General features: G+C 32.1%; 10 protein-coding genes, 1 long non-coding RNA gene and 7 other non-coding genes across 60 annotated transcripts; 9 read left to right on the top strand and 9 right to left on the bottom strand.

Moving 5' to 3' along the window:
* Window positions 1–23,699: 23,699 nt before the first annotated feature.
* Window positions 23,700–35,637, top strand: LOC114187284 (DNA polymerase I B, chloroplastic/mitochondrial-like). Its single transcript, XM_028075496.2, has 12 exons — window positions 23,700–24,054; window positions 25,357–26,146; window positions 26,387–26,578; window positions 27,117–27,796; window positions 28,707–29,145; window positions 29,463–29,558; window positions 30,918–31,010; window positions 31,086–31,280; window positions 33,140–33,232; window positions 33,336–33,548; window positions 34,191–34,280; window positions 35,011–35,637. Exons 1-12 carry the CDS (start codon window positions 23,942–23,944, stop codon window positions 35,170–35,172), a joined length of 3,156 nt encoding a protein of 1,051 aa, XP_027931297.1. The 5' UTR covers window positions 23,700–23,941; the 3' UTR covers window positions 35,173–35,637.
* A 2,918-nt stretch (window positions 35,638–38,555) lies between these two features.
* Window positions 38,556–46,668, bottom strand: LOC114187790 (TORTIFOLIA1-like protein 1). Its single transcript, XM_028076157.2, has 6 exons — window positions 45,723–46,668; window positions 43,160–43,351; window positions 41,704–41,803; window positions 40,914–41,623; window positions 39,957–40,835; window positions 38,556–39,037 (listed from the first exon to the last, which is right to left on the bottom strand). Exons 1-6 carry the CDS (start codon window positions 46,425–46,427, stop codon window positions 38,846–38,848), a joined length of 2,778 nt encoding a protein of 925 aa, XP_027931958.1. The 5' UTR covers window positions 46,428–46,668; the 3' UTR covers window positions 38,556–38,845.
* A 9,787-nt stretch (window positions 46,669–56,455) lies between these two features.
* Window positions 56,456–64,598, top strand: LOC114188693 (DEA(D/H)-box RNA helicase family protein). Its single transcript, XM_028077291.2, has 19 exons — window positions 56,456–56,834; window positions 57,515–57,694; window positions 57,914–57,982; window positions 58,083–58,189; window positions 58,677–58,755; window positions 59,428–59,601; window positions 59,728–59,876; window positions 60,203–60,298; window positions 60,508–60,610; window positions 60,795–60,857; window positions 61,071–61,132; window positions 61,293–61,389; window positions 61,848–61,966; window positions 62,065–62,107; window positions 62,336–62,437; window positions 63,182–63,283; window positions 63,415–63,501; window positions 63,610–63,884; window positions 64,130–64,598. The coding sequence occupies exons 1-19, from the start codon at window positions 56,499–56,501 to the stop codon at window positions 64,143–64,145; spliced, it is 2,259 nt and encodes a 752-aa protein (XP_027933092.1). The 5' UTR covers window positions 56,456–56,498; the 3' UTR covers window positions 64,146–64,598.
* Window positions 64,599–68,009: 3,411 nt separating this feature from the next.
* Window positions 68,010–70,713, top strand: LOC114187105 (uncharacterized). 5 transcript variants are annotated; one of them, XM_085674411.1, is made up of 4 exons: window positions 68,010–68,300; window positions 68,493–68,613; window positions 69,134–69,212; window positions 69,429–70,713. In XM_085674411.1, the coding sequence occupies exon 4, from the start codon at window positions 69,492–69,494 to the stop codon at window positions 69,969–69,971; it is 480 nt and encodes a 159-aa protein (XP_085530537.1). In that variant the 5' UTR covers window positions 68,010–68,300; window positions 68,493–68,613; window positions 69,134–69,212; window positions 69,429–69,491; the 3' UTR covers window positions 69,972–70,713. The 5 variants fall into 5 exon arrangements, with proteins under 5 accessions (XP_085530537.1, XP_085530539.1, XP_085530535.1 ...); XM_085674413.1 differs by lacking the exon at window positions 68,493–68,613; XM_085674409.1 differs by lacking the exon at window positions 69,134–69,212 and having other exon boundaries at window positions 68,013–68,300.
* A 2,174-nt stretch (window positions 70,714–72,887) lies between these two features.
* Window positions 72,888–73,048, bottom strand: LOC114189333 (U1 spliceosomal RNA). Its single transcript, XR_003605636.2, has one exon. It is a non-coding gene; the product is annotated as a U1 spliceosomal RNA (small nuclear RNA).
* Window positions 73,049–74,367: 1,319 nt separating this feature from the next.
* On the bottom strand, window positions 74,368–76,186 carry LOC114188469 (uncharacterized). Its single transcript, XM_028077041.2, has one exon. The coding sequence runs from the start codon at window positions 76,133–76,135 to the stop codon at window positions 74,504–74,506; it is 1,632 nt and encodes a 543-aa protein (XP_027932842.1). The 5' UTR covers window positions 76,136–76,186; the 3' UTR covers window positions 74,368–74,503.
* Window positions 76,187–76,673: 487 nt separating this feature from the next.
* Window positions 76,674–76,832, bottom strand: LOC114189347 (U1 spliceosomal RNA). Its single transcript, XR_003605650.2, has one exon. It is a non-coding gene; the product is annotated as a U1 spliceosomal RNA (small nuclear RNA).
* A 1,163-nt stretch (window positions 76,833–77,995) lies between these two features.
* GDC1 (Ankyrin repeat family protein) lies at window positions 77,996–82,586 on the top strand. The gene is made up of 2 exons (XM_028076706.2): window positions 77,996–78,344; window positions 82,200–82,586. Exons 1-2 carry the CDS (start codon window positions 78,069–78,071, stop codon window positions 82,452–82,454), a joined length of 531 nt encoding a protein of 176 aa, XP_027932507.1. The 5' UTR covers window positions 77,996–78,068; the 3' UTR covers window positions 82,455–82,586.
* On the bottom strand, window positions 79,581–79,740 carry LOC114189340 (U1 spliceosomal RNA). Its single transcript, XR_003605643.1, has one exon. It is a non-coding gene; the product is annotated as a U1 spliceosomal RNA (small nuclear RNA).
* On the bottom strand, window positions 81,792–81,951 carry LOC114189286 (U1 spliceosomal RNA). The gene has a single exon (XR_003605594.1). It is a non-coding gene; the product is annotated as a U1 spliceosomal RNA (small nuclear RNA).
* Window positions 82,587–89,097: 6,511 nt separating the features above from the next.
* Window positions 89,098–91,386, bottom strand: LOC114188468 (uncharacterized). Its single transcript, XR_014995812.1, has 4 exons — window positions 91,233–91,386; window positions 91,025–91,054; window positions 89,391–89,530; window positions 89,098–89,234 (listed from the first exon to the last, which is right to left on the bottom strand). It is a non-coding gene; the product is annotated as an uncharacterized LOC114188468 (long non-coding RNA).
* Window positions 91,387–102,572: 11,186 nt separating this feature from the next.
* On the bottom strand, window positions 102,573–108,201 carry LOC114186775 (protein LHCP TRANSLOCATION DEFECT-like). Of its 4 annotated transcripts, XR_014995854.1 has the most exons (3): window positions 106,368–106,760; window positions 103,597–103,673; window positions 102,573–103,513 (listed from the first exon to the last, which is right to left on the bottom strand). XR_014995854.1 is itself a non-coding variant. In XM_028074785.2 (2 exons), exons 1-2 carry the CDS (start codon window positions 106,641–106,643, stop codon window positions 102,896–102,898), a joined length of 459 nt encoding a protein of 152 aa, XP_027930586.2. In that variant the 5' UTR covers window positions 106,644–106,723; the 3' UTR covers window positions 102,573–102,895. The 4 variants fall into 4 exon arrangements, 1 of the variants encoding a protein (XP_027930586.2); XR_014995852.1 differs by having other exon boundaries at window positions 102,573–103,673; window positions 106,368–108,201; XR_014995853.1 differs by lacking the exon at window positions 103,597–103,673 and having other exon boundaries at window positions 106,368–108,201.
* LOC114189339 (U1 spliceosomal RNA) lies at window positions 104,973–105,132 on the top strand. Its single transcript, XR_003605642.2, has one exon. It is a non-coding gene; the product is annotated as a U1 spliceosomal RNA (small nuclear RNA).
* On the top strand, window positions 108,039–108,198 carry LOC114189354 (U1 spliceosomal RNA). Its single transcript, XR_003605657.2, has one exon. It is a non-coding gene; the product is annotated as a U1 spliceosomal RNA (small nuclear RNA).
* A 573-nt stretch (window positions 108,202–108,774) lies between the features above and the next one.
* LOC114188467 (uncharacterized) lies at window positions 108,775–110,534 on the top strand. Its single transcript, XM_028077039.2, has one exon. The coding sequence runs from the start codon at window positions 108,903–108,905 to the stop codon at window positions 110,532–110,534; it is 1,632 nt and encodes a 543-aa protein (XP_027932840.2). The 5' UTR covers window positions 108,775–108,902.
* A 2,229-nt stretch (window positions 110,535–112,763) lies between these two features.
* LOC114189356 (U1 spliceosomal RNA) lies at window positions 112,764–112,925 on the top strand. Its single transcript, XR_003605659.2, has one exon. It is a non-coding gene; the product is annotated as a U1 spliceosomal RNA (small nuclear RNA).
* A 6,575-nt stretch (window positions 112,926–119,500) lies between these two features.
* On the bottom strand, window positions 119,501–125,883 carry LOC114188790 (uncharacterized). 36 transcript variants are annotated; one of them, XR_014995623.1, is made up of 6 exons: window positions 123,589–125,881; window positions 122,905–123,177; window positions 122,186–122,266; window positions 120,124–120,196; window positions 119,927–119,963; window positions 119,501–119,771 (listed from the first exon to the last, which is right to left on the bottom strand). XR_014995623.1 is itself a non-coding variant. In XM_085674357.1 (2 exons), exon 1 carries the CDS (start codon window positions 125,779–125,781, stop codon window positions 123,625–123,627), a length of 2,157 nt encoding a protein of 718 aa, XP_085530483.1. In that variant the 5' UTR covers window positions 125,782–125,883; the 3' UTR covers window positions 123,323–123,479; window positions 123,597–123,624. The 36 variants fall into 36 exon arrangements, 1 of the variants encoding a protein (XP_085530483.1); XR_014995622.1 differs by lacking the exon at window positions 120,124–120,196 and having other exon boundaries at window positions 122,896–123,003; window positions 123,076–123,177; XR_014995617.1 differs by adding an exon at window positions 123,329–123,479 and having other exon boundaries at window positions 119,927–123,003; window positions 123,076–123,177; window positions 123,597–125,883.
* A 2,389-nt stretch (window positions 125,884–128,272) lies between these two features.
* On the top strand, window positions 128,273–130,807 carry LOC114187455 (septum-promoting GTP-binding protein 1-like). Its single transcript, XM_028075716.2, has 6 exons — window positions 128,273–128,720; window positions 129,208–129,328; window positions 129,427–129,523; window positions 129,621–129,660; window positions 130,226–130,309; window positions 130,542–130,807. Exons 1-6 carry the CDS (start codon window positions 128,388–128,390, stop codon window positions 130,704–130,706), a joined length of 840 nt encoding a protein of 279 aa, XP_027931517.2. The 5' UTR covers window positions 128,273–128,387; the 3' UTR covers window positions 130,707–130,807.
* Window positions 130,808–137,466: the final 6,659 nt, after the last annotated feature.

Genomic DNA, 137,466 nt, shown 5'->3' with positions numbered 1-137,466 from the left:
TATATTTTTTGTATATTAAAATAATAAAATAGTAAAAAATATTATATAATGAAATATTATGAAAATTATGTTATATTGTTGTAAATGTTATTATTAAAGTAATGAAACAATAAATCTAAATGATATAATAATAATTTTAGTTTTAAATATAATAAATAAAATTGATATTACAATATCGTGTAGTTAATTGATTTTACAAAATAATGGCACTCTTAGTATTAACATTAATATTAATATTTATGACATAAATATTATTAGTGTGTTATTATTGGTATCATTATTATTTTTATTATTATTATTACGATTCACAATGGTGTTATTATTAGAAGTTTTTTTTCATTATAAAAAATGTTATTATACTAAATACTTTTTCTAAATAATTTTTAATTTTTTAAAAATTTATAATTCATATTAATATTAGTATTAGTATTTTTAAAGGTTAAATAAATATAATAATAATTATATTATTATTCTAAAAATATTTGAAATAAAAAAAACATATATATAAATATATACATCAACAACAAAACAAATAAAAAGGACAAGTAATTGAAATATGATCACATAGTACATAAAATTAAGAGGTGTGTCTAACTATAGTAATAATAATAATAATAACAATATCATTATAATAATATCTCGTAGTGGTAAAAGTAATAATAATACAACAACAACTATATATATATATATATATATATATATATATATATATAGGTTTAATTAATCGTAAGGTACCCAGTTTGGTACTAGAGTGTCAAATTGGTACCCGCTTTTAAAAAAGTGTCAATTGCATCCCAACTTTTGAAAATTGCTTCAATTAGGTCCCTTTCAAACAGAGTTGACTAACGCCGTTAGTCAACGTGTCACGTGTCAATTGTATCCTCTTTTGTTTTTACAATTTTATCCTCTTAATTATTATTTGTTAAATTTAAATATTTTTTCATAATAAAATTTATTTGTCAATTTTATCATTTTACTAGTAACTATTTTTTTTTAATTCAAATAATTACACATATATTAATTGAATAACAAAACAAATAAAAAATGCAAGTAATTGAGATTTGATCCCGTAATAAATAAAAGTACAATGTATGTCTAACTATAATAATAATAATATACCACTATAATAATATCGCGTAATGATAAAAAATATTAATAATAATAATAATAATACAACTAGACCTATAAAGAGATAAACATCTTTGGTGTCTTTTTTTGTTTTTTCAATTTTATCCTCTTAATTTAAATAATTATTTACAATAAAAAATTTATTTTTAGTTTTATTATTTTACTAAATTTAGTAACTATGTTGTTGAATTAAAATAATTGTTCAGATGTAAAGATAAATGAATAACAAAACAATTAAGAAAGACAACATTGAAACATGATCGTACATAGGGGATGTCAATGGGGCGGGTAGGGTATGGGTAGTAGCTCCCCAGCACCCTACCCGCAGGATAAATATTCGCCCCATACTCGTATCCATATCCGTCGGGTATCCATTATGCGGGTACCCGTCTATTTTTTCATATTCGCGGGTACCCGCGGGTATTTACAAAATTATTTAAAAAATAAATATTTAATCATAAATTCAAATAAAATAAAATAAAATACATCACTGTCATAAATTTTAAATAAAGTTCAAACAAACTCAAGTTCATACAAGTCCAAATAATCATAAAAATAAATATAAGATGACGTTCAGCACAATGAGAATTCTTTAATTAGTGCTTTGATTAACAAGCCCACTTTCTCCAATTGATTCTAAAGAAAAAATTAGGTCAAAATGTTTTTTACTAATATATATATATATATGGGTATTTTTGTGAATTAAAATTTAGCGGGTACGGGTATCCACGGATACGGATATTATGATATCCGTACCCGCCCCGTTAACATGTGGGTATAAAAAATATTCGTACCCGTGGGTAGCGGGTATCCATTTTTAATAATCGTTTTATCCATTGCGGGTTTTATCTGCAGATACCCACGGGTACGAATATTTTTGACATCCTGAATCGTACATAACAAGTAAAAGTAAGATGTAATCATAATAAAAACAATAATAATAATAATAATAATAATAATAATAATAACTATTATAATAATTATAGTTCTTATTATTAATAATAATAGTAATAATAATAATAATAAAAATAATTATAGTTAATAATAATGATAATAACACTTATATTATAGTCGATAGTAATAATGATCATAATAATGATAGTTGATAACAATAGTGATAATAATAATTATAATTAATAATAATAATAATAATAATAATCATCATCATAATTATGATTATATTATAATTATAGGTAGAGTTAGGGATGACAACGTGTCGGGTAGGATACAAATAGTACCTACTCACAACTCGATCTGCAAAAAAAAAAAAAAATTCACTCGTTACCCACCTATTTACCTGTTGGGTACTCGCTTACAAAATATACGCGGATTTTTTTAAAACCCCGTAGGTACCTGTGAATACCCGCATACCCATGAATATTTATAATATATATATATATATATATATATATATATATATATATATATATATATATTATAATGTTTTTAAAATTAAATTATACAAAATTAAAATAAAATAAAAATTAAGTTAAATTTTAATTTTAATTAAATTTAAGCTAATAAAATATAAATTTAATTATAATTATAATTATAATTATAATTTAATTTGATAAAATATAAATTCAATTTTAATTTTTTGGGGTAACGAATACTTGCAAGTACGGGTAATATGATACCCGCACCTGACCCGTTTATAAGCGAGTATTAAAATACCCGCTACCTTTTACCTACGGGTACTAATTGCCCATAGTGGATTTTATTCGCGAATACGTGCGTGCATGAGAATTTTCGTCATCCCTAGGTAGGGTTGATAATAATAATAATAATCATTATAGTTATAATTGATAATAATAATAATAATAATAATAAATATCATGAAAGTTAGGTTATATTGTTGTAGATGTTATTATTAAAGTAATGAAATAGTAAATCTAAGTGATACGATCTTAATAACAGTTTAAAATATAATAAATAATTTTTTTATCACAATATGGTGCAATTAATTCATTTTACATAATAATTACAATAGTATGTGACTCGTGCGTGTACAATTTTTTTTTTATTTCAAATATTTTTAGAATAATAGTATAATTGTTATTATATTATTTAACCATTAAAAATATCAATAATAATATTAATATAAATAAATTATAAATTTTTTAAAAGATTAAAAATATCTTTAGCAAAAGTATTTAGTATGATAATTTTTTTTATAATTTTAAAAAAAAACACCTCTAACAATAACATCAGAATAATAATAATAATAATAATAATAATAATAATAATAATAATAATAATAATAATAATAATAATAATAATACCAATAATAACAAATTAATGATAATAATAATAATTTTTATGCTATAAATATTAATGCCAAGGTTTTGACTACCAAAATAATTGATCTCTAACTTGTTTTCTAATTAGGAGATTGGTCTCTAACATGTTTATGGTTACTAAAATTGATCATTATTTAAGAGTTTTCTTGTAGTGATACTTTTATGATGACAATAATTTATATTTTTTATGTTGACAACTTTAGTACATATACTTTTATTTTGGATTCAGACAATAACAATCACATATTTGTTATATTTTTAAGAATTATTGTAAAATTTTAAATATTCATATACCACATATCTAACATGTGTCATATCCTATTATTGTCAAAATAGATGTATCAACGTATTGGATACGTGTCGTATCCGGTACTCGTATCGTATCCGTGCATTATAGCTTATAATCGATAGTAATAATGATAGTTGATAACAATAATGATAATAATAATTATAGTTAATAATAATAACAATAATAATTATTATTATAATTAAAGGTAGATTTAGGGATGACAATGGGTCATATCGGGTATGGATAGTACCTACTCACAACTCGACCCGCAATAAAATAAATTCACCCTTTACCCACTCGTTTACCTGTTGGATACTCCCTTAATAAATATACGCATATTCTTTTAAAACCTGTAGGTACCCGTGAATACCTGCATATCCAAGAATACTTAAAAATATATATTTTTTCTAATTTTTTTAAAATAAATTATAAAAAAGAAAAATAAAATATAAATTACATTAGATTTTAATTTTAATTAAATTTAAGCTAATAAAATATAATTTTAATTAAATTTAATTTAATAAAATATAAATTAAAATTTAATTTAATTTTTTGTACTTGCATGTATAAGGTATATGTAGTATGATACCCGCACCCGACCCGTTTATAAGCGAGTATTAAAATACTCGCTACCTTCTACCCGCGGGTACTAAGTACCCACAATTGATTTTATCCGCGGACTGCGTGCATGATAATTTTTGTCATCCCTAATTAGAGTTGATAATAGTAATAATAATTATAGTTATGATTGATTATGTGAGATCCAGGAAATTTATGAAAATTAATAAGTAATGGAATAAAGAAATGAGGGGATTGAGAATACCTTAAGAGAGTTCTTTGATAAACCTTAGACAAGAAACAATGATAACTTAAAGGGTTTAGAGTACTTGGTTATGTTGGGAGGACTTGGGTTCAAGTTTAGTGTGTGCCATTAGTGTGATTTTAGTTGTGTTTTATATTACCAAAATATTATGAATGCGGAAACATGATTTAACCTTATATGAATGTGTGAATTAACAAGAATAATGGGATGGTTTGTTGGTGTGCATGTGTTTGATGGATTGGGAGGTTGTAGGTTTGAATCTTGACTACAGTAAGTAGGCTATTTATATTTTTATATTTTTGCTAAGTGATGGAAAAATCTAGAAACTGTAGAAATTCCGAGAAACCAGAGAGGTAGCAGTTGGGGTAGTAATCCAAAATAATGGTCATAAAACCTTGAATTTAAATAAATTTCGTTTTATTATGGGTATTATTTATTTTTGGGCTGAAGTTGGGGGGAGAGAGAGAAGAGAGAGAGTGAGAAAGCAGAGAGTCATATAGTGTGGCAGCAAAGAAAGGCAGAGAGAAACAAAAATTTATAATTGAGGGAGAGTACACTAGGAGCAACAAAACTAAGTAAGGGGAGCTGATTAATTTTTCTTAATTGTTTATCTCCCAGTTATCTTGTGCAATCCTAAAACTATTACTATTTTCGGTATTGTTATTATGAGAAATACATTGCTGGTATAAGGAAATATTTGATATATTGTGTTTAAGATATTATATGGTATGATAATGTATCATTTTCTGTGAATCAAAGTTATTGTGCAATAACGACGAGATATAAAATGTATATTGATTTATGCTTTTAGAGGATTTTGGCTATTACAGTGAATTCTTTTGGGTGTTGGCAACGAAACTTCAACCTTGATTTTATCATTATAGTTGTGATTTGGTCTTTCCTAATACTCGACGAGGTGGCAATATTTTGGTGGGGTTGGTAATTATGGGTTGAGTTCTTATAAAATGTCAAAAATATTTAAGCTGGAAGTATTTTTAGTTTATTCTATTATGGTTTAAGTTAATGTGAATAAGAGGTTTGGTGTTTGTTATGTAATTAGTATATTGGAGCATGATATTTTATTATGTATGAACATTCAGTGTATTATTGTATTGGTAGAAAATGCAATGGGCTGGGTTTGAGTTTTGTTATTACATTTTGTTTGTGATGACGATAAAAAGGATTTTTCATAGATTTAGTTACTTTTACTATTATTTATGAATTAGTAGTTGAATGTATCAATTATAATACTTTATACAGATTACAACGTATGTATATTATTGGTTGTTTATTCTGTGTACAAGGATAGATAAATTCAATTGCAATTATACTCTCTTTCATTTACAGGCTAGTAAAATGTAATAGATTCTTAGATTTTAGGTGATATAGGTTTTCTTGAAATATTAATTTGGTACCCACTTTAGTAGGAGTGTGTCAATTTGGTACCCGCCGAAAAAAAAGTGTCAATTGCGTCCCCACTTTTGAAAAAGTGCATCAATCAGGTCCCTTTCAGAAAAAAATAATTAACGCTGTTAACGGCAGGACACGTGTCACTCTCACGTTTTTTTAATATTTTTTAATTTTTAATTTTATTATTTTTTTTTTTAATTTTTTTTAAAAAATTTTTTTGTAAAATTTTTTTGTTGCCACGTGTCAAGTCCCTATTTTGACACGTGGCAATGTCAATGCCACGTGGCAAGATAATGCCACGTGTGACAACTGTTATTGTACTGATTTCAATTTAGTACCCATATATACCGGATTGTTTCAATTTAGTCCCCACTTTTGTGCCTTTGGTTCAATTTTATCCCAATTTTTTTAAATAATTGAAGAAGATTTTTAAGTCATTTTTTTATAAGATTAATACTAATTAAGTATAAATATTTTTACGAAATTAAGTACTCTGATATTTATATTAAAATTTAGTTGTACAAAAAATGTTATACTAATAGAACAATATAATCATCTACTTTTTTTTTTCAAATTAAAACAATATTGTTTCTGTCCAATTCAAGACCAAATATATTATTTGTATAAATGTTATACTAATATTTTTTTATTAAAAAAAACTTTTTAGCATATTATGTTATTTTATATTATTAACCCATATCTTGTCCATGTATTCTTTGACCACTAAATTTTAAGATAAATATAAGTACTTAATTTTGTAAAAATATTTATACTTAATTAGTATTAATCTTATAAAAAAATGAATTAAAAAATATAATTCAATTATTAAAAAAAATTGGGACAAAATTGAACCAAAGGCACAAAAATGGGGACTAAATTGAAACAATTAGGTATATATGGGTACTAAATTGAAATCAGTACAATAACAGTTATCACACGTGGCATTATCTTGCCACGTGGCACTGACATTGCCACGTGTCAAAACAGGGACTTGACACGTGGCAACAACAAAATTTTACAAAAAAAAAAATTAAAAAAAAAATTTTAAAAAAAAAATAAAAAAAATTAAAATAAAAATTAAAAAATATTAAAAAAACGTGAGAGTGACACGTGTCCTGCCGTTAACGGCGTTAATTATTTTTTTCTGAAAGGGACCTGATTGATGCACTTTTTCAAAAGTGGGGATGCAATTGACACTTTTTTTTCGGCGGGTACCAAATTGACACACTCCTACCAAAGTGGGTACCATCCGAGTAATTAAACCATAAATTCAATTGCAATTATACTCTCTTTCATTTACAGGCTAGTAAAATGTAATAGATTCTTAGATTTTAGGTGATATAGGTTTTCTTGAAATATTAATATTATATGTATTTTGTAAAAGTTAAAATATTCTGGTTACGGTTAGGCATTTCCAGTTGAGTTATTATAATTTATTAGGAGTGTAAAACTTTAATTTTTGTTGGCTTAGTAATTTGGGTTTTGGTGTTTTAAATATAATTTTGTTGGAAAAAAAATGGTACATGAGAAAAATGTAGATAATAATATTTTATATTATTCCTAGGATATGATATATCCTATTTATTACAATAATTTATATTATACGAATGAAGGAAGCCACATGTTATATTTTGTATATTTGTATACTTGGTAACTTTGATTCATATAGATGTGAATTTATGTATAAATAATACCTTATTTATGTGAATGAACTTTTACAGGTTAAGGATATGTAACACAAATTTTATAATCGAAGAACATCAAAATTATGGGTAGGAATTTGCTTTATTTATATGGTTCAGGTGCGGAACTTTAGTTTGCTATTAACCTGGGTTACGTGGTGACAACATTTTATGTTTCGTGGTGTTGATACTTTAATTTTTATTATGCTTGGGTTTTATAAGGATTTTCCCGATGCATTGATATGATTGTTGGTTTGAATTTCTTAAGAGTATGACTAGTATTGGATGCTTAATCTTCCTTAGGTGTTGGTATGGCCTTGATTGATGAATGCATACCTATATATATATATATATATATATATATATATATATATATATATATATATATACTTCTAGCATAATTTTGTCTGGCGGCGCTTAGGCAACGTTAGACGATAGTGAAAGGGGCATGGGTCCATTGGAAATAGATTTGCATAGGTGTGTTTGATGGCTTGGTCAGGGATATGCTGGATTAGTTACGAGCGGGGAGGTTTGTAACGGAGATTGAGATGCGTGATTGATGCGAGCGGGGAGGTTTGTATCTTTTGTACTCTTGTATGGGGATACGAGCGGGGAGGTTCGTATGTTCCATGCTCACACTTGAGGCTACTATGAGCGGGGAGGTTCATAGTAGGTGTTCACGCATGTTGGACTACGAGCGGGCAGGTTCGTAGAGTTGGACTACGGGCGGGGAGGTCCGTAGAGTTGGACCACGAGCGGGTAGGTTCGTGGGAGCATGATAATCCCTAAGGACCAAGGTTGTGAATGGATCTTTCTCATATAGGTTATGAGATTGGGGTATAATGTTATAAAAAGGTCAATAAACTCAAATTGACTAAGTTAGATTGGGTGAGAGTCAATTCTTATTATCTTATTAATTGTATAATTTTTCTTTCTCAGCTCACCCTTGCTTGTTTGTGTGTTTGTGTTTGGCGATAATCACGTGACTTGTTACGTGGGGGCAGACATGAATTCAGGTGATCATGCTGATGCTTAGCAACAGAGCGGGGCTACCGATGAGGGATTTTCTTTATGCTATGCTTTCCTACCTTTTGCAATAGACATTATGATGTTTTATCCATTATGAACTTGTAATAAAGATGAGACAGTACGAATGGATTATAGCGAGACAAGTTTGAAATTTCCCGCGCTTGGGAATTTATAGTAATGTTTGATTTTCTTAAAGTATATTTCGTGAAAAATCAGTTTTATCTAATAATATCCGTTTGGGGTGTTACAGATTATAATAATAATAATAATAATAATAATAATAATAACATAAAAATAAAATAATAAATATCATTAAAATTAGATTATATTATTATAGATGTTATTATTAAAGTAATGAAATAGTAAATTTAAGTGGTACGATCTTAATAACAGTTTTAGATATATTAAATAAAATTTGTATCACAATATGGTGTAATTAATTCATTTTACAAAATAATTATAAATAAAAAAAAATTATTTCAAATATTTTCAGAATAATAATATAATAATTATTATTATATTATTTAACCATTAAAAATACTAATAATAATAATATTAATATAAATAAATTATAAAAATTTTAAAAGATTAAAAATATATGTACCAAAAGTATTTAGTAAGATAATGTTTTTTATTACTTATTATTACAAATAATACTAATAAAATATTACAAATAATAACATTACTTATTATTATTGTAATAATACTAATATTGCTTATAATTTTATTACTATTACTATAAATAATATTTATGATTATAAAATATTACAAATAATAATATTACTTAGTATTAGTATTATTGTAATAATATTAATATTTCTTATAATTATACTACTATTACTACTAATAATATTTATAATAATATTATTATTAATAATTGCAAATAATAATACTTATAAAAATATTATAAATAATAATATTAGTTATAATTAATATTATAGTTGAAATTTCATAAATAAATGAAAAAATAAAATTAAATTGACTTTTGTAGGATTTGAAACTGGATCCTTTTATACCAGAGTTTTAAAATGACGAAAAAATTATTTGTTGTAACACTTGTTAATAAAAGAAGATAGATAATGTAATAATTTTGATAATATCTTATTTTCTTAATATGTAATAGATTATATAATTTTATCTATTAATAGATAAAACAATATTTAATAAAATGCGTTCAAATTCTCTTTCCGTGTTTCCAAATATATAACACATTTTTGTTTAATTTTAAATCATTCTTTTGAAATTATGTACTTTTTTAAAGTGTATTATTTTAATTTAAAAAGAAAATCAGATGTTGAGGTACGATAATGGTATTTCCACTAGTTTTATACGAGTTTTATACGAGGCTTTTCTACTTTACTAACAAAAAAAATATATTTTATTTTAAGATTAAAATGAATGAAGTAGAAAAATAAATATAATAGTCTTTTTAGTAAGTATAAAAAGATTCAAAGGGGTATGTTAACATTTTTTCTTTATATAATGATTATATGTAATGGTATCTCTTTTCTTTCATGCACTGACACAAAAAACTCATAACGTCGTCTGTATAATGTTTACTCAAAAAAAAAAAAAACTAATGTTAAAAATGATCGATGACATTTTTATAAATTATGATATTTTTTTTAATGTCTACTCATTCTAAATCATACGTAATTTAATGTATGCTCGTTCCAGATCAGACGTAATTTAACGTTTGCCCCCAAAACTTCGACATTATTTAAAAAAGGACGACAGACCATTGATACCCCAACGTCACTTAACGTCAGCCCCCTCACTCTCGATGTTAATTTTTATTTATCTCTGCGCGAAACGCAGAAACCCTATATTGTTTCCTCGCACCACCATTCACTAGTGAAAAAAAGGAGAATCTATGACGACTTATTATGACAGGTATAATCCACCTATCATAATAAGTTGACCGGTGACATTTTTGTAATAAAAGTAACAGTTATTATGACTGATAAAAAGGAATCTATCATAATAAGTGAGAAGGGAAAATTTATTATGACAAGTGCAGAGGACCTATCATAGTAGATGGGCACGGTGACAAAATTGAAATTATGTTAAAAATATATATTATGACAGATTTAGAGAAACTTGTCATCACATCTTCAAATCCCTAATTTTTTCCTTCCCTCTTTTATCTTTCTCTTTCTCGTCTCCATTTTCTCCAAAATTCAGAACCATAGTTTCTTTCTCAAAACAATCATTCGCATAGCGTTCTCATGCCATTTGCTCACCGTCCACTCGCCCTCCGCACGCTGTTCGCACTATTCACACGCCGTTTGCGCCGTCCGCACTGCTCGCGCGCCTTCCGCGAGTTGTCCGCGCGTCGTTCGCCCTCCGTTCACGCACTGTTCCTGGTTGCCACGTTGGTGATTCAGCCTCCTTTGGATAGGTTTTCCCTTTTTTCTTCACTTAGTTTGCACATTTGTGTTGGGCTATGGTTTTGCTTTGGAATGAGTGAGATATGTTTTATCTGACATTATGTTGTTCTGTTTCTAATTCCTGAGAAATGGCATTCATAGCAGCCAACCTCCCTTATTTCTTTTATCTCATGACTTTTCAATGAGTTTCAAATTATAACGTAGATCCATTTTTTTTTTCAAAAAAGAACTTGAGCATTGTTTGTTAGACTGTTAGAACCATGTCTGTTCAATTTATTATTGGTTACTTTACTTTTAATCTAAATCAGTTACTTTTTGAATTAATAGTATATGTGGCTATCATCCAAATCAAGTGCTCCTACCAATGTGAATTCGACATTTGAGAAAAAGTTTCTTTCGTAGTAATCTCAAACTTCAGGTCAGTTATTATCTTTACATTCTCTAGTGCTCCAGGGAATTTTATCATTTGGCCAGCTTGATTGGCAAAACCAATTTTAGTAAGTGTTGGTTTTCATATTTGCTTTATTTATGTAAGTATTTGTTGTAATTGGATGGATATATTATTCTACTAATTTTATTTAAATGTAGGAGGGTTCTAAGAATGCAAACATTGTTACACCTTCACAGCCACTATTGTCTCCTCTCCAACAACTCGGTGCAGCGGTAGTGATAATGGGGAATAAAACTGTCCAGTTAGATATGCCTCCTGAATTGACTGGCAAGATTGGTGCCACCCCTTTTTTGTATGTCATAAGGATATTTGTGAAATTGTGATTGGTAATGATCTCCTATCCGCAACAGTTCTACAAGTTTGGAATTTGTAAGTAAGCCTTCATTAACCATAAAAATAGTTTAATATTGTATTCAATAATTCATTCTAACTTTATTTGTTGATATTGAAGGTATTTGTATCACCTATGCATCGAGAAGAAGAATGCTAATATTTATGGATTTCTTGACCCAATTATCATTCAGAGTGTAGGAAATAGATCAGAAGAGGTGCAAAAAATACTTAACAGAGATATTTGGAAAAGCTGGCAAAGAGGTGTATTTAGCACCTTATTTGCATAAGTAAGTACACAATTCTTGAATTATAGGTAACTAATTTAGAACTTATTTTTTTTATTAATATTATTCCAACTTGTAGGGGTCATTGGCAGTTGCTAGCTATTCTTCCTAATCATTCTCTTGTAGTTCTATTATGTTCGTTGTACAAGAAAGCTAACACATTGTCCATCAAAAATATATTAGAGGCGTAAGTTTTTTATTCTATTTTATTTCCTTCCAGTATGATTAATATGATTTAATGAATGTTTACTTTTTGTAGGTTCATTCAAGGTTGAGGGGTGTTCCATCTATATCTAGGAAGAAGATGCAAATAATTACACCTAACGTAATTTATATGTCTGACTACCATTTAAGTTCTAATGTAAAACATATTATAATTCTTTGTATTTGATTTACAGTGTCAACGTCAATTGGGGAGTTATGAGTGTGGGTATTACGTCATGAAACGCATGCACACGATTATATGTACAAACATTACTAACCCATGGAATAAGGTAACAAAAAACTGACTAAATACTTATGTAATTGTTAATTACAATATTGTTTAACTTCATTATGCTTTTTGTAGATATTTAATGATTTATCCTCATTGGAAGGGAGAGAGGTGGAAGAAATTAGAACCAAGTGGGCTTTCTTTTTTTGAGTGTTGTTGATAACTTGTAGAAAGCTTAGTTTTATAATACTTACACTCTTTTTTAGAGTATTTGTAAAAGTTGTCAAGGTTGTAGGTTTATTATATACAATTTCAATTTTTGAGTTTGTTTAGACAACTTAAATGTATGGAATTGGTTTGGTTTAGAATTGTTTGGTCTGGTGACATGAAAGTTATTTGCAGGTGAATTGAATGGAAAGGAAAATGGTAAAATAGAAAAATCATAAAAAAAAAATCTTACTTACTATGACGTAGTTTGCACTGCCTATCATAGTAATTTGGACTTATTATGACGTACTTTTATTACCTGTCATAGTAAGTTGGACTTATTATGATAGGTTTAACAAAAAAATGTTATAGTAAGTTCACTGTTTGTCCCAACATCGTCAACTTGTGCAGTGGTAAGTTAGACTTATTATGATTGTTAATCGGACACTTATCATAGTAAGTCTAACTTACTATGACAGGTTTCTGCAGTATCATAAAAAGTATGCATTTTCTATAACTCCTGAAATTATGACACCAGAATACTTGTCATAGTAAGCTCGTTTTACCTGTCATTATTAGCCCATTTTCCAATAGTGATTGTTTTCGCAATTGTTCCCCATCGGCAACCACCATTTTGACCTCCTCTATGTGAGTTTCGAACGTTTTTGACCACCAAACTTATTGTGATTTGATTGTTAATTGATTTTAGGCATTTTGAACTGAATATTTTGCGTTTTCATACCCATTTCCAGCGTTTTGAGATTCGTCCCATTTGTTCTTCGTCCCCATTTGGCCAGTAGTGTGCGGAGACCTTAGCCTCCCTCTCCAAGTTCGTCTTTCAATTTGGTACAAGAGGTTAGTTTTTCATTTCTTTCATTTGCTTGTTATCTCTTGTTCATTGTATGTATATAATTGTTTGTATTCTTTTATTTGTCATTATAGTTTTAATCTTAAACTATTTTTTTTATTTGAAATTTTATAATAATATTTGTAAAATTAGGAAATAAAATTATATTTATTGTATCTATAGCTTGGCCTAAAGCATTGATCATGTCATACTTTAGCACACCAAAGGTATTATGACATCATATTCTTAGTAGGTTAATTTTACAATTTATAAAGCTTTTAACGTCAAACTTTTCTAAATCTTTATTTTAGTCATACAACTATGGTGCATGTAAGATTTTTTATTGTATTTCATATTTAAAGCAAGGAATTGATACCTTTTAATATTATACCTAATTATCTTCTTGTAGGTACATGGACAAAGTCATTGTGGACCAAGGTCGATCTTCTGTCTATTGGAAAGATGGAGTTAATACCACCAGAATTAGAACTCTTTTCAAAAAATTTGTTGGACAAAAATTTCATGTTGAAACTTTTAGTTTGGTGTTATTTGTATTAGTTTAGAATACTTAAGTGTTATTAGATATAATTGTAAGTCCATAAATGTGTTGAAAATATTATGAAACTTTTATGAAATTTTTCTGATTTTTAGGTGTGGGAATGTTGTAAACCAAACTTTACCAAAAAAAAAAAAACAACACTATTTAACGTCTGGTGGTGCGTCGACAGACTCAAATAACGTCGGCTAAGGCAAGCTCCGACGTTATTTGACGTCTGGTTGGGTACCACCAGATGTCAAACAATGTTGTTTTTTCACACCATTCAACACGTAAATTGACGTCTACTCCCTTTTGATCTGACGTTGGATAACGTCAGACTCTTCTGTCCTTGCGTTAATTGACGCCTACTCTAGTTTTTGATGTTATTTTGACGTCATTCACTCTGACGTCGGTGTTTGGACAGACATCAAAGATCGAAAATATCGGACGTTAATTTTTTTTTTTGTGTTAGTGACAATTTGTTTCTCTTCTCTTACTTTCTCCAAAATTTTATTTTTAATATTCATCTTGTTTAGAATCTGATTGCACCTCGCATTAGGTTAAGAGTTAAGAAACATTTATGTTCGATCAGATTTTCAAACAAAATTCTATTTATTCTATACATTCTTTATTTGTATATTTTTTTTGTATGATTTTATTATCAATTTTGGTATAATCAAATTGAGAAAAGTAATCATCTCAACTCAACTTATCATATAATGAAATTTTATTATGTTTGCATACTTGCTCTGAGTCCTTAAATTTTGAGTAAATTCGTACTTTAGCTGATATTACTTAATTGAAATAAATGACTACGTGCAAGAGAAGTTAGTTTATTTTCAAGTATCACTCTTAGATTTGTAAATTTGATGTTGTGATTTGTAAATTTTAAATTTTTGCAATTTAGTTGGATGAGTCATCCTGTCATTAAGTTCATCTAGTTTAGATTTAAATATATAAATATATTTTGTATATTATTAGTCATTTGCAATTATTTTAGAAATTTTATTTTGAAATGCCATTACTATATGAATTTATTGTTGAATACAGTATAATTTATAAGTTACCATTAGACTTTTTTTTTTTTGCTTTAATATTAATCTTGTGATAATCTAGTAAATAGATTTTCTTTACTATATGCTTGTTATAATTGACCATTAGTTATTCTTCAACAATAAATCCAAATAGTTAGTTGGTTTATGTAGGAAACAAAACTGGTTTTTTAGGTATAAATTATAAAGAACAAAATTATACATAGTTTCCAAATAAATTGACCATTAATTTGTTATTTTGAAAATACAATTAAAAATAAAACATATATTTTAAAAAAAAACAAGTAACTATCAAACATGTAAAATTTTATGGGTACATGTTAAAAAAAGTTCTCATATCAAATGACTTATTACTTGCTTTCTTTTTATTCTTACTTGCCTTATCAATATTACAAAAATAAAAACGATATATCACATATAAGTCGTTATGAATAGTGCTAAACTACACCTCGGAAAACATTTTGTTCGTGTCTTTAGCGGTATCTTGTAGACAACAAATTTCACTAGTGAAAAAAATTTTATTCAACTCTTGTGTTGTTGTTTTTCATACAATGAACAATATAATTTTTAGATTCATTTTTTAATTCGTTATACTCATAACAGCTATAAACGACTAGTATATTAACTACTCACAACGGTTAGTACATTAACCACTTATAATAGTTAACTCATTAGTTATACATAACAACAAACTCATTAACTACTATTAAGACTTCACTAATTCATTTAACTTTATTTAAACCCAACATATTTTTCTACAATCTGAATATCATACGACGAACATGTTCTTTATTCAAACCATGTGATGATGACAAAATCATTTTGTTAGACATGTACAAAGTTGTTTTCACTTAGCATATCCAAAATTGATTCTTGACATCTGCAAAACACGTCTCCAAAATGTTGCATTATTTCTTGAATTCATTTTAGAACTGCTTATAGGGAAACTTGCTCAAACTTGGATCGACTACAAGAAACAACTGAAGCAACACAATCAAATGTTTTTGTTATATTGCTAAAGCATCATTAATACATTTTTGGCTTTTTAACTCGGTGATATGCTTCGATTTTAAAGAAAATGAAGTATATAAAATTGCAGTGGCAATTATGAAATTTTGTGAACTTATAAGTTTTGGTTGTTGGCATAACTGAAGCTTATTCGACCATATGCTTCGGTTCCAAAACAATCAAAGCCTATATATAATTTGAGAAAATTTCAAAATTTTCCTTTTTTTAATTACTTTATTTTAGCGTAAAGGTGTAAGTCTCGGTTGGTCCAGAACCGAGACCTATACATGTTATATGCTTCGATTTTTTCATAATCAATTCCTATAAGTTTGCTAAAATTTCAAAATTGCCACTTTTTTTAAAAATATTTTATTTTACGGAGAAGTTTAGGCCTCAGTTGTTAGAAAACCGAGGCATATACATGTTATATATTTCGGTTGTTTCATAACTAAGGCTTATAAGTTTGCTAAAATTTCAAAATTGTCACTATTTTTTTTAATTATTTTATTTTATACATAGGTTTAGGCATCAAATACTTTTCCACCACGTCGCCACTCAACATCTAACTCTAGTAAGTGTTTGTTTCGATTTTTATTACATTTTTGTTGAAGTTCATGTCTTTCTTGGGTTCTTTTTTTGTAAAGTTTGAGTTTTTTTTTTCTTTTTGCGGTCATTGGTGTCTAGGTACCCTTGCATTGTGGTGTGATTCATTATCTCTCAAAACGTGTCTAACATTGCACCCTCCTCCATTTTCATTGTTGCTCAACTTTCTTAGACTTTTTTTTATATTTATTTATTAATGGTTTTATGCTTCGGTTCTTTAGAATCGAGACCTAAGATTGAAGTTTATGGCTGGTTGATAACTTAAACCAAAAACTCATTCCTTTCTACCTCGTCCAAATATATGCCTCGATTATTGAACCGAGATATAATAACCAAAACAATCAATGCCAAAATCCTTTTATGTACTGGTGCATACGTGGTAGAAGAAACTAATTAAAAAATTATATGTTAAAAAACATAATAATAAGGAGAAAAATAAATTAAAATAATCTCATCCTAATACATCTAGCCTCAACTTCAAGAAAAAAAAGGAACTTGTTTTGTTTGTGAAAAAATTAGGTCATTATAGACCATAACGCAAACATAGAGAAAAAAACAACTGTCTTTTAAGAAAAATTCAGTGAAAAGAGAAAATATAATTGTTGTGGTCATTTGTCAAGCAAACATTGTAACCAATGTGAGATAAAAGATAATAGAATTTGGGACTACCATATATATATGCAACAAAAAATTTGGGCACCTCTCCTAAGCTAGTGTGAGGGATAGAAAAAAAAAATACTAATATATCTTGGTGATCTTTGGACAACTTCATTTTAGGAAAGGCAAAAGTTCTTTTAAAACTCACATCTATAAATACTTTAGCTTTAAGTGATGTGTTACACGTGTCCTTAATTAAAGTTAATTTAATCTCTATAGCTTTATTGAGAAAGGTTAGGGTTAAAGTGTCCTAGAGTTTGACAAGGTTGTTTTGAAAAAAAAAATGCATTTGTGAGAAAAACATATTGCGGTCAAGGTCTGTTTGTGATACAACTTTCCAAAGTTGCTAATGAACTTTTACCTAGATATTTGTTTAACAATTTAAATCAATTAATATGCATGACCAAAGTAAGAGAAGTTATATACGTGTAAAATCTAAATTAACTAAGAAAACATGTGATTTTGTAGAATGTCACTAAACTTATTAGTTTAAATTTTATTGATCTTCCTAATTTCAAATAAACCACGTTTAAAAGTGGTAAACATATTATTATGTACCTTTTATAGATAATTATTCTAAACACATTAAAATATACTTAATCAAATATAAGGATGAAATGTTTGATTTATTTTTAACTTATGAAACAAAAGTGAAAATCAATTAAATCAAAAAATTATAAAATATCAAGTCTGATTTGGGTGAAGAATATGTTATGTTCAATGACTACTATGTTAAAAGAAGATATTATTCATGAAATAATAATTTTATATTCACTTAAATACAATGGATTAATTGAGAGAAAAAAAGAATATCAAAGAAATGATAAAAAGTTATGTTTATTAGTTTTAATGCTCTTGATAACTTTTTGGTAAGAAGTTTTTCCTACAACATATTTTTGAAAATAGGACACACAACATAATAAAAATGGTACATCACTCTATGAGTTGTAGAAAAGTTACCAACCTATTTTTAAACATTTAAGGGTGTGAAGGTGTCAAGCTAATGTTACATAATCCCAAGAAAAGAAAAATAAATTCAAAAGCTTTTGATTTCGTGTTCTTAGGTTTTGAATAACACAATGTTGCATATAAGTTTATTATTCTTAAAAGTGATGCAATTGACCATAATATTATAATAGAATAGAGACTAAAAATGTTGAGTTATTTGAGTATATATTCCCTTCAAAGGTTAATGAGACATTTGAACAACTTATAGAAATTGTTATTGAAGTCATGCATGAAGATTTGAAGAGAAGTAAAAGACAAAAGAAAAAAAATATTAAGGCTATTAGGACTTAAAGTGATTTTATTAAGAAAAATAAAACTCAAACTTAAGTAAATTTGCTTAAAGAAGTAAAAATCATTATTTGTAAATGGATCTTTAAGAAAAAATATCATCTTGATGGACCTTTAGAAAAATATAAAGCAAGATTAGTAGCCAAAAGTTTCACTAAAAGACCTAACATCAATTAATTTGATATTTATGCCCCCTATATATTACCATGATTTCCTTTATCCAAGTCATGGTAGATTTAGCATCCATTCATAAGTTACTTATTCACCAAATGGATGTAAAAAAAAATTAAAAATAAACTATAAAAAAGAGATTTACATGACTCAACCTAAGATTTGCAGTTCTTGGTCAAAAGCACAAAGTATGCAATTTTTTGAAATCCATGCATAGGTTAAAACAGACACCAAAACAATGATATGAAAAACTTGATAAATGTGTGTATACTAAATCTAAAGAGGCGAGTGATATTATATGCTTATATTTGATGACATGTTAACTTTTTGCATATGCAATGGTATAGTTTCAAGAACAAACTTATTTTTTGGATCTAAGTTTAAAATGAAAGATGTAAATTAAAGGAGTGTGCTTTTAGGAGTCGGAGTCATAAGGAAGAGAGAGATAATATATTGTCTCCCAATAGTAATATATTGAGAAACATTCACTAACACAAAATAGACATTTTATGTCTGCGATTTTACGTCTGACCCACTAAAATCAGACATAAAAAATGACGGATGACAAACTTGTAAATAAGTTATCAATTACTTACGTCTAGCGCCTTAGGGTCAGACGTAAATTTCATTTTTTACGTTTGATTGCATACGTCGCACGTAAATTTACGTTTGACGCACTAGAGTCAAACATAAATTTACGTTTGATTTGTCCCATCAGACGTAAATTTACGTCTGACTGTTCCGCGTCAGACGTAAATGCAGTCAGACGTAAATGTTAAAACATAAATCCCTAATTTTCTTCCTCATAACGCCGCGACTATGCAAGAAAACGAATTTGTGGTTTCGCGACTATACCACTATTTCATCGCGTGATTGATTGTTGAGAGACTTGTTTCTCTTTTGATTCGTTTTGATGCACCTCTATTTACGTTGAAACCCTCAATTTTCTGCATATACAACGACGAGGGTTTGGTCAAAGTGCAACGACGGAAGAGTGTGGTTGGCGATGTCCCAGAGGGTGTTTGTTCCTGGTGCGGTGCCTCTCGTGTGCTTTTTCAGCGGCAGTTTGGCGATGAATCTGCGGTGTGGTTGGCATCTTCGTTTTTGGCAAGATGGAGTGTTGCGGGAAGTGGATAGACTTCGGCAAGTTCTCGTTGTGGCTAATGGTTGATCTGTGCAATGAAGCGCGATCTGCTCCTATATAGGTGGTGGTGCTCTGACGACCGCATCGTGGTTGCGTGGTGACTTCGTGGAGGACCTACGATGGTTGGTGCAGATTTGGCGTACGAATGGGCTACAGTTGTTTTTGCGTTTCGCGTGGTGGGCTGACAATGCCAAAATCATGCGTAAAAATTTACGTTTAACATTATATACCAAACGTAAATTTACGTCTGTTAATGCATAGTCAGACGTAAATTTACGACTACTGTTACTATGTCTGACTTAAACCAGACAAGAAAAGCAAAAAACACCGGACATAAAAGACCTTTTTTGTGTTAATGATTTTAGAAAGTTTCACTATTAAAACTTTTAAGTTAACGAACATCTCCTATAATAATAACTCTAAACTAGAGAAAAGTATAAAAGAATAAATTTCTCAATTTCCATATACTTAAATCATTGAAATCTTATTACACTTAATCAGATTTTTTAACCATACATCGAGTATGCAATATTTACACAAAGTATATATGCTAAACATCCCGATCAATAAAGTTCACACTCCATTGTGTAAAGCCATCTTATTTCAGCCCCAATCTTTAAGGGCTGCCCCAAGGTCTAATGGGCCTAAGGGTTGGCCCATAGGGAGCTAAATGACCCAAGACCTGCCCTAACCCGCTCATTCGTATCATTTTAGAAAAATAGTTCTCTCTTACTTCCTATTTGAGCAGTTGTGAAACTCTGCTAGGGTTCAGCCATTTTTTCTCATCAAGTGAACTCAGACCAGTTCTTTACTCTTCGTAAGTCAACTTCCAACTCATGCTCTTGCTCCATTATATTCATTCTTCGTAGTTCCAACTAGGGTTGTCTTAATGAACTCATTTTAAGCTTGTTTCACTGTTTTGCAGCCCTCGAAGCTATTGCTTGAGCTACTGTTCATCATAGTTCGGGTGTCGAAGTCCTCTACTAACCCCTTTCCAGGTAAGGGGAGTTAGGATTTCATGTTATTTATATTTTCTACGATTAATGTTTTGTGAAATATGAGAAAAGATTGGGAAAAACATTAGTTTTTGGTATATTTTTGAGTTAGGGTTCAAATATCATAAAACTGTGATATTTGACGTTATTTCTCGTATTTTGATGCGTCGCGCAGTCGTTGGGCGAGTGCCCTAGGTCGCTGGGCGATTGTGTCATTTTTTTGATATGCGCAATTTTAGTAAAATTGACTTTCCCGACTCATTAACCGTTGAAGTGAGCTCAAATTTTTACATTTGGTTCATAACATGCTATTTTATGATTTGACCGATTGGATCATCGATTAGATGTCTGTAGCTTGAGAAATGTGTCACGCATTACTGCAATGATTTTTGGTTTTGTGATAATAAATTTTCTTAGGAATTTTGGTGTAAGAATTATGGTTGTGGGTTGTGCTTGATTGTATGGAATTGCAGGTACTTAAATGTTGGCACTCATTTATTTGGGATGAATACTATTTTGTGATATATGTATGTCTTGGTATGCATTTATAAAGTATGAGATGAATGAATTTGCATGAGTGATGTGATTCATGGATTGTGAATGATGAACTTGGATAAATCTTGACATGTGATTTCAATGAAATGGTTGGTATCAAAATGGCATGGTATTGGTATGAGGTGAAATTCTATATTCATGGATTGGGAAGGATGAGTTGGAATGGATTCAACATGGAATATGAATGTGGATTTGGTTATAAAGGTTGACATGAGAGTTATGTGCATGATAAATAATACTTGATTGATTGAGTATGATTGGTCTATGTCAGTGCGTAATTCCACGAGCCTCTAGGTGAGACCTCATGGTGGTGCTTCAGTGGTTGGGACGTAATTCCATGACCCATATTAGTGGGAGTTCATGATGGTGTCCCATCTATATAATTTGGTAAGGATTCAATGTAAGGTTGCATCCTGACACTCTAAGGAGTCAGTTAGTCTCACTTAGAGCGGACTGACTCTTATGGTGAGAGTAGCAGGAGGCCTGAAACTCATTAAGGGCTAACCTTGCATGGGGATTGAGACATTGTACCACTTGTAACACTTAGCTCGGGGGTGAGCAGAGATATCCACCACAAGTGCAAGCATCCGTTGAATCTGACTACATTATATGTATCCGGATGAGTCGAGTCGAGTCTTAGTGTATTGATTTGGAAGATTATAACATGCTTGGATTATCTGTGTGTATTGGACTGTGGAAGTATATATGATTGCATGATGAAATCTTTTTGGCTCTAGCTTACCCTTTGCTTGTTTGATTGTTTGTATGTTATTCTTCTACCTTTGCGATGATCATCAATTTATTGATGGGAGCATATGTGAGAGGTACTCGTGGTCAACAGGGGAGAGATGATGATTTTGCTGCATAGTCTACTTGTGCTGGACTTCATGTTCTTCTTGGGCTTTTCTTTAGGGCTATGACCTATGTACTTGTCTGTCTTTTAGATTTCTATTCCATTAAACTGTATAACTTGTTTCTTTTTGGGCATCATGGTGTGCCTTGGGTTGTAAGGAGTTAAGTTTAAAACTCCAGTACTACACTGCTGTATTATCTCGTGTGACGCTTCCTTTAATTATATTATTGATTAAATGAGACGTTACACATTGCGTAAAGATATAATAATAATAATAATAATAATTCTTATTATTAGTTAAAATAATTTAATGAATTCAATTTATTAGTTAATTTATTTAAATAATCACAAATATTTTATTTCAACTTAATTTCTACTAATGCCATTTTAATTTAATATAATTTCATTTATTTTAATTTTTTCTTTTAAATAATAACTCAAATTTCATCCTAACATAATTTATACTATTTGTATTTTGTTTTAAATTACTTTTATGATAAAAAATAAAATGGTAGTTTTCTAGTTTTATCAATTAAATCATTTTTTAATTTATCAAATTCATCACATCACTCAATAATTTTCATAAATTTTCATTTTAAATTCTTATATTTCTCATATTTTTTTATTAATCCAAACAACATTATTTTATTTCTTTTCAAATTCTCTCAAATCCATCGTTTCCAAACATATATTATAAAACAAAAAAAATAGCAACTATGTTTCAAATTTTGCTATGTTGTTAAATCTAACATTATTAGTAACATTATTAATAAATAAGACCAAATTAAATTTATTTAAAAATATAAGAAATGAATCGAGTAAAAAGTAAAACAAAAATTATAAACATAAATATAGATCAAATTATTAATTAAATCTTTTAATTTTAATAAAATAAATGAGATTTATATTTTGTACAAATAAATTTATATATATATATATATATATATATATATATATATATATGTGTGTGTGTGTGTACGTATTAAATAAATTTAAAATTAATTCCTTAAATGATTTTTAGTTCCTAATTTCTCATTATGGGATATTGTTGATTCCTATCAAATAAATAAATCTTAGGAACGAGACAAAATATTTAGTACTCAGCAGGCACTTTAGTAACCTAACCCGAACCGAACGTAGCTTCTGCATAATTCTCCAAAAAAAAAAAAAAGACCCCTTTCCAAAGTTATTTCCCTTTTATAGTAATTTTTTTTCCCATCATTCTCTGTTCTGCACTTGCATGAATTTTCAAAGCTTCAGGGTTTATGGCCTCTCTCTCTCTCTCTCTCTTTCCCACTCTCTTGCAACCCTTTTCGCCCTCTTTTCCCATATAAACTCTTCACTCACAGACTCACTTGTGTTCTTCTAACCCAAATAAGGCCCTGACACTCTTATTTACCTTTTTGCCACTGCCCCAACACAAGGGCTCAACGCTGGGGAGGCTTGTGGGTGTGATTGCCGCCATGGGGGTCTCTTCTCAGACCACCCCTTTATATTGCCCCTCTTGTTCCCGCCACTTCCGTGCTGCTCTCTCTTCACTGTCCCTCTTTACTCCCTCTCAATCACCACACCCCAGGTTGTTTTTTCTTCAAAGTTTTCATTTTTCCTTCATTGGGTGTCACTTTTGTCTTTGTGGTGGTGTTATGTTGTTTGTTGTTGGTATGTGAGCAGTGTTTTATTTTTGGTTCTTTTGTTAGATGGTTTTGGAGAATTTTCTTTTCTATTATGGAGTACTGGAGTACTACTGTTTTCAGCTGAACTCTCTTGTGTTTTGATGGTTTTGGTTTTTCTTTGTGTTTGAACATTTGATATAGGAAATATTGCGTTTCAGGGGATTAAGTTTGAATTGTTTAGTATGGTTTTGTTTATTGTTTATGGCGTTTTGTGGAGTCTCTAGTTTCTACTGGTGTTTCTGAAGTGATAAGAGGGATGGGCGAGGTATTGATTAAAGGTATAGGAGCAGTTTGATTTGATTCTGAAAGGGTTTTGAGGAGTGTCTGTGTGTGTTCAGAAGATGGCCTCTGAAGCATTTTGGTCATGATCTGTTAGGGGGTTTTCTCTTAAGGTTGTACATTCTGACTTTGTGATTGTGAATGTTCAGTTTATGGATGGTTCTGGTATTACCAGTGCTTGAACATGGTTTTCACTTTAAATGGTGTATAGATTTGAACAAAATTAAAAGTAAAATAGAAAACTCGTCAGGGTTATGCAGATTTTGCACTGCACACCAGAAAAGGGGGGTCACCATGTACATTTCACTCAAGGTTGCTTGTGTCTTGATATTAGTTTTCAAATTTTTAGTTGCTAAGCTTTCAACTAGTGACTAAAAGGTTAAAATTAAAATGAAGAATCCATCATTGAATGGCAAGTTACTAAAAAGTGAAGAGTAAGCTCTAAATCGTGAAGGGTAAATGATATTAAGGTTCTATGGACTTCGAATTGTTTTCTCTTGTCTACACTTTTTTATTTGGAATTCTATGTCTTGCATTACGGATCAAATAAAGACTAAGCTAAAATTGTTTGTATTAGTTGTTGACTTCCATAGTGGAAAGGTTCTTGTACCTTCCTGGTTTGATACATAATCTGACATAAAAGCTGGCAACTGCATATGATCCTGGGATTAACTATATGCAAATGTGGAGTACGTTGCCACATATGATATACGGGAAGATGGGAATTTTCTAATATTGATTGTTACATTTCAGAAGTCAAAATATGTATTGTTTCTTTAGCTCACACCTGTGGGAGATTTTTTTCTTGAATGTTCTCGTACTGTTTCTTCTTCATACTAAACTGAAAAGCTAAATATGCTTTTATATTCCGTTGATTGGTTCCTTTTTTTTTTCTTTTAATTTTCTTTGCATGATATGACCTGCAGAAGAAAAATTCAAGCAATTCTGATTGCCAACAATATCCTTCAACGTAGTGCATTGTCTTTCAGAAAAGGTTATTCCTGCATAAAGAGAACACCTTTTGAGTTGAATAAATTTAAGGACGTGGTGTATAGCCATAAATCTCCAGTACATATTTCAGTTAAGAAATTTTCAGACATGTCATATGGCATGTTGGAGGAAAGGAGATGTGAAGAAGAGTTGAGTCCTTTACATCCCTCTAATAGTCAGGTTAAGATTATGGGATTGGCTCGATTTCCCACGAACCCTTGTACACAATACTGGGTCCAGGAATGTTATAAATTATCTAACAGTAAAAAGGAAATGCACTTGCAGAATGAGTTCAGGGTTGCACCGAATGCGGTTACTTCAACTGGTCAGGAACAGGCTGTTTCTAGGAATGTGAAGCACACTCATGTGCAGCAGGATCTTGATGAACGTCCCTTGCCTTCTGTTAAACATTCTAAATTAAAGAACTCAAAAGAGTTGCTTGACACCAAAAGGGTGGACACTGTGTTAAAGGTACTTCCATCAAAGATCCTTAAGGAGAAGGTTGATAGAGTTAAAGACAAAAGCAATTTGGAGACAATTGCAAAGGATGAAGCCAGTGCAACATCTGTTAAAAGGGCACCTAATTCTGAACAATTAATACTTCGAGGCAGGCTTTGTAGTATCTATAAAGACATATTGGTTGTTAATAATATTTCTCTTGCTGAGGAAGTTGCTAAGATGCTTACAGTAAATTACAGGCATCTCATTCATGCATGTGATACTGAGGTACAGTTCTTGTCTTTTTTAGCTATATTATGGTTGTTCCTTGATTGCAGCAGTGTTCATATCGGGATTCTTGTCAAGTTCAGTGAATTTGTCCTTTTTAAATCATACACATTGAAGTGATATATTGTATTCTTAAGCCATTTCTTCAATGAGTGCATATTAGTTATTGTATCAGTATGAACCTCATGGATATTTCATAAATGTTGAAATGTAATATACCAACTTTTAATGTCGTCAAAGGTGGCCAGGATAGATGTCAAACAAGAAACACCTGTAGATCATGGGGAGATAATATGCTTCAGTATTTATTCGGGTCCAGAAGCTGATTTTGGAGGTGGAAAGTCATGTATTTGGGTAGATGTTCTTGATGGTGGAGGTAAAGAGATCTTTAATAAGTTTGCTGAATTTTTTCAAGATTCATCCATCAAAAAGGTAACATTCTCTTACTGTGGACCCTTTTTATGTTTTAAATCCTATCACTCCTCTTGGTGTGCACCTTTTAAGGCCTGCTTGGTCTATATTTTACAAAAAATGATTTTTGAAGAATTGATATTAAAAAATTCGATTTGTGTGTGGGAATAATATTATAAAAGTTTAGAATAATTGATTTTGTTTGAATGGTAGAGCAGAATCTCTTTTGAAGTGTAAATGCAGGAATGCTTTAAAAAGTTTGATAGGTGAAATACTTAAAATAAATCCTATTCAAAGAAAACGTAAAAACATTTCACTTTCAAAATTATTTATTCTCACAATATTAAAAAATGCAGCTGAAATGCTTTTTTTCTGAAATTCAAAACAGTATCTTCCAAAAAAAGCTTTAAAAGAATATTTCGTATAAATTAGTTTTAAAATGGTTATCCAAGTGCGTTTTAGCTTCATAAAGTCAAAATGGCTCCATATTACTTCTGGGTTTGTGACGTGGGATTCAAAATAAATTTTGAAGTAACAAAGTCATTGGTGCATTCTGTAGGTCTGGCATAACTATAGCTTTGACTGTCATGTTATACAAAACTATGGATTTAAGGTTTCTGGATTTCATGCTGATACAATGCACATGGCACGGCTGTGGGATTCATCCAGGCGCTGGGTTGGTGGTTATTCTCTTGAAGGACTTACAGGTGACAGAGAGGTAATGTCTAGGGCTAAGCTGGACCATGAAAAGGATTTGATTGGTAAGGTGTCCATGAAAACTATATTTGGCCAGAAAAAGGTGAAGATAGATGGATGTGAGGGTAAAATGACTACCATTGCTCCTGTTGATGTGCTGCAGAGAGATGAGCGAATACCTTGGATATGTTACTCTGTCTTAGATGCTAGAAGCACTCTTAAGCTTTATGAGAGCCTAAAAAGTCATCTTTCAGACATGCCTTGGAATCTTGATAGTGTACCTGTTTTACACAAAAACATGTATGATTTCTATCAGGAATATTGGCAGCCATTTGGTGAGCTTCTAGTCAAAATGGAATCAGAGGGAATGTTAGTTGATCGGTTATATCTTAAAGGCATAGAAGACGTGGCCAAAGGAGAGCAAGAGGCAGCTGTTAATAGATTCCGAAAATGGGCATCTAGATATTGTCCTGATGCCAAGTATATGAATGTTGGAAGTGATGCACAATTGCGAGTACTTCTCTTTGGTGGCACCATTAACAGGTGCTCATCATTTAAATCTTGTGTGGAGCATGTGTTCTACCTTAACAAATTGATAATTTTGAAGTTGAAATTGATATATCACAATATTTTCTTTGGTGAATGATATCATGCAATCTGAACTATACTGAAAAATGCTTTGTAAAATTACTAGAGATATTCAGTATGGTGATATCATTATAGTTTATCAAGGACGCTTTTTCTCTTAAAAAAATTGGCTGCTACATGAAGGCTCCTGTTATTACTAACTGCATATATGTGGTAGTTGATTTTTTGGGAAAGACCTGTTGGGTATTATACTGAGGCTCTTGTTTGTTTTGTTTTAAGAACTTGATCATATTTTATGAATTATGTTAACTAGCTTCTTTATTTCTAGTTAGGGTAATAAATGGCTGTATGATATTTCTTCTTCTCTTCACAAACAATATACGCTGTAAAGTCTAATTTAACTATATACTTGTCAATGTTCTGGATATGTGCTGGTCTTATCATTTTGTTGTATTCTCTATTCCACAGGAAAAAAACAAGTTTTTAAGTTCGACTTAAATTTCAAGATATTTTTATCAATACTATCTTGCTCTGTATAATGTCAGCACTTAGTATTGCTTAGGTTTTTCATTTTTGAAGAATATGATATTTTATTCAGTGTCAATCATAAAATGGCTGACCTTGATCTGTACACTAGAGTTAAGGATCTATTGTCTTTGAATATATGAAAGTCCTTAGTACAATGTATCCATGATTGTTACCCCATTTATTGATATTTTTGTTTTTATAGCTGAGCTCATTATGGAGGATAAAGTTACAATTCGATATACAAACATTTTTCTTCACTGGTTTTGATGAAGTTGTTGAATGAAGTATAGAAATAAAGTAAAGCTTTCATTTTCACTTGCTACATTATTCATTACAGAAAAAACCATGATGATGTAATTCCAACTGAGCGGATTTTCAAAATTCCCAATGTTGATAAAGTGATTGCAGAAGGCAAGAAAGTTCCAACAAAATTTCGTGATATTAAGTTAAATAGCATTGGATACAGCCTGAATGTTGAGATGTACACACCAAGTGGTTGGCCCTCAGTTAGTGGTGATGCTTTAAAAGTCCTGGCTGGCAAAGTTTCTGCTGAATATGACTTCAATGAGGCTTGTGATGTGGATCTTGATGTTGAAGATGGAAATCCCTCTCAAAGTGAAGTTTTACCTGAAGAAATAGACAAATCGGCTTACGGAACAGCTTTTTCTTGTTTTCCAACAGAGGAAGAAGGGAAAGAGGCTTGCCATGCCATTGCTGCTTTATGTGAAGTCTGTTCAATCGATTCTTTGATATCTAACTTCATCCTTCCCCTACAGGTGATATTCCTTTTTAATTTTTTTTATTTTGAATATCTTTTGTCTGGTGTGTTCATGATTTCATGTTACCCTATAAACTCTGCTTACCCAGTGTGATTGGCTTCAATAGGGTTGATAGTGCAATATAAGTAGTAGGCTAGTTTTTGTTTATATGTGCTGGAGGAAGGGAGAGGATGGAATTTGAGATCACTTGATTAAATCCAATGTTTGCATTAACTTAAGAGGGAGCTGTTGGTATATTAAAGGTTGTGTATGCATTAAAGTTTGTAGGTTATGTGTGTATACTCTATGTTAGTTTAATCTGTTCTCAATGGCAGGGTCATAATATATCAGGAAAGGATGAACGTATTCATTGTTCCATAAATATCAACACAGAGACTGGACGCTTGTCAGCAAGAAGGCCAAATCTGCAGGTTCTTGGTTTACTTGAGTTTTTAAAGTGCTATTTTTTTCAATCCTTCATCTTCGTATGTATATTTATTTATTGATGATGGTATAATTCTATCTTTTAATGTTTGTAAGATATGAATCCATTTATGTGGCTTCACTTAATAACATGTGCATTTAGGGGAGTTGGTCCTTGATATGATATAAAAGCTTCTATGACGAAGTAGTTAGTTTGATTATTGTTGCTTCCATTCTTCTTCAAACAATTTTTATTTTTAATCACCAGAGGTACATGGTAGACCTGTACATATTCCATACTTCAAGCTCAAAGCACGTAATATGACAAGCGAAGTTAAATATAAATCCTCACTTAATAGTTTAAGCTTTTAGAACAGTTGGTTCTTGACAATGTTAAATTCTTACTGTAGTAATAGAACAACTCATAATTGACGATAACGGCTATCTATTAATAGTGATATGAAAAAACTGTTACTTTGAGCCTATTGTTTTAGATAAAAACATATGCCAAAATTTTCCTGTTTGCTGTAAGTTTAGTTCATGAACTCTCTCATTTTAGTAAAAATTCTCTTATCCTCCCTGTGGACTGTACATTATCTTGTTTTTTCTGTATTTTGCTATGAATAAATTATTCCAAAGCTTAACCTATTTGGTGAAAACACATAAATTGTCTTGTAAACGTGCCCTCTCACACAAGTCCCATTTGGGCTTGAGAAGTATGGGAGTGGCAGGGTTCCAATTCTGGACCACTTGGTCATTGAGGCCCTAATACCATGTCATGATTCATCTCAAATTTGTGATATTATAATTTGGATAATTTGTGATAGTATGTGTTGTTTATGTTAGCATATATGATAGTACAAGTGGTAAGGAAGATGCACATTAAAGATGAGATTTATGGGGACAGTTTTTGGGAGCAATTTCATTAGTTAATTTTAATATTTTCGAAATGTAAATCTTTTTGGTTGTAAAGATTTTTCTCAGATCACTGTTTTACATTTTGAGAACAGTTGGATGTGTATTTCTCTTTATTTGGTGAACAAAAACATTTTGTTTATGTTTCAACAGTGGTATCAAAATTATGAAGGTTATGGATAAGGATGAGATAATACCATGTCATGATTCATCTCAAAAGTTTAAACTGCCGGGTATATGAATGGTTTTATACACTTAACAATACTTTTGAAAAAGAAGAGGCAAACTAAGTAGACTCATTTTTCATGTACATTAACAAACAATAATTATGAATCTAATTGATTTTTGAAGTTGAACTTTTTGAAATTCAAGCATGGGTATTGCATCCTGTAGATAAATCATTGGATTTTAAATCTTTCGATTTAATTTAACATATATAATTCATGAACTAGAACCAACCTGCTTTGGAAAAGGACCGGTACAAAATCCGTCAAGCATTCATAGCTGCTCCAGGGAATTCTCTTATAGTTGCTGATTATGGACAGGTTAGCTATTTACTTATTTAATTGAACTAATTACTAGAAATTTCATTCTGTTGATGGAGTTGCATATTGTTGCAGTTGGAACTTAGGATTCTTGCACATCTTGCTGATTGTAAGAGCATGTTGGAAGCCTTTGAAGCTGGTGGAGATTTTCATTCAAGAACTGCAATGAATATGTACCCATATATTCGTGAAGCAGTTAAGAGAAAGGAAGTGCTTCTTGAGTGGCATCCTCAGCCTGGTGAAGACAAACCCCCAGTTCCTCTCCTGAAGGTATATTGTCTTCTGATCTATTTAAAGTAGACCATAACCAGTAGTAGCCTTGATGTTAGATACCCAAAAATATTTTGTTAGTTTGGTATATCTCATTATGTTGTTGTAGCTCATTGTATGTCAGTTATGAGTACACTTTGTTTGCATTGAACACATGATACAATTAAGACATGTTAAATTTAAAGGCTATTTTCTTTCTTCATTTATGTGCTAAGTAATTTATCTTTAGGGAATGGAACCAATTAAGTAATAACTTAAAAGTGACCCTCAAATAACATGAAAAATAAACCTTTAAAGAAATACAGGATAACATATTTATAGGAATTAAGAGTGTGGATTAGGAATTATAGGAGTATGTACTTATATATAGAAATTTAAGTTCTTTGTCAGAAAACATATGGGTTAGGTACCTGTCGGAAATATATTTTTATGTATCTCAGATAAAAAGCATTTAGTACTCATGGGTGTTAGTATGTTTCAGTTTAATAGTGTTTAGGTCTGCCAGTGTGCTCGTAACAGTCATGCTATGAGATTGGGTAGTGTTAACAAGGTCTGAGATGGGGTACAGTTTAGAAAATAGTCTCCTCTAAGCCTATTAAGAAACTAATGTATCCATGATATGCAGAACCAGGGTAGCAGAATCTTGAATAAGAAATTTGTTTCATTATCTACTGGTTCTGTTTTCCCTTTTAATCTCCCTCTCAATTCAATGGTAAGATGAATTTTTAAATTACAAACAAGGTATTTCATTGGGTATTTGTTCTTAAAATTTAGACTTTAATGTCTAGCTTAATATTACAAAACTAGTTTGTACAGTACGGACTCTCCGATCTTTTTATGTGCTCTCTTTAAGCCACATCTCTAGCAGATGTAGGACTAAATCACCAACCGTGAGGCTGAATTGCATTGTGTTTCATTAAGCATGCTTAAATATCGTAATGGATGGATCAGGTTCAGAAACGAATCCCTCATTCCCCCACAAAATGAAAAGAAAACAGTTTCCATGTATTGGCTGCCACCTTATGTAATACAGTTATCAAGAAAATTTATAGATGAAGGAATACATTCTCTCATAGTACAATATTATTAATAGTGTTTTGCTTAATGTTAGACCAAGTAGATGGATTGTTGGAAATTCTACATCAATTAGAAATATGGCTAAATTATAGTATGTAAGTGAATGCAAAATTCACTTTAGAAATCGATTTTGTGAGGTTTAATTAGATTTAAAGTCTAATAAATACTTTCAATATTAGATCAAAACCCTGAATTCTGGATGTTATCACTGCAATGAAAGGGCAGCTACTGCTTGCACTGATAAGATGGAAAGCATCCAACATTTAGCATGTGTGTTTGTGATCTAAATGTTATGGGGTTCCAAACATATATGCCGAAAAATTCATTAGAGTTGCGGATGTGTGAGACGTATTTAATAATATGATTTGAGGTTTAGTTAATCTTCTTGTAGCCAGCTTAGCATTATTATATCAATCCTTCTTGCTAAAGATATATTTCTCCTCCGGTTCTATATAGTAACTGTTAGAATAAGCATTAAATATAGTTAGGAAGTAGTTGTGTTGGGAAAATGCTATTACCTATTAGCCATGCCTATCTTTGTACCTAAGTATCTATCAATGATCTTCCCTATACACATTGTTCAGAATCCTATCAATATAAATATGAGAACATATGAGGGGAGTTTTCAAGCTCTCTCAAATACTCTTAAATATAGTCTCTTAAACACAGGCATGATACACAGTTAATTTGAAATCAAGATTTAAACAAAATATAACCATCTGCTCATTGGTCGATCCTAAAACAGCATGCCATTTATCTATTACGTTTCTTTTTCACTTCAGGATGCCTTTGCTTCAGAAAGAAGAAAAGCCAAAATGCTTAACTTCTCAATTGCGTATGGAAAGACTCCAGTTGGGCTATCAAGGGATTGGAAGGTACCTTGAATTCTGTAACTTATTTTGAAGGGCTTAAATAGTTTACAAGTCCCCTTCATTATTGATTTGGTTGTCCAAACAAAGTTACACATTTTTTTCTCAGGTTTCTGTGAAAGAGGCTAGGAGAACAGTTGACCTTTGGTACAATGACAGAAAAGAAGTGCTGAAATGGCAAGAAGAACGTAAAAAAGAAGCTTATGAATTTCAAAGGGTGCACACATTGTTAGGACGAGCCCGGAGGTTTCCGGAGATAGACCCAGATCATAGCTACCATAGAGGTCATATTGAGCGAGCTGCTATCAATACACCAGTCCAGGTCCGTGATCTTTCAAATACTTTTATACAATTGTCTGCAACACTCCCTTTCTGTTTGTCACGATTCTCAACTTTGATGGTTACATATAGTAAATATAGACTGTACCAATTCGTTGATAGCAGTTCTACCATGTAAAAAAGGTGACTTGCTCTTACTAGAGAGGGTTTACTATATAATCAGTTACATTCATATCTCTTGGAACGTGGAACCTTTTTCCCTCTAAGAACAGTGAATGGTGAGAAAATGCGTTACATTAGGCTTGTGAAAACATCACAAGTCAGAGTTTATATTAAAATGATAATTTATATAAATCTGTGAATAAAATCATATGAAAGGCTAACTGCATTGTTCTTAATTTCTTATCTTTTTCCAGAAGTACACAGATTGCATTAGTCTTGTCAGCTATTGCTCTATGATATTGAAGAAAAGGTTTTCATGTATAAAGTAAATGAAATAATAAACAATATTCTCACCAGACATGCCATTGGTGTGTGTGTGTGTGTAGAGTTTCACCGAGTGGCTTCTTTAAAAGTAAGCCTCCATGTTAGGAAACAGCTTAGGAGAGTAATTGGTAGTATTTTCTATTGCCACGTTCATGCCTTTCTTTTTTCGGCTCTTCTGATTTGTCAAATATTATTACAGGGTAGTGCAGCAGATGTTGCTATGTGTGCCATGTTACAAATATCCAAAAATAAGAAGTTGAAGGAGCTTGGATGGAAGTTACTTCTACAGGTTAATGTTTTTTTCTAGAATTTTCTGCTTTTTATTTGTGCTCACTTTTTGTCAAGTTTCATTTAAGTATGTTCCCTCAAGTTTGCTTTCAATAATATATTTATTCACTTTTGAGAGAATGGGCATGGACAAGTATCAGTGAAAGAGTTCATTAACTCTGAAATATAATTTCTATTGACCAATGAAATAGTCTCTGTTTGTGTTACTGTTGGATGTATTACCAAAGCAAACTCTTTGATACTTACCTAATCAATTTCATTAAAATTCATTATTCCAATCTTTGAATGGTGAAGCAAAATGCTCCAAGTAGTCTGCTTAAGCAACTGGCTGTTGATAGATAAGCTATACAAATTATTCTTTTCAAATAAGCATAATCATGGCATCTTGATTGATGTATTTTCCTTTCCTCCTACTATTTTCCACTTCTCATAATATTCCAGTTTATACATTGGTTACTTTGACATTTTTCCATTTTAGCACGCTCTTCAATTCCTCATTCTCTGATCTTTTTTATGTGAATGTCATGAGCATTGAGCTTCCTAACCATGGATGCTTCAGATTGCTTAACTAATACATCTCTTAATGCTCCCTTTTCACCTTTAACTTCTCAAGACATCATCTTCTTTGTATTACTTTCATATCTCTGTTACCCTTTGTCACTCCATTCCTGTATGATGTTTCAACTCTTAATGTTGGCTATAAGATGAGAGTTTTGGCTATGGCAAATCAGGTTCATGATGAAGTCATATTGGAAGGACCAACAGAGTCAGCCGAGGTTGCTAAGGCCATAGTCGTTGAGTGCATGGAAAAACCCTTCAACGGCAAGAATTTTCTCAAGGTCGGCCTCTCTGTTGATGCCAAGTGTGCTAAAAACTGGTATGCTGCAAAATAGATGGCTGGTCATACAATATTAAAGGTGATGAACTGGTGTAGTGGGGTATTTTTTTCACCCTTGATTTCATACAAAGGCCATCCATGGTTGGATCTGGAAGAGTTTGTTTTCTTGGCAACATGATTCCTTTGGTAACTGTAAAACGGAAGAGGCTACTACTTTGTGTGCTTCTTTTTCCATGGCAAAGGAATTTGCCCTTGAGTTTATCCTCTTTCATTTCTAGAGGTTCTTGATGTTCTGGGAAGAGTAATTCCATACTGGTGTTTTGCTGTGCATATCAATTGTGTCTTTGGAGGAAGAAGCTAAGTGGCAAAACCATGGTGTTAGCAATTTCACTCCTTCTGTTATCTGTTAAAGAGTAATTGGTTTATCATTTGTAAACATCATGTAACATTATGGCATCATGGCTTTGTGCAACTGTGCATTTGTATATTGTATATAAAAAAAAAAACAAAACTTGCGAAATTTCTATTTCATTTACATCATGCAGAAACAAGTGTTCAGGTAAGATTTGATGGAGGGTTTTTAGGGTGTTTTTTTTTGGGTCCCTAAATCCTTAATTTAACCCTTTTAACTTCATTTTGTTTTTGTTTTCGAAAATCTTGTTTAATAATAAAATTGATAGAATTTGTTCATAATGTTTTGATCACTGAAGGGTTTTAACGAAATTTAATTCGTCCCACCAAATGACGATCACTAGGTTGAGAGACACTAGACTTATCCTAACCATATTTATTCTCAGTAAAATATAGCACAATAAAATAAAATAAAATGTAATTTCAAATAGACTTCCAAGTAACACCATCCAAAACTTAATATCTATAGATCAACCAGTGGAACGAAAAAACAGGGAGAATGACGAAATTGACCTTCAGGAACAAAGAAGCTAATCTTTAACCAAGAAAGAACTAGGATATACTACGATGTCATTAACAAAGTTATCAGACAATACATGGGTCATAGCCCAAAAAGGAAAGCCCAAATAAGCAGATTCTAGCCCAAGCGGGCTACGCAACGGAATCACCATTTTTCTCTTGATCACGAGGGTTTTCGCATCCGCTCACATCAACAAGTTGATGATCATCGTAAGAAGAGAAAACCTCACACATAACAACAAAACAAAGGGTAAGCTAGAGCAGAAAATGATTTATCATACAGTTACATACAATCTCATAGTCCAAGATGCACATGTTAACCAATCATGTTATGACTTTCAAACAATACACTAAGACTCACGACATGACTCATCCGGGTACATATAATTAGTCGGATTCAGCGAATAATTGTTCCAATGTTACATTCCCTCACATACAAGATTAGCCCTTAAAGAAATCCTTACTAAATTATATAAATGGGGCACCACCATGAACTCCCACTAACAAGGATCATGGAATTACGTCCCGACTAACTGAGGCACCATCATGAGATCTTACCTAAAGGCTCATGGAATTACGTCCTAACCAAATGAAGCACCACCACGAAACTATCATGGAATTACGTCCTAACCAACCCAAAATCATGATTCCAACACCAAAGTATGTTGTTGCTCATACCAAATTCATGACCACATATATAACCAACCATTGATGTAAATTTCATATCAAGATCATGTCAAACTCACCATTCACCACCCATAAACCATCTTTACTCATGCCTATTCACCCACCTCATATTTTAACATGGGAATCCAATCAAACATGTGTCAAACATCCAAGAACAAAGAAACAACAAAATCAGAACGCACCCTCACCCAGCTCCTGGCTCAGGCAGAAGGGTCTCTCGCTCATATGAGCTTCTTTCGCCTAGGCAAGGGCTCGAGAAGAGGGGAACAGTGGCTTGCGTGTTCTCTCGCTTAGGTGAGACTTCCTCGCTTGAGCGAGATGGGCTCTCGCTCAAAACAGGAGCTCGTCGCCTGACAGCTCACGCAACCAACATGGGCGAGTTGCTGCTAATCTCGCCTAGGCGAGACACACTCGATTGGGCGAGAAAACCAGGACCCTCCACTGTTCACGCAGGCCAACACCAATATTCAACCAGAGCAAAGCACAAATTTCATTCATGACATTCTACATACCACACATACATCGGAAACACGAAAAGATCCAAAAATAGGAAGAAAATCTATTTAAATTAAAAAATCCTAGCTTCCCTTACCTAGAATAAGCTAGTACAAGACTTTCAACACCAAAACAATGAGCACAGCAGCTCCAAGAGTAGCTTAGTGAGCTAGAAATTAGTGAAACAAAAAGGAAACTAGATCAATAAGGGAACCCCAACCCCAGTTGGAACCAAGGCCACAGAGCTAGAAGAGAGGGGATATCAGTTGGGAGGTTAACTTACGTGGAACAAACGGAGTTCTTCTAGCTCAACAGAAAACGGAAGTGAAACCCTAGCAGAGCTTAATTGTTGTTCTAAGAAAGAATGAGGGAGACTGTTTTTCTAAAAATGAGAAGAATAAGTGGATTAGGACAGATTAAGGTCTTTGGTTCCCTATGGACCAGTTCTACGCCCAACTGGTTTGGGACAACCTTTTAATATAAAGGCATATAACATAAGTGGGCCTTACATTCACTATGATGGAAGTACACATGGAATGAGCGAGAGACAGTTGCATCATAGAGAAATGGGTAGAAGAAATTAAAAGTAGGAGAAAATAGTGATGTGCGTGATTTTTTATAACAAAAGCATAAAAGATAGATTAGAACATTCCATAGACCATAAACGATATATAAAGGATAAGATCAGTATATTTACAAGGACACAGATATTTAAACATAAAGGTCGAAATAAGAATACAATCCAAAATATCACTTAATTTTATATTTTGGTTCTAAAAGAACAAGTGAAATAAAAACTTTTATATATATAAAGATTTAAAGATATTATATACAAACTCAGTTTTTGTAAATACAGAAATATTGATTTTTAGTTTCGAAGAAAGACATCTCTTTCTTATTCTTTATTTATGAAAATTTTCAGGTTCTAATCCTTCACACACGATCATGTCCATTTCTTTCTTTAATCCCTCATCTACAAAAACTACACAACACATTTCTATTGGTAAAAAACACAATTGTCTCGGCTGACCAGCAACTATTACTCGATTTAAGAAAATAATTATATTTAATCTAAATTTCTTAATTAATAAAGAAATTGTAGGGAAAAGAGAAGGAAGATAAAATGTCTATCCTTTAGCTTCCATATGAAGAGGATTTTATTTTATTTTTTCCTTAACTTCCAACATCCCAATCCCTGTCAATCGTGAATTGTTTTAATGTTTTCCAAATATGTGTTTCTATATGTTCTCCAAATAAGAAAAAATATATATATATATATTCATTTTAAGCAGAAAAAGAGAAAATGGTGCAAATGGAACCAGGAAATGAAGAAAGATTACATATCATAATTACATGGAAGATTTGTCCATTCGTCTCAATTTACACAATGTCTTTTTAGCAGGACAATTTCTGACAACCAGACACTGCCACTTAGTAATGACAATATCTGATACAACAAAAATAATAATGGTGATATTCAACGGTCAAACATTGGTCTGACCGGTATAGGATCACAAATTTTTGTGGAGGCCAAACACCTGAACAAAATTTCAAATTGCACTTAATACCATTCAATTCAATTTCAATCGCAGAGCATGATTTGTTCTCTGTGAGACCTATTTGTCATGCTGTTGTAGATCAATTTCCCAGGCTGATGCCAACTGCAATAAAAGCTGCTCTGGATGTACCCCTTCCCAGGCCTCAGTTGTATCTGTAGAAGCTTCATGTAAATTCAGTAATAGCTCTTTCTTCACTTCCATGGGGATGCCAAAGGTATCGGCTCCATTTTCCAATACTATCTCCAGCAACTGAAAATTATGGTCACCAATTCAATATTTTATACATCACAAGAGATGTAAAAGCAGGCAAAAAAGGATTGCGAAGAAGATGAATTCAACATTATGGAGTATGCCTCAATTGCTAAACAAGCTTTTTGTTGTAATTTGATGTAGAATTACCATACGAAGGAATGAATGTGCATTTGACCAACAATTTTCTAAATCAGAATTAATGATCGGTCATATACATCTTGAAGATAAAAGGTTATATTTTTTTAATCACGAGATAAAAGGTTATACACCCGATATTGCTCCCTTTCGAAGAGCCTTACTGAACATGAAAAGCTTAAAATCTGGACCATCTACCTATAAACAAAAGTGCACCTGACACTCCCAGGCATTGCTCACAACAATCGAGTCATGCTAATGCATAGAAGGACACGAAACTCGCCCAAAAATAATTAATATCTCACAATGACTGCTTAAGGAGGCATAAATTATGGTGTTCAGTAACAGATATTTAATGAAGTAGCGGGTTCTCCGCCATGGCACTAAGTCAATTCCTCTAGCTGAGAAATTATAAAGAAGAAACATGTACGCAAGCCCTCTAACAAAACAGTGACGCAAGAAAACATTAATAGATACCACCCCGCCTGTAAGATGAGATTTTTCACTTATGATCTTGTAGCAATTTGAAAACCAGATCTTGAGACAGGATTTACACAGACGAGTCATGAAACCCTTTAACAATGTATAATCATTTTTTCTAGATGAAGATCTATTTCAAGGTTTCATACTATACTAGTTTTGAGACTAATAAAATATAAAGAAATAGCAAAATCATCCCTAATTATATTTAAGGTGTTATTTTGATGAGAGGATTCATGTGACTACAGAATACACATTCGGACAAAAAGAACGGAAATTCAAATAGAAGAAAAAGCCATACCTGTTGAATCCAAGACAAACAGATGTCATACATGTTCTGGTCCACCATGAATTGCCCAATGGCATTCACAATTTCACATGCAACTTCACTTGAAAGTTGGTCAATTACAGGACCTGTTCTGTCCATTAGCTTTACAAGCAAAATATCATCACCAGTGGACAATACTTCTGCAAAGGCTGAATCTGTGTCTCCTACTTGAAGGGCATCCATTGCATTGGTCCAAGAAGTCCAGATGGCATCCCTCTCTTGCCCAACATTGTCATCAGCCAGAGCTTCTGCGGTCATTTCAGGGATTGCTACCCTTGTTGCTCGAGATGCTCCATTGTCCTCACCGGCAACACGAATTGCTTCCAAGGTAGCTTCATCCTTGGAAGCTTGCCAGACACTTCTGGCAGATGGTCCCTCACCAAGCCGGATGGGCAGTGCTGCTTTATCCCAAGCTCTCCTGTTTCCAGATTGATCACTCTCATGCACAGATTTCGGTGATCTTCCATCAGCAGAACTACCACCAAAAGCCCTCCTTGAGGAAACCTGGCTATTATTTCTAGAAGCACCATAACCAGGAAGATCCCACCCTTCAGACATGTCAGATCTCCAAGATGGCCCTCTTCCCCTCATTCCCAGAGCATTTCCATCAGATTGGGAAAATCTTTCACCAAATTGGATGCGTCCATCACCACCTCTTCCATACTTGGAATTGTAGTCACTAAAACCATTATACTTATTAGATGGCCTGCTAGATGATCCTTCAAACCCAGTAAAGTTTCTACGACCTGATGATATGGATAAATCACGAGACATGTCTTCAACAATTCTCTCAAGACCACGTACTCTATTCTCTAGAGTCACCATACTATCATGCGATCCACCCATGAAATCCTGCAAAATTGTTTAAACATCTATCACTTGTGATTAAAATTATACCAGAACTACTTTTTTGTGCCATACTGACCATACCTGAAGCATATTCATTAGATGAACCTGTTGCCTTTCCAGTTGCAGCAACTGCCTCTGGATGGCCAACCAATTTCCTCTGTTATTGGAGAAGGGTACTTCAGACTGACCATCAGTTTTAGAAAAACCTGCAAGATTGGCAGAACCCTCCCTCTGATCATTTTCAGTCCTATCATCAGTATCATATGCCTTAGTCCTCAGTTCTTTTGAGTTCGTCCTTCTTTCAGCGTATCTGTCATGTCCAAAATCATCATAATTCCTTTGTTTGGAATTTCCATCACTGCCTCTCTCAAAGATACGATATTTATTACTTAAGGATCCATGAAAATCATCATTAGTGATGTTTCCAACAGAACTTGTTCTATCTTTTGAATCTTTAACATTTGCCTCTGACTCTTCCTCGTTGTTGGAGTTAGAAGAATTGAGGCCTCTCCGAGGAAGAACAACTTCCACTGGTAAATCATCTGAACCCCTTCTTTCAAGTTTTTGGAAAAATTCTGGATTTAGTTCTTTATCAGATAAGGCTGGTGCCTTCTTTTTCAGTATTACAACCGCCTTCTCAGAGATGCCAGCTGCTTTGGCCTTAGAAGTTGAATCCAGATTTGAAGAACTAGTTGATGAATCTTTTACTGACGAATCATTCTTCCTCTCATCAAGATTTACTTTTTTTGGGTCACTTGTCTCTGACGAAATAGCTGATTCATTCCCACCATCTAAAGCATAAAAACAACAATCATCACCAACATAAACTAGGATAAGAAACAGATTATGACAGACAACTCAAACATCCTACCAGACGAGGGCTTTGAATCATCAGGAGACCCATCTCCTTTCCCTGTGATCTTTTTCCACAATTGCAATGCCTCATTGATGCTATCTCTTACAGGTTTTATCTGAGGACAATAATACATTAATTTAGAAAACACAAAGTAGATAATAAAGCAAAGAATTAGTTCTCCAGTAATGGAGTTTCAACAAATTAAAATCTGGCATACTAGGACCAATGATCCTTGGCCAGACCATAAAGAGAACAGCATAAGCAGTACTATTGTCAGACACCTGATACACCAGTCACAATTAAATGCACTGTCAACTTCATGCCGGCACATAATTTCTTCAGTGTTCTTTGAATGTGATACACTACAATGCAAGAACAAAGTCAAAAGGAAAAGGCTAATATTATGTGGCTACTTTCATTAATGTTTTTACGATTAACATCCTTACTCCTTGCTGACCAAAAAAATAATTCTCACTCCTTAAGTGTGTTTGGTAAAACTAGACTAAAATAAAGTACCTGGTAACAAATAAACTAGCTTCTAGCCATAATAAACTAGTTGCTAGCCTCTAACTAATAAACTAGTTACTAGCTGAAAAGTTCTAAACTTATTATAAGTTTCAAGTTGATAAACTAGTTTATTGGATTAGAAATATTTTGTACAACTAAATGATAAGCTAGTAGGTAAATAAAATAAAAAAAGGAAAAGCTACATAAACTCTAAACCCTAAATTTTATTATATAAAAAAAGTTGTGTTTGCTAGACAAAAATATATTATGTTATTATAATTTTACTTTTTAAAAAATAATTAAATTCTTATTAACCTTTTCAGTGTTTCTGTTTATTTTTTCTCAAAGTTATATATATTATTTGGATTTGGACAAGTCACCTTATTTAAACTAGTTAATGTGATGCATATTAATCAAATTTAATTTTTATTAATTTTCAAAAGCTTACATTTTTTTATTTCTCAATTTAAATTACTATTCTGAATTTCTTTTTTATAACTTTTATTGTGTGTAATTTTTACATACTATCATGTAATGATTTTATCTTTGTAAATTGTAATTACGGAGAAATGTTTGCCACCGTAAAATTGAAAATAGGTAAAAAAACTAAGAATGATAAGGAAATGTATTTAAACATAAGGGAGTTATGGAACAAACCTAAATAAGCAAGACGCTAGTTGAAGTAGCTTGTAGCTCATAAGATATAAGCTCCTAAATAATCCACTTTGAATTATCTACTAAACACTTTTACAGAGATCAAACTAACTTACAAGTTAGTTAAATAAGTTAGTAACTAAGTTATTGGACTTACGAAACATAATCCTTGTTGAACTAGTTCCTTCTTAGAAACTCAGCATTTAAATAAAATAAGAATTGAAATAAGTGATGACACCGAGGAATCAAAAATGAAAATAGCATGGGATGTCAACAAGTTATGATTACGAAATTTCACTGCAAATGCTACCTTGTCAAATCGGCAAGCCTCAAGTACTGCCAGTGTAGGTGCTGCTTTATCAGTAACCAAACTACTTGAATGCAATGCCAATGAACTTAATGCCTCAGCTGCTGCTTTACGTGTTGCCCAATCCGTACTAGAAAGACATTCATGGATGCTAGGCAGCAAATGTTCCAAGCTTTGTGGTGCAATCGCTCCAACCTGCAATCAATGCCAATTACCTCTGAGGAATTTTCATACCAATTCTATACATCATAAAATGGCAAGTTGGTGACTAATGGCCCCCAAGTTGGACAAACACAAGCAAACCAACAGAATTAAAAATTAAAGACATGGATCTTTGCAGCCTTTATCATCCAAATCTGATAGACCTATGCCAAATATTGAACTGCAACTTCCTCCAACTTCATTGGGATTAGCCTCTGCAGTTGCCAAAGCCACTTTCAAACATCATTATCACCACATATGGCCATGTTAAATTGAATTCTATAAATGAATTTTGGCCAATATAATCAGGTCTAACTAAATCTCAGTAGTTTATAACCTTAATGAATCTACTACAATAAGCAAACACTACCATTTGTTTAGCATGTTAAGAGTTAAAATAGAACCGAACAGACCCAGACATGCAGATAAAAAGTGATACGTTTTGGATCCAGCAAGAGAACTAAAACCAACACCAATGCTCCTCCTGAATATATAAAAATCACTCCACCATAGTCTCTAAATAACAAAATGCCAAAATTTGAACTTAGTTTTGTAAGTACTTTTAACATTGTTTTCTAATCAGAATTAGAGTTTTATATCTAAGTCAGTCAGTCTGTGTTTGGATAAGCCTTTGAAGTATCAGATCCACATTTCAGATGTGAAAAATAAAAGCTACTCTAAGTAACTTTAACTTGGATATGGATCATACTTTACGTTTGATCCGATGTCAAACCAAGCCAGCACAAAAACTATCCTGTCCTGACCTTTAATGAAACTTTTATTACACAAATCATTAATGTGAAATTCCAATTCCAATTGAATATAGAAAGAAAAGGTGTCAAAGGATTTACTTATAAGTTTTAACCTAAAGATAACTCTATCACAAAATAACTAAAGCATCTAAATGTTTTACACTAAAGCTCCATTCATACCCAAATAAAGAAAGGACAAAACCACTGGGCCACCTAATGACCAAAATAACCATTCAAGTTCAAACTGAAATCAACACTATTGCTCCCCTGGGCAAGGTACTCCATAGATATAACTCAAGCACTCTACCATATATATCATGAAGGTAACACTCCAATTCTGGTTTGAGAACAAAACCAAAAAAAAAAAAGTATCTGCATCTAAGTTTTGCCATAAGGAAAACCCTATATCTGAAAATAACCAAAGCGTCTCAAATGTTTTACACTAAAGCTCCGTCCATACCCTAGATAAAGCAAGCACGCAAAATACCTAATGACCAAAATAACCCTTCAAGTTCAAACTCAAAGCAACACTAGTGCTGCTCTTGGCAGGGTACTCCCTAGATAAAACTAAACCACTACTCCTTACCTGAATCATCTACGAGGACCTTCAATGAAAAATGCAAACCTTTATTATGAGAATCATGAAGGAGAAAGTCCAATTTTGATTTGAGTAAAAAACACCTATGGATCTACATCAAAGCTTTTGATCTAAAGAAAACTCTACATCACATAATAATCAAGGCACCTCAAAATGCTGTATATTAAAGTTCCATTCATACCAAAATAAAGTGCAGAACCATTGGATCACCTAATGACCATAATAACCCTTCAAGTTCAAACTCCTCAAAACCATTTCATAGTGGATAAAATTTAGATGCAGTGAAGTGATGTTGGTGTGGTTCTACAATCAGAATATAACTTCACCTCAATAATCTATGTAATAAAAGATTCCATTGATTGCCATCCTGTATTATTAAGATGAACTTCAAGTCTGATTTGAGAACAATACTAATAGCATGTATGGTATATCCAGTATTTCCATTGGCAGGGTACTCCCTACATATAACTCAAGCACTCCTCCATACCTGAATAATCTAAGCGAACATTTAATACAGATCTTCATTAAAAAAATCATGGAGGTGAAATTTCAATTCTGATTTGAGAACTGAACTAAAGAAACACCAGTAGATCTGAATCTAATTTTTGCACTAAAGAAAACTCCGGGTCCCAAAATAACCAAGGCACCTACAATACTTTACACCAAAGCTCCATTCATACCCCAAATAAAGCAAGCACAAAAACACTTTACCACATAATGACCAAAATAACCCTCCAAGTTCAAGCTCTACAAACCATTTCATAATGGACAAAAAATTCGATGCAGTTAAGCGTTGTTCTCCAACCAGAAGTAGAGTTTTACCTTAATAGTCTTAATAATAACAGATTCCATTAATTATCATCCTGAATTGCTGAAATAAAACTCCAAATCTCATTCAAGAACAAAACCAATAGCACCTATGATACTACATCTAAGTTTTCTTCAAAATAACTCACATCAATTCACCAACCCTTGATCCCACTTCACCCAAACCACAACAATGCAGCCCTCTCACCTGTGACAAGCTGGAAACCACCGGCAAAATCGCCGCCTTAGCCATGAAATTAGGACTGTTAAGCAGCTTGCAGATCCTCGGACACAGTTTCTGGAACGCCGGCACCGGTGCCTCCCCTCCGCCGCCAGCACACTCCACCATCTTCGCCATGCACACCGCCGCGCCTGCCTGAACCCCTTTGTTCTGCTCCCCCATGGCCTCAAAAAGCGGCTTCACGAACAGCCCCACCACCGTCCCAACCCCCCCTCCGCCGCCGTCGCCCTTCAGATACTGCGCGGCCAGCGCGCCGACAGTGTCCCTACAGGCGTCGCGAACGGCAGAGTCGGCATCCTTGAGGCGGCGCACGACATGCCCGATAATCTTGGTGAGGTGCGCCGCCGCGGCGTCGGCGTGGGCAGCGCAGACGGCGGCAAGGAGGCGCAGCGCGTCCCGCTTGACGGCGGGCTTGGGGTCGGTGGCGGCATCGTAGAGACAGTTAAGGATCATGGGAATGGCGTCCGGCGACAGCGCAGCGATGGTCTTCTCGAGGTCCTCAACCGCGATCTGGTGCGTGTCGCGGTCGGAGAGCTTGGAGAGGGAAGTGAGGATCCTCTGCTTGAGCTCCACCATAGCAAGGTGCGATGAGAGTGAAGAAGACGAGGATGAAGATCTTGATGAGGGTGATGGTGTTGGGTTTGTTTGCGTTTGGGGTTTTGGGTGCTTCATTGCTGTTGTGTGAGTGAGTTTGTGTTTGTTAAGGGTTTTTCTTTGAACTGAATGCAATGGAAAAGAAGATAAGAGAGAAAGTGGAAGCAATGTGTGAAAGGAAAATGTGAACTGATTTGAAGTGGAGTGAGTTGGAAAGAGAGGGTGGATCTGTGAGGGAAAAAGGGTGCAAAACAAGTTTTCAAATATCAAAAACTCAAAATCATGGAGCCTTTCTTTTTCCCTGAATTGGAAGTTAAGAATTTGGAAAATGGTCATGGCCCATATATAAATTTATTATTATTTTTATCATTTTATATAAAATAAAATTGTTGGAACATGGAAATAGGGTTTTTGGGTACTACAGCAGAGCTTGGATCTTAGTGAGATGCCCTAGAACTACACTTCTAGGGCAAGGGAAGGGACCCTGTATGGTTGTAGAATTGGGATAGGTCCTACTGGCTTACTAGCGTTGGATCCCAAAGGTGTAAAGAGAAATTGAGTATAAAACAAATTTTTATTTTAGTTGTCTTTTTTTCTAATTTTTCCCTGTTTAATTGTTAATTCTACTAAAACATTGTTGTTGGTAACAATTTAAAAGTTTTAAATTATAACATTCCGACTACTAAATTAGTTTCATAAATATATATTCAACATATAGATCTCTCAGTATTTACAAATTATAAAAAACGATATCATAATTTGGTTGATGTGGTGGGTTTGTAATAGAATAAAAATAAATACCATGACAAAGTTATATCATATAATTTGTGGTATATCCACCAGCAATAAAAATATAAAAATATTTACAACAATTAACACTATACATGTTCAAATTATTGTCAAAAATTATTTATTTACTATATGAATTGTTGAAAACCCATGTCCATAAGATAAAATCATTAAATATACATAAAAGTGCTAATTTTAAGAAATAAGTCCAAGACTTCATGTAAATTACTTAAATTTATTATTGCTAATTATGAAAATGAGGTTATTTAATATGAATACCAATTAAATATATATATATATATATATATATATATATATATATATATATATATAAAACACAAAAATAAAGTTAAAGTATCATTGTATCTTATCATATATAATTCAACTAATATACTATTTATCTTAATACACATTTTACAATTTGTTATTACATACACTTTGAAGCATTTATTTTATAACATTATAGTAATTTGTTACGACTTGATTATGAAATTAAATACAAAATTTCCACTCAACATTTCCCCGATTTGGTTTATATAAGTTATTATGAACTTAGAAGACCATTACTTGAACAATCTTACTAGATATAAATTAGAGGCTAATAACACTAATTTTTGGAGAAACTAAATTAATATATTCAAAATTTATATATTTATCATTATCATTAATATAAATAATATAAAAAAATTAATATGTAATTTAGTATAATTATAGTTATAAAAGAAACCAAATATATGTAATAGATTATTTTTTGTTTTTTAAAATTATTGATCTAACAATAATTAAATTTAATTTAAAATTTTCAACTATTTTTTTCAATGTAAATTATACTGTGTGTAAAAAATTTATCTTAGATCTTATTCTACAATCAGGTTTTGATAAATCAATACCAAAAAAAAAATCTTTTTATTCGAGTAAAAATTTACTTTATATAACTTACCAAAGATTAATATGATTGATAAATATTTTTAATTCAATTTTTTTATTTGGATAAAGTGATTTAATTTTTCTTTTAAGGTAAACTTTTAATTTAATAATATCTAAATAACTCCTATCCTTTGGTATGAGTTGACTTAGTTCAACCTTCGACTTGAGACTTCTCGTCACGAGCTTTGGTCCAAACCAACTCATTTTAACCTTTAGTTTGGGCGAACTCGTCCCTATTAGGGTGACTCGTTTTTATCTTTTTGATCAGGTTAACTCGTCCCGACCTTCTGTTGTAAAAGTTGACAAAACAGAACAAGAGTGCATTTCTTTATACGTGTATAATCACTATCCTTAAGGACTTATTTGCGATGTGTTGCAAAAGTCCCCTAGAATACAACAAGAACTTTTTGAATTTTCCGAGGATATCAAAACTAGCAAGAAAGTACTCTTGAAAGAGTAATCAACCCATAATAATAGAAGAAAATAGAAGGGAGAAGAGAACTTAAGAAAGAAGAGAAAAGAATGAGATGTGTTGTGTGTTTTGGAGAGCACTAAACCCACTTATTTATAGGTGTGAATGAAGGACGGAAAAGGCTAGAGAAACTATGACCCGCATGGAGAGAATTAATGCTCAACAACGGTCAAATATTTTATCCCTCAATGTATATAAAACTGAAACCATGCCTCAAAGATGAAATCAAAACTAAAACAAATATTTGCATTAAAATTGTAACAATTGCAACGAGAATCATGGCTTAGCAACAACGTTCTAATCTTTTGTAATATTAAATGTTTATTTTATAACAATCCCCCACATATTGCAAAAGATAAGAAAAGATTGAAAGAAGAAAATCCTAGGTCTCATATAAGATGTAATGCGTTAGAGTTGGTATAACAAGTTATATGAACCAGTCTTGGACTAAGAAACTTAACATATTGTGTAGTTGGTATACCAAGCTATATGAACCAAAGACATTTGGTGTGTGTTAGTGGTTTATCAATCACAATACACCCCCACAATTCTTGCTATCAACACTGTGTTGCGCTTTCTAGGCCATGCGCGTGCCCAGTATTCATGAGTGCTTTAGAGATCATGTCAATATCTCATACAAACGACCCCAATTGACACTCATATAGGTGATTACATCATGTGTATGCTGCAAATCATACACCACCCATAAGGGATATGAAAATCATTAAAGCTTTATTTAAACTAAAATCTTACACCAGATAGAATTTTAATTTACAAAGTTTAACCTCTCAATAATGAAGCCTCTAGCAATTTCGCGCACACCATAAGAATGGACATAATTTATTTGAAATCAATTTAGTGTTATCATAACTAACAAGTGACTTGCTTTTACTCAAATGAACCTTATTCATGGGATCTCCAATCACAAAGGTTGAGTTACTATCACTTGTTTGTTTGCAATTGGCTTAAGTCTCATTCCCCTCAATGTTTCTAAAATCATATTTCTTCCCAGGTGTTTTGTCATAAGATCTGCTAGATTTCGTTTTGACTTCACATAATCAATGGAAATAATTTCACTCTTTAGCAACTACTTAACCAGATTATGTCTCAATTGTATATGTCTATTTTTTCCATTATAGTTTTTGGTTTTAGCTATAGCTATTGTCAATTGGCAATCACAATGTATTGACACAAATGGGGTTGATTTCATTCCTAGAGGAATGTTTTCTAAGGAGTTTTTCAACCACTCAACCTCACTACCAGCCATTTCGAGAGCAACAAACTCAAATTCCATTGTTGATCTTGCAATAATTGTTTGTCTGGTCGATCTCTATGTAATCGCACCACCCCTAAGTGTGAATACATAACCACTAGTAGATTTTGTGTCATCTGAATCAGAGATCCAGTTAGCATCATTGTACCCTTATAGTACAACGAGAAATCCATTATATTCAATGGCACAATCCATTAAACCTCTTAAGTATCTCGTAAGTCTTGCAAGTGCATCTCAATGTTATTGATTAGGACATTGAGTGTACCTACTCAGTTTACCTATTGCATAAGCAATATCAGGTCTTGAAAAGTTCATTAAGTACAATAAGCTCCCAATTATCTAGGCATACTAAGGTTGAGAAACATATTCTCCTCTGTTTTTCATTAATTTATAGCTAGCATCATAAGGGGTATTTAGTGGTTTAAAGTCATAATATCCAAACTTACTAAGAAGTTTCTCAATGTATTGTTCTTGGGATAGTAATATACTACCTCCCTTCCTTATGATTGTAACACCCAAAATCACATTGGCTTCATCCATGGCTTTCATTTCAAATTTAGATCCTAGAGACAATTTAGTTCTAAAGACAATATCAATACATGTACCAAATATTAACATGTCATCCAGATACAAACATATAATGACACAATCACTATTCTCAAATTTAGAATACACACATTTATCAGCATCATTAGATGAAAAACCATCACAAAGTAACACATTATCAAGTTTTTTCATGCCACTTTTTTTGTGCTTATTTAATACAAATATTTTAAAAGTTTGCACACCTTATTTTATTGACCAGGGACAACACACCCTTCAAGTTGAGTCATAGAAATTTCCTCCTCTAAAAATCACCATTTAGAAAAGCATTATTAACATCCATCTGGTGTATCACTACCTTATGGGTAGCTGCTAGAGCTAACAAAACTCAAATAGAGGAAATCCTAGTCACATGGACAAAGGTATCAAAGTAATTTATGTTGAGTTTTTGAGTAAAACTTTTTTGCTACTAATCTTGCTTTATATTTATCTATGGATTCATCAAGGTGATATTTTTTCTTAAAGATCCACTTACAACCAATGGGTTTTGCTCCTTTAGGCAAATCTACTAAGGTCCAAGTATTATATTTTTCAATTGATTTAATTTCAGTCCTAATAGCCTTATCCCATTGTTTTGCATCAGGAGCACTAGTAGCCTCTAAAAAACTTGTTGGATCATTTCCAACTAGATAACTATAAAAGTCATCTCCAAAAGAACTTTCCTTCCTTTGCCTTTTGCTTCTTCTGAAACCCCTACTCATGGCATCACTATAAGTATCTATAGGTCGTTCAGATGTATCACTAACCTTTAAAGAAAATATATGTTAAAAAAACTCAAGATATTTTGTCTCCACAATAATATTATGTTCAATCACATCACTTTTAAGAACAATAAACCTATAGGCAACACTATGTTCAACATAGCCTAAGAACATACGGTCAAATGTTTTAGAGCCTATTTTCCTTTTCTTAGGATCGGGTAACATTACTTTAGCTAGGCACCCCCACACTCTTAGATATTTAAGATTAGGTTGATAACATCTCCATAACTCATAGGGAGTTTTACCTGTTTTCTTATGAGGTATCCTATTATGTAAAAAACATGTAGTAAGAATGGCTTCTCCCCAAAGGTTATCAGGTGCACTAAAACTAATAAGCATGACATTCATCATTTTCTTAATAGTTTTATTTTTCCTCTCAACTACTCTATTAGACTTAAGTGAATATGGTGGGGTTACTTCATGGATAATACCTTATCTAACACAATAGTCACTAAATAAAACATATTCACCACCTCTATATAATATAATCCTCTTAACTTTCTTATTCAATTGATTTTCTACTTCCACTTTATAAGTTAAAAACACATAAAAAACTCCATTCTTACGTTTGATTAAGTACACTTTGATGTATCTAGAATAATCATCTATAAAGGTTACAAAATAATTTTCACCACCTCTTGACATAGTTTGTTTTAAATTAGCTAGATCAGTATGAATTAACCTTAACAATTCAGTTTGACGTTCTACAAGATAACATGTTTTATTAGTTATTTTGGATTCTACACATACATCACAATTACCACTTTGTTTATCATACATATTAATTAATCCTAGTCGTTGCAATTTCATAACATAAGAGGAATTCACATGTCCTAATCTAGCATGCCATATCTCATATGAGTCAACGATATAAGTAGAAGAAGATTCATTTATAATTTCTTAAATATTAAGTACAAATAGACCTTGATCACAATATCTCTTCCTCATGAAAACATTATTTTTTGTCATTACAATCTTATCAGATTCGAATGACACTTTAACCCCACTTTTCCCAATAATGCTACAGAGATTAGATTAGCTCTGATAGAGGACATATGTAGCACATCACTTAAGGCTAGAGTCTTCCCAGATGTAAGTTTTAAAAGAACCTTTCATTTTCCTAGGACTGAAGTTGTCATAGAATCACCAAGATAAACATGTTATTCTCCATCCCCCACACTAGTGTAGGAGGTAAAAGCATTTTTGTTTGTACAAATGTGCCTGGTAACACCAGAGTCTACCACCCACTTGCTCACATTCGTCATCAGATTTACTTGAGAAACAACCGCAACTATAATATCTTCCTCTTGGGTTATATTAGCCCTAAGAGGATTGTCATTTTTTGCTCTACGCCTGCACTGAGGTGCATGATGGTCTGACTTCCCACATACGAAGCAATTACCCTTTTTCTTAAAGGTGGGGTTAGATCCATTGGGACGGAAATTTCAAAAATTGTTTTTCCTTTTGTGATCAGGTTTGTTGTCGTACCTTTTTGAAGTAGGTTTGTCTTCTACCACGTTTGTCTTTCCCGACAATGTTTTGGCCCTTGCAGTAACACACTCCTTCCTGTTGGTATCTTCTATTATAATGTGTGTAATGAGTTATTGAAGCGTCATTTGCTTGTGCCCGTGTTTCAGTTGTTGTTTATAGTCAGTCCAAGATGACGACAATTTCTCGATCAGAAGTTTTGAAACAAATTCATCAGGCAGAAGTATGTTTTTTGCTTTAATATCTTCAAGTATTTTGTGATATTTGTTGATTTGAACCTTTGATGTCTTTTTCTTAGATCATTTCCCAACGGTAGTAATTCCTTAAGACAAACCTTTGTCGGACGACGTCCTTAGTAGTATATTTTAGAATCAACGAATCTCAAATTTCTTTTGGTTCCTTATACGAGCAGTACACATTGAATAAATCATTAGACAAGGCACTAAGTAAGGTGTGTCGACATACCTTGTTTGCATGAGTCCAATCTTCAATTTGTTTGGCAAGAGTATTGGATTCGCCAGGTTTTGAAGTTGAGAGAGTCGTAGCTACTCCATACATGTCGAAAAGAGTAGACACATGTTCTTGCCAGCATCATATGTTTTATCAAGAGAATACCTCATTTTTTTAATACATCCGAAAATGGTTTCGCAAAGACAGTCCGTGTTTCGGAAATGTTTTGATTCTCCGAAGTAGAGTTGTTGTTGATGTCAGCCATAACTCCTTAAGATTGTTGTAAAATATGACAAAACACGAACAATACGCACATCCTAAGGCGTGTATAATCACTATCCTTAAGGATTTATCTGCGGTGTGTTGTGCAAATCCCCCAGGATACTACAGGAACTTATCAGATTTTTCGAAGATATCAGAACTAGCAAGAAAGTGCTATTGAAAGAGTAATCAACCCAGGATAATAAAAGACAATAGAAGGGATAATAGATTTTGAGAAAGAAGATAAAAGAATGAGATGTGTTGTGTGTTTTGGAGAGCACCAAAGACACCTATTTATAGGTATGAATAAAGGATGGAGAAGGCTGAAGAAACTATGACCCACATGGAGAAAATTAAGGCTCAACAACGGTCAAATATGTTATCCCTCAATGTACATAAAATTGAAACCATGCCTCAAAGATGAAATTAAAATTGAAACAAATCTTTGCATTAAAATTGTAACTGTTGCAACGAGAATCATGGCTTAGCAACAATGTTTTCATCTTTTGTAATATTAAACGTTTGTTTTTTAACACTTTCGACCTAGACTTACTTGTCTCAACCTTTAATCAAGGCCAACTGATATTGACCTTAGACACATATTAACATGTTCCAACCTTCAATTTGATAGACTTTTCTCTACCTTTCATTCGGGTGTAGTTGTCTCAACCTTCAACCAAGTTGACTCGTCTCAACCTTTGGCTATGACCAACTTGGCTTCTCATTTATATTGGGACGAAATGACTTGATGTTCAACCTGCACAAAATTGACTTGACCTTCAGCCTACATTGAATTGGCTTTACCTTCGACTTACGCTAACTCATCTTGATCTTCAGCTCGAGTTGACTCGTCTTGACCTTCGACTCGAGGCGACTCAACTTGACCTTCAATCACAACTGACTCGACTCGTTCTTCGTCCTGAGTCAAATCAAATTGACCTTTGGCTTAGGTTGAATCTACTTAACCTTCAACATGTGCAGAATCAATTCAACCTTCACCCTACACCAATTTATCTTGACCTTTGCCTTGACCGACCCATCTTGACCTTCACTCTAGTCGATCCATCTCGATTTTTGGCTTAAGTTAACTCGTCTTGACCTTTGGCTCAAACTAATTTGTTTCAAACTTCGACCTAGAATAAATCAACTTAACTTTCAACCTCACCCAACTCGGTTGAGTCTTTAGTTTGAGCCTATTTAAAGAACCTTCAGTCTGAGCTAACTCGAGTGAACCTTTGACTTGAACCAACTCGATTGAACCTTTAGCCTAAGTTGAATCAACTTGACCTTTATGAGTGAAGTAAGGGTGAAAGTGAAATCTCAAATTTCTTATATCTTTTAGGATTATTGAAATTCTTGTATTTTATTCCTTTAATTACATTCCAAAATTTCTTAAATTATAATTTCTTTCTAATTAATTTATTTAAACAATTATTTTTAATTTTAAAATTTTAAACTATTTAAATAAATGGATTAATTTTCTGAATCACCTTATTGAAAAACATTATATTCTTAAATAAAAAAAAACTCAGTGACAAATAGGAATGGCAGCGAGGCGGGACGGGGACGAGTTTCACTATCCCATACCCATCCCCGCAGAAAAAAATTCATCCTCGTCCTTATACCCAAATCCAACGGGTATCAAACTTTTGTCACATCCCCATCGGGTAACAGGTATAATCTCGTACTCATATTCATACCTGTTTTCTTACTACTTAATATTAATTTTAATTCATTTTTATAAAATAATAAAAATTACGGTAAAAAAATAATATTATCAAATATTCAATATCAGGAGGATGATTGTTTATTCGATGTCAAATACTTTGAAATAAGTTATAATTGTTTACATTTTAGATTAAAATACCAAATAAAATTTCATGTGAACCAAAACATTTATTAAATTTGCAAACATTAGTTGATAATTTTTTTAAAAAAAATATAAAAGAAAAACAAATATTCAAATTAAAATATATTTTAAATGTTTGTTTATTTCAATATTTTAAATTCTAATGAATTTTTTTATACACTAATAAAAGTTATAATACATCACTTGATCAAAATAACGTAAAGAACAAATAATAAACATAATAATAAAATTTTAACATAGATTTTGTATCTTTTGAACTTCGTTGCATGGTGATAAAAAATATTCATGGTAATTACATTAAATTTTTATATTGTAGTAAATAAAAGTTATTTATATAATTATAGTGAAAAAATTACAGTATGATTGATAATAAGTTAGAAAATAAAAAATAATTAGATAAATATATCGAAATAGTATTCTACATTATGAAAATAAACAACAAATAAGATAAAAAATATATTAGAGATGCGAATGAGTTTCATGACAAATCAAATAATTAGAAGAAAATGGAAAATATATATATATATATATATATATATATATGATTATTTAATTAATTGTAAATATTTTAATAATTTAAAATTGGAGATATGGCGGGGATATGTACATCCCCATACCCAATTAAAAAAGTCGGGGATTCTCCATACCCAATTAAAAAAGTCGGGGATTCTCCATACCTTTACTCAGTCAATGCGGAGATTTTTCATCAAAACGGAGACGAATTTGGATAATACCCAAAAAACAAATTTATTTGTCATATCTAGTGACGAATTTAGCAGAAAAATATATTAATACTTAATTTCATACAATAGAATTATAATTCGTCGTTCCCATTGAAGATAAAAATGCATAACTAACAATTAAATTTCTAAGTTTACTCCATTATTGAAAATTCGAAAATTATACTTATTAGGTTTAAATTAATAATTTTACCACTACAAAAAAAAGATCTCAAATAATTTAAATTTTACTTTTAAAATTTTGTTTCATAATATTTTTTTTTTACTATTTCAAAAGAGTATAATTTTAATTTTAGACTGTGATTTGTAAACTTTGAAATAGGTCCTCAAAGTATTTTTTGTAAATTTGTAAGGATTTTAAAAGGTTATTTAGGCGATTTCACTTCACAGCAATGGGTTGAAAAATGTTTGATCTGACCCGGCCCATTATCGCTCCTTTGCATTGTTTAAATTACAACTACACAACGAAGAACCCTTCTAAAAACCTGCGGCAAAATCAAACCAAACAAGCAACCATGTCCCCCAGCTTCGTCTTCGAACCTCCCAGCGACGAAGAAATCGAACATTCCGAACGAGAAGAGGAAGAAGAAGACGAAGAAGAACCAGAAGAAGCTGAGTCAGGATCAGATTCTGACTCAGAAGAAGAGGGACTGCACAAAGAAGCGCGGGTTTCGAAGAAGAAAACGCAGTCTCCATGGGACTTCGCCAAATACACGGAATCAGTGGCTGAGGAACACGCTCGCAAGAGCACAACCTCGGTGGACGAGAAAATCTCCAAAGCTCTCCGGCAACGTTCCACGCCGCTCGTTGCTGAGCTTGACCACAGCTCCGAGTCTGAACTTGATGAACAAGTAATTATTGGGTTTTCTTTGTGTGCGTGTGTGTGTGCATTCGTGTACCCTTCTGGGTTTTTCTCTGACGTGATGAGAAAAGTGTTTTTTTTTTTTGTTGGGGGGAGGATTGAGAAGAAGTGCTTCACTGTTTCAGAAGTTGGTTTTATTTGGGATGGGAAACTAATTATTGGGTTTTCGTTTTTATATGTGTGTGCGCATTCGTATACCCTTATGGGTTTTTACACTTATACGATAAGAAACAAAGTTTTTTTTTTTTTGTTTTGTCGGGGAGGATTGTGAAGAAGTGCTTCACTGTTTCAGAAGTTGGTTTTATTAGGGATTGGAAACTAATTATTGGGTCTTCGTTTCTTTTTGTGGCCGTATACCCTTTTGCATATACCATTGAATTTTTGGTTATTGGGAAGGATCGTAGAAGTGTTCCTCTGTTTTCAGAAGATGGCTTTATTTGGGATTTGGATGTTTTCTGTTTCATTTTTTTGTTGTTTTTTTTGGGCGAATTGAGTAAGGGGTCTGTCGGGCTTGTTTCAGTCACAGGGGTTGAAAAATAGTGCTTGTTTGTTTAAAAACTTGATTATTTAGTTATTTAGTTTGTTTAGAAAGATCTTATAAGTGCTCATTTGTTTCAATAGTAGTGCTAGAATTGATTTTGTCTTTTTAAATTCGTTGCTTTTGGTTAGGAAGATTATAAACCGGATGAAGAAGACGAAGAGGAGGGTTATGGCAATGATAGCAAGTCCTTTTTTGCTCCTTCTGATGGAACCTCTTTCAACGCTGATTCCTTCCTGCAGCTTAATTTGTCTCGTCCTTTGCTCCGGGCTTGTGAGGCCCTGGGGTATGCTAAACCAACGCCAATTCAGGTTTCTATTTTTGGCTTTATTGATTTTTATTTTAATTCTTAGCATTAATGGCTGCTTAGTTATATGCTATTTAGGATAGATTACCTTCAATATATTGCTTATCTTTATCTTTTTGGTCTTAGCATTACTGGAATTAGTTGTGTTCTATCTTCATGCTATTTAGGCCGATTGTGCAGACAATTTGACTTTGTTTTTGGGCGTTTTGAATTTTGATGACAGGCAGCATGTATTCCATTGGCATTGTCTGGTCGTGATATATGTGGTAGTGCCATTACTGGGTCAGGAAAGGTATCCTCTCTGTTACTTTCTTTAGATGTTTTTAAATTTGTGACATCTTGCTTCAGTGTTCCTGATATTGTTCATATCCTGCTCATGTGTTTCCATGCAGACAGCTGCATTTGCACTACCTACGCTAGAGAGGTTGTTGTTCCGTCCAAAACGCATGCGTGCAATAAGGGTCCTCATTCTTACTCCAACCAGAGAATTGGCCGTCCAGTAAGTGTTACAATTGTACGGATTTTTAGTTTAGGATTATATTTATTTTGTAAAAATATTCCAAATATACCATTCTAGTAAAGAAACTGGCCTATGGATACTAAAATATATTATGAATGTTTATTTTCTTTGACCATGTATGATGTGGGACGACTAGTATATATGGCTTTGCGCGCCTGTTCTTCGTTGTCACTAGTGCAAAAGCTTGAACTAAAGAGTATATAGATGATTCAGTTTATGGTTTCATTGGATGGATATAGTTTTTGAAACATTTATTGCTTTTTTAATGCATTTAAATTAATGCATCAAATTCAGATTAGGCTCCATTTAATCAATGATTTGTACATGTATGTGTGTGTGTGTGTGTGTATATATATATTATTCATATATTTAATTGTGAAAAAATTAAGCACATCCAGTACTCTTTTTATGGTGATTCATGTTAATTGCTTTTCAAATATACTTATTTCTAATTTTTCTTTGATAGAGTTCACAGTATGATAGAGAAGCTTGCTCAGTTTACTGATATACGGTGTTGCCTGGTTGTTGGGGGTCTGTCAACAAAGGTTTGATCACTATTTCAACTTCCTGAAAACTTAATTTGCAAGATTTGCTGGTGGTTCAGAATAGAATTATGTGCCTTTTATGATGCTTTCTGTATGCAGTCAGCTGTTTTGGTTTTGTCCACGATAATCATTTTCTTTTTGCCTTCTGCCTTTTATACAACCTGATATTTTTTCGGTTTTGTATAGTACGTTTCCTGTTTGTTTAACAGTTGATACATAGTAATGAATTCTTGAGTTTCAAAACATGATTTTTTCTTTCGTACTATCAGTCAATTTAAGTTTGACATGTTTGTACACTATATATGATATGATATCTATTTGTTGATGATATGAATTGCTTTAAGAAGGAATTTTGTAAAAGTGACCTTTTCTAATGACTAATTAGATTAATGAGCCTTTTGAAGAAATATTTCAAGCTAATAAACTAGGAGAATATGAAGGATTGATATTGATAAACAAAAACCATTGGTTTCTTTCATAATCAGTGGCATGTCTTATTTTTTTACCAAATTTTAAAGAATGTCATGTGGTTAGGTGTTCTTTTTATGAATGAGTGGATGCAATGTGACTTTTATAGCTATAAAATTTTTCTACTTTTGTCTAGTTGATTGGGGGGACAAAGATTGTCTCATTTGCTATTTGTGTTTTAAAAGCGGTATTTTCCCATCCTAGGTGCAAGAGGTTGCTTTGAGAACAATGCCAGACATTGTTGTGGCTACTCCAGGACGAATGATTGACCATTTACGCAATGCTATGTCTGTTGATTTGGATGATCTTGCTGTTCTCATCCTTGATGAGGCAGATCGTCTTTTGGAGCTTGGGTTTAGTGCTGAAATTCAAGAACTTGTGAGTTTTAATGTCCATTTATTTAAGTCAAGAACCATTACAGTTAAAAAATATGCTGTTTTATAATTTTTATGATTTCAATTTTTAGAATAAAGAAGAGTTAAAAGTGTGTTTAATGTTGAACAGGTTCGCTTGTGTCCCAAAAAAAGGCAGACTATGCTGTTTTCAGCAACGATGACTGAGGAGGTTGATGAACTTATTAAACTTTCCCTGTCAAAGCCCTTGCGTCTTTCTGCTGACCCATCTACGAAACGGCCAGCAACCTTGACTGAGGAGTAATTTCTTAATATCTCATTATTACTTCTAATCTCATTATCACTTATCACCTACTTCTGTTCTGTATGCTTTGATAGTCAGCTGTATGTCGTATTATAGTGATAAATAAGAGGTTATTGTGGAAGCAAAAAAATCAATAAGTAATACTTCCTCAATGTTCTTTTGTTGTAAGCAAATCTTTTAATGGAATGGACATTGAATGGTGTTTTGAACTTTAAAAGCATATTAAGAAGAGTATATTTCATGCTTGTTTAAAGTATTTCACAAGGTTTTGGCATCAATTAAAATCTTTTGAGCTCTGTTAACTATTTTTTTCCTTTTCCAGAGTTGTTAGAATACGAAGAATGCGGGAAGTAAACCAGGAAGCTGTTCTTCTTGCAATGTGCTCAAAAACTTTTACTGCCAAAGTCATCATCTTCAGGTTTCATTTATCATTTCCTATGCTTGTTGATGTAGGATTTGATTCTATATAACTGGTTATGAATTGTCTTATATTGCTATTCAATGAACTGATTGTCAACAAGTAGGGGGTTGATTTTACTACGACTCCAGTGTTCATACTATTATACGTCTAATCTAACAGTTGGTCTTCATTTGCACTGCTTTACGAGTATTCTTTCCTTTCTGCAGTGGAACAAAGCAAGCAGCACATAGATTAAAGATTATATTTGGATTAGCTGGCTTAAAAGCTGCTGAGCTTCATGGAAATCTTACTCAAGCCCAGCGTCTGGAAGTATGTTGTTAATAATTGATGGGTGTATCGTTTGTATTTTTTTCTTTGGTTTATTTTGTAGTTAGCTATCACATTTTTGGGATATTAAACTTGATGATGTTCATTTGGGTTTCATATGTTTTTGTTTCTGTTGAAATTAGTTGTGATTGTGACAAGATTTACTCCCTTCTGATTGTCTATTTAGGCTTTGGAACAGTTTAGGAAGCAGCAAGTGGATTTTTTGGTTGCAACAGATGTGGCTGCCCGTGTATGAGTCTATTCTTAATGTTCCTTCTTCTTTACCCTCTTTGAATATTATTTTATTAATTGTATTGTTAAATCAAACACCCCTTTTTATCTTGTAAAACTGTGGTCACTCGAGGTGATCATACAATTACTAAATATGTAGCTCTTTAGCTTCTTTTGTCATTTTGGAATTTGGATATAAATCTGACATTGTTGCCTATGCTTTTATTTGTAGGGCCTTGACATTATCGGTGTTCAAACAGTTATCAACTTTGCATGTCCACGTGATCTTACTAGGTATAGTCTATGATCCATATTTTTGTTAACTGGTAACTTTACTTGACATTTTGCTGCTTTGCTATGTATATGGGAACATATTTGTTGATCTCACCTTAAACATTATCTCATTCTCTCCTTGGTCATCCTGATAACTTCAATAATTCTATTATCCCCGAAGCTATGTTCATCGTGTTGGTCGAACTGCAAGAGCTGGAAGAGAAGGATATGCTGTCACTTTTGTGACTGACAATGATCGATCACTTTTAAAAGCTATTGTGAGTATCGTTTTAAGAATTGCTCCATTTTTTCATATTTCTTTGCACAATTTTCCTTATTTTTAAGATAAAAAATGTTGCATGAGCTGATCTGTATTTTGGGTCCCTGTCCCTTTTTGTAATTTACACATTCTGCCAACGTATGTTAATTATTTTTCCCAACGAGTTATTCAAGTTTGACATTTCATCGGAAAGTTTCTACATCAAACATTTTAATTACATCTTGTACAGAGAAATATCTCATTCACTGTGTATGTACTAATTTTAGTTTTTATTTGGTCCGGATTATATACCTTTACTAATTAATCATTTCACTAAAATATATGCCTGAAGAAAACCCAGATATTTTTATTGTTTTTCTGTTAAGGAATAGAATACACAAATGGAATAAAATCTAGTTATGCTTTAAATGAGCCATTTATAATTAGTCCTGTACCTGTTGATTTTCAATTAATTAGGCCAAGAGGGCTGGTTCAAAGTTGAGAAGCCGCATTGTTGCTGAGCAATCTATACTTAAGTGGTCTCATATTATTGAGCAAATGGAGGATCAAATTGATGAAGTACTTCGAGAAGAGAGGTTTTGATTGTATATTATTTTATTTTTAAGGCTTCATCCTTTATCTTTAACTTCCATTTTACTAGTATTTTACTGTATTTATATTTCTATTTATTCAGTGAAGAAAGAGCTCTAAGGAAAGCTGAAATGGAGGCCACAAAGGTATTGATCAGTTATCCTACTTTACTTGCCTCTAATATTGGCATGCCTTGGATAACTAAAAATGTAATCATGTCTATGTCATTTCCAGAGTAACATCACTTAGAAAATTGTATTATCTTAATTTGATTATATTACATTCCCTGACTTCGGAACCAGTATGATGATTTTCATTTCTCATCATTAACATTTCCCCTTTACTAAAAGTATGCCCTTATATGACATTGGCAGGCCGAAAACATGATTGAACATAAGGAAGAGATCTTTTCCCGTCCCAAAAGAACATGGTTTGTCACAGAGAAGGAGAAAAAACTTGCTGCCAAAGCAGCTAAGGTAGAATATCTTATCTTCCTGAAATAATCTCTCAAATTACTGGCATTAATTTACCATCTTAGGATGGATTGATTGAGCGTTATAAGTCAGAATAATAAAAGCAATCTGGATAGTTCACAATATATATTTATGCATGTCTGGATTAAGCTTATTCTGAAGAAATATCCATCTCCCATTTTCAGCTTCTCAAGGAAATCTTTTGGAAAATGGTTGTTATTTCTTCTAAAAGAATAGCTAAATGAAACGTGCAATTAGTCTTATATTAATTAATAATTACATTGGCTCAATCTTAATTACTCAAATATAAGATTGCTCCTAATTGATTCTACCATATACACGTGTGCTTCATTTCCGGTAAATATCCAGCGAGATATTTTAATGATTATTGTTGAGAAGAGAGAAGCTGGAAATACATATAATGAGTTCCATGTGTGTAGTGTACACACACACATGGATTAATAATAAGGAATATAATCAATAGTTAATACAGATAATTATTTACCAAGATATTTTCCTATCTGATATGGTCAAATCATATCACATTTTCCTATTTAATGGAATCAAGTCACATCTTAACAATTATAATGCATGTGAACAACGGGGACTCTTTCCTTTATATTTTAGCAGTGAAGGTTAGATGCCAGTCAAACTAATTATTGAATGGAAAGTTCTTTTTATTTAAATTTCTCTTTCTTGAGTGAAATATTTCCAATGGTTTATAAGAAATACAATAATTGTGATCAGGCATCCTCCCTAGAGAAGAACAAGAGTTCTGGGAAAGAGGTAATGAGCGCCGAACAAGCCGAAGACCTCAGAATGAAAGAAAAGAGGAAGCGAGAGCGAGAGGTAACAGAGTTTCCCAGTTTTGTAATGTCCATGTAATTTTGTTTTTATATACGTATAAAATGTAAGTAGGCTTGCATGTATATGCATTACTATTGCTATGTGTTTACTTGATGAATATTTCTTTGGTGTAGAAACATTTGCCTAGAAAGAAGCGCAGAAAGTTAGAAGCAGCTAGAGAGATGTTGGAGGATGAAGAGGAGGATGGTAACCAAGTAGAGGTATGCATTCCTTCTCCTTCCTATTGACATTCTTCATGCATGAAGCCTGAAATATACTCTTTGTTGTTCATCTTGTTGCACTTAAAATAAATGCATATGTGATTGCAGGCCAAGGGAACCAATAAAAAAGAAAAGGGTGGATTGTCACTTGTTGATCTTGCTTACCGAAGGGCGAAAGCAGTGAAGGCTGTTAAGAAGGCAGTAGATTCTGGCAAGATTGTGAAGAAGAGTCAGAAGAAATCTAGCAATGTTCCCAGAAAAACTCCTTCAAGGACAGAAGAGATGAGGGATCTATTCCAGACTGACATGAAGGATAAAAAGCCAAAAAGAAGAGGTGTTGGAGGAGGAAAGAAGGCAAAAAGTTCATTCAAAAGCAAGTCAAGGTATGAAAATTGTCTCATTTCTGAAACCAGGAACTCTGAGCTTTTAACATCTATCAAATCATTGATCTCATTGATTCGTGATTCGTTCTATTTGCTTCTAAAGTTGGATTGTTCATTGTTTTCATTTTCATTTTCTTTGGTTCATTACTTTTGCAGTGATTAGATATTTGTTTGCCCCTTTTATTATAATTCTGTAGTTTGTTCAATGCCAATAAATGAACTCTCAATTCAAATTCCCTTTTCAGGTACAAGCGCAAGTAGTTTGTGAAGCTGATAATCCTTGTCATAAACTTGTGCATGGAAGGACCATAGAAACCTGCAATGTGTCCTTATTACTAACCAGACACGTATTCAAATGCTTATACCATATATCTATTCCCATCATTGGAGGTGTGAATTTCAACTGATGCATTTGGGTGGCCATTGATGAGTGGTGACTGGTGTGTAAAACCTCTCTTGTGGGGTTATGGTAGCTCTAACTAGTACTACCAATACTGCTTTTTTGGTAATTGTATCACTAGTTTTTTGTTCTCATTCCAAATGGACAGCATAATTTATAGCTGTCCAATTTTGTAAAACTAGCATCAGATTGAGTTTTAAATGTTTGCCCATAGAATTAATTTCCAGAGAAACTCTTGAATCTTGTTACTTCTGCTGTACTTCTGTTAAGGCACCATTTATGCAATATAAGAGCATGTTGGGGTTGGATGATCATTTCATTGTAAATGCTAAAATTCTCCTGAGCTGCTCACTGTTGACCCTCTGCTGTCAGTGGCTATTCACTCTGAAAGAATTAAGTTAGATGTTAGACTTATGCTTATTATTTAAGCACTAGACAGGTATAAAACTAAAAATATAAAAGTTTAATTTGGTAGAATGGATCATATGATGATGTCTAAATAATTCAGGGTTTAATTAGTAATTTAATCTTTATAATTAAATTTTTGATTTATTTTTGTTTTTACTCAATTGAGTTTTTTCTTATTAAAAAAAAAATCAATGTGATCTTTTTCATACGTCACTTAAAAGATTTGGCGTGTTTAAAATCTGAATTTATAATTTGAAAGTGTTATATATTAAAAGTAGAGTGAGGGGTTTTAAGATAGAAGATAATATAGATTTTGATAAGCATCATACTCATATCTTGAAATGTACCTTAATGATAATTTAACATAAGGACATTGAATTAAAAAAAAAAATAGAGACTCGGCTAAATATATAAGGTAGGTTCTAATTGGATTGAAAAACTGAAAGACAAGATTTAACTCAACTCAATTAAGCTTAATCGATTTTAGGATTATTTCTTCCCGCAATTTCATACTTTCTTGTAGCATCTTCACTGTTTGAAAAAAAAAATGTAACATGTTGAAAATGTTATTTTTTGAATCAGGCTTTTTGAAAATGTTGAAAGAATCTTTTGAGTTTATGTTAGCCATTTTGTAAGGTTGATAAGTTTAAATTACACTATTTGGAAAAATACACTCTTGTTATAAATTCTTAAATAGTTGATCAAAAACATATTTTTTATTTACTTTAGTTATTCTAGAACGTCTTTCTTTTATTTTTCTTTTGCACTTTTAGCTTTGTTTTCAACTATAATGTATGTTTCATCTTTATTAAATCAGAAACTAATTATCTATTTAGAGGAAAAAAAATAGCTAGAACAATGGAGACAAACCAATTTCTCTTTAATGTGAATTCGATTGAATTCGTTTTTGGCACCGATGAACAAATTTGGAATTAAAAAGAAAACATCATTACGAATTCTTTTTTATTTCTGCGATTTTTTATTCTCTTAGAAGAAGAATTAACCTAGTTAACAAATTACCTGATATTTTTAGCAATCTCGTAAGAGTATACTGATATTTGAAATCTTAGTTCTGCCAACAGTTTGAAATCCTGTTAGTGTTAACTGTTTAAATTTCCATCATGTCAACAATCAACTTTAAATATAAAAGACAAGAATTTTAGATTTTTTGTATTTATAATTTGTGTATAACATTTATAAAAGGAAGAAAGGACAAATATCAAACAATGTAAATGGCAAAGCGTAAAAAATTAAGATTAATAAGTCATTACAATTTTATTTGTTTTAAATAAGAAAAAATAGACATAATAAAAAATTAAATAACATTCTTCTAATGTGGTGTTTGATGTTGATTATTTGTTTCTTCATTACAAACACTTTTTTTACCATATACCTAACATAAAAAATAATGATAATTGGTAACTTTTCAAATAATAATATAAAACAGGTATTAATTAAATCAAAATTTAAATATTACCAATGATGCATGACATATAGTAAAATCACAGGATAACTCTTCTTGATAATTTTGTACCATATGTATGCCAAAGTTCGGAAGAGATGTGATGTTTGTTGTCCTCTATGTTGTTAACCTTATCTTCATGGGAAATAATGCCCGGTTCATTGAAGGGTTTAAAGAAGTGATGAAAAAGGAGTTTGAAATGTCTGACTTGGATCTTGTTAAATATTTCCTTGGTTTGGAAATTGTTCAAGGAGAGGAAGACATCTTTGTATCTCAGGAAAATTATGCTAAGGAGGTTTTGATGAAGTTTAAGATGACAATTTGCAGCCTGGTTTCCACCCTTATGGAACCTAGTACAAAACTTTCTAAGTATGTAGATGGAGACCGAGTTGATGCAGGAAAATACCGGAGTCTGATTAGAAGTCTTAGATATCTTACAAATACAAGACCAAATTTAAAGCTAAGTGTTGGAATAACAAGTTGGTATATGGAGGAGCTGAGATATACTCATTGGAAGGCATTAAAGATAATTGTAAGATATGTGAAGGAATAATGTCACTTGGCCTAATGTATACTAGGACGAATAATTATTGACCAATTCGCTTCTTAGACAACGACTGGTGTGAAGATGTTGATGATCGGAAAAGTACGTATGAATATGTATTCTTTTTTAGAAACACAATTGTTTTTTAACTCAAAGAGTAAAGAAACATGGCTTATGATCCCATCGCACTCAATAGTCCCACATCGCTTAGAAGTTGAGGCCTAAGGTAGTTTAAATAATCCTTTCTTCTTCCATCTATCAAGGTGTTTTTTAAGGATAAAACCGTGATGAAATTTCATGTTATAAAGCAAACAATACTTTGGAATTGCAGTGATCATTCGAAAAGTGAAATAAGCAAAAGTATTTAAACTTTAATATTTGAAGAAGTTTAAAAAATTGTATTTTCCTTTGTTTAAAATACTGTATTTGAAATAATTTAAAAAACTGTGTTTTCCTTTTGTTTAAAATAAGATTTTTTTATTGAAATTAAAAATGTAAAAAATAAAATTAATTTCAATATTTAGGTGGAATAATTTGATATATAAATTTTAAAAATTATTTTAAAATGTATATATAAATCGTAATTAAACTTAATTACTAATTTAGTTTTATTTTGAGGAGGTACACCATTGTTTCATTTTATAAGAAAATGGGATTTAAGTAAGTTTAAAAATTTCAAATATAAAAATTAATTTGAATACAAAAACAATGACTTAATTAGATTGTTTTAATAAAGTTGGAATTTAATTAAATAAAAAAGTATAAGGGGACCGGGATTTTATCAAATTAGTATTACCTATCCAAGTATAGTTGTTAGAAATTCAATAGGGATTGAGTTCTACATTGAATATAAATAAAAAGGTCGAATAACATACCAGTCATATACTCACTACAGGAAATAATTATAGATTTACTCATAAGCTTGTATCAGAGATTTGCGTTTTTGTGAGTATTTCTCATTTCTTTGTATAACACGTTTCTCCTTTTCTTGTCTTATTGCAAGAAAGGACGGAGGTTTGCTTTAAAAACACTTGAAAATGATGTTAAATGAAATCTTGAATGTGTTATTTAATGAATAATATTATAATCTTTTAATATGTATTTGAGAGTGGACCTGAAGTAAGTAGCTAACTGTTTTGTTATGTGATTAGTGTGATACCAACTAATAATATTAGCAGAGCAAAAGGTTCATATGTATGTAGAAAAATCATATCAAAATAGTTAGAATATGAACATTTGTATTGAAAAATAACCCCGCGGCGCCTACACCGATTATCTTCAAACCAACAACAGTGGATCCGACAAACTCCAATGTAGAGACACAAAAAAGTTTGTCTTAAAGTTGGATTTAGATATGATTTTGTCTCTTTCGATGTTTTCCATTGGGGAAAAAAATAACCATTTTGGCTGTAAACCATTTTGTCCTAATTTTCCCTATAAACCAAAGTTTCATTCCCTCATATTCTAATCTGCAAAAAGATTAGCTTTTACTTTCCTCCTTCCTTTTTACGTGAGAAAATCTTAGCTGGTTCAGTTTCAAATTTTCAAATTTGAAACTTGAGGAGCCGTGTTTCAGTCTGCACTGTAATGCTTCTGAGTAAGGTAGATAACCAACCTTGTTTCCACTCCTTTTGAGCTTACCTATGTGATTTGGATCTATAATGTATGGGTTAGCTATGCTCAAGCTAACAATGTGATTAAATTCAAGTAATGTTACATTTTTTTTATAATATTTTCTTCGTGTATACTCTTTAACATTGTGGAATTTAATGGGTTTGTTTGTGTTTCTGGAAGTCTTTTGGTGAACTTGCTACCCTTCTCTGGATTCTGCTAATGTAGCCCCTTAAGGGTTGTGTGGTTTTAGCAGATTTGATTCTGCATCATCGTAGCTATTCTTGATTGGTGGTCCTCTTAGGTTTGTTTCTTTACGTTTTCATCCTTTTTCCTATTCAAAATTATTCATTATTTTTGTTTCCTTTATTCCGTGAAGCTTGTGTGGATGAACTTTTCAGTAAACATTTCTCGAAAATGAAAATAAGTAGGAAAAGTGAAATTAATTTATAGTAGCTCTTTCATATTAGCTTCTCTTTTAATTAACTTATGCATAAGATAGTTTGAACTACCGAAACTTATTTCTTTTTGTTCTTTTTATTTTCCTCTTCTGTAAGTGGTTATAGAGATCTTACTTAAACAGGCCCATAGTCATAAATGCATGAAGAGTAGTGTAGTTGGCATTCTCAAGCTGATATTTTAAATTTATGATGTGTGGTAGGTGTCTTGTGGTTGGGAGAGGCCACATGATGTATATCATGACAGTGTGCATTCTAATTTGTGTTTGTTTCTCCCAACAAAGCATTCTTTATTTGCTTGCCCTACTCAGTTCTGCTGTTTATGGAAAATCGATTTTTTTGTTTTGTGATTTGCATCTCAAGCAGCCATGCAGTGCTTGATGCGATGATGCTTTGCTGGTGTGAACTTGGTGACACATTATAACATTTGCAACCCTTGCTTGCTGTAAGATATGATGTTTACCACTTGTTTATTCATCATTCCATTTACTTTCAACTGTGAATTGCTAAATGGTAATCTAAGCTACCTGCTAATTATGATTTTCATATGCTATTTGCATGTATTGTTGATTCTGATGGAAACATTTATCTTTCAATTGTGAACTGGTAAATGAAAGACTAGGAGTTGTTGATCTGAATGCATCATTTACATGTATAACAGATTCTCTGGCTATATCCATCAGAGCTTTGAGCATTTGGGAGTTTGTTTGTAGCTAAAAGAAGCATGGAAGGCACTAAGGGTGAAGAAGGATCCATTACAGTAGGAACCACTGGAACAATCAGCTTATTGATGACAAAGGAATTGGATCAGATGTCTGGTGTTCCACAGCAGGATCTATCTTCAACAAGTAAACCTCGAATTTCAGTTTCAAGTGGTAGTGCTACGCCGAAACGACCACAACCAAGAAAATCATTTGAAGCTAGTAGTAGTAGTAGTAGTAATGTTACAAACCAGATAAGCTCAGGGATTGGCCCTAAAACAAAACATAATGGCAAACATACCCATCAAATACCCATGCTTGGTTCCCACACCCTTCCATTGGAAGCAAGTCCAGTTATGAAGAAAAAGGATAAGAAGAAAAAATCTAAATTTGTGGAGGTTGTAGACATCAAGTGTGGTTATGCAGATAAAGCTTGGGCTACACCTATCACAAATTCTCTCAAGAAGTTGGGTTTCTCAAAGCTCTCTGAGAGCATTACCTAAAACTGGAACTGTATGTCAGACTTCAGGTTCTTGTAGCTGAAAGCAGAAATTACATTTGGCTTACTGTTGTCTATTACATCGACCATAGAACACATGCTTGGCAAGAGCTTGCTACTTCCTCGCTTTTTCTTTCTTGTTTCTACTCTGGATACAGTTGAGGGTCTGGAATCAGTGCTAACTGAGGAACCCATGTTGATGGTTTGAGATTTGTTGTTCTGTGACCAGCCATTGGAGTTTAGTTCAAGCCGGCTAAAGTACTCAATTTCTTGCATTAGAAGGGACCCAACTGTGCCTCTGGTGCCTATTTCTACAGGTGGAAATTCAGCCATTTCTTTTATGTGTTGCTTCTGGCAAGGATGGTGGGTGTCTGTATGCTTTATGTTGTTGGTGTCAAGGAGAAAGAAAAAATGGGATTGAAGAGGAGTGGTTTGTTGTATGTTTGATGAACTTTTCCACAAGCTGAGGCATTTTCTTTAGTTTCACAGAAGCTCTCCACTCCACCATGTACTATTTATATGAAGTGCATGCCATGTATTATGTTTATGGTTGTAGAATTAGTTGTTGACATGACATTGTCATTCCATTCATGTGTGTGCAGGAAAAAGTATTATCCTTGTAACTTTATGTTTAATTATGTCTAGCAACATCCCAATAACAAGCTCATTATTTGAGACTATGGTCAGTGTAATTTGGAACAGATTAATTCATGTGACAGAAGAAATTGGACCATCACTTTCTTTGACTTTTGAGCAAGCCATTGTAAATAACTTTCCATTTGAGTGCTTTTCAGGTAGTGGTTAAGTGTGGATGATATTGTTTTGGTTTATTCCATCCATCATATAATCTGGTTTTCTTTTGAGATGTGAAGAGGAGTAGGAGAGACATTTAACATTGTATGCTCAAATACAATGCTTTAGTTATCCTCATACTAGGATTTACAGTTTCCTAATTTCACTGTTTATAATTAAAATATTTGGTAAGATGGAGAGAAGGTAGAAGATTTGTAAGTAGGAAAACCGTGTTGAGGGTTTCATATCTTTTTCTTACACTAAATTTTCCAACTGTATTATATCACCATGTTTGACATATCTGGTTTTGATACATTTTAGTTGTTTTCTACATTGTGAAAACCATTTTTTTGGTTTTATATATTTTCTATATGATTTTATTGTCACCCCCACTTTACACTACCCAAAAAAATACTCTGCAAGTTTGAGGAACTAATGCAATGTGTCACTTTTTGTGGACCCTTTCTGCTGCATTTGTTTGTAGTGGAGTCACTCACGGGGTGCTCCATTAATTTGTATGTGGACTTTTTGGACATATATTCCTTTCACAAGATAGAAAACAAAGGTTCTCATCAAAGCTGTGTAACACTTTCATTCACTAAGGGGACCGATTTCTTACCATTTATTCTGTGCATTTTAAGAGTATCACTGCTCATAAGCTTCTACTTCGAAGGAGAAATTATGTCATTGTCATGCAAAGGAATAGATAGATCAACTTGGTACAAGTTAGTGATCCTAGTTGCCTAAGATAACCAATTTTGTGAGTGATTAGATTAGTTTTTAACCATGGTAAGGTAATGTAAAGCAGCCATAAGGACAATTCCCCTGTTATTATCAATCATTTGTCAATGTTTTCTTATGAAGTGAAAAACATTTCTGATTCTGTTTTGCATGTGAGTGTGACAGATACGTAGAAGACACTTCACATGTGATTACGTTTTTATGGCATTAGCATCATTTAAAACTCACTGTTCACTGTCCACTGTCCACTTCACATTGCTATCTTTTTAACCCCACGTCAAGTTTTCTTTTGATAAAACTTACTTCCAAATAGTTAAGGCCTAGTGATCTTCAGCAAGTTTTTTAGCTCCTAGGGTTCATCTAAAAGCCCATGGTTTCTTTCATTCTTACAGTTAGTTTATGATATACATATCAATCCTAGTTTTCTAAAGTTCAAGGATGAGTAATTGAGTGAACATTTATCATTTTATTTTGAGAGTTAAACCAGATTCATCTGAATTTTTCATATTTCAAAACATGGTATTGATTTTATATTTTCTCTTGTTAAGAGGGTCTTTTTTACTTTAGGGGAATACTTTGACGTAACGAAACCATGCACTGCTAAGGTGAAGCTAAATATGGAAGAAATATTATTGTCATAGAGTTTGCATACTTTGAAAGTAGAGTGGATAGTGTCATCTTAAAGAAATGAGCTATTATAATAAGATGTGATCTTGAGACATCTTGGAGTAGGATAAGTGTCTGATAATATTTTATATTGTTTTTTAAGGAATTTAATGCACGGTTTCTCAGAATGATTTTTTAATACTACCAAACATAAATTTTAAGATTTGTGTATGTCATACAACTTAATATTGAGTGGATACCACCAAAGATCCAGATAGAGATACTCATTGACATTAAAGTTAAGGGCAACACTAAAATAAGTTAATTGATAAAGCATTGTATTATTCATTGACTTAATAGTGATCAATTAATGTGTTAGATTGTTTCTTTATAACATTTAGTTAGACATCAATGTATGAGCCATAGATAGCCTCACCAGTTTCTTTTCCTTTTCTTCTATGAGAACACATTGGCAATAAAGAAAGTTTGTTAAAAATTACCAACAGTATAGTGAGATAAATCAAGAACAATACTTCAAGTCAGAATTACACTACTGAGATAAATCTAATCATAAAAGAATAAATTAAGAACAATTCTGACAACTTATGACAGATCAAATTAAGAGTTTTTGTGTATGCAAAAGAGAGAGTGCATGCTTGATTGAGAAACTAAAACAGAGTACTATAATAACAGAGAAACTAAAACAGAGTACTATAATAACAGAGAAACTAAAACAGAAACCTCTAAACTGATCAGCAAACAAAATTTCAGAAACTCAATGAAAGGGGCTGCGCGAACGCAGGCCCCTACTACCATAAATTATGACAAAGGCTCTGTCACATGGGCAGACCTTAGAGAAATACCCTTTCTAGGTGCAATGAAAGTTATTTCCCTAGGCCATGGACCTTGTTGATCATCCATAGACCCCATCCAGGTAAGTATATTTCTAAGTGTGACATATCTTACTTTTGTAGTCTATTTTCAATGCCACTGTAAGTAATATTTTCAATATGGGATTTGGTAGAGTATTTAAATCCTGACATGGAATGGTTTCAGATCCATCGAGTGCTTGTTTTAAATTAAGAAAAAGGATTCAGGTAAACTATGTTCAAAGTAGGACGAATTTGCCTTCAAGAACCAGTGTTTCATTAATATACTGCAAGTAGAATCATCATGATTGCAGCTTTAATTTCACACCAGTTATGGGTTTGAGTGTCCAAAAAAACATGACAATCCTGTACTACTTGAGTTCTCTCATAATAAGACCTCGAACTAGACCTGCTTCTTTCTGAATTGGTTGCTGCAAACTGTCATCACAAAATTATTCCAAGATCATTATCTCTCTCTCTTACTACCTCTTCTTTCTATTTTGTGTCAATTTCATTGAATCTATAAAAGAAATAAAAAATCGTGGTTAGTAGTTTCACTCTTTAAACATCCTCCCAATATGCATTCGCTAAAAAACATAAAAGGTTATACAGTAGAGTGAAAAAGTATTACATCATTATTTGGTTGGGAGATGTGTAATGGGGCTGTGTAATTTTACATCAGTATTGCAGTCGTAGTTCATTAAATTGAAGGACAACTTAGTTATATTCTATGTTAGAAGAATATTTTTCTTATTTCCAAACACAACAGTTTTTATCTTTAGTTTTGTTATGTTGGCCTTTTCTAAGAACTGAGGTTGGTTACTTGTGTTCCATGTCATTTAGAAGGAAATCTTGACCTAATGAATCCCTGGACTCATAAGGGGAAGTTAAATGTGGAAGAAGTATGCATTGCAATTGCAGTGGACAGTGAAAGAAGATATTATAGTAACACACAGCGCGTTCAGTGTATGAATATATTGTTGCATTTTTTGGGAAGTTTACCGTAGATTTGGTTAAAATGAATTGAATCATATATCACCTAAGATTCAGTACCACCTAAGAATCTCATAATGCATGCTCTATTAAGCAAAGCAAAGTTACTGAGAAATGGCCAAAGAAATTTCGATTAAGCAATCTCGCGAAGTATAGGTGTTGATGATAGATTTTTCAAAATGGTTGTGTTCATGTATCAGTTATGAACTTATCAACACTGTTCTTTCAATATCAATTACATAAGTTGAGGGTATGTGAGGTAGGTAAATATATACACCAGGTATAGATATTGTCATATAAGGCATGTTTCTCTGTTTTTTTCAGCTTATCTTTATTCTTACCTGAAAAACATAGCTAGGCACAATAGAAAATTTAGAACATGTTTATTAAATTCTGTAAATAGCAGCAGTACGACATAGACACATACTTTAACCTTTCTTCACTCAGAATGCTCTCTATTCAAATTCATGATGATTTAGAGCATATTTCATTTCTCAGTACCACAACAGGTAACAGATCCAGCAAATGTGTTGGTTCAGTTAATATTTAAATGTTGTAAGTACTTGAGACGTATGATCTTCAATGAGCAAGACACATGAGCATATCCTTGGATATCCACACTTTGGAGTTTTCCTCCCGTAATATATAGCTCACACAAACTTGAGATTATCTTTTCAGGTTTCAACCATTCTGGAATGTCTTGTCCTGGAAAGCCTTCAAGATGCAACTTTTTCAAATTTGGAGGCAAATTAACCTGAATGTTAGAGTACCTTATGTCAAACACACCCCATGATATTTTTAGTTTCTCAAGCTCTGAAAACTCTCCCAATCTTTCAAACCCTATATCTGGGATCAGAGCCCCACTTCCTATATGCATGCTGAGCTGCTTTAGTTTTGGCAAATGTGCAAGATCTGATATTTTGCAAGGAGTCTTGTCAGAACTACCAATCACAAATCCCTTTAGTACTTCAAGCTTAGTCAGCTTGTCAATCCCCTTTGGCATTCTATCCAACAAGTAGCATTGAGACAGATTCAAATGTTTGAGGTTTCTCAATGATGCAATATCACCTGGTAATGTTTCTAGGTTATGACAGGCCTTGAGATCAAGAGTCTCTAGGCTCTGAAGTTGAAAAATGGAGTCTGGCAGCTGAGATATTCTAGATATTCCACGAAGGCTAAGATATCTCAAAGCCTCTTGATCCCTTAGCTCCTTCAAGAATTCTTCGCTGTTCACTTCAATATGATGTTCTGGTGAAGCGTGCAGCCAACGACCAAGTTGAAGCACCTGCAAATGCTTCATTTTGGCCATCCTTTGGGATCCAAATATAAGATAACTTGCACCAGTATTAAAAATACCTGTGAAATCGTTAGATTTAGAACCAAACGCATCAGTAAGTTCAACTTTTCGTTTGTTAAGTGCTAAACATGCAGGCAGAGTATGACTCTGATGAGATGAGGTAACCATTTCTGAATAAGTTCCAAAAGGCTTCTTCTCTTCATCATTTGCTTTCTTCCTTAATTCATGAATACCATAGACCAAAGGATTAACTTTAAATAATTTATTCACAAAGTCATACTTATGTGGTACAATTAGGTTAAGATCCATAAACTTTCCAAACACATACTCACCATTTTCCTTTGGTGCTTTCGTTTCACCTAAACCAACTCCAACCCACCAAAGGATTATATTCCTTCTCTTCATAACAGAATTCTCTGGTAAATGTAACAGAGACTTCAAGAATCTCATTTCATGATCATCAAGGCTGTCATAATTTTTCTCGATCAGTTTCAACTCCTCGGGTGATGCATCCACTTCTTCTATTTGATCCAGCTTTGTTTTTCCTGGTGATTCAGTAGCTTCTATATTTTCTTTTTCAAGTTGTTGGATTTGATAGGCTGGCAGCAACCTTTCAGTTGATTCCTTTATTTCCTGGCAAATCTTTTTCTCGTCTTCCATCAACTTAGGTATGTTGTTGTTGCGAAGATAGCCATCTACCTTTGTTAACTTGTCAAGTAGTTCTTGTTCATTTTTCTTCACCTTGGAAAACAAATCCTTTATGTTGGTCAACTCAATTTTCAAATCCTTCAATTTTGCTTGTTTATCTACACTCACCAAACGTTTCAACAATGTGGGCACTGCTTTCATGGGATTTGTCCGAATAGACATTTCTTTTTCTGTAGTAAGACTGAAGGACAGACTTTGGGAGATTTTGTGACTTTATAGAAAAATCCCGAAGAAAGAAACTATATTTTTTGCTATAAGATGGAGGGAAAGAGTGGCTTGAGAATTTCAGACTATGAAAGATTAGTTAAAGAAGCAATAGAGCTTTGCAGCAAGATTGAGATATCACGTCTATGACTTCATAAAAAACTGATAAAGAAACAAAGTACTTCTGCAATATTGAGATTTTTGAGATAGGGTGGAATGAGGTTTGAGACTTCGGCATAAAATTATTCCAATAGACAATAAGAAGCAAAGAATCCCCAAACATGATTCATTTCTTTTCCCAGTAGTCTATATTCTTTGTTTGAAGTAAAGAACTATTTCTGGCAGACCATGAGAAGAGAACTAATTGATGTGCCAGTGGTCTACACTCAAGTAATGAACTAAAGTTTTTAAAGTGAAGTTTATTACGCTAATAATATAAGCTTTGATATATGCAATATCTAAGAAAACTAAAACAAAAAATCTTGACATATAATAAGAAGGGGCCGCGCGAACACAGGCCCCCACTACCACAAATTATGACATAGGGTCTCACAGGGACAGACCTTAGAAAAGCACAGATTCAAAGTGCAATGAATGTTACTTTTCTAGGCCATAGACCTTTTTGATCGTCCATAGACCCTGTCCAGGTAAGTATGTTTCTTAGGGTGACACATCTCATATTTGTAGTCTGTTCTTCCTTGTTATCATATCTAGCATTCTCGATGTGGGATTGGATCAGAGTACTTTGAATGTTAGAATAAATGTTCAGAGTTTACTGCTGCCTCTGTTCGTTGGATATATCACTCCAACTAAGGAATTGAGCGTCCAAACTGCAAAAGAAAAACTCTCATAATGAAACTAAAAGATCCCTATTAGAGTTCAGTTCTTTTGGGCAAAAGACGTGAAGTTTAAAAGTTGGTTCCGCAAAATTCTATAGTTGCAAACTACTCTCGCATGCTATCATTTGATTAAAAGTTAGTGTTTAATGACAGACCTATGTGACTATCTCATTACATTGTTACTACTAAGTAAAGATTGGCCTCTGATCTCTCCAATACTTCAGACAAAGTTTAAATACTTCTCCATTTTGCAGTAACTAAATAGAAATGTAAAAGGGTAGAGATTAATGAAGCTTCAATAAGAAGTGAGAAGATATTTTAGTCTTTCAAATCACTTGGCAGGGCTTATGAAGGTAAAACATCTTGGAATTGATAGAAGGCATTGTCATTCTGATTCATAAGATTTTTAGCTTGACCACATCAGCCAGTACATGCCGCCAAGTATCAATATAGACTCAATACAGTAATTACTTTCTGCATATAATATGAGTGCTGTTTAGTTTGAAATTTAGAGTTTTAATATCAAAAATGGACTAACAGGTGACTTTTTAGTGGCTGTTTTTCATGAGTAAATGTGCTGCAATTTTGTCCATATCAGCAAAATTGATACTGCTTTTTCATTCCTCGGGAGTTAGAGGGTGAATTTAGCCCGTAGGGTGCAACTTTTGTATATTATTTTAAGCATGCACCTCAATTGCCATTAGCTAATCGTAACTTTATCTTGTAATAAAATAACAAATAAAGAAATCAGAGTGGCGCAGCGGAAGCGTGGTGGGCCCATAATCCACAGGTCCCTGGATCGAAATCAGGCTCTGATATTTCAAAGTTTTTTTTCTTTTTTATTTTATAAATTTTCATCGATTATTCCTATGAACAGTTTTAGTTTTAGTTACTAATAGTTGTAGGGTGAAGAGAGAAAAGTAGAGGGTGTAAGTAGAAAATCTGCTTACAGTTGGTGGATAGCATCAACGAGACACGTGTGTGGATAGCAACACACAACACAAATAAAGTGAAAGTTTCACACAAGCTTGCTGTTTCAAAACTCAACAGCAATGGCTTCCATCTCATGCATCACCCACCACCCCGTCACTTCCAAGCTCAAAAATTTCTTCCCTTCACCTCACGTTTCTGCCTCAGACTTGGCTTCAAGGTTTCTGGGCACAAAAAAAAGTGTTGGGTGGCTCAGCCTCACCTCTAGAATTGGCCCCTCCAACGGCTCCAGAGCCACGTGCTGGTTCAGGTTCGGGAAGAACGGTGTTGATGCCGAAGGTGCTGGCATTTATGGCAGCCAAAGCCGTGATGACTTTGACAGAGATGATGTGGAGCAGGTTGGTGATTGAAGCTTTTAAATTTGGTAGTTCTCACAATTGTGTCATGCTTGTGCACGTGGTAATGCTGTACAAGTTCATTGTTGTTTGTGTTAGAAAATTACATTAAGGGATAAGATAATATTGTGCGTGTTAGTTGTTTGAAAAAATTTGAGCTTGGTGAGATTTGACATGAGAGATTGTGCTTATGTATTGCTGGTATGTGTTTTGGGGGTGGCTTTAAGAAGTGGGGATATTTTTCCTTTAACATTAGGATTTTCCAATTTCATGTGGCTAGAAGAATAGAAAAGTGAGTTCATGTTCTTAAAGGGGTTAGATTGAGGGAATCGATTTGGTAAATAAAGGCACATTCAGAGAATTAGAAAAGGTTTGTGAGGAAAGAGGAATCTTCTTGGGAAGGAGAAACCCTTGGAGGAGAGTTCTTATTCTCATACTTAGTAGTTTAATAAGATTGTTCATATCCTGTTCTTGCTTCCATGCTTTCATTTTTAGGATAAGATTGGAACTTTTTAACAGTTTTTTACAGGGGAAAGTAGGCAGGAACATAATTGAATAAAAGAGGCAGTAATGAAGATAGAACCAAATATGTCTGTTCTTTGTCTTATTTAAGTTACAATTAAGTAATTTTTATCTTGTTATTTTTCTCTACTAGGAGATTACAGCTACTAAGGAATGTGAATGATGTTTGTTGATTGGAAATTTTAAACTTCTGCAACTGTTAACTATATTATGCTTATGCATTACTGAGTTTTGTTCTTGGAGTCACTATAGATTTCTTCTATTAGGTTGGAAAGTTGATTTGGGTTGGAATTGCGATGAATTGATTTTTAAATCTGCTTTATCTTTACCCAATTTTAAGCTGTGTGATTGATTCATCCTCCATTTATTATTAAAATACCTTACAGAGTCAACTCATCTTGCCCATCTGCTAGAAAATAGATAGAAGTCCATTCTTTACCGATATGCATTTTTGTTAAGAAATCTTGAATCAATCAACTTACACGGACAAAATCTCTTACATGACATCAAATTTAAAATGCATAAACTTAAATAATATATGCTAGTACCACCTGAACAGACTTTAGGCCAACATCCCTTCTAAGTACAACACAGGTTATAAGATGGAGGGACAGAGTGGTGAAGCATAGAATTTCCAAACATGATTAATTTCTTTCACATTACTTATGATATACATTATTAGAGAACATGAAAATAAAAAAATTTAACACAGAAAAAGAAGGGGCCGCGCGAACGCAGGCCCCACTTCCACAAATTATGACATAGGCTCTGTCATTGGGACAGACCTTAGAAAAGCACCCATTCAAAGTGCAATGAATGTCACTTTTCTAAGCCATGGACCTTCTTGATCATCCATTGACCCTGTCCAGGTAAGTATCTTTCTTAGACTGACACATTTCATATTTGTAGTATATTCTTGCTGTTACTATATCTAGCATTGTCGATGTGGGATTGAAACAGATTGCTTTGAATGTTAGAGTAAATGTCCAGAGTTTACTGCAGCTTCTTTTCGTTGAATATATGTCAGGCTTTAATATCACTTCGACTAAGAAGTTGAACGTGCAAACTGCAAAGGAAAAACTCTCATAATGAAACTAAAATATCCCTTTTATAGTTCAGTTCTTTGGGAAAATAACACTCATGTTGCTCCGTTCTGCAAAATTTTATACTTGCAAACTACTATCACAAAAATATAATAAAATCATTATATCTGTTCAAAATATTTTTTTGTTTGATTATTACGGTATTTTCACTTTTTAAACTTACATAAAATAACTCAATAGGTCTTTAAAATCTTCGAGAATTGAGGACTGAGAATCCACAATAAATAAGTGGTAGACAACAGGTGGTGAAGATAGGGAGCTAGTCAAGAAATGAAAGCTAAGCATAATTTTCTAATCTTAGGAAATTTGGGTAGAAAAATATTGTCACAAATGAAAATATAACATATTTTAGCAAACCAAACACTTTCTTGAAGCATAAAAACTGCATGTGCTGCAACTCTCATTCTACCTAAATTCTATCATTAGATTAAAAGATAGTGTATAATGACAGACCTATGTGACTATCTCATTACATTGTTACTACTAAGTAAAGATTGGCCTCTGATCCCTCCAATACTTCAAACAAAGTTTAAATACTTCTCCATTTTGCATTAACTAAATAGAAATGTAAAAGGGTAGAGATTGATGAAGCTTGAATAAGAAGTGAGAAGATATTTTAGTCTCTGAAAGTAATGCACAAAGCAGTATTTTCAAATCACTTGGCAGGGCTCTTGACTGTAAAATATCTTGGAATTGATAGAAGGCATTGCCATTCTGGTTAAAAAGATTTTTAGCTTGACCAGATCAACTAGTACATGCCAAGTACCAATATAGACTCAGTACAGAAGAAAATGCAACAGCACAAACATAATTACTTTTTTGCATATAATATGAGTGTTTAGTTTGACATTTAGAGTTTTAATATCAAAAATGGAATAACAGGTGATTTTTAGTGGCTGTTTTTCTTGAGTAAATGCGCTGCAATTTTCTCTATATCAGCAAGATTGATACTGCTTTTTTCATTCCTCTGGAGTTAGAGGGTGCAACTTCTGTATTATTTTAAGCATGCACCTTAATTGCCAATAAATAATTATAACTTTATTTTATAATAAAATATAAATATCAAAAATCAGAGTGGCGCAAAGGAAGCGTGGTGGGCCCATAACCCACAGGTCCCTGGATTGAAACCAGGCTCTGATAGTTAAAAAAAGTAATTGAATAAAAGAGGCAGTAATGAAGATAGAACCAAATTTGTCTGTTCTTTGTCCTAATTAAGTTACCATTAAGTCATTTTTATCCTGTTGAAAAGATCTGCCTTTATTATTTTTCTCTACTAGGAGTTTACAGCTACTAAGGAATGTGAATGATGTTTGTTGATTGGAAATTTTAAACTTCTGCAACTGTTAACTATTATGCTTATGCATTACTAAGATTTGTTCTTGGAGTCACTATAGATTTCTTCTATTACGTTGGAAAGTTGATTTGGGTCGGAATCGCTATGATGAATTGATTTTTAAATCTGCTTTATCTTTACCCAATTTTAAGCTGTGTGATTGATTCATCCTCCATTTGTTATTAAAATACCTTACAGAGTCAACTCATCTTGCCCATCTGCTAGAAAATAGATAGAAGTCCATTTTGTACCTATATGCATTTTTGTTATGTAATCTTGAATCAATCAACTCAGAAGAACAAAATCTCTTACAATGTCATCAAATTTAAAAGGCATAAACTTAAATAATATTTACTAAGCACAACACAGGTTATAAGAAGGAGGGAAAGAGTGGTGAAGCATAGAATTTCCAAACATGATTAATTTCTTTCACATTACTAATAATATACATTATTGGAGAACATGAAAATAAAAATATTTAACATAGAAAAAGAAGGGGCCGCGCGAACGCAGGCCCCACTTCCACAAATTATGACATAGGCTCTGTCACTGGGACAGACCTTAGAAAAGCACCCATTCAAAGTGCAATGAATGTCACTTTTCTAGGCCATGGACCTTCTTGATCATCCATTGACCCTGTCCAGGTAAGTATGTTTTTCAGAGTGACACATCTCATATTTGTAGTCTTTTCTTCCTGTCAGTATATCTAGCATTGTCGATGTGGGATAAGAGCAGAGTGTTTTGGATGATAGAATAAATGTCCTGAGTTAACTGGTGCTTCTATTATGCTTATGCATTACCAGGATTTGTTCTTGGAGTCACTCTAACTGCAATTTAGTAAATGAAGTTTACAATGGCATCATAACCTTTTGCTGCACATCATTTCATAAAATTTTACAGTACTTCAACTACATGGGGATGCTTGCAGTAGATGGAACCTATGATAAAATGGAAGCTCTTCTAAACCTTAAACTCCACCCTGTGGACATCCTTCTCCTATTAGCTGCATCAGAAGGTGACAAGCCAAAAATTGAAGAACTCCTGAGAGCTGGAGCAAAATATGATGTAAAAGATGGAGAGGGTAGAACGGCATTGGATCGAGCCAACGAAGAAATTAAAGAATTCATTCTTAATTTTTCAGTGCAGAGGGCATGATTTGTTTGTTTCCACCAGCTACATAGTTGCTAGCTAACATTTTGATAACTTTTGAACTCTTTTAGTTTATATGCTTTGGATTGATCGTGAGAATGAATTTGAATACCCATAAAACCAAAAGTTCTTCATGTCCATGATAATGCATAATTTTAAAATTGTTTCAACATATTTAAATTATTATGTCAAACATAATGTTTGGCAATTAATTACAATAAAAAATATGGATTTGCTTAACAATTACAAACATGTTTTTATTCTAACAATATCCAATATTTTGACCTAATGGAATTGTGTTATAACTAGCATTTTGACCTGTGCAACACGCACAGGGGTTTTATTAAAATTTTTGTTATTGGTATGAAACTTGAAAGGCACGCCGGAATAAGGAGTCAAATTCATTATTAGTTTGAATATTTTACGATCAACATTTTTGCTTGTTGTTATCGTAATAGATATAATATTTCTTCTCAAATAATTAACTTACAATCTTGTATATTTATAAAAATCATTTGCTAGATTAATGTTTCTTAAAAGCATGATAGGTACACCAACTTTCAATTTAATATTAGGATTGGGAATCCTTGAACATTTAATATTATTGAGAAACTCTAAAGTAAAACACTTCAAATCAAAGTGTAAGAATTGTAAGAGAATTTGTTGATTGAAATCTTCAAATTGGAGATGGATGTATTGATTTGAATGAAAATGGTGAATGTAATATTTGTATAACAACGAATATTTTAATTCATGAATATGAAACACCTTTACTTTTTTGAGTGAACTTTGTTTATCTTGATCTATTAAGAATATCATGAATCGTGTGTAATAGGGCCATAACAATTGACTCTATTGAATAAGTAAATGACTTCATTCTATTTTTGATACATGGTGAAGAACAAAGTTATTTAAGTTCATACACTCCTCAAAATATCAAATCTTAACCCCTTTTTGACAACAAACAAAATTTGTTTGAAATCACCTTCTAACACCACAACTTTATCACAAAATGGTCTTTGAACATTATCTTCATTTTTAGCTCTCATAATATCTATCAAGGTTTTACCAAAAGCTTCAAAACATAACTTGTTCATCACAGGTGCTTCATTCCAAATCATCAGTTTTGTTTCCATGCAATATATTTATTATATTAATTTAAGTTTATAAACATATAATTATAATTTAAAATAAATATTTAATTTTGTAAAATTTAACATTAATAATTTGACTTTTTTATAGTAAAAATATATTTAAGTTATTTATATATACATTTTTTTATAAAATATATTATATTAAGATTTTGTTAATTAAAATTAGGAATTCATTTTTAACTTTAAATGAAACATTAGTTAGATAATGTAAAAAAAATGTAAATAATAGACTATAATAATAGAATTAATCAACGATATAAAATTTGTTGAATAAATGCCGTAAAATACAAATATTATACTATGTTTTATAAAAACATATGAAAAATAGACTATATAAAACTAAGATATGTCATTTATAAAAATGTACAAATATAAAGGTTAGACAATGCGAAAGAAAAATAGTAAAAGATCTATAATTACAAATAATAACAAATATAAAATATAAATTTGATAAAAATAAAAAATCAGATATCTAGTTGATCTATCCGGTCAAATTGTGATGCGTACAAATTTATATTTCAAACTCTTATTTAGCATGTTTAACTTAAAATAATATAAATAATTTAATAATGAATTTATAATATTATGTTATTATCAATTTTTAAGGTTTAATTTGAATTATCATTAAATCTTTTAGAAACTAGTTTAATGTAAAGTAACGTGTTAAGTTTAGAATATATTAAATAAATAAATAATTTTGGTGTGAAAAAACATTGCATATTAATCATAATAAATAATATATATAAAATCATGTATATTGATTATTATAATTAATGGTAATTTGAAGTGTTTTATTTGAATTATCATCGTATAGCTGACCTTCAAAGTAATTATAGATAATTTGTAAAATTTGATAAAGTTAATGAATTATGTGCATTTGGTTAAATGAGCAAATTATTATAGAAATTTAAGTTTATGAAAATATAATTTGCTCCTACATAATGAATCAATTGATTTGTGTTTAGATAAAGATTGAATTGCAATATAGTATCATTAATAAAGTGTATGTGTATGAAATATATGTATTCAAATATTGTTTGCATAATGATTTTACTTTAGGTATATAAATAAATAATTATAATAATTGAATAATTTTAATTGTTATCTTTATAATTCTTTCTCAATAGAAAAAAAAAACTTAAATTATAATTAAATAAATCATAGACATAATGAAATAGATATCAATTCTAAAACAAACAATATTATAATTCATTTAAAATAAAATATTACCAAATAAAAATTATGTATTTAAAAGTGGTTTTACATCGTCATAATTCCTAACAACGTTTACTTAAATACGATGGATTAAAAGTATAATATTGTAAAAGCATAATTTAATTATATATATAGTATTGGTATATATATATATATATATATATATATATATATATATATATATATATAAGGTAAAATTAAAAATATAACAATTCATATTTTAAATGAAGTACATTAAACAATCAAAAAATTATATATGTAAGTCTTCTTGTTTAAAATATATTTCTTTCAATTCTTTTTTATATTTTTTTTTAAAGTATTTACTTAACTTTGTTATATTATTTAAAATCTTGATATAATTATTTAATATTATTTTTATTTTTGTTCAAAACGTGTGTACTTTGAAATTTGCTATTTTCTTTTTTTGAAAAAAATACATGTATTTAATAATAATAATAATAATAATAATAATTATTATTATTATTATTATTATTGAAAAAATATGATTAAATAGAGTAAAATAATAAAAAATCAAAAAAATAAAGAAATTAATTATTAAATAATTAATGGAAAATGTTTTTAACAATTCATATAAGTAATGGTTGCAAACATATGGATTCAAATAATTTCAAATTACTTAAATTCAAAAATAGAAGAATCCAATTTAGAAATGTATGGATCAAATAAATCTAAAGGTAATTAAAGAAATTGAAAATAATTAATAGAATTAATTGATTAATTTGTAAAATCTTTAAAAGTAATTCATTACAAATTATGAACATAAAAGTTTTTAAATCATTTCAGTTAAGAGGTTTTAACAAAAATTTTTCCTTTACAATCAAAATCTAGTACACAAATAGAATAATCCAAAATAAAAAGGCAAGGACTTATTTTTATTTAAATTTTCATATTTAAAGTAGACTCTCTTCAACTTCTCTTATTCAATTTGGACTCACATTCCTACTTTACACCAAGAATTGTACTCATAAAAATGAAATTGAAAATCAATCTGCAAAAATCCAACTTTTATTTAGCAAAGAAAAGAAAGAGTAAAGAATTATAAGCATATTGAAAGAATGACAATTTTATACAATATAAAAACTAAACTTCTATATTTTATTTATATAAAAACAAAAATAAAACAATTAAGAACTATAGCATCAAAATAATTAAAAAATAAGTACAATAAAAGAAAGAATTAGAATAAAATAAAATTAGACGATATATAATAATCATTACTATAATTTAGTATCAAAATACAAAAAATATTAAGTAGAAATAAATCAGTAAAATACACAATTATTAAGAAGAAAAATAATAAAATTAAGAATATTTGATTACTTTTATTTTAGGAATGTCCTTAAGTTATTTATACTTTTTTTAATAAAATGTATTTTATTATAAAATGTTTTAAATGAAATATAAAATTGTTTTACTTATTTTTTTTAATAAATGTACGCACTTAATATTTTTTAAAACTATTCACTCGTTACGTTGTTTCCTAAGCTTCATTTCCGGCATGTTACATTAGTTTACATATCTTTACAAAGATATGAGAGGGTCAGTGACAACCAAGTTGACACTTTAAAAGACCAAGTTGACATAGCCAATAGATTATATATGAAATTAAATGCAAGAAAAATGTCACTTTACAATAAAAGAGCAGGAAAAAAGGAAAATATTTTTGTTCACATTCCAATTTGTTTAAGCCTGTCTGAACTTGCACATTTTTATTATAATTGAAGAGAACTTGACACTGATGCTTTCTACCTTTTTGAACTTGTTTTTCTTCAATGAGATTATCTTTCACACCAGTCATGTTATACTATTCTATTACTGAACTTTGAGCATCATTTGTAGGTGTTAAGACTCTCGCAAGTGTATCATGTTGTGCAAGTAGTAATCGGTAAGATCGAAATATTGTTTCTCAAGAGATTCATATATATTAAATAATCGTGTAATTAATAACTAATTTAAATTAAAGAATGAATCCATAATTTGGATTCTTGTGTGCAAGAACGTAAATATTGCATAAACAAGTAAAATGTGAACTTGGATATTTGAAACTCTAGAAGATGGAAAAGACTAGAAATGCAATGGATTGATATCGTTGGGGTTAGATTTCACCGACTTCACTCTCATGTATATAAAACAATAAAACTCTAATCCATTAAATTACTAATGTCAACATGCAAGTCTATTCAAACCTTAATCCCTTAGTTGAATGAGCCTAAGTTTCCTTATTAAGAGTTAATTCCTTAAATCCCTAAATAAGCAAACCCTTTACAAGCTAGGTTTAAGACAACTAATGGGTCAAGTTCCATTCCTAGATACAAGTTTCATTAGGTATCTTGTTCCAATTCTAGGTTTCAAGAGATACTTTCAAATACCTAATGACCCAAATATTATGCAATGAATGGTTAAAACAAAGCAAGCTTTAAGTAAATAAACAAGGATACTAGCAATTAATGGATAAAGCATATATATATATATATATATATATATATATATATATATATATATATATATATATATATATATATATATATTCAAATCATCCACAAATACATCAGAATTCAGTGGCTACATCTAACCTTAACAAAATGAGTTTAGCTCTCCATTGTCATAGAGAGCCCAAGCTTATAAAATGAAATTGGAGGAGGGAGGAGATACAAAGAGGAAGAAGGGATAGTTCCCACTAGCCCCACACACCTCCAAGCGCTCCAAAACATGTTGCTCAAGCTCCAAAATGTCTAGGATGATTTCCCCTTCGTGAAAACAGAAGAAAAAGAGCCAACTTGCCACATCAACAAAAGTGGTGCCTGGCAGAAGCCTCCCATCGCTAAGCGCAAGCAAAGAAGGAGAAAGTGAAATCTTGAAGGAGCCGCTCGGCGGTCTCCAGGTGCCGCCAGGCGGTGTGCCCTTGGAGCTCTCTGGAGACTGGCGCTAAACATTGTCCGCCAGGCGCTGACTGCCTGGAAGTGGCCTTGCGCCTGACGCTAGTCTTGAACTGCCTGGCACTTCCTGTTGCTTCCTTTTTATGACATTTTTTATCTTCTCCTTGCTATTCCGGATCACTCATTTGTCTGGATTTTTGGAACAAAGCTTCCAATCTATAAATAGACACAAAAATGGAGGTTAGTGGTATATTTAGATCAATGTAACCCAAAATGTATTTATTTACAAAAGTAAGGTAAAATTGAGGATTAAGTAGGTTAAAAGCCATGGAAGAGTTGATTTTGCTAATAAAATGTAACTTAGATAATGGTAAAAATTAACATTATCAACAGACAAGTGAATTTTAGCTTCCAGTGCTTTATATTTGTTCTCTGTGCTTTCCCTATATAGTTAAGTAAAAACCTACGACAATTAAGATGAGACCAATCACACTACAACCACCACAAGAAAAAAAAAACTTATTAGTTTAGATAGATGCATTATTGTTTTTATTTAGATAAAAAAATACTTATATCTATTTTACTATCAAGTCTAGGGTTTGTAGACTATAATAAATTGTTGGTAAGCTAACTTCATATAATATTTTGTGTTGTTTTTTGAAATATGATGCCTCTCATCAAAGAATATTTTAGCTTCTAAACCATAAAATAGATCAATATTATATAGTTGTTACATATATGTAGATCTTCTACAAAATAGTTTGAAATGGGAACTCATGTATAAATTCATAAAACAATAATTTGAAGCATATGATGTCAAAAAAATTGGTCATTGCTATATTGGTAAATTACTTGATGTTATAAACTCCTCGTACATGAGTCGAATAATATGTATCCTTGTTTTGAACCTAAATCCTACAACTCCAAGGTAACGGTGAGAACACAAACCATTGCATCGAAACTTCCATTAAAATAAATCTTAAAAACTTTAGTAAATAAAATCAATCAAATAAATGATAATTTAAATTATTGAATAATTGTTTTGTGAATTACACAATCCACTTCTTTAAAATTTTCGAGTAATTAACACCACCACACTCACTAACATACATGCTTTGTTTTTTAAACACACTTTATTTTTTGTGCATTTTGTAAAAGATTCAATAAAAAACCTCAAAAAGTGACTTCCAGATTTGGGTACTCCTAATATTTCTCGAGCATTGGAAACAAACTAAAAAATCATTTGCCATACCACAAACATTTGTGCCTCTAAAAATATTTTCTTCCAAACCCATTGAATAAAAAATTATTATAGACTTTGTAGACTTCATCACATGAGGTTAAAAACTCTTATGCATGAACCAAAAGCATGTAATTAATTTTCAAACTAATAAAATTACAACAGAAAATTTCAAGAATAAATAAGTCAAGCATCACACGCAATGAAAAATATAAAATACAAAAGTTTATAATTCATTCGTCTTGGAATCATAATGTCTTTGAAGTCAATCACGTCATCACTGTAGAACAAAAACTTCAGTAAAATTAACAGATACATTTACATTTACATAAGAAGGCCTAACAAATAAAAAATTGATCACAAAAATCAATTCCCAATAAAGAAAATATGTATATTAAATGGGTCAAAATTCAAAGCATTACTCAAAGAAAAATACCATGTTCATAGTCATCTTCTTGTGCTCCTTTATGTGTGAATGCAAATTCATACCTTCTACTGGTTCACAATCAACATTACATATCCAACACCACTCCATACTAAAAGCCTTCCTTCTCCTCAAATTATCAAAATATGTCCCTGAAAAGGAAAATAACATTAACATAAATAAAACAAAATATTAAAAAAATAAACAATCTGTTGAATATTGAAACCAATTCTCCCAAAACTTTCATATTATACCTATTACACTTCACTTTATAACACTTGTTTGATAATAATTGCAAGTACAAAAATGAATATAAGTAGTTAAAATCTATCTGTTAAAAATCAAATATCATTAGGAAATCCAACAACAAACTGATGACTTGGCTTTTGCCTTTTCTGAAGGATTCAAAACTAAAATACATGTTCAAATGCTCTAATCTTCAACTCTTTTCTCCAAGTTCAGCCTCATTGGCTTCTCCAATTTCCATGTTTGGCAAGTTGTTGTTTTAAAAGCATAAATCTGAACAAAGTCTAGAGGTGTGCATATAAATGAGCTGCAAAGGTGCCATAGATGTGGATGCAATAATTGAAATTCAAATTTTGAATTCAAAAATGTTTTGAATGAGCAATTTTGATTTCTGTCAGCCTTTTGCTAGATTAGTACAAAAAAAAAGTAAAATAATGTTGGGTGAAAGAGAGAATTATAGGAGTATTTGGACCAAACATACATATCTTACCATTTTGGGTGCGTGATCAAATTTAAAAAACAAATAGCCATTTTCTTTGTAGCAATTTGACCATGTAAGATTCCAAAGACAAAATCAGTATGATCTTGTATTTGCCAAATATATTTACAGAGATAAAAGTTAATATGGAGTAATAATATAGAGCAATAAAGAAGCTCAAGAAGATGATACTAATGAGTTGATGGATAGGAATGAAAAATCCATTTAGATATACCAAAAAAAAACAATGAAGTTAACATTCATTTGAAACACAAATAAATAGAAACAACAAACACTCAAACAAACAATCAGAGAAGAAAAAAAAATTGAAAACTAACTATTAAAGTTCCATTTTACTCTTCAACTCCATCTTCTGATAGCAGGAATAACATCCAAAAAAAGAAAAATCCTTGCCTGCCAACACTAACCGTAAGTATCAAAAGTTACCCATCAATTAACCAAACAAAATTCCATATAACAACTTGCACACCAAGAAGTGAAAACTCATCAAAAGGTTGCAAACCAAATAAAAAAGGAAAAGTAGGTGGATAAATTAACATTCAGAAAAAGAAAAAGAAAGAAAAGAAGAAAACTGAAAACTAATCATTCAAGTCCCTTTTTCCTCTTCAACTCATCTTCTAAGAGCTCCAATAATGTCCATAGGATGCAAACGACAAAGATGTGAAAACCTTAAATGATACATCTGTAGTTAGAAAGAATCCTGACGAAAAAAATCCTAGAGCAATATTAAAAACTAAAACTTTAAGGTGTTAAACTTGTTGCAAAGAATGAAAGATGAAGCTTTGAAACTTACCACCATGCCTAAAATGATACAGAAAGAAGAGAAAGAAGAGGAGGTGGACAAATTAACATTCAAAAAATAAAATAAAAGAAAGAAAAGAAAAGAAAAATGAAAACTAACCATTCAAGTGTCTTTTCCTCTTTAACTCATCTTGTAAGAGCATCAATAATGTCAAAAGGATGAAGACAAAAAAGATGTGGAAACGTTAAATGATACATCTATAGTTTGAAAGAAAACTTACGAAAAATCCTAGATCAATAATAGAAAACAAAACTTTAAGGTGTGAAACCTTGTTGCAAAGAGTGAAAGATCAAGCTTTGAAACTTACCACCATGCCCAAAATGCGACAGAAAGGATATGGTGAGAAATTTAGAGGAGGAGATAGGGCAAGAATAAAATAAGAATGAGAGAGGGAGAGGAAGATGAAGTGTTTTGCATTTGGAGATTTGGAGAATGAGGGAGGTGTGTAAGAGGCGTGGGAAGGTGACAAATACAAAAAAAAAAACGTAAGAGAAATGCATGCTTGTGAAAGATTTCAAAATTCAAAAATTTGGGCATGTGTCACTCATATAAAGCACCACGTTCTTGCATTTTAGAAAGCCACGTTCTTTCACCTCAACACTTCTACAATTTCCTATTTTAGTAATGAAAAAAAATGTCTTTTGTTAGTCTTTTGAAAAATTTGCCCTTTGTGCTACCTTGAATTGTATTATGTATAAATTAGTGAAGATAAATTGAAGTGAAATATTGCCAATGCATGCACTACTGAATATTGTGAACTAGTTATCCTGGATATAATTTTTAAAATAATTATTACAAAAGTTGGTGCCGAAAAATACATACCAATTCATAATGAAACTATAATACAAAGAGTCTTCATTCTTCTCAGGCATTCTAATTAATAAATTTAATCATTAGTTCTAAAGAAGTTAATTTACATGCATACAAGCTTAGTTAAAATTGTTGGCCCCTTGAAGAAATTTAGGTTTTGAGATTTTTAGGTCTGGAAATGAAAAATAAATTCTGCAGGAACATGTATTAAAAAATATCCAAACTTAGTTGTAGTTATGAGATTGAAAGCATCCAAATTTGAAACTAAACTAAGTATGATTCATAGCAATCACATACAACCAGATCAACCTTCAAAAATGCAAATTAAGTAATTAAGTAATCACTACATCCTAAAATGTCTAAAGTTCAGAAACATATTTAGCTTCATTATTTGAACAAAGATCTGTGCTAACTAAATTAACAACTTCAGGAAGCACAATACTATTTTTGAATATAACAGAAAAAAATGTTGTAACATAATTTTAACAAGGTTTGAAGGAGCTGCGCGGAAGGAGACTCCACTACCACAAATTATGACACAAGCTTTGTCACTTGGACAAACCTTAACTTTGTGTTTGGACGAGGGATTTTAAAAATTCTAAGAAATTGAAATACATAATATTTGAATTACTCACAAATGATTTTCTTTCATTTCATAAATAGTTAGTTTGGATTGAGTAATTCAAATATCATAGATTTCATTTTCTTATTTGGATAAAACAATTTAATTTATACTTTAAGGCAAACTCAACTTTATCCTTAAGCAACCTTCAATCTCGGATGACTCGTCTCGACTTTCAGTCTATATTGACTCCCGAAAATTCAGCTTGGGTCGACTAGGCCTGACTTTTAACTCGGGTTGAGACGTATCGACCATCAACTATGGCGATTGATTTTAACCTTCGGCCAAGGCCGACTCCACACGACCTTAGGCTCATGCTAGCTTAAGTCAACCTTCGGCTCGGGCTGGCTTAAATCGATCTTCGGCTTGCTGCGCCTCGACTTGACCTTCTGCTTAAGTCAACTTGGCTCGACTTTTGGTCCGGGTCAACTCGAATCGACATACGACCCAAGTCGACTCAGCTTGACCATCAACCTGGTCCGACTTTGCGCGACATTGGCTTTGGGTCAACTTGGCTGAACCTTTTGCCCGACCCGACTCAACTGTACCTTCAACTCGACCTGGATTGGTTGAACCTTCGGACCGGCAGGGGTCGACCATTGGCCTAGGCCGGCTCGGGTTGACCATCGACCCAAATTAGATTGATCGGACAATCCACCTGGATCGACTTTGCTCAACCATTCGTTGGGGCTGGCTCAACCTGACGATCCACCTAGATCAACTCGTCCTGACCTTCAGTGCGGGCTTGCTCGGTTTGTCCTTCAGGTTGAGCCCATTCAACTAAACCATCGATCCAGGCCGACTTGATTGGACCTTCAACCTAGGGGATTATCAATGGCCCAAGTCAACTCCGATCGACCATCTGCCTAGGAAAGATCGGGCCAACTGTGACGTACTTAAAATTGTATGACTGATATTTATGACATATTCATATCTATAGTTAAACATCTTTATTCAAATATGTTGATATGATTTTATATAAGAGTTTGAATAATAAAAGTAGAATTTATACTTAATTTAAAAGTTATTAAAATTTTAAGTATTATAAGATTATTATTATTATACTGAAATAAAAATAAAAAAAATATTAATAAAGACGTCACAGTAAAATTCATACGAAAAGTAAAAAAACAAACATATATGTTACGTTTTATTTTAATTTATTGTATATTCTTTTTGTTGTATATTAAAATATTTTTTTAAGTTATTTTTTTATATCTAACATTTTATATATGAAAAAAAATTATAACATCTTTCTAAGTGGTTACGGATATCGTCAAAACTCTATTTTATTTTTCATTAAATTAAAAAAAAAATTATTATACTATAAAATATATACCGATTCAATACTTAATACTAATTAATAATTTCTGAAATTCTCAAAATAATCACTTACGTTGTGTTATGATGGAGGGATTGTAACACCCCATTTAAATAATAACCTTAATTTAAACGAAATGCCACACAGATAGAATATAAGAGACAAGTCTTGGAGTATAAACACTACTCCTTACAATATCCAGAAATGCTACGATGCCAAATACAATTGAAGTGAAAGGATCGACAATAAAATAAATGAAGTGCCAAGCAAAACAATACATGGACCGTGGCCCTAAAGGAAAGCTAGAAATCCAATCCAGAGAGAGACTAAGCAGCGGAACCTCCATCACCCTGATGATCACGGGGAGTTCTCGCATCTGCTCACATCAATAAATTGATGATCATTGCAAAAGGAGAAAACCACACAAGCAAGACATACAACAAACAAAAGGGTAAGCTAGAGTAGAAAACAATTTATCATGCAGTTACATACAAATTCACATTCCAAGATGCTTATGCCATCCAATCATGTTATGACTTCTCAAACAATACACTAAGACTCAGACACGACTCATCTAGATACATATAATTTAGTCGGATTCAACGGATGCTTGCACTTGTGGTGAATTTTCTTGCTCTACCGAGCTGCTCACCCCCAAGCTAAGTGTTGCAATGTCTCAACCCCCACACACAAGGTTAACCCTTAATGAGTTTCAGGACTCTTGCTACTCTGAACACAAGAGTCAGTCCACTCTATGTAAGACTAATTGATTCCTTAGAGCGTCAGGATGCAACCTTACCTTGAATCCTTACTAAATTATATAGATGAGGCACCACCATGAACTCCCACTAACAGGGTCATGGAATTACGTCCCAACCACTGAGGCACCACCACGAGGTCTCACCTAGAGGCTCATGGAATTACGCCCTAACCACACACAACTCATGTTTTCGATAACCAATATATATATAATCCTTCACCACGCCATAACCATGTCACCTTGATAAACAACCATCCCATTCTAGTCACATACCAAGATCATATCAAACTTATCATTCACAACCCGTGAACCATATCATTCATGCATATTCATGTTTCTCACGCTTTTAACATAATAATCCAATCAAAGATGTGTCAATCATACAAGAACAGAGATTTCATGCATATCCATATGTTCCATACCTTGAATGAAACTAGTCAAGTAAATCAAGTAACCAACAACTGCAACAATAGAAATATGCAATCCCTCAAACTCACTGTTGTCAATCTCGCTCAAACCAGCAACTCTAGCTCAGGCGAGAGAGATCCCTCGCTCAAGCTAAGAGATCTTGCCTGGGCGAGTTCTTGAGCACTGGGCACCTTGAGTTCTCGCTCAAGCTAGCCCATCTCGCTCAGGCGAGATTGCTCTCGCTCAGGCGACAACTCGAAAAAGAGGAGAGGGCGAGACACTATTAACCTCGCTTAGGCAAGATGCTCCTCGCTTAGGCGAGAGCTCCTCATTTGGGCGAAAGACACACTCGCCTAGGCGAGTTTAACATGTCTCTCCTGTTTTTCACGCGAGCAACATTCAAAAACACAGTAAAGACATACCCAGCTCAGATTCCATGCATACAAGACATCAATCAGGCATTTAAGACACGATTCACCAATAAAATCAGCCATATACTACAAAACTCAAGGAGCCCTAGCTTCCCTTACCTGGAAAGAGCTAGTCTAAATGACTTGTATACCAAATAGTGAGCACCACAGCTCCAAGGACAACTTAGTGAGATGGAGTGGAAAAGCTTGAGCTTGCTTGGAAAGGATGGGGAACCAAACCCTAGCAGAGAAGAGTTGTTGTTCTAAGAGAGTACGAAGAGGACAAATTTCTAAAAAGTGAGAGGAATGAGAGTTTTAGCTGGTTTAGGGTCTTTGGCTTCTTATGGGCTAACCCTAGGCCCAACTGGTTTTGGACAACCCTTTAAAATAAAGGCAAAAAAGTAAGTGGGCCTTACATGGATGAATTTGGAAGAGGTGTGAAGATCTATTTGTGTGGATAAATATGAATGTTTTTTGTATGGATTTAGAGAGTAGAATAGGGAGATTTACATATAAATTTTATAAAAGTTAATAAATGATTTAAGTGATGTGATAGATAAAATAAAAAGTTATAATAAATAAAAAATTAAAATTACTAAAATACCCTTAATAAAAAAATATATAAAATAATTTTAATTAGATAAAAATATTAAATTATAAAAATTATTATTTGATAAATTTTAATAAAAATTTATAAAAAAATTATATTACGGTAAATTATTATTATTTTTATAATAATAATAATTATTATTTAACACTATAATTAATAATTTATATTATTATTAATTATTATACATATATATTAATTTTATTATTTATTATTATATTTAATTACTATATATAATTTATTATTATTATATATAAATAAATATTAATTATAATAATAATAATTATTTATTATTATTTTTATTTTTATTATATATATATATATATATATATATATATATATATATATATATATATATATATATATACCAAGTACTATGAAAAGAAAAAAAAACGTTTATTTATTATGAATATTTGATGCACCATGAGAAAAACAAAAAATATAGAAATGATGAGGTTAAATTTGTAAAAGTCTTCTATATCGTTGCAAATCTTTGCAGTTTGTTTATGAGAGATAAAATTTTTGTACAATCATGCAAATCTGTGTGTTCATTCACTCTTAAATTGTTTTAAAGGAACATGAAAATTTTTTGTTATCCATCGGTGCAAATTGGTAGATTGTTAAAATCTATTGAAACGAACACTACCTTAATTTACTTTGCGCTTCTTCCAAATATTATATTTTACAATACAATATTATATTTTACACAATACATTATATTTTACATTATTTAGTACATATTATGTTTCCTAAGCCAGAAAGGAAAGAAATATTATTTAGCTACATTTCTTTCCTTATATATTAGCCTTTAAGTAGGAATGGCAAAATGGGCCTGACCCGATGGACCGGTCCGTCAGCCCGACTGAAAAAGTATGGGCCAGGCCAAGAATTTCAGCCCGCCAGCCCATGACAGTCCGGCCCGTCAAGCCCGCTGGCCAAAACGGACCAGCCTGCGGCCCGTACCACTTACTAAAACACATAAACACGTGCCTTATTTTTTTTATTATCCCTCCTCCCTCACTACTGCGCGCGCCCCCCACCACCAAAAACCACAACTCTGCGACTCTTCTTCCTTCCTGATTCTCATCTTTGCGCCACACACACAGACTCGCTTCTCCTCCACCCACTCGCCGCTGGCCACCACGAAAGACGCTGGCCACCACGTCGCCGCTAGCCATACCTTCTTCTCCTCCACCGTGAGTCACGGTGTGGCTGCCAGAAGCGAGAAAACAGCGCCGTGCACGGAGAACGCAGAGCCACCGTCAGACACTACGATTGGTGGACGATTCCGACCGCCACGACCACCGCCAACACAGGTTTGTTCGTAATTTCCGTTCTGGTTCCCTTTCTCCCAATTTGTAACCTAAATTCTTGATTTCGTAACCCTAGATTTCTGATTTTGTGATTTTCGACCAGGACGACCCATTCTGTGAATCCTAATGGTTGTAGCTGCTGCCATTAATCGTTGTTCATCCTTCAATTTTCCCCCAATTTCAATTTCGTAGCTGCTGCCATTAATTGATCATTTGGTAAACAAGTTTTTTTTTTGTGGTTGCTTTAGAGGTTGATGAAAATTAATTAGGGCTGGAATTGAATGATTTCCTGTACTCTTTAATTCTTCATATGGGGTAGAGCGTTCACAATATGTGAATAGACTAGATTTGGGCACCGTCTTGTTATCTAGCATAACATCAAGCTTTTCTTGTTTGACTAAGGCATGCTTTGCTTTTGTGCTTCAAAGCCCCACAAGTTGAAATGGCTATGTAGTTTGTCAACATGTAAGATGACTGCAAGTTTTGCTAATAAATGTTAATGTAAATATTTGTCAAATTGCATAATTATGGCCACTTAGTTGACTGGACCTGGTCCAAGATGATTAGCTTTACTCATATTTTCATGGATTTTGAACTCAATTTTCTAATTGTTATATTTTAAAACACAAATGTGGAATTTAATTTGTTCAATCTTCACACAATTCTCATGATTTTATGTATGCAATTTGGTTCAGTTGACATCCTAACTTTGAACAATATTAACCTTTTGCTGTAAGTTTGATGTAACTTTGTAGAAGAGTCGGTATACTCATTTTTGTTTTATCATCTTGTTGTTAGGATTTAGTGAACCAGATTTAATATCATGGATGAGCATGAGTCTAATAGTAGTCCTCCTCCAAGTAAAGATCATGAAACTGAAACTGTGTGTAATGAGTATGAGTCTAAGAATGTTGATGCGGTTGAAGAGGATATGGATGATAGTGTAAAACTTAGAGAATCCTCTAGTAGTAAGAAAACTGAGAAGTCAAGAACTTCTGATGTATGGAAATATTTTACAAGGATTGGGGCTGGTGATGATGGAAAAGAAAGGGCAAAGTGTAATGGGTGCAACAAAAAATATGTTATTGGTAGTCAAAATGGCATATCTCATCTGAAGCGTCACATGGAGAAATGTACTAAACTTAAATTTGAATATGTTAGGCAAATGATAGTGGATGGGCAAGGAAAGTTAAAAGCTAGAAGAATAGATCCAATGGTTTGCCGTCAGTTGTTTGCCAATTTAATTATCCAACACGGTTTACCTTTCAACTTTGTTGAGTATGAAGCTCTTAGAATTTGGATAAGCTATATCAATCCTGATGCATGTTTAGTTTCTAGAAATACAATAAAGAATGATGTCATGAAAATACATATGAAAGAAAAAAACATGCTAAAGGAGGAGTTCAGAAAAAACAAAAATAGGATTTGTTTGACATCCGATTTATGGACTTCTATAACTGGTGAGGGATATATTGTTCTGACAGCACATTATGTTAACACAAATTGGAAATTGTGCTCTAAAATTTTAAACTTTTGTCACTTCCCTCCACCTCACACTGGCTTTGAGCTGTCAAAGAAAATAAATGGATTTTTGCATGATTGGGGAATTAAGAAAAGAATATTTTCTTAGACTTTGGATAATGCATCTACTAATGATGTTCTGATTAGAACTTTAAAAAGTGAGCTTCTTTTGCGAAATTCTTTGGTATGTGATGGTGAGCTTATGCATATTCGTTGTTATGCACACATTCTTAACTTGATTGTGCAAGAAGGACTAAAAGCTCTTGGTGATTCATTAGATCATATTAGGGAGAGCATAAAGTATGTAAAGGGTTCTGAAAGTAGGATGATGAAGTTTAAACAATGCATTGAAAAATTAGGGGACATTGATGCAAAAACTGTTTTTTGTATAGATGTTCCTACAAGGTGGAACTCTACTTTTTTTATGCTTGAAAGTGCCCTCAAATATAAATGAGTTTTTGGAAGTTTTCACTTGGTTGATGAGAATTATAAGTATTGTCTGTGTGATGAGAAATGGAAAAAGAGTGAAAAAAATCTGTGTTTTCTTAGTGCCCTTTTATGAGATCACAAATATGATTTCTGCCACATGCTACCCTACATCAAACTTGTACTTTTTACAAGTGTGGACCATCCAAACCCATTTACTGGAAAGCTTAAAAGATGAAGACGAAGTTATCAGATATATGGCTGAAAGGATGTTGGTAAAGTTTGATAAATACTAGGATGAATATAGCACTGTCCTTGCATTTGGGGCAATTTTAGACCCAAGGATGAAGTTGGAAACATTGGGCTATTGCTTTGAGAAGATAGATCCTCTAACTTGGGAAGCAAAGTTAGAGAAGATTAAAGAAAAATTGTACAAGTTGTTCTCTGAATATTGCTCCAAAAATGACACTTCCAATCCCCTAAAGCGTAAGCATAGTGATATGCATATGTCAACAACATCATCCTCAATTGATTCTATCAAGTCCAATGCACTTCATGTAAGTCATATTACTTTCTAGTACATAAATTACTATGCATAAACTTATTGATTAAACTATGATTATGGTTTTTATGTTAGGAATTAAAACAACGCAAGATTCAAGCTTCTGTTAATACGGGGAAGAACCAACTTGACATATACTTGGATGAGCCAACATTGGATGCTAATATTACTGAAAGTATGGATGTTGTTGAATGGTGGAAGAGTAATAATCAACGTTTCTCAGATTTGTCAATCATGGCTAGGGACTTGCTGAGCATTCCAATCACTATTGTTGCATATGAATCTGCTTTCAGCATTGGTTCAAGGATCTTGAATAAGTATAGAAGTCGTCTATTGTCAAAACATGTTGAAGCAATTATTTGTACTAGCAGCTGAATGCATGGGTTTCGTGAATATGGTAACTTCTGAATTTTCAATTCTGACTTAAATATTTTCAATAATAATTCCATGTATTTTTTTAAGATGATGATGATGACAATGGAATAGCTGAGGGTAGTACTTCTAAGGCTGCATCTAATAACCCTGGCACTGAATTGGATATTGATGAAAATTGAAGGTGAGTAACTTAGTTAATATAAATTACAGATACTTAGTTAATATAACTTAGTTATTTTCTTGCCACTATGATGAAATAACTACTGCCACTGTGATCAAATAACTACTGCCACTATGAGTCTGTGATCAAATTGATGTGTGTACTATGATACTATCCTCTGCATGTTCGTGCCTTCCATTTATTTGATTTGTGATCAAACTGATTTGGAGGGTTTATATGCTTCTGCAACACATTGTATTTGTATATTCACTGTGATAATTAATGCTTCTGTTTTTTTTATGTAGCTTGCACTTTGGTTATGTTCCATGCCTAAAGTACTCTCATTCAGACATCTTATTGATGCTGGAACTGCAACCGTGACCTTCATGATGACTATGAAAGAGCCAGACGTCATTTACATTTTGTTTTTAATCATTTCAATTTGTTTGGACTTTGTGATGATGAACTATTGTTGTATTAATGCATATGCAGTCTGTTAATGTAAGCATATTTGCATGTTTTCCAAATGTTTCCTTTTGTGTTGACTTTTCACTGTTGTATCTTTGGTTGTGTTACATAACAGACCACCCTGACTATTATTATAGTCACTGCGCAGGTTATTGTTGTATTAATGCATATGTAGTACTATTACATTTATATACAGGACCTGATTTAAAATCTGATTTTGGGCCACAAAATGAACATATCAGGAAAAGGATGGCGGGCCAGCCCGTCGGCCCACCAACCCACGGGCCGGGCCAAAAAAAACATGTTTCGCCTTGTCGGGCCAACCCGGCCCGACCCATTTAAAATGGGCCAAAAATGGGTCGGACTGACCCGTTTTGACACCCCTACCTTTAAGCAGTTGGAGGAAAGATGTTATGGATAAGATTTATTTGGACTATTGGGGTAGATAAACAGTGAGTCCATTTTGTCCTTCAAGGATAACAAGTGCATTTGGAGTCGTTAGGACAGTGATGGTAGAATTTTCTATTTCTTAAAATGTTACTAAATTATTTATCGCATTTGTTTGACATGCATTTCTTGGGAAGACTGCTAGAATATTAGCGAAGAAGGGATCAAGCGTATTAGGAGTGACCATCTATGATGAGATTATGAAATTTTGATTTTCATACAAAATCATAAAATGAGGAAGTGAGACAAATATCACATAAAAATACAACATATCTAAATAAAATAAAATAAAATAAAATAAAAATTCTTTCAAATCCATAAACTTGATTTTCATCATACTTTATAAAAACTTGGATTAATTTTGTAGTGACTAGTCGATATAAATGAGTCTCATAATGACCAATAAAGTAATCCAAGAGCATCTCATATTGAGTAACAATACTTACTCAATTAAATCCCCAAAGTTATACCTCCAATCACAATAATCAAATATTTATTTATCATAAATTTTATTTTGATATTAAACCATATAATTGTATAAATAAAAAAATAAAATCAGTGCATAACTAAAAATAAATATAAATAAATAAAGAGGACCAGTACATGACTGGAGATAAAGATAAATAAATAAAGGAGAGTAAATATAAATTGAATAAATAAGATCAATGCACAACTGAAAATGAATATAAATAAATAAAAACAGAAACTAAATATAAATTAGAATAAGTTAGTGACACATCATTTAAGATAAATATAAAAGTAAAAAAAATTATGAACATACTAAAAAAATAACAAAAATAAAAGATAAAATGATAGATGTTTTATCTCCCTGTTTCACTTATTGTAATTTATACACACACGGTTAGGCTCTTCTGTTATTTGATACTATGCCAGTCTTTTTCTCCACTGACTTTTTCGTTTCACTTCCTCCTCTCCACTTCTTTCACCCTTTTTCTTTCATCATCTACCTTTGTGTTTATAGTAGTAATGTAATCATTGCATTTGCTTCAAATTAAACCAAATTTTGAGTTACTTTTTTTGTTCAGTTGCACATGGTTTGTCCTTAGAGGATTTTTCCTTTTCTGAGTTATCTTCCATATATGTGGATCTTAACCATTATACAAAATACGTATGTGCATAAAATATTCCTTACATTTAAAGCAGGTTATCTTATAGAAATTAAGCTAAGGTTCTATTGCCAATGTTTTTATTATTATGTTATTTTATATTACTATTATTATTATTTTAATGGTTAAAACTAAATTATTAATTATTTATATAGATTAAAGAATACTAATATTCTTTTATATATATATATATATATATATATATTATTTTTTTCAAACTTTATTTACTATTATTATTTTCTTTAGTAAAAGAAACATCATCTTTAATTAATTAACTAATATATATTTCTTTTGTGAAATAATGAAGATATAAATAACATAACATTTATATATTGTATGTATCATAAAATTTTTGGTGTTATCGTACTGAAATCATTGTAGTATAAATTTGAGATGTTACACTGACCATCCGTTCGGGCTAGCTTGGCTAGACCTTCGTCCTAATCCAGCTTGGGTTGACCATCCACTCGTGTTAGATCGGTCCAACCATCCATTCAAGTTGGCTCGGCCAAACCATCCTCTTAGGTCGGCTCGACTCGACCATCTACCCAATGGCTCGACCTGACCTTCGAAAGATCGACTCATCCCGACATCTGACCCACTCGGTTCAACTTTCAACCTTGATTTACTTGATCAAATACAACTCATGTTGACTCGATTAACTTTGGCTTGGACTAACTCCGCTCGACACGATCCGGGTTGTCTCTTCTCGACCTTTGGCCTCGCTCCACTCACATCGACCATCGCCCTGTACGATTCAACTCGACCATCTTCCCTGGTGGACTCAACACAACCTTCGTCCCTGTACAACTCGACCTTCGTAAGTGGAGTAACAATGAAGTGAAAATGAGTTGAATTTCATCCATAACTGGTGTGAAAATAAAGCTGCAATTTGATTCTACTTGCAGTTTAATGAAACACTGGTTCTTGGTGGCAAATCCTTCTTACTTGAACATAGTTTTCTAGAATCCTTATTCTTAAGTTAGACCAAGCACTCAAGGGATCCGAAAGTATTCCATGTTCAAATACTCTACCAAATCCCAAAATGAAAACATTACTTACTGTGGCATTGAAAATAGACTACAAAAGCAAGATTTGTCACACTGTAACATTGAGGCAGAAACGTGAGGTGAAGGGGAGACATTTTTGAGCTTGGAAGTGATGGGGTGGTGGACGATGCATGAGTTAGAAGCCATATCCACCAAGTGCATGCAGATTTTCTTCTTACACCCTTACATTTCTCTCTTCACCCTACAACTTTATTTATTAGTAACTAAAACAAAAATTGGTAACATCGGAATAACCAATTCTGAAAATTTATGAAAAAATCTTACTTTTTTTAACTATCAGAGCCTGGTTTCAATCCAGGGACCTGTGGGTTATGGACCCACCACGCTTCCTTTGCGCCACTCTGATTTTTGATATTTATATTTTATTATAAAATAAAGTTATAATTATTTATTGGCAATTAAGGTGCATGCTTAAAATAATACAGAAGTTGCACCCTCTAACTCCAGAGGAATGAAAAAAGCAGTATCAATCTTGCTGATATAGAGAAAATTGCAGCGCATTTACTCAAGAAAAACAGCCACTAAAAATCACCTGTTATTCCATTTTTGATATTAAAACTCTAAATGTCAAACTAAACACTCATATTATATGCAAAAAAGTAATTATGTTTGTGCTGTTGCATTTTCTTCTGTACTGAGTCTATATTGGTACTTGGCATGTACTAGTTGATCTGGTCAAGCTAAAAATCTTTTTAACCAGAATGGCAATGCCTTCTATCAATTCCAAGATATTTTACAGTCAAGAGCCCTGCCAAGTGATTTGAAAATACTGCTTTGTGCATTACTTTCAGAGACTAAAATATCTTCTCACTTCTTATTCAAGCTTCATCAATCTCTACCCTTTTACATTTCTATTTAGTTAATGCAAAATGGAGAAGTATTTAAACTTTGTTTGAAGTATTGGAGGGATCAGAGGCCAATCTTTACTTAGTAGTAACAATGTAATGAGATAGTCACATAGGTCTGTCATTATACACTATCTTTTAATCTAATGATAGAATTTAGGTAGAATGAGAGTTGCAGCACATGCAGTTTTTATGCTTCAAGAAAGTGTTTGGTTTGCTAAAATATGTTATATTTTCATTTGTGACAATATTTTTCTACCCAAATTTCCTAAGATTAGAAAATTATGCTTAGCTTTCATTTCTTGACTAGCTCCCTATCTTCACCACCTGTTGTCTACCACTTATTTATTGTGGATTCTCAGTCCTCAATTCTCGAAGATTTTAAAGACCTATTGAGTTATTTTATGTAAGTTTAAAAAGTGAAAATACCGTAATAATCAAACAAAAAAATATTTTGAACAGATATAATGATTTTATTATATTTTTGTGATAGTAGTTTGCAAGTACAAAATTTTGCAGAACGGAGCAACATGAGTGTCATTTTCCCAAAGAACTGAACTATAAAAGGGATATTTTAGTTTCATTATGAGAGTTTTTCCTTTGCAGTTTGGACGTTCAACTTCTTAGTCGAAGTGATATTAAAGCCTGACATATATTCAACGAAAAGAAGCTGCAGTAAACTCTGGACATTTACTCTAACATTCAAAGCAATCTGTTTCAATCCCACATCGACAATGCTAGATATAGTAACAGCAAGAATATACTACAAATATGAAATGTGTCAGTCTAAGAAAGATACTTACCTGGACAGGGTCAATGGATGATCAAGAAGGTCCATGGCTTAGAAAAGTGACATTCATTGCACTTTGAATGGGTGCTTTTCTAAGGTCTGTCCCAGTGACAGAGCCTATGTCATAATTTGTGGAAGTGGGGCCTGCGTTCGCGCGGCCCCTTCTTTTTCTGTGTTAAATTTTTTTATTTTCATGTTCTCTAATAATGTATATCATAAGTAATGTGAAAGAAATTAATCATGTTTGGAAATTCTATGCTTCACCACTCTGTCCCTCCATCTTATAACCTGTGTTGTACTTAGAAGGGATGTTGGCCTAAAGTCTGTTCAGGTGGTACTAGCATATATTATTTAAGTTTATGCATTTTAAATTTGATGTCATGTAAGAGATTTTGTCCGTGTAAGTTGATTGATTCAAGATTTCTTAACAAAAATGCATATCGGTAAAGAATGGACTTCTATCTATTTTCTAGCAGATGGGCAAGATGAGTTGACTCTGTAAGGTATTTTAATAATAAATGGAGGATGAATCAATCACACAGCTTAAAATTGGGTAAAGATAAAGCAGATTTAAAAATCAATTCATCGCAATTCCAACCCAAATCAACTTTCCAACCTAATAGAAGAAATCTATAGTGACTCCAAGAACAAAACTCAGTAATGCATAAGCATAATAGTTAACAGTTGCAGAAGTTTAAAATTTCCAATCAACAAACATCATTCACATTCCTTAGTAGCTGTAATCTCCTAGTAGAGAAAAATAACAAGATAAAAATTACTTAATTGTAACTTAAATAAGACAAAGAACAGACATATTTGGTTCTATCTTCATTACTGCCTCTTTTATTCAATTATGTTCCTGCCTACTTTCCCCTGTAAAAAACTGTTAAAAAGTTCCAATCTTATCCTAAAAATGAAAGCATGGAAGCAAGAACAGGATATGAACAATCTTATTAAACTACTAAGTATGAGAATAAGAACTCTCCTCCAAGGGTTTCTCCTTCCCAAGAAGACTTCCTCTTTCCTCACAAACCTTTTCTAATTCTCTGAATGTGCCTTTATTTACCAAATCGATTCCCTCAATCTAACCCCTTTAAGAACATGAACTCACTTTTCTATTCTTCTAGCCACATGAAATTGGAAAATCCTAATGTTAAAGGAAAAATATCCCCACTTCTTAAAGCCACCCCCAAAACACATACCAGCAATACATAAGCACAATCTCTCATGTCAAATCTCACCAAGCTCAAATTTTTTCAAACAACTAACAAGCACAATATTATCTTATCCCTTAATGTAATTTTCTAACACAAACAACAATGAACTTGTACAGCATTACCACGTGCACAAGCATGACACAATTGTGAGAACTACCAAATTTAAAAGCTTCAATCACCAACCTGCTCCACATCATCTCTGTCAAAGTCATCACGGCTTTGGCTGCCATAAATGCCAGCACCTTCGGCATCAACACCGTTCTTCCCGAACCTGAACCAGCACGTGGCTCTGGAGCCGTTGGAGGGGCCAATTCTAGAGGTGAGGCTGAGCCACCCAACACTTTTTTTTGTGCCCAGAAACCTTGAAGCCAAGTCTGAGGCAGAAACGTGAGGTGAAGGGGAGAAATTTTTGAGCTTGGAAGTGACGGGGTGGTGGGTGATGCATGAGATAGAAGCCATTGCTGTTGAGTTTTGAAACAGCAAGCTTGTGTTGTGAAACTTTCACTTCATTTGGTGTTATGTTGCTATCCACACACGTGTCTCATAGATGCTATCCCAACTGGAAGCAGAGTTTCTATGTACACCTCTACATTTCTCTCTTCACCCTACAACTTTATTATTTTATTAGTAACTTAAACTAGAATTGTGAACATAGGAATAATCGATGAAAATTTATAAAAAAAAAAAAAAACTTTCAAATATCAGAGCCTGGTTTCGATCATTTTATTGATAACTTAAACTAGAATTGTGAACATAGGAATAATCGATGAAAATTTTTTGAAAAGAAAAAACTTTCAAATATGAAAGCTTGGTTTCGATCCACGACCTGGACCCACCACACTTCCGCTGTGCCACTCTGATTTTTTATATTTATTATTTTATTATAAGATAAAGTTATAATTATTTAATGGCAATCAAGATGCATGGTTCAAATAATATACAGAAGTTGCAAACTATGGACTAAATTCAGCCTCTAACTCCAGAGGAATGAAAAAGCAGTATCGATTTTGCTGATATGGACAAAATTGCAGCACATTTACTCATGAAGAACAGCCACTAAAAAATCACCTGTCAGTCCATTTTTGATATTAAAACTCTAAATTTCAAACTAAACAGAACTCGTATTATATGCAGAAAGTAATTATATTTGTGCTGCTGCATTCTCTCCTGTATTGAGTCTATATTAATACTTGGCGGCATGTACTGCCTGATGTGGTCAAGCTAAAATTCTTTTGAATCAGAATGACAATGCCTTCTATCAATTCCAAGATATTTTACAGTCAAGAGCCCTGCCAAGTGATTTGAAAATACTGCTTTGTGCATTACTTTCAGAGACTAAAATATCTTCTCACTTCTTATTGAAGCTTCATCAATCTCTACCCTTTTACATTTCTATTTAGTTAATGCAAAATGGAGAAGTATTTAAACTTTATTTGAAGTATTGGAGAGATTAGAGGTCAATCTTTACTTAGTAGTAACGATGTAATGAGATAGTCACATAGGTCTGTCATTATACACTAACTTTTAATCGAATGATAGCGAGTGATAGTAGTTTGCAACTATAGAATTTTGCTGAACCAACTTTTAAACTTCACGTCTTCTGCCCAAAAGAATTGAACTCTAATAGGGATCTTTTAGTTTCGTTATGAGAGTTTTCCTTTTGCAGTTTGGGCGCTCAATTCCTTAGTTGGAGTGATACTAAAGCCAGACATAATCCAACGAACAGAGGCAACAGTAAACTCTGAACATTTATTCTAACATTCAAAGCACTCTGTCCCAATCCCACATCGACGATGCTAGATATAATAACAGGAAGAACAGACTACAAATATGAGATGTGTCTCCGTAAGAAACATACTTACCTGGACAGGGTCTATGGATGATCAGAAATGTTCATGGCCTAGAAAAGTGACGTTCATTGCACTTGGAATGGGTGCTTTTCTAAGGTCTGTCCTAGTGACAGAGCTTATGTCATAATTTGTGGTAGTGGGGCCTGCGTTCGCGCGGCCCCTTCTAATTCCATGTTTTAAGGGTTTTTATTTTAGTTATCTTAGATATTGCATATTGTATACTATCTGTGTAATAAACTTAAACTTCTACCACTATGGCTTAAATCAGGGAATTTCCTGTTACTTTCACTCTACAAACTTCAGTTCTAGATGTTCACTGCTTGGGAACTTGAGTCTTTTCTACAACTTAGTCTAAAAATTTGATGTTCATTACTTGGGAACTTGGAAAGTCTTTATTCTTTTAGATCACCATCAAGAAATGGATTCCCTTTGTGAAGGAAAGTGTAGACCACTGACACATCAATTAGTTCTCTTCTCATAGTCTGCCAGAATAGTTCTTTACTTCAAACAAAGAATAGAGACTACTGGGAAAAGAAATGAATCATGTTTGGGGATTCTTTACTTCTTATTGTCTATTGGAATAATTTTTTGGCAATGTCTCAATCCTCATTCCACCCTATCTCAAAATCTCAATATTGCAAAAGTACTTTGTTTCTTTATCAGTTTTGTATGAAGTCAGAGACTTGATACCTCAATCTTGCTGCAAAGCTCTATTGCTTCTTTAACTAATATTTCATAGTCTTAAATTCTCAAGCCACTCTTTCCCTCCATCTTATAGCAAAAAATATAGTTTCTTTCTTCGGGATTTTTCTATAAAGTCACAAAATCTCCCACAAGTCTGTCCTTCAGTCTTATCACAGAAAAAGAAATGTCTATTCGGACAAATCCCATGAAAGCAGTGCCTACATTGTTGAAACGTTTGGTGAGTGTAGACAAACAAGCAAAATTGAAGGATTTGAAAAGTGAGTTGACCAACATAAAGGATTTGTTTTCCAAGGTGAAGAAAAATGAACAAGAACTACTTGATAAGTTAACAAAGGTGGATGGCTATCTTCGCAACAACAACATACCTAAGTTGATGGAAGACGAGAAAAAGATTTGCCAGGAAATAAAGGAATCAACTGAAAGGTTGCTGCCAGCCGATCAAATCCAACAACCTGAAAAAGAAAATAAAGAAACTACTGAATCACCAGGAAAAACAAAGCTGGATCAAATAGAAGAAGTGAACGCATCACCTGAGGAGTTGAAACTGATCGAGAAAAATTATGACAGCCTTGATGATCATGAAATGAGATTCTTGAAGTCTCTGTTACATTTACCAGAGAATTCTGTTATGAAGAGAAGGAATATAATCCTTTGGTGGGTTGGAGTTGGTTTAGGTGAAACGAAAGCACCAAAGGAAAATGGTGAATATGTGTTTGGAAAGTTTATGGATCTTAACTTAATTGTACCACATAAGTATGACTTTGTGAATAAATTATTTAAAGTTAATCCTTTGGTCTATGGTATTCATGAATTAAGGAAGAAAGTAAATGATGAAGAGAAGAAGCCTTTTGGAACTTATTCAGAAATGGTTACCTCATCTCATCACAGTCATACTCCGCCTGCATGTTTAGCACTTAACAAACGAAAAGTTGAACTTAATGATGCGTTTGGTTCTAAATCTAACGATTTCACAGGTATTTTTAATACTGGTGCAAGTTATCTTATATTTGGATCCCAAAGGATGGCCAAAATGAAGCATTTGCAGGTGCTTCAACTTGGTCGTTGGCTGCACGCTTCACCAGAACATCATATTGAAGTGAACAGCGAAGAATTCTTGAAGGAGTTAAGGGATCAAGAGGCTTTGAGATATCTTAGCCTTCGTGAAATATCTAGAATATCTCAACTGCCAGACTCCATTTTTCAACTTCAGAGCCTAGAGACTCTTGATCTCAAGGCCTGTCATAACCTAGAAACATTACCAAGTGATATTGCATTGTTGAGAAACCTCAAACATTTGAATCTGTCTCAATGCTACTTGTTGGATAGAATGCCAAAGGGGATTGACAAGCTGACTAAGCTTGAAGTACTAAAGGGATTTGTGATTGGTAATTCTGACAAGACTCCTTGCAAAATATCAGATCTTGCACATTTGCCAAAACTAAAGCAGCTCAGCATGCATATTGGAAGTGGGGCTATGATCCCAGATATAGGGTTTGAAACATTGGAAGACTTGTCAGTGCTTGAGAAACTAAAAATATCATGGGGTGTGTTTGACATAAGGTACTCTAACATTCAGGTTAATTTGCCTCTAAAGTTGAAAAAGTTGCATCTTGAAGGCTTTCCAGGACAAGACATTCCAGAATGGTTGAAACCTGAAAAGATAATCTCAAGTTTGTGTGAGCTATATATTACGGGAGGAAAACTCCAAAGTGTGGATATCCAAGGATATACTCATGTGTCTTGCTCATTGAAGATCATACGTCTCAAGTACTTACAACATTTAAATATTAACTGAACCAACACATTTGCTGGATCTGTTACCTGCTGTGTAGTACAGAGAAATAAAATATGCTCTAAATCATCATGAATTTTAATAGAGAGCATTCTGAGTGAAGAAAGGTTAAAGTATGTGTCTATGTCGTACTGCTGCTATTTACAGAATTTTATATACATGTTCTAAATTTTCTGTTGTGCCTAGCTATGTTTTTCAGGTAAGAATAAAGATAAGCTGAAAAAAACAGAGAAACATGCCTTATATGACAATATCTACGGTACTGAATCATGCATTATGAGATTCTTAGGTGGTACTGAATCTTAGGTGATATATGATTCAATTCATTTTAACTAAATCTACGGTAAACTTCCCAAAAAATGCAACAATATATTCATACACTGAACGCGCTGTATGTTACTATAGTATCTTCTTTCACTGTCCACTGCAATTGCAATGCATACTTCTTCCACATTTAACTTCCCCTTATGAGTCCAGGGATTCATTAGGTCAGGATTTCCTTCTAAATGACATGAAACACAAGTAACAAACCTCAGTTCTTAGAAAAGGCCAACATAACAAAACTAAAGATAAAAATTGTTGTGTTTGGAAATACGAAAAATATTCTTCTAAACATAGAATATAACTAAGTTGTCCTTCAATTTTAGTGAACTAAGACTGTAATACTGATTTAAAATTACACAGCCCCATTACACATCTCCCAACCAAATAATGATGTAATACTTTTTCACTCTACTGTATAACCTTTTGTGTTTTTTAGCGAATGCATATTGGGAGGATGTTTAAAGAGTGAAACTACTAACCACGATTTTTTATTTCTTTTATAGATTCAATGAAATTGACACAAAATAGAAAGACGAGGTAGTAAGAGAGAGAGATACTTTCATTGAGTTGTTACCTGTTGCGTAGTACTGAGAAATAAAATATTCTCTTAATCATCATGAATTTTAATAGAGAGCATTCTGACTGAAGAAAGGTTAAAGTATGTGTCTATGTCGTACTGCTATTTACAGAATTTTATATACATGTTCTAAACTTTCTGTTGTGCCTAGCTATGTTTTTCAGGTAAGAATAAAGATAAGCTGAAAAAAACAGAGAAATTTCTATACCTACATATGGTGTATATATTTACCTACCTCACATATCCTCAACTTCTGTAATTGATATTGAAAGAAGAGTGCTGATAAGTTCATAACTGATGCATGAGCACAACTATTTTGCAAAATTTATCATCAACACCTATACCTCTCAAGATTGCTTAATCGAAATTTCTTTGGTCATTTCTCAGTAACTCTGCTTAATAGAGCATGCATTATGTGATTCTTAGGTGGTACTGAATCTTAGGTGATATATGATTCAATTCATTTTAACAAAATCTACAGTAAAATTCCCAAAAAAATACAATATATATCATCATACACTGAACGTGCTGTGTGTTATTATAGTATCCTCTTCCACTGTCCACTGCAATTGCATTGCATGCAATCACATAAGCAGACTTCTTCCACATGAAACTTCCCTTTATCAGTCCAGGATTCATCAGGTCAAGATTTCCTTCTAAATTACATGGAACACAAGTAACCAACCTCAGTTCATAGAAAAGTCCAACATAACAAAACCTAAGATAAAACTGTATGTGTTTGGAAATAAGAAAAGTATTCTTCTAACATAGAATATAACTAAGTTGTCATTGAATTGTAGTGAACTAAGGAATATATAGTACTTTTTCACTCTACAATATAACCTTTTGTGATTTTTAGTTAATGCATATTGGGAGGATATTTAGAGAGTGAAACTAGTGTAATAATGACGTAAAAATTTATATTTTATAGATACAATGAAATTGACACAAAATAGAAAGAAGAGGTAAAAAGAGAATAATGATCTTGAAATATTTTTGTGATGATAGATTACAGCAACCAATTCAGAATGGAGCAGGTCTAGTTCAAGGTATAGAACTCAAATAATACAGGATTTCCATAACTGGTGTGAAATTAAAGCTGCAATGTTGGTTCTACTTGCAGTATATTAATGAAACACCGGTTCTTGAAGGCAAATCCTTCCTACTTTGAACATAGTGTACCTGAATCCTTTTTCTTAAGTTAAACCAAGCACTCAAGGGATCTGAAACCATTCCAAATCCAAATACTCAACCAAATCCCACATTGAAAATATTACTTACAGTGGCACTGAAAATACACTACAAAACTAAGATTTGTCACACTAAGAAACATACTTACCTGGGTGGGGTTTATGGATGATCAACAAGGTCCATGGCCTAGGGAAGTAACTTTCATTGCACTTAGAAAAGGGTGCTTCTTTAAGGTCTGTCCACGTGACAGAGCCTACATCATAATTTCTGGTAGTAGGGGCCTGCGTCCGCGCGGCCTCTTTTGATTTAGTTTCTTAAGTTTTGTTCCTTGGTTAGTTTAATGGTTACCAATGTTTGTTAGTGTTTTACTTTTGTTCTTGTGTTGTCTTGCATTATATTTTCTGTCTTTAGTTTACTCTTAGGCAAGATGTGTAGTGAAATGTTATGCAGCTTTTCAATGCACTTGTTTCATACATGTTTAATATTGCTCCTTGTAATCCTTCTCTACAGGGGAAAGTTCAATCAAAGCATGCATCACTCAGTCATCACCTCTAAATAAATCTCAGTTGACACGTTAATTCCATGGAGAACAATAACATAAACATACTTCTTCCACATCTACACAATAAAAAAAAAAAACAAAAACTCTAAACCTAAGAAAATGTTCTTTAATTTCTTCTGTCATGAATTCTGAGTTTAAAAGTATTGTTCTTAATTTGTTATGTTATGAATAAATTGTTTCGTAATGCAATTCTGAGTTGAAGTATTGTTCTTAATTTGTTATGTTATGAATAAATCTAAGCTTGTGTTTGTACGACGCATTCAACAATTCCAAGAATTTGAATGGAATAATTGGAATAAATCTAACCTTGTGTTTATATGATGCATTTTCTTGATTGGATAATGTAATTTAATTTTTGTTTTAAGGAAACTCAATTTTATCTTTGAACCATGAGTTAAGTTAGATCAACTTTTGATCTGGGATGACTTGTCTTGATTTTCGATTCGGCCGACTCTCGAATATTTAACTTGGACCAACTAGGATCAAGCTTTAGCTTGGGTCGACTCATCTCGACCTTCAACTAGAATCGATTGATTTCAACCTTTAGCTCAGACTGACTCGACTCAATCTTCAACGCGCGATATCTTAGACTCGAACTTCGACACATAAGCCGATGCAACTCAAACTTTAACACACAATCCAAGATGACTTGGTACGACCTTTAGCCCGGCCAACTCGACTCGACCTTCGACTCTGGTCGACTCGTTATAACCTTTGGCCCTAGCCAAATCGTCATGACCTTCGACCCTCAATCACTAGTTCGGGCTAACTCGGATCAACCTTTCGCATGGGCCGACTCGACTCGATTATCGACACTAATCGACTTGGCTCAACCTTTGGCGCAGGGCAACATGGCACGACCTCCGACCTTAGTCTCCGTGGCTTGACCACCGACTCGAGCCAACTTAACTCGAGTCAACATTCGTCTAGACCGACTTGACTTGACCTTTGGCCCGAGTCGACTCGACTTGACCTTTGGTCTCGACTGCTGGATTGATCTGACTCAACTCGACCTTTGGTCTCGACTGCTGGATTGATGTGACTCAACTCGACCTTTCTTTTAGGTTGACTCAGTTTGACCTTTGACCCATGCCTACTTGACTCGATTTCAACTTGTGCCAACTCGACTTTGGAGATATCCGACTCAGCTAGACATTAGTCCAAAGCCAACTCGTCTCAACCTTCAACCTTGGTTAATTGGGCTCGATTTTCAGCTCGGGCCAATTCGGCTTGATCATATCCAGTGATCGACTCGACCTTTGTCTAAGGTAGACTTGGATCGACCAATTGGATTGTTTCAACTCGACCTTTGGCCCTAGTCGACTTCGAACTTCGACCGAGACGACATAACTCAACTGTTGTCCCAGGTCGACTCGGCTTGACTTTCGACCTAGACTGACTCGACCTGACCTTCATCTTGGATCAACTCGACCTCCGATCTAAAACTTTTGGATCATGTAGAGTTTTTTCCATTTCATTTTCGTTCTTTTCTAAGTGAATTTCTAGTTCTATTTATTTTAGTGATGTAATTTTTTTTTAAGAGCAAAGGACAGCTATTTATTTTTTAAGTTGATTAAATAAATCTAATTAGCTGAAATACTTAAAAAAGTTATATCACGCCTAAATTAAAGAAACAGAAAATACAATTATATATGTTCACATGTATTTTTTTTGTCCATACACACTTGCATTCGAAAAAATTATTTATAAACCTCCTTATCTATCCTTGCAGCTTATTGTACATGTGGCTATTCCATATATATATATATATATATATATATATATATATATATATATATATATATATATATATATATATATATATATATATATTAGTTCTAATTAATGTAATCAACATAAAAAATGGCAGATTAAATTTACTTCAAAATTGAGTAGGTTTTCTTCAAGCACTGTTAGAATTATCTATATAATACATCTGAAAAATTGGTTAAACAAACGACAATAATGCATCATTTTAAAATTATGTTTCAAAGCATTATATTATATTATGGTTTAATTAATCGGAAGGTACCCAGTTTGGTACTAGAGTGTCAAATTGGTACCCGCTTTTAAAAAAGTGTCAATTGCATCCCAACTTTTGAAAATTGCTTCAATTAGGTCCCTTTCAGACAGAGTTGACTAACGCCGTTAGTCAACGTGCCACGTGTCAATCTGTGGTTTTTTTGATTTTTTTTTTTTAAAAATTAATTTTTTTTTTAATTTTTTAATTTTTTTTAAAATTTTTTAAAAAAAAAAATTCAAGTCCCTATGTGTGCCACGTGGCATTGTCAGTGCCACGTGGCATTGTAATGCCACGTGTCAGTGTCACTATTAGATGTCATTATTTTGATTTCGATTTGGTCCCCATTTATGTTTTTTCGTTTCAATTTAGTACCTACTTATGTGTATTTGATTCAATTTTGACCTAATAATTTTTAATAATTAAAATACTTTTTAATAAAATTAAAAGTAATTAAGTATAAAAGTTTAAAAAAAATTAAGTATTTGATATTTATATTAAAATTTAGTGATAAAAGTCATTTTAGTAGTTATAAATAGCATAACATTCATACAAATAATAAATTTGGTCTGAAATTAAGAGAAACATTATAAATATTAGTACTTAATTTTGTAAAAATATTTATACTTAATTATTTTTAATCTTATAAAAAATGGATTACAAAAATATTTTAATTATTAAAAAAAAATTGGGACAAAATTGAATCAGATACACATACTTAGGTACTAAATTGAAACAAAAAGACATATGTGGGGACCAAATCGAAATCAAAACAATGACATCTAATAGTAACACTGACACGTGGCATTACAATGCCACGTGGCACTGACAATGCCACGTGGCACACACAGGGACTTGACACGTGGCATTTTTAATTTTTAAAAAAAAAATTAAAAAAAAAATTAAAAAATTAAAAAAAAATTAATTTTTTTTTAAAAAAAAAATCAAAAAAACCACAGATTGACACGTGGCACGTTGACTAACGGCGTTAGTCAACTCTGTCTGAAAGGGACCTAATTGAAGCAATTTTTAAAAGTTGGGATGCAATTGACACTTTTTTAAAAGCGGGTATCAATTTGACACTCTAGTACCAAACTGGGTACCTTCCGATTAATTAAACCTTATATTATCTGAAACACAATTTTAAGCAATCTACAATCTAACAAAGAAAAAGTATTTATTATGTAAGAAAAAAAATCTACAATAACTAAGAAAAGAAATTATTTGAACAAACATCAACTTAACCTCATTTATTATATTCATATCTTTGTTTTCTTATTTTAGTCTTTGAAGTTCTTTCATTTACCTTATTCCTTGCACGCAAGCTTTTCCATTTCCTTTGTGCTTTCTTACCTTGTGAACTAATATGAATAATTTTAGTTACGAATAATTTGTCCATTTCCTTAGTTACGATTTTTTTTCTAAATACATGCGAAAAAAATAATTATCGTCACATGGTGCCTAAGGATACATTTGGACAAAAGTCCATATGTAAAATATCTTTATGTAAATTATTATTTACGTACGAATATAAATCCATAAATAAATATTTTTAGAGTGGTAGTGGTGGATAGAGTAAGTAAAGTTGTTCATTTCATGGCCTTAGTTTTAAAATCCAGAAAATACGTTCCAAAATAATCAATCCAGAAAATATAAAAAATAAGGAGGTGTAAGGATTTTTATTATAATTTGAATAAAGATAGTTTGAGAATTACAACTTTTATAGGAATGCAGAAAGGGAAAATGGGAGGTACAGGAAGAAAGAGCCAAGAAAAGTAAAAGTTTGAATCAGTTGACGACACCACTCTACAAATGAACACTGAGACAATGTTATGTTTGTTATGAAATTGAAATATTTATCTTTCTTCTGAGGTTGCTTCTATCAAGCAACAACTGTTTTCACACTAGTTTTGATGGTTCCAGTGCATTAGATTGAATTTTTGCAGCCAATCGTTTTGTAGACTATCATCAAACACCTTTAACATGGGTGGTCTCGCCCTTAGTTGGTTTTAGCTAGCGAGTTGTTTTCTATATTTCCTATACACCTCCTCAAAATGTTTTCTTGTTTTTGAGCAAGAACTTTCTCATACCTTCTCATACACGTTAAGGTTGTTACATTCGAAAATAGGCCAAATCTTTTGCACAAATCAACTCTTTTCATCTTCAAACTTCTTTAATATAGAATTTTCCCCTACATTTGTTCTCATTTTTAGCTTCTAAATTAGTTTCTCTAATTTTCAGGAGTTCCTTTGCATTAAGAAAATTTCGCATTCAATTGTTTTGCAAATTGATTTTTCCTAATTGTTTATTTTTCTAGTTCAACTATCGAATAGCAATTGAAGCTCACATAGAGATTTAGCAATCTTTAGGATTCATTGTCACGAGATGTAGTATATAGGTAAAGACATATCTTCAAAAATAAAAAAAGATCGAAATATATTTTCAAAATATTCTTCTTTAACACGTGAATAAAGTTCTTAAAACTCAATCACCATTTTCTCATCTTCATAGGTTATCCTTAGCATTTGTGATAGATACTTGTGTCAATATTGTTTGTTGGTCTTCTAAATAAAAATTTATATATCATGAACATAAATATGGATATTAGTTTGTCTAGAAGAATAAAAAATGGTGACTATTACACTCTTCCTTTGATCCATAAGTCTTAAAGGATGCTGCAAAGATTTTGTTGACGAAATTTACTGTTTTGAAGCCTTCACAACAAAATTCATTCGTGCAAATTATTCTTTCTGAAGGTTTTGTATTTTTCCACAAATAAATATAGCAAGTATTTTGATCTTGAGAATATTGTTCTTCGATATAAAAAAATCGAAAAACAAGACCAAAATATTTGCTATATTTATTTTTGGAAAAATACAAATCATTCAATTCTGAAAACACATTTAGCAACCATGAATTTTTTATGATGATTCCCAACCAGTGAATTTCATCAACAAAATCTTTACAAAGTTCCAAGAGTTATAGATCAATGTAAGAGTATGATGATCACCATTACTTATTCTACTCGACAAACTAATCTCCATATTTATGTTCATGATATGTAAGTTTTTTCCTTAGAAATTCAACAAACAATATTGACACAAATATTACAAATGTTAAAAATAATTTGTGAAAATAAGAAAACAGTGATCCAGTTTCAAAAACTTTACCCACATGCCAAAGAAGGTTTTGGAAGGATATTTCAATTTCATTTTATTTTTCTTAAAGATATATTAAGTTTTTACTTCTCTACTACACAATTCGTGAGAGGAAACTTTAAAGATAGTTAAATCTCTGTGAACTTAAATTATTATTCAATAGTTCAATTAGAAAAAAAAAAACTAAGAAAAATTAATCTGCAAAACAGTGAAATGAAAAATTTTCCAAAGTCAAAAAAACTTCTGGAAATTGGTGAAACTAATTTGGAAAAGCACTTAAGCTAAAAATGAGAGCAAGTTACATTATCAAATTGGCTCAAAAGGTAGAGAAAAGTTATATACTGAAGAAGTTTGAAGATAATTGAAAAACAAGAAAACACCTACACAAGGTGCATGGGATCTCCTTTTCGATCTCTCTTCTTCTGCTACCAATTTGTCTTGTCTAAATTGGATCTTCAAAAATCCAATTCATGCCCAACTCTATTTATGCCCAACCCTATTTATGTCCATACTCCATATAAGTTTCATGAAACAACTTGAAATACTGATGTAATGTAGATCGATATTCAATTGAAATAGCTGCAACAGAACATAGACTTGGAAAAGTAAGGGTTCTGAAGTGTATCTACTCTAGCAAGTATTTAATACAGGGTGCACAAAGGATGTTATCATATCCAAACTCCAGGACATGACTGCAGCTGGCAAACAAAAATACTAAGATACTTTTAAATAACTTTTCAATAGTTTAAGATCTTCCTTCAAAGGAAAACTATAGACATCAGTCAAAGTGGATATGAATTGGATTTTTAAAGATCCAATCTAGATTCATATTAGTTTAGATTTTTCAAAAATTCAAATCCAAATATTTGAATCAAGATTTAAATTTAAATTAAAATATTTGAATCAACTTATAATCCAAATCTATTTTTAGATCCATAGTTTATAATAAAAGTTAATTTTTTTATAAATGTAATTTTAATTTTAAATCTATATTTTAAAAATAAAATAACTATTTTATCTAATACATAAATATTTATACAAATTTAAATAAAATAATAAAAAATAATTTAATAATATTAAAGATTAAACATAATATATTATATAAATTCTTAAAAATAAAAAAAAAATAAAACCATATAAAAATAATATATTATATATTAAACATAATATATTATAACAATATTTTATATAAATAATAACTTAGTAACTAATAAGCTAAGTATATGTCAATTTAGTTTCTTGCAGCCTAACTCTTGAAAAGCAAGAGTTCATTTACAAAAAGGATGAATCACAGGGTTGGTAGTTTCTTGTGCCTTTTTCTTCCATTCCATTGCATTTTTCTTCAATTTCATACCCCTGCAACTAGCTATTTGCCTAGTAAAATTCACAATCAATACCCTTGCAACACCTGGAATAAAGGAAAAAGAATATTTAGTTAATTAAGGCACGTAAAATGCCCATCGTATCATAAAATAACTAATGCTGTCACTTTTACAATTCAGAATATCATTAGATAAGCACTAAATATACTATATATAAAGCAAAAAATTTGAAGTCCCTTACCTCATAAGCACTCATGTCAGTGAATAGTGAATAGTACCTGCAAAAGACATATTAGAGTTTACATTTAAAACAAAACTTGGAGTTGATCTTCAATGTTGTATGAGATGATATTTTTTGGAGTCTATTTCCCCTCTATTTTAAAAAGAAATTAAAAAAAATGGAGTCTCGATGTAATTTAAGGAAACTGCATAATTTACTTTTTATTTTTTATTATCGTTTTGTCTTCTGCCCATTTCTATTTCACCTCCTTTGCAGTAATTAAACCAATTACTGCAACAATATAGCATATTTTACATCAGAGAAAAATCAAGAAGCAAAAATAAGTCATATCATTTGTGGTAGAAAAATAAATCAGGGAGCAAAAATGCATAAAGTTATCAGTGAACAAGCATATATTTTCTTATTTCTCTCGCTATGAAATGAAAATCGCAAAATGCACGTGTGTGCTTCACATTTATCAGAAAATTGTAACAGGATTAAAGTTTTCTGTGATTGGAGAATAAATAGGAATTTCATAAAGCATATATAAAGGATAAATATCAAACATAGGAAAAGGAGAATGTTTGGGATGAAGGATGCCATCACATACAAACACCTCTATGAGTTTGACAACCTCTCAAAGTTGGACTCAATTTTTTTTTTTCTGAACTTCATCAGTGAACTCCAATTTGGTTCTCCAAATTACTTTCTGAATTTGTAAGTTAATTTAGTTGAATATGAACAATCTTCCAGCACATGTAATTCGTTTAAAACAAAGAGAAGAAAGAAAAAAAAAAAGCCCAAAGAATTCTCATGAACCACTTGTCCACAATTACTCCTCTGGTTCTCACGGTATGTAGAATAGGCTAGAAAATTTCCTCTGCAAAAAGGATACAAGCTTAGCAAAACAAAAGAAACTAACACAATAGGTTGACTGTCAATTAAGTATTTGTTCCATCTCCCAACATTCAATACAAATGAAGTTTAAATAGTTTATCCCTTAACCCACTGAACCGCTTCTAAAAGCACAAACTATAAAGGCCTGAAGAGTCAACACAAACAATATCTCAGGTATAGCATGTTTAACAATACGGCCAACTTAAGTGGAACATTATCGTCCTATTCAACACAAGCATACAATTTAATGATTAAGAGTGTTTTAATCATCTTTTATTTCTATTTGACCTTTATATTCATTAAACAACAACTTTAACACACATCCATAGTTTGTCTTTTCAGCATCAAAAAGTTTTCTATTGTCCACTCTAATTGTTAGCAATTGACTAACTTAGGTGTAAGACCAACTTGCTCTAGCTACCTACCACCTTATTATTTTCATCCTTGTCTGGAAGATAGGGTCTAAATAAATACCCTTCAATATCTACTCTAATTAACTCACTTTTTGCCACGCCAGTTTGTTCATCTCCACTCTTCTTCTACTCTTCATCTCCATCTCCATCAAATTTAACTAGTAAGATCTCTCTCCCTCAACCCAATGATTTGCTGAATGTTGTTTATTGATTCTAATCTTTGGTGCTTGTATGTAAGAGAAATATTGATTGTTTTGTGAATTTAATTTCAGTTGGTACAAAACGGGTGTTGGTTGATGAAATCCCTTATCCATCTAAGATCACTGCTACAGAACAACAGGTGTATGCTGATGTTTTCATCCATGTTAAAAATTGAAGCAGTAAACTTAAGACATGGAGATCCACTTTATCCATGTGAAATTCTATTCAATCGGGGGTTTATTTGAAGCCTGAAGTAGTAACCCACTTGCAGCAGTCCAAAGGAAAACCAGCAGAGCTGGAAGAGAATTATGAGTTCTACGATGCTCTCATTTCTGGTAAGTGTTTATCCATGATAATCCAAAAGTTCTGTGAAATATCTCTTTAATAAGAGGTCATCTAATCATTGAAATAATAAGGATACGGTTTAATGGTTCTGTCAAAACGTTCTTAATGTGGTTTTCAAGGTAATTCTTATGAAGGTTAATAAATTATCAAATATCAATGACAATATAAAAAACCTTATACATTAGTGCATATATTGGTTGGACATAATGATATATTTCTAAATGCTAAGTAATTGTAGTGAATAACAAATGTATGTTTGTATAAAAAACCATTCAATCTCTGGCTAGCACTTTTTCTGAGGAGCTCTCCAAGTGAAATGTACCAACCTTATAACAGCAACAGAAATGAATGAAAAGAGACAACACATAAAGAAACTACAGTAACCCCAAATAATAAGTAACTACACTGAAAGAACGAAACAAACCTTATAATAGCAACCTGATTATGCAATGGTGGGAATTTCGGTGCCACAACAACCAGCACAGCGGTGGCACCACCGTGCATTCTGCACAAACAAAATCCAACAAAAAAATTAAAACTAGAAAAAGGAACAGAAGGAGAAACGGAGAAACACATAACATACGTTCATATTACCAATTAGATTTACCATCAGGTTTGGATCAATTATAAAAAAAGAAGAGATAAGAGGATTTAGGGTTTATTTGGGATCAGGAAGGGGTTCATGAGTTTCAGATTTTGGGATTGGGAAGGAGTTGATGGTTTTGAATTTGGTTTGGAAAACTTGTGAAATATATAAGGAGATAGATAACAGATTTAAGGAAATGAATTTTTAATGGACCAGAGCAGTGCAAAACTGGATCAGATTGGTCCAAACACATATTTTGTCCACCCTTGGGCACGAGAATTCAGCAGTATGTAGCAATAGCTCTACCTAACAATGAACATTTAAGCTAACTTTAACTATTCAGTATTCCCAAATCAATGTTTTAGTTTATTTGTTCTATGTTATTCACAGAAGAAGGCAGAAAAGTATGGATCGAAGATCAATAAACAATGCACATCGTAACTAACCTTATGAATTGAAGAAAAATATTTGTTAACAATAGTTTGAGATTACGACAGTGAGTTCATTAAAAAGGTAAAACGGTGGTGGTCTAAGTAAACTAGGCTCACTAGGCATACAGAGTAACTGCGGCAGACTGTTATCCCTCCACTGTCGGGAGAGGGAAGTCATTCTGACATTCTTGACTACTTCAAAAGCAGACAGTGATAGAAGTAAACCTGTAAGAAGACACTTTACAAATCTCATTCATGGATTGGTTACGTATCAGTATCAAATGGGGCATTGTATACCATGATGCAGAACTTTACACTTGCAACTCTTTATCATAAAATGGCAACTTGTTGAAATGCACATGGCCTCAAAACTCCATAATCGTCATGTTGCCAATCCATCTGTCCAATAAAAATATTTAATTGATTTATGTAAGTCATCATTTGGTAAATACAATGATGTACGGTGGTCTATGAGAACAAACAAACACACACAAACATACACCATTCACACGTGGGTCTAATTTGGGCAAAAGAATTTTCCAAATCACACCTTTGAATAATACTTGTATACAGAAATGAGGTTACAGCTTATCAAAGATTAACAAATATATGAACCCTTCTCAAATACCCGATCAGGCACAAAACAGGTAATGGATCAAAATCCAAGACCACACAAGTGCCTCCTAGCATACTCACATACTCTGAAAGGAAACCAAATGATCTTGATAGTTTTACAATTTAACCTGAGATATAAAAGTAGATAAAAAATGCAACGTCACTAATTTAATGAAGGACAACTAAAGAACTTACTATAGTACCATGGTAGCATGCACCTGAAAACACACACTATCGTGCAACAAATAATTTGAGTTCTGGATGAACATCATTCAGCTTCATCAAGAACTCGTGACATTTAATTGTTGTTCCTTTTGATGTATGTTCAGTGTGTTGTGAAAAATTTGGAAGAATCTTCTCTACATCAAGATCTCTTGACATGTGACAAAGGCATGCTAAGATGGTAGATGTTAATTTTGAGTCCAGAACAACATCCTTATCAGCCATTTGATGAAGCAAGGAAATGACTTTTTCTATCTCTCCCTTTAAACCACAGCCTTTTAGCAAAGAATCAAATACAACACCATCTGGTACATGACCAGACGAGACCATTTTCTCATAGAGGGACATGGCTTCATCCAACAGCCCAAGTTTTGAGAACCTATTTATTAATATAGAAAAGGTTACGGCATCGGGGATCAAATCCATGTTAAGCATCTCCGATAGCAATTCCTTGGCATGTTTAGTATCTCCCGCTTTGAGGGTTCCATCAATTACTATATTAAAGGAGACAACATCAACATCATGATTCACATTTCTCATTTCTTGAAATAAACTCCTAGCTTGCTCCAGACTATCTTCCCTGCACAAAGATGCCATTAGTGCATTGTATTCAACTACTGTAGGTTTAATCCCAGAATCTTTCATTTTAATAAAAAGTCCTTTTGCAATATTCAGCACCTGCATTTTGCACAGACCAAGAATAAAAACTCTGTAAGTCATTGAATTGGGAGAAAATCCAGAGTCTACTGCATTTTTCCAGAGTCCCAACGCCTTAATAAGTTTCCGAACACTTAGATAACCCTCGATCAAAACATTATAAGTTACTATGTTACCTAGGAACCCCATTTCAACCATAGTAGAATGGACCCTCACAGCATCACGAAGATGTCCTTCCTTGCAAAGTCCCTGAATTAAATAATTAAAAGTGAAGACATCCGGCTTCATATGGAACTTGTCGCTCACCAACAAATTCCAAAGATCCATCGCCTCATCAACTTTGCCAGCTCCACATAGTCCTTTCATCAACGTATTATAAGTTACCACATCAGGCTTCTTCCCCTTCTTCGCCATCATTTCCACAATCCCAAATGCATCCTCCACACGATCCTCCTTACAAAATCCATTCACAACAACGTTGTATGTGAAAGTACTTGGCTCCTCCCCCTTCTGCTCCATCAAATCCAACACCTTAATGGCATCCTCCGCCCTCCCATTCTTGCAAAGCCCATCTGCCAAAACCGAGTAAGTAACAACATCCGGCCGAATTCCTCGTGCCGTCATGTCCTTCAACATGTCAGACGCCTCTCGCCACCGTCCAATCTTGCTAAGACCATGCATCAAACAACTATATGTAACCACATTGGGACTAACCTTCTTCCTTTTCATATCATCAAACAGTTCAATCCCCCTCTCAACATCACCCTTGCCACAAAAGACACTGATTAGAGAACTATACAGAAACACATCAGCTTTCAAACCCTCCCTCTCCATCTCCTCCAACAAAACCAACCCCTCACAAACTTGATCATTCTTACAAAGACAATCAATCAAAACACTATATGTCACCAAATTGGGTTTGCTCTCCCCAACCTTCATTGCATCAAACAAAACCCTAGCTTCCACCAATCTTTTAGCTTTACACAATCCAGTTATAAGGGTATTGTAAGTAACATTATCAGGAGCCACATAATCACTATTTTTCTTCATTTGAGACAACAAATCCATTGCCTTGTCGAATTGACCACTCCGGCAAAAACCCTTCAACACGAGGTTCATGTTATAGACGTGAGCCCGAAAGCCGCGTTTTATCATTAGGCCAAGGACTCCAACAGCAAAACTTGGGTGATGGGTGTTGACGAAGCTTTCTATTAACACGGTGAGAGAAGTGTGCCAGGGCGAAACGCACGCGGAAGCCATCTTGCGGTAAACCGACACAACGACGTCGTATTGTCGTGCCTTGCGTAGGTCGTCGATGAGAGAGTTGCATGCTGGTTCGGAGGGTGTCGAATTGGGGTCGTTGATGGTGCGGTGAAAGGAGGAAACGACGTCGGATAGAGAGTGAGGAGTGTGGGAGATTGAAGCAGAAGCTAAAACGTGGAAGCGATAAACGGTGAAAGAAGATGAAATTGGGGGAAGAGGAGGGTTGATGAGGCGTTTGAGGATCATTGCTTTAGGGATTTGTAATTTGTTCTGAGCTTTGGAAAGTGGTAAAGAATTTGCATAGCTGAGCAACTTGAAGTCCCACACTATTACGAACTTAGTAAAATTAGTATAAAGATATGGTCATTTCAATGTATGCTGAATTCAATTATTATACCTTTATTGTTTGATTATTCTTATATTGAGTTTTGTACATTAGAGTATCATTATAGATATCTTACTCTCAGATTATCAATCAAACACACAACTTAATATAACATAATATAGTTCAAGGTCTACTCTTTCACTACAAAAAATCATCTTAGTTTTACATGGGTTTTCTTAATTCAAGAAAAAAATTACTTTCAAATTGTAATTATAAAGTTAAAAGAAAACGTTATATACTACTTCATAATTATACAATAATATAGGTTTTTTTAATTTTTAATCTATTAGAATTTTTTTACATATTATATACCTTTGTTTTTTTCTGTATCACTTTATAACAATCACGTTTGCTTCATTTAACCTAAGTTGATTTGTAAAGTACATTTTGGAGAGTAACACATTTTTTATGGAATATTTACTATATCTAATAATATAAGTTTAAAATCTAAATATAAGACTTTTCACTATATTGCATTAATATAATATAAAATTTAAAACTCTAAATTTTAAACAAAACTGGATGATCATATAAAAACTTCTATTTTGAAAACATCAAATTCAGGATAGTTTTTTTTATGCCTTTTTTTATTTTCACTATATCTCACTTTCTTCAACAATCAATAAGAATTTTGTTATTTTTCTTATTTTTGAAATGTGTGAATTCCAATACACTCCTTCACATCGAGATATATACATTTTGTAGGGTGGTCCGTTAGTAGTCCGATATCATATGGAACAGAATGTCTAGAAAATTTCATTAAAATAGTTTTTTTTAAACAAAGACTATGATACCATGTTAGAAGTAAAGTTTAAGTTTAATTTAACCCCACAAAATCGACTTATAAGAAAAAGTTTGCACTCCAGTTATGAACTTGTCTTATTTCTAATCGACGTGGGACTTCCAACAGGTGATTTTGATACATCAACAATTTAAAAACAGATTAATTAAAAAATAAGTCTTATAAAATTATTCTCATAATTGAAATTACAAAAAGTATGGTAAAAAAACGCATTTAGATTTTTTGCAACTTAAATCACCTAATAAAGAAGCTATAACCTAATAAAAATTTTAACATTTTAATTATGTTTCACATGTTTTTATTTTTTATTAAATTCAAATAACTTTATTTTTTATTCTTTTCATCTTATTGTTTCCTCTAGCACACTTGCTTATGATAAAATGTACGTTTGATTCCATGAAGATCGAAACCAATGGAATAAAAGAAGAAGCAACACTCTTTCTAGATTCATATGGATAAATTCCTTGTTATCATAACCACTCTTTTTTATTTTATCATTTTTACCATCTTTTTGTCATCTTAAAAGCAGAACACACAAACAAGTCACAAAAATGCTTAACAAATATGGACAAAAACACGTACATAAGCCTTGCCATCGTTATTTACGAAACTACCCCGGGTGAAACTACCACAATACCCTTACAATTTTTTTCTTCCACCATAGCCGGCCACTTGGACTCCTTTGGAGTCTCAGAAATATGAGTCAAATGCCTTAGATTGACCTTTTCCTTTCTTTGTGATCTGCAACAATAATAGAAAATATACATTTAAATAAATAAATAAATAAGAAACAGATATTTTTTTATACATATGTTTAGTTATATTTAATAGATTCATATGATGAAATCGAAAATAATTTAAATATATATTTCTCGTTCAACTTTTCAAAACATTTTCTGAAAATAAAATGTGACATAAAATAGAACAATATATACTTTTATATAATAAAATAATAAGTAATATTTAATTGCAAAAATATACTTGCAATATTCAAGAATGAAAAAAATAATCAACCACTTCACTAGTGGTCATATCATATATTTAACTTATAATTCAATTCAATGTCGTCATGCTAATTAAATACATTTTTAGTACAAGTGAAATTAAAATTTGTTCTCCTTAAAAAATTTATATAAAAATGGTTTCTTACTTCATTACTGCATGAAGTATATTCTCTAGAACCAATAATGATAATTAAAGATGTATTTCATATATTAATAAAATATGGATTTCAGTATCTCAATTTCGAATGTAAGTTAAGAAGTAAAAATATTTTTATAGCATTAGTTTAAACTAACTAAAATGTTGAACATTTTTTTTGCTTGTTTTTTATATTCGAAGGTCTATCTTAATTTAATAATGATTACTGGTTAGTTGAATAGTAATTAATTGTTGAAGGAATGTCCATCATCATTATTAAATCCATAAACCAAACAACTTTCAACTTTAAGTCTTGGGAATATTAGAAAAATAAAAGGCAGGGGAAAAAACTTTATTGTTTATTCTGTCAAACCAAAAAGAGAACAATTAACAATTTAAACATATTGAATGCACAAGAATTTATGCCTCGTTGATGGGACCAAAGTAAAGGCACACACACAAGCAATGAAGTAATGAGCACAGAGAAAAGGTAGAAGAAGAAGAAGAAGCAGACACCACTCTTCCATGGCCAAAATCATTGGCAAAAGCAGAAGAAAAACAACTCAAGTATGTCACAAAATGGTTCATCATGTCAACCTTAACTGCAACCTGTTCCATAGGGTGTCGTTTCTTGGTCGTTTCATCTGGGACAGGATTTTTCTCTGCTCTCTCGGAACCCCTTCACCTGCTCCTTACCTCAGACTGCCCCTCCGTAGCAACCCTTCGACGGCCACCGTGCACGGCGGCTCCTCCCTGCATGGACACCCCATCACCACCCCATCTGACTCTGACTCCGATTTGGTCAACCTCAAGATCAGTTTGCTTGGTGATTGCCATATTGGAAAAACCAGTTTTCTGGTACTTGTTTTCATGGTTTAATATATATTCTTTGTTCCTTGCTTCTGTTTCACTTTTCATTCATCTGAAATGTGTATCAGTCCTTTTTCCTTGGTGGTTATTGCCATATTGGAAAAACTAGCTTTTCTTCATTTTTTTTCATTCATCTAAAATGGGTATTAGTTGTTTATGCCTGGTGATTACATATTGAAAAAAAAAAAAGTTTTAAGTTTGGTGAGTAATTATACTTCTTGGAAAAAACCAGTTTTGAGTTCTGATTTAATTTCTTCTAAGCTTTTATTTCACTTATGCAGTGTTGGTTGTCTTTCTATTTTTCATTAGGACTAAACATTGACACTTAGGTTTATGTTTTAAGTATAAGGTTTGTTTGTCACTAAAATTTATGTGGCCCCAGAAACTTGGGTGGAAAAAGATTTTTTTTTTTTTTGTCATCAATCTACTTTTTTTTTTTTCATTTCTTGTTTTAATATATACTAATTTTTTTCAGATCAAGTATGTGGGTGATGAGCAAGAAAAGAGGAGCTTGCAGATGAAGGGACTGAATCTGATGGACAAAACTTTATCAGTTCAAGGAGCTAGAATTTCTTTTAGTATTTGGGATGTTGCAGGTGTTCAACTTTGAACTTTTTATTGAATTTTCAAGGCTTTTCCGGGCTTATAAGTGAAGTTTTGATGGTGAATTATTTTTTCTGGTGTGTGTATGCAGGTGACACAGGTTCTGTTCATCAAATTCCAATGGCGTGCAAAGATTCAGTTGCAATTTTGATCATGTTTGATCTCACCAATCGTTGCACACTGAACAGGTAGCTGTTTCCTTCATGAACTGTGGAAACATTTTGACAGAAAAAATGCAGAGATATTTTTTACCTTTTTGTGTTTACTTTGTGATGTCTTTTGCAGTGTTGTGGGGTGGTACAGTAAGGCTAGAAAGTGGAACCAGGTACAAAAATTCAATTTCACATGGTCAATTATTTTGAAATTACATGAATTCATTGTGTGTGGTACAGATAATTAATACCTTTAACTGCTTAAAGTTGGTTTCAAATTCTTTTCACATGGAATAGTACACAGAAAAGGACAAGCCACATGCATGATTTTCACAAAGGTTTAATGACCCTTATGATTTAGCATAAACTGAGACCAAACAGAGAACATATCAGTGATTGTTTTGTGTGCTAAAATAGGAAATGAGTTTATTATAAGGTGGTTTAGTAATTGAAAAATGATAATTTAACCTAATTTATTTATTTATTTTTAATTTAGTATTTCAATGATCAGGATATTTTTTTTATTCTTTTTAGTGATATGATGTGATAATCTAATGATGATTGTGGGTTAATTTGTTTGATAAAAAAAGTTGTGAATTTGATTTTTTTACTGATAATTTGAAGAAATAAAGTTGATTTGATAGATTGGACTTCTCCGATTAATAAAGATTAGTAACTAACATTTGTTCGATAAAAAAAAAAAAGAAGAAGTAATGATCTTAATTTTATTTATTGCAGACTGCGATTCCCATTCTGATTGGAACCAAATTTGATGACTTTGTTACACTTCCCCCTGATGTGCAATGGACAATTGTAACACAGGTAAATGATTATTGTTATGTAGAAGATTTCAAACATGTTTTGAAAATACTATTTTGTTTTGTTTTGTTTTGAACATTTCTTTTCTTTACATTGATTGATGAGAGATTGAAGCGTGTTTTGATTGACTTTGAGTCTTGGTTTTGAATCTTGGCCCTTTTGTTTACCAAATTGTTTAAAGGATGATTAGTGATTAAATATGGATTAGTGATGTTTGAAGTTTGATTACCCACAGGCTAGGGCATATGCAAGGGCAATGAAAGCTACCCTTTTCTTCTCAAGTGCAACCCACAATATAAATGTGAACAAAATCTTCAAGTTTATCATGGCCAAACTCTTTAATTTGCCATGGAAAGTGGAACGAAATCTCACACTTGGAGAGCCCACAATTGACTTCTGATATGTACTTCACATTTATATGTAAATAGCAGGACAAAGAAAATAACATTTTAAAGGGAAAAAAAATCATATTGACTAAATTTTGTTTCGTAAAGTTTATTACCTAGGAACTTGTTCAAAATTTAAATATGAGTAAGTTTTGTTTTGAGTAGAAAAATGAGAAAATTTTATTGGTCTATAAGAAAGAAGATCTATAACATGTTCCAAGGTTATTCGATTGTCTCTGGGCCGAGATCAAGTTAGTCGAATCACAATTATCATTTAGATTACTATGCTATTAAATAAAAAGAGTTGTGTCATTAGCAATTATAATTTTTGTTTGAGGATATGATAATAAACGTTTGATCCAATCATTAGTATCATTAGTATCAGAATAATGTTGAAAGTTCTAACTTAAGATTTATAATTAAGAATAAACCTGTTTAGTAAATCAAATTTAATTAAGAATCAATATACTAAAACCAGATTTAATTAAAATTTAATTATATAATATATATTATTATTATCTTTAATCTTTTTCTTAATAAAATCATTCTTATTCTCTTTAATCTTTTCTTTAAGACACAGATGATACCGTTCCAATGAATCAAATTCAATTTTCTCATTAAGTTTTAAATCTCAACTTAAATCTATTTATTGTTCAAAAATGCAAGTGTAAGCGTTAAAACAATTTATAATTATTCAGTATTTCAAAATAACTCGAAGCAATTCTAAAGTAGTTTAATTTAATTCATCTTTTAAAAAAATCAAATACTTCTAAAACAATTTTTAAAGCTCATCAGTTCGTTTCTACCAAATTCCAAATGCCTTCTTATGATGTATAGTTCATATTATATTTTTTTAATTACTTTTTATAATCTATTTTGTTCAAAACTTAAATAGTATTAAAAATACAAATGTCCGCTTTAGAACATGTGCTCCATTCCAGTTTTGTTCTTAAAAATTACCTTATAGGGTGGTAGGAGAAAAGAATATTTAAACTGTCTTAGATCTTGACTTTAATGGATGTGAGACTATTGGATGCGGTAGAAACATAAGTCCACAGTCGAGGTCTAAGGAGAATAATGAATCATTCTCAATGGAAGGCTTAAGGGACTGATGATTCCGTTAAAGAGAATGACAAATCATCCTCAATGAAGGGTTTAAGGGGCTGATGGTTCCGTTATCGATCCTACGGTAGTCGTCGATGTTTCGATCTCAAATCTGATGATAAAATCGTTGTTAATCACTATACATTTGAGATATTGTCTGCTTTATAGCGTTTTAGTAATTTTATTTTTATTCGAAACAAATAAATATTGATGAATCTCATAAATATTGAACTTGGTAAGAAAAAAGATTTAAAAATTGAAAAAGAAGATTCTTTGCATAAAATCGTTGTCAATTACCATACATCTGAAGTATTATCTGCTTTAAAGTGTGTGTGTGCTCCATCATGGTTTTGTTCTTGCAAGACATCTCAGTGGGTGGAAGGAGGTGAGACTTAGACTTTAGCTTTTAAACAATGTGAGACTATTGAGTATGGTAAAAACAAGACTTATAAACAATTTATTTCCTAACGTATACCTTTAATAACCTTGGATTGTTTGCCCTATTAATGGGTTATATTAAAACAATTTTCACAAAAAGCAAAGGTACTTGTGAGTGACCTACAAGCATTATGCTAAGTCATTACTACCGACGATGACATTTATCTTATTCCCACCTATGAAAAAAATGCCATGAAATGAAAAGCCTTCGAAGAGAACTAAGGACATAAATGCAGTAGTTAGAGTGAACTAAGGAAATAAAGATCTGGAAATTAAAGGGTTACCTCTCCAAAATCTTCTTTTACATGAAATCAGTATGCAACAAAGTGTTTAACACTACTATTAGCTAAATTTTATTGGACATCTAATCATTTTATAAATCTCACTTAAAAACGTAGTGATTGCTAATATCACTTCACTATTACCAAATAGAAATCCAATTACGGAAAAACTATCTTTTAAGGGAAAAATATTACGAAAAAACTATGCAAAAAGAAGGAGAGAACATGGAAAAAGAGAGTACAAAGTATAACACGATTTCATTTTGATAATTATAATTGGAAACTCAAGGATTCAAATATAAATTAGCCCCGTTTATTATGTTCTAAACATCACATACAAGGAACTCTTGTATATAAATTCTTCTTCTATGTTCTTGAGCGTTAGAAGAAGTTGTTCCACTATCTTGTCCTAAAGCTTAGGAGTGCAAAATCAGACAAGCTCGACCCATTTTGATTTGTCTCATTCTTGGTTCGCTAAAAATGGACCAGTCCCCTATCCAGTCTTTGGTTCGTCAAAAATAAGTCGGATCGGGCTGCTGGACAAAAACGGGCTAGCAATTGTAGCCCATCCTGCTACAAGATGGACTAACAAGCTGGTCGGTTCGGTCCCTTTTTTATTATTTATAATTTTTTAATTCTTAAAAATCGTTTATATATATATATATATATATATATATATATATATAAAAGTATATTTAATCATATAATTCTAAACTTTTAATTGAATAATTAATATTTTTAATTGGATAAATTAAAATACTTGTTGCATTTATATGCTAAATTACTATATTATAACTAAAAGTTAGAACTTAATTTGTAAGTATCAATGATTTAAATTACAATATTATTCCATATTTACATCTTTAAAAACAATATAATATAGAAACGTTCATATTTTAAATTATTTTTATTTTAATTTTTTAATTATAAAAAAATGGACTAATGGATTGACCTGCCTCTGACCCCAATTTGGCGAGTTGAAAATTTTAACCCGACCCACCTTTTTCTTGACGGGTCAAAGTATAAGGCCTGACCATTTTTTACACCCATTATCAAACTTTTTTGGTAGTTCGTTTTATAAGAGCTAGTTTTTGGCATTGGGTAAGGCTTTTTCTTTTGTTGTATTATTACAATATATAAAAAGATAAACATCATTCCAACAATAATTACAAAGGTGTAATTTTTTAATGAATGAACATAAAGAGAGTAGATAACAAAAATTCAAGATTTTCCTTAAGATACAACTCTACTTGAATCTAGTACAATGTTAAAGGGCAAAATTGTTTGATTTGGAATTAAGAGATAATTTGTTTGACGGGAATATTCCATAAAGTATAATTAAGAGATAGTACTTAGACTTTTCACGTAACAATCTTATAGGAACCATTATAATTGTCAAAACGGGTCACTCGATCTGGTCCAGTCCACCGAAGTTTAGTCTCTCAGTGAATCAATCCAACCCGGCTTATTTATTTGCGAGTCCAGAAAATTGTAACCTAGCCTGGCCCACCACAGGTTGATGGGTTAAACGAGTTGACTCACTTATTTTTAAAAAATATTTTTTTTAATCCTAAAAATAATTAAATTATAATTATAATTAAAATGTAAATAAAGTTAAGTCTTAAAAGACTTTGAGGCACATGTATACGTTTATAAATTAATGAAATGGTTTCATGCTTGTATCTTCATTTAATGTGCCATGCCATATGTGATGATTTACTATCCTAAATAATTTATCTACTGTATAATTTTATGCGTCTTTACCCTCTTTTTTATACTATCACCACAATTATGGCTGGAATTTTTCTGAAAATTACAAGAAGAAAATTATGTTGTCCATAAATGACAAAGAAATTTCGGTTTTGTTTGCTGAAGGAGCTCATTGCATCTATAATAAATGATCTACAATGATCCAGCTTATAATTATAAATACATATGTTAACCATTAATACTCCATTAATTTAACAAAACTATCCAACAATGAGTTCCCAAAACGAAGACAAAATGTAATCGTCTAAAAAGAGTTACGTGATGATGCACATACAAAAATATACAAAAAGCACACAAGACACATTCAAATATAATCCAAATTACTATCCAACTATAATATTAGAGTCTTGAAAAGATAAATCCAGAACATTCTGATTTCTTGAAGCATCTTCTTTGTCTCCATCTACAATAAAAAAAAAAGAATGTTAACTAACAGTATTGAAATGCTAAGTAATAAATAATTAAATTAATTTTACAAGACTAATAATAATGTTACTTGTTAGTTCAAAACCATGCAACCAATTTTAAGTTAAAATGAGTGCCTCAACATTCTCGAGAAGAATGGAAGAACAATATTTGGTTAGCACACGAGAACCAAGACTAAAGGCAGACTCACTAGCAACGACAATGATTGGAATGGTAAGCACATCACAAGCCATTTTAGACAAATTTGGATATCGATCTTGACGATTCTTCCAATAGCTCAATACATCCAACTTATCAAAAAACTTTGAATCAAGATTTCCTTCATCTGAATAAAGATCCAATTCAGACCTTCCAGTGTCATTAACATGTTGGCTCAAATAATCAACATATTCCTGAGACAATATTAAAAATAATTAATATGCGATTCATAAATAAGAAATAAAATTAGCGTCATAAGATTTATACAAAAAGTGAATTGAGTGTCAATTTAAGGAGAGATAACATTACTTCATTTTTACAAAAAATGGGACTAAATTGAAACTAAAAAAAAAAATAGAGACCAAATTAAATCATTTTGACATGTGGCATAACTGGAAAGTGACATGTGTAAAAAATTAAAAAAAAATTAAAAAATTAAATAAAATTTAAAAAATTATAAATTGACACATGACGTTGATTTTAACACCGTTTAGTCAAAATCAATGACACTAACCAAATTGAGTCATTTTTACAAAAACAATGACCAAATTGAGACAACAAAAAATGGGAGGACTAATTTGACACTACTTGACAAATACAATGACCAAGCAAGTAATTTAACCTAAAATTAATTTTTTTTTTTGAAAAGGACCTCTAGATCAAGATCATATCACTACACCTCATATTATAGACGGTGGCGAAACTTGGACAAAAAATATAGGGTTGTCAAATTAAATTTTTTTATATATAATGTATATTTCAATTTCAATCTATGTGTTTTCCAATCATAATATTTTTTTCTCCTCGCAAACTTTCATAACAACTTACATGGTGAAAAAATTTTATAGTTAGAAAAATGGTTAAATAAATAAAATAGTTAAATTTAAAGAAACGATCTATTAAATAATAAAATTGATAAAATAATTATTTTAATTTAAAAAACATTAAAGGGTAAAATAAAAAAAATATGGATAATATTTTTTTTATATATAGGTATAAATATTGTTAAAACTTAGGAGAAATCAAATGAAATTTAAAAAAAGGTATGCATGTTAATTAAGTTCCTTGTATGCGTAAGTTTATGTTTCTTAAAACGTGAATATCAAAATAAGGATTATCAAGATATGAATAGAAATATAGAAGAAAAAAAAAGAAGTTGGTAGTTTGGCTTAAACTTTGAACCGCGTACAGGGAGAAAAGAGGAAAACAATTGAGAAGAAGATTCAATTCTATTGAAGGAAAATGGTTGGTCAGAGAATAAGATACGGCATTTTTGTTTTGACTTTTTTAACATATGTGAGGAAAATCTATTTACATCTAGTTTTATTTATTATTTAAATTTTAAAAATAAAACGAACATAAAAATAACATTTTAAAATAAACATTTTAAACATTTTCTTAAATTCTGGACCACCTATTGGTCACATATATCATATTAGCCATTAATGTCTCATGTCACCAAACGAGGACCATCATAGGACCTAAAACGATATTGTCGGTGTAGGGTTTGAGATATGTTACCTTTATTAATTAATCTTTTAAGAAAAACATTATTATATTTTTATTTAATTTTTCATTCAAATAAATAATTCATACAATAATTTCTTTAGGTATCTGGTGTATCAATTTTTCAATAATCAATACAGTTAATTGAATGATGTGGTTCCACTTACTAAAATATTTATTAATTTTCTCAATTTTGAAAAATATTTTAAAACTTACTTATTTTAAATAGAGAAAAAAAATAGTGTTTTAAAGTTATCAAATAATTTATTAAATTAGGGATAAGTTATTCTGCACAGAACATTCCTCCCTTTCATTTTTAATTATTAGAGTTTTACGCGGTGTAAATTATGCTGTTCATCTTATGCTATATTTTGAAATATTTTTAATCAAATTTTATGTAATATAAAAATAACCTTATTTTGAATGTGTTAACTGATATAGTTTTAAATCATAAAATAACATAAATAGTTCAATGGTTCAAATAAGGAGCGTAATAAAAATATTAAAAACAATTTTATCATCTAGTAATATCATTTTTAAAATTATTTTTAAATAATAAACACACTTAGTAAATGATATAATGATTAAAATTAACAAGATCCTGTATAAAATCTAAATGGTAATAAAGTAAAATCAAAATTTTATATATCACCATATATAGTTGTCTTATGCAAGAGAATGGCAAATTTAAGAAATCTCTCGTATATATTAAAGGGTAAAGTAATAAACTCTATTTTATAAATAGAAGATAGAAATATAACAATACATTATCCGGTATAAAGAAAGACAAATAATAAACTTAATATATATTTTTCTAATAAGAAAGAATAAATGTAAAAAAAGTTAAAACAGTCTTTAAAAACATTTCAGTTACAAAAGAATAACATAGGCATATATTATGCTTATGTAACAAGTAAATACTACTTATATGATCAAATAAAATTTTAATTAAAAAAACTAAAAACCAATTAAAGTGACGTACCCAAATATTACTTGTTTGAATAAAAAATGGAAGTGATTTTTAAAAAAATTATCCTCCAAAAATGTAAAA

The sequence above is a fragment of the Vigna unguiculata genome, chromosome 6, assembly GCF_037176805.1.
Source record: "Vigna unguiculata cultivar grain cowpea cultivar isolate G323 ecotype 2 chromosome 6, ASM3717680v1, whole genome shotgun sequence".
In the NCBI taxonomy this organism is placed as follows: domain Eukaryota; kingdom Viridiplantae; phylum Streptophyta; class Magnoliopsida; order Fabales; family Fabaceae; genus Vigna; species Vigna unguiculata.
The sequence above is the reverse complement of the archived record's forward strand: the minus strand, read 5'-3'. Positions and strand labels throughout refer to the sequence as shown.

Bases quoted from the DNA above. Each gene is read 5' to 3' on its own strand.
- LOC114187455 (XM_028075716.2), top strand. From the start codon at position 128,388: ATGGCCAAAATCATTGGCAAAAGCAGAAGAAAAACAACTCAAGTATGT. The intron at 129,524-129,620 runs GTAGCTGTTTCC...TGTCTTTTGCAG, and splicing joins AATCGTTGCACACTGAACAG to TGTTGTGGGGTGGTACAGTA. The intron at 129,661-130,225 runs GTACAAAAATTC...TATTTATTGCAG, and splicing joins AGGCTAGAAAGTGGAACCAG to ACTGCGATTCCCATTCTGAT.
- LOC114188467 (XM_028077039.2), top strand. From the start codon at position 108,903: ATGTCTATTCGGACAAATCCCATGAAAGCAGTGCCTACATTGTTGAAA.
- LOC114187790 (XM_028076157.2), bottom strand. From the start codon at position 46,427: ATGAAGCACCCAAAACCCCAAACGCAAACAAACCCAACACCATCACCC. The intron at 43,352-45,722 runs GTGAGAGGGCTG...CATTGATTGCAG, and splicing joins TGGTTTCCAGCTTGTCACAG to GTTGGAGCGATTGCACCACA. The intron at 39,038-39,956 runs GTATGGCTTTTT...CATAATTTTCAG, and splicing joins GTTTGTCTTGGATTCAACAG to TTGCTGGAGATAGTATTGGA.
- LOC114188790 (XM_085674357.1), bottom strand. From the start codon at position 125,781: ATGATCCTCAAACGCCTCATCAACCCTCCTCTTCCCCCAATTTCATCT.
- GDC1 (XM_028076706.2), top strand. From the start codon at position 78,069: ATGGCTTCCATCTCATGCATCACCCACCACCCCGTCACTTCCAAGCTC. The intron at 78,345-82,199 runs GTTGGTGATTGA...AAAATTTTACAG, and splicing joins ACAGAGATGATGTGGAGCAG to TACTTCAACTACATGGGGAT.
- LOC114188469 (XM_028077041.2), bottom strand. From the start codon at position 76,135: ATGTCTATTCGGACAAATCCCATGAAAGCAGTGCCCACATTGTTGAAA.
- LOC114187105 (XM_085674413.1), top strand. From the start codon at position 69,492: ATGGAAGGCACTAAGGGTGAAGAAGGATCCATTACAGTAGGAACCACT.
- LOC114187284 (XM_028075496.2), top strand. From the start codon at position 23,942: ATGGGGGTCTCTTCTCAGACCACCCCTTTATATTGCCCCTCTTGTTCC. The intron at 31,281-33,139 runs GTATATTGTCTT...TTTTCACTTCAG, and splicing joins CCCCAGTTCCTCTCCTGAAG to GATGCCTTTGCTTCAGAAAG. The intron at 34,281-35,010 runs GTTAATGTTTTT...ATGGCAAATCAG, and splicing joins GATGGAAGTTACTTCTACAG to GTTCATGATGAAGTCATATT.
- LOC114186775 (XM_028074785.2), bottom strand. From the start codon at position 106,643: ATGGCTTCTATCTCATGCATCACCCACCACCCCGTCACTTCCAAGCTC. The intron at 103,079-106,367 runs GTTGGTGATTGA...CCACTTACGAAG, and splicing joins ACAGAGATGATGTGGAGCAG to GTCGAGTTGTACAGGGACGA.
- LOC114188693 (XM_028077291.2), top strand. From the start codon at position 56,499: ATGTCCCCCAGCTTCGTCTTCGAACCTCCCAGCGACGAAGAAATCGAA. The intron at 58,756-59,427 runs GTTTGATCACTA...TTCCCATCCTAG, and splicing joins TTGGGGGTCTGTCAACAAAG to GTGCAAGAGGTTGCTTTGAG. The intron at 60,858-61,070 runs GTATGAGTCTAT...TTTTATTTGTAG, and splicing joins CAACAGATGTGGCTGCCCGT to GGCCTTGACATTATCGGTGT.